Source organism: Neoarius graeffei, chromosome 7 (assembly GCF_027579695.1).
Source record: "Neoarius graeffei isolate fNeoGra1 chromosome 7, fNeoGra1.pri, whole genome shotgun sequence".
NCBI classification, from domain to species: Eukaryota; Metazoa; Chordata; class Actinopteri; order Siluriformes; family Ariidae; genus Neoarius; species Neoarius graeffei.
The window spans coordinates 99,004,961-99,149,139 of record NC_083575.1 but is presented as its reverse complement, the minus strand read 5'-3'; positions in this window follow the sequence as shown (position 1 = coordinate 99,149,139).

Here is a 144,179-nt window from a genome sequence, read left to right as displayed (position 1 = left end):
TTACCATATGGGCCATTCACATGATGATTTAAGTCTTTTTTTTTTTTTCGCGAATCAGCTGTATGATATGGGCTGAGCGCATGGCTACTTAACCTGCATACAGGCGTGTGATTTCACTATGGAATGAGTTACTAAACAGAGCGCAGAGGAGCTGAAACACAGCGACGCAAACAGACACACGGTATTTACATCGGAGATAACCATTTCTAGCAAAAAAAAACCGCAACCTCGTTTTCCAGATTGAATGGAATACTTGAATGATTGGATGATACACGGACCATTCTAGGATTACATTCCATCGGAGGCATTGGTGTGTGCAAGGCGCCGTTTCTCTTTCTGATGGGGTGAGTTTATTAATCTAAGGCTGTGTGGTTATTTTTGCATGTAACGGAGAGTGTTGTGGTTTGGTTAAGCCTAGGTCACAACCGGACGTATGATTTTTTGGCATTGCGATTTTTGGCGTTTCCCAAATCGCTGCGTTTTTTTTTTTCACGGAGAAAGATGCGCGTTGGCCGTAAGTTTGTCTTGCAACCTGAAAAAAACGTAAGCACCCGTAGAGTTTAGTTTTTTTTTTTTTCTTTTTTATCAGACATCTAATTTTTGGGTTTGTTTACCTGACATGTTTCGACGTACAACTTCCGTCTTCCTCAGAGTGTCACCGGATGTTATTGGTGACGCATCTTTTATCAGCTGCTGTTTCTGAAGGCGTTTCCTGTCTGGTTTGACAGGTCGGTCACGCCTTATACTGTCTGTTTGTCCCCTGCAAGATGTCACTCCAGGTATGGGAGAGCATGTATGCTCCCTCATCCCGGTTGATGGTCCTCGGGCTTCGCTTACAGATCTCCATGGCCTCCCTGATCCAGCGCTGATGTTTGTTATCTTCTGTGCGGATGACTCTGGCATTCCCCCAGTCCATAATGTGATTTTCCCTTTTTGCAATGATCTGTTATAGCTGACTTATAATTTTCCTGTTGTGCCTATTCTTTTATTGTTCGGGTTTGTCTTGTAGCTGTCTCCTTTTCGCACTCTTTCTTATGTTCATTTTTTCTTGTGTTGAAACTCCTTCCTGTCTCCCCAATATAAGTTTTATTGCATAATTGACATGGAATCTCATATATGGTGTTGCATCTGTTGTCCGGATGTATTCTGTCTTTGGGATGAACCAGGATCTGACGGAGTGTTGTGTGTGGTTTGACAGGTGTGTTAATGTTGTGTTTCCTCATTACTCTTTGAATGCGTTCAGTTATTCCCCTGATGTATGGTAATGTCACTACTCCCCTGTGTTCTTGTTTGTTGGTTTGTTTTTTCTCTTTCTTCTGTGTTTTGTTGTTCTTAACCTGTTCCACCCCTTTGGATATTGCCCATTGTGGATATTGACATGCCTTCAGTGCGTGTTGTATATGTTGTTCCTCCTGTTCTTTGTCCTGTGGATCTGTAATTATTGCTGTGCGTTCATGTAATGTTCTAACTACGGATATTTTGTGCATTATGGGGTGTTCGGAAGTCCAGTTTAAATATTGGTCGGTACGTGTGGGTTTTCTGTGTACTTTTATTTTGATGTCCCCATCTTCTGTGTGTTGTATTTTTAAATCCAAAAATGCTATTGACTGCTCTGTTTCTTCTTCATGTGTGAATTTTATATTACCGGTATTGTCTATGGTGTTGAGATGGTCGGTGAGCTGTTGAGTGTGTCCCCTCTTTACTTTTTCCAATATGTCGTCCACATACCGTTTCCAGAGTGTTGGTCTGTATTCCACTGGTATTGTAGTGAGTGCTTTCTGCTCCAGATCCTCCATGAAAAAGCCGCACATGATGGCTGATAGTGGGTCTCCCATGGCAAAACCTTCCTTCTGTCTGTAGATTGTATTCCTGAACTGAAAGTATGTGGATGTGGCGATGAATTGAAGGAGCTGAGTGATGTCTTGTATGGTGAGGTTTGTGCATTTCTTGAGCGTCCTGTCTGTTTTTAATTTGTAAATTAAATATCCACAATATCCACAATGGGCAATATCCAAAGGGGCGGAACAGGTTAAGAACAACAAAACACAGAAGAAAGAGAAAAAACAAACTAACAAACAAGAACACAGGGGAGTAGTGACATTACCATACATCAGGGGAATAACTGAACACATTCAAAGAGTAATGAGGAAACACAACATTAACACACCTGTCAAACCATACACAACACTCCGTCAGATCCTGGTTCATCCCAAAGACAGAATACATCCGGACAACAGATGCAACACCATATATGAGATTCCATGTCAATTATGCAATAAAACTTATATTGGGGAGACAGGAAGGAGTTTCAACACAAGAAAAAATGAACATAAGAGTGCGAAAAGGAGACAGCTACAAGACAAACCCGAACAATAAAAGAAAAGGCACAACAGGAAAATTATAAGTCAGCTATAACAGATCATTGCAAAAGGGAAAATCACATTATGGACTGGGGGAATGCCAGAGTCATCCGCACAGAAGATAACAAACATCAGCGCTGGATCAGGGAGGCCATGGAGATCCGTAAGCGAAGCCCGAGGACCATCAACCGGGATGAGGGAGCATACATGCTCTCCCATACCTGGAGTGACATCTTGCAGGGGACGAACAGACAGTATAAGGCGTGACCGACCTGTCAAACCAGACAGGAAGGCCACGCCTTCAGAAACAGCAGCTGATAAAAGATGCGTCACCAATAACATCCGGTGACACTCTGAGGAAGACGGAAGTTGTACGTCGAAACATGTCAGGTAAACAAACCCAAAAATTAGATGTCTGATAAAAAAGGAAAAAAAAACCCCCAAAACTAACTATATTTAATATAAGACATAATGAACGTAATCGAAAGACCCGTAGAGTTTGTTTGACATGACAAAGAACCTCTGTGGCCAGTCTGCGGCTCAAAAATCATCACGTCACGCACGCTCTCGTGCGTTTCATGCGCACCCTCCATGCGTTTCTTGCGTTTTTTGCATGTAGACCGGCCGTAGGAGCATGTACGGCCGGTTGTGACTGAGGCTTTACATGAAACTAGTGTTGTGTTAGTTGTGTCATCATTGTTCTATCTTTCTTTCTTACGGTGTGAGTAATTTTTCAACCACAAAACGTTAAAGTATACTTTAGGACTTATTTTTGTACTTCATAATTGTGTTGGGCATACTTTGCATGGAAGGAAAATTGACGTGGTGATCTTTGTTTACATGAAAGTGAATGAATGAATTAATTTATTTATTTCGAACATGTATAAAAATGTATGTAACTATTTGTACATACAAAAGAAAGAAAATGAAAAAAGTGACAAAAAAGAATAAATAAAATAACATAAAGAGCTAATACATTACAATACACCGCACATTGTTCGAAAAAGGAGTGGGAAGAAGTACAATACTTTTTTTAATTTCCCACCTCTTTTTAACTACCCCGAAATCCAAACTACATTAATACACCTATAAAAATATATACCATATATACACTTCATGAATATCCATATAAATATATAATTACAAAAATAAATATATACTACATACCATATCCATATATATATATATATATATATATATATATATATATATATATATATATATATATATATATATACACACACACACACACACACACACACACACACACACACAACATACATATATATATATATATATATATATATATATATATATATATATACCATATATACACTTCATAAATATCTATATAAATATATAATTACAAAAATAAATATCTCCTACATACCTATCCCTGTAAATATGAAGATATCTATCCCCATAAATAAATATATACCATATACTAAGCTAGTTCTAATATAACAATCAACCCTATTCTATTTATCCCTCATCATCCTCCGTTAACATACTTCCTCTGCAATATACTTGTTTAAAAATATTTTTTGTACCTTTTTTTAAACAGATTTATATTTGCACTTTGTTTTATTTCTGTCTCCAGTCTGTTCCATAAAGTCACCCCACAGCTCGATACGCACATGCTTTTCATATTTGTTCGAACCTTTGTTTTTTTAAATTTAGGTCTCCCCTTAGATTATATCCCCCCTCTCTCTCACTAAACATTCCTTGTATATTTTTCTGCAATAGATTATTTCTCGCTTTGTACATTATTTGTGCTGTTCTGAATTTGACCAGATCCATAAATTTCAACATGTGTGATTTTATGAATAGTGAGTTTGTGTGATCTCTGTATCCTGTTTTGTTTATTGTCCTTATTGCTCTTTTCTGTATTGTACATATCGGCTGCAGAGTGGTTTTGTAGGTGTTTCCCCAGACTTCGACACAGTAAGTCAGATATGGCAAAAATAATGAGTAATATAGAGTATGCAAAGATTTACAATCAAGAATATATTTTGTTTTCCACAGAATTGCCGAGCACTTTGCCAGTTTTGCTCGTACGTATCCTACATGAGGTTTCCAGCAGACTTTAGGATCCAAAATCACACCAAGAAATTTAATTTCCTGTACCATTTCTATCTTAGTATTGTCTATTATCAATTCTACATTACAATCTATTTTGTGTCTCCCAAACAACATAATCTTTGTTTTGCTTAGATTTAATGATAATTTATTTTTGTCAAACCATAGTTTTAGTTTATTTATTTCAGTTGTGATTATCTCTAAAGTCTGCTGCAAATTCTCACCGGAACAAAAAATATTGGTGTCATCTGCAAACAAAACAAATTTCAGTACTTGCAAAATTGTACATATGTCATTGATATATATTATGAATAATTTCGGACCTAATATTGACCCCTGTGGTACCCCGCATGTAATGTTCATGAAATCAGATTTATGGTCACCTATCTGCACAAACTGTTGCCTGTTTCTTAGATAGCTCGACAGCCAGCTCCACCCAACTCCCCTAACACCACACTTTTCTAGTTTACTTAATAATATACTATGATCAATAGTATCAAATGCTTTTTTTAGGTCCACAAATACTCCAATTGCTATTTTTTTATTGTCTATACATTTTGTGATTTCCTCTATTAGTTCCATTAGTGCCATCGATGTTGATCTGTCCGTTCTGAATCCATATTGACTTTCTGTAAGGAGGTTGTGTTTTTCAATGAATTTGTCCAGTCTATCTGAAAAAAGTTTTTCGAGTATTTTGGAGAATTGGGGGAGTAAAGAAACAGGCCTGTAGTTTGTGAAATGGTGTCTATCTCCAGTTTTAAACAATGGTATCACTTTTGCAATTTTCATTTTGTCTGGAAATGTACCTGATTGAAAAGATAAATTGCAGATGTGGGTGAGTGGTTTCACAATTCCCTCAATAACTGTCTTTACTGTTAACATGTCTATATCATTCCAGTCTGCAGAAATTTTGTTTTTACATTTTCTTACAATTTGGATAATTTCTTCCTCATCAGTTGCAGTTAGAAAAATTGTACTTGGATTTCTGTCCCCCATATCTTCTATGTCCCCACATTGCGTTGTCTCGGGTTCCTTTATTTTTGCCGCTAAATCTGGTCCCACATTTACAAAGAATTGATTAAAACCATTCACCACATCCTCCATATTATTTATGGTCTTATCATTTTCAGTGTAGTACTCCGGGTAATTTGTAGTTTTGGATCCATTTCTCACAATACCATTTAGTACAGTCCATATACCTTTAATATTGTTTTTATTTTTCTCCACTAATTTATTATAATAGTCTTTCTTACATATCCTTATAATATTAGTTAATTTATTTTTATATTTTTTATATTTTTCCTCTGCCTCTATAGTTCGATGCTTTAAGAATTGTCTGTATAATATATTTTTCTTTTTGCAGGCATTTTGTAGCCCCTTGGTGACCCACGGACTATTTGTATATTTATGGATATTACTGTATTTCTTTATAGGACAATTTTTATTATATAGTTCATTGAATATTATTAAAAATTCCTCATATGCTTTATCAACATATTTTTCTTTATAAACTACATTCCAGTCCTGTACTATTGAGTCATTTTTTAGTGCAATCATGGTTTCTTCAGTTTTCACTCATATATTTATAATTTTTAGTATCCTTTTTCTTGCTATAATTACAGTAATATACATTAAAAATAGGTAGGTGGTCACTGATGTCTGTTAATAGTAGTCCACTCTCTATATTATTTTCCAGGATATTAGTAAATATATTATCTATTAAAGTGGTGCTGTGAGAAGTGATCCTGCTTGGTCTGGTAGTAGTTGGGTACAGTCCCATACTGAGCTACATCAGGGGGCAGAGCCTTTTCTTACAAAGCCCCACAGTTATGGAACAGCCTTCCAAGTAGTGTTCGGGAATCAGACACAGTCTCAACATTTTAAGTCTAGGCTGAAAACATATCTGTTTCGTCAAGCCTTTTGTTAATGGTGTTTATGAGGTAAAGGAGTGGATCTGGAGGGTCCTCAGACATATGCCGCTTTTCCACTACAAACGCGGCTGAGCCGTGCCGTGCCAAGTCGAGCTGAGTCGAGCTGAGTGGGGCTGTTGGAGTTGCATTTCGACTACAACCGCGCTGAACCGTGCTGGCTGGAAGTGGGTGGACACATTGGGTGGAGTTAGCGAAAGTGGGTGGACGTCACGTGATGTCGTTAAGCAGCGCAAACAGTGACATCAGTGACAGTGGTGGAACAAGTCAGAGCCGGGCCGGGGGCGGGGCAAATGACCGGGCCCTTTATTAAAGCTTATCATAACATCATTTTAGGCTACAAAATGTCCGCAACTGCGGTGTTTACCAATTTCAACACTACCGGGTGCAACTATGTTATTTAGTACATCAAGTCCTTCAAACGAACATGTAACTCAGAAACAAAAAACATTAGGATACTGTACATGGCTCATAATAAAACATCAATAGCCTATACTGCGCACATTATTTGAAGGGCATACGAATGAGCGCTCAGAGGTTGCAACGGTGACAGGAAGAGTCAGAAATAAAAGGAGGGCGGTGCAAACCTCACTGAATGCACTGTGTTTACCAATTTCAACACTACGGGGTGCAACTATGTTATTTTGTACATTAAGTCCTTCAAACGAACATGTAACTCAGAAACAAAAAAACATTAGGCGACATACTGTACATGGCTCATAATAAAACATCAATAGCCTACTGCGCGCATTATTTGAAGGGCATACGACGAGCCTTGCGCTCCGCGAACTTGTCCACGATGCTCTGTATGTCACTGATTCAGTGAGCTTTTAAGCGGTAGTCTCACGACCCGAATAGTAAACAATAAACATGGAGGACATGGAGTCGTTAGTGTTGCTGGTCTTGGTGCTGTGGCTTGTTGTCACCGACAATGCCAACAGATACTGGCAAGAGCGTATAGATGAGGCGAGGCGCATAAGGCTTCAGAAATTCTCGTAATTCGTAATTATTCTTCTTCCGGGTTTGCGGTGTTTACAGATCCCAGCGCACTCGCGGGGCGTGTGTGGGCATGTGAGGACACTCCTCCTCACCAATCAGTGCACAGGGGAGTGTCTGCTCACGCCCCCAGCTTCACTCGGCTCGGTTTGGCTTGCTTCAGCCCCACTCCAAAACGGTGCGAGTTTTAGGGGCTAAGCAGGGCTGAAGCGAGCTGAGTCGTGCTGGTTTTTGGTAGTCGAAACGCGAGCCGTGTCGGGCTGAAGTGAGCTGAAAAAGGGTAGTGGAAAAGGGCCAATAGAGTGTTTTGGTAAACTGGGATGTATGGATGCTGTCAGTCCCCACTCGCTTGCTCGCTCGAGTTTGTTGACGGTGTAGTGGCTGCTGCTTTATGTCCCGGGGCTCCCTCATGCCTGTGTTACCTTCTGGCTCTCTCCTTTTAGTTATGCTGTCATAGTTAGTTGCCGGAGTCCCTGCTTGTACTCGGTGCAATATGTATACTGCTCCTACTTATTCAGGTGACATTGGGCATACCTAACAACCTATGTTTTCTTTCCCTCCCCTCCCCTCCCCCACACCAAATCTGTCCCTCTGAGTTACATGGAGTCAACAGGAAATCTTTTGGTGGAGAGGGTGGAGACCTCAACTGGCTATCGTAGCCTGCAGGGAATCGGCCGTCAGACTTTCTGTCGCATGTCCCAGACCTGGTGACATGTCACTGAATTGTCTTGGCCAGCCCTAAGGGTCCTATCTGCATCTCATCATTGCTGAGGAGTGTGCTCCCATCACCCAATCAAGCATCCAGCCAGAGCAGGTCATGATACGTTTTTTACCATATTAACATGCCATTGTTGTGTGTTATGCCTGATGTAAAGACTCTCGTCTCTGCGAGCCTACCACACAGATTTAATACTTGTCATTTTTAGGGCATACCTAACAACCTGTGTTTTCTTTCTCTCTCTCTCCCTCCCCCCCCCCCCCCCCCCCCAATCTGTCCCTCTGAGTTACATGTTGATCCTGGGATTGAGATGCTGGCCTCTTCTGCCCCTCGGACCTGCTTGATCCATCCTGGTGCCCTGTGTCTGGTCGGAGTTTTATCGCATCGCTCCTGTGGAGGACGGCCCCATGAGGACAGTTGAGGGTTATACCTGGAGGATGCTCTGGACTCTTACAGTAATGCTTTTATGGCTGAGGACTACAGTTGTCTTGCTAACTTTAGGACTGCAGTTATCATGAACAGTTTTGCACTCAAGTTTCCATCAATGAAGAGTTATAACATCAACGAAACTGTCCTCATGTTAAAACTGTTAATAATATAGTCATGTTGTCTGTTGTTGCCCAAATGAGGATGGGTTCCCTTTTGAGTCTGGTTCCTCTCGAGGTTTCTTCCTCATGTCATCTGAGGGAGTTTTTCCTTGCCACCGTCGCCACAGGCTTGCTCATTGGGGATAGATTAGGGATAAATTAGCTCATGTTTTAAGTCGTTCAAATTCTGTAAAGCTGCTTTGTGACAATGTTTATTGTTAAAAGCGCTGTACAAATAAACTTGACTTGACTTGAACATTGAGTTAATGAACTCTTCTGTCATTTTGTGTTTCTTATGATTTAAGAGGTCAATGTTAAAATCACCACAGATGTACATGACCTTCTGACTTGATTTTATAAACATACTTTCCATCCAATCTATAAAAACTTCTATGCTTGATCCAGGACATCTGTATATACAGCTCACCATTATATTTTTCATTTTTTCACAACATATTTCTACTGTAATACACTCCATCCAATCATCAACAGCTACCGTCATTTTATTATTAATTTTATATTCCAAACTATTATCAACATATATTGCCACTCCCCCTCCTCTTTTGTTCTTTCTATTGATATAATTTAATTCATACCCGTTCAGCTCAAAGTAGCATCGTGCTAGCTCGTAGGGGGTAGGGCTTTCCTTAATGTCATGCAAATGAGCACCATTATGTGCCCACCCTACACCCAGAGTAGCTGAGATGGAAAACTTTGAGGGCGATTTTCTCCCTTTCCTGTTTTAAGAGGTATACACTTTCAAAAGGCCACACATTCTTCAAATATTGTCAGATCTCCACATGGAAGGCATCATTGGAAAGCTTAGAAACTGTACTTTCTGAATCTGTCAATAACTCAAAATGCCCCCGGGCCGACATGTGTCCCTGGATTCCGTTATCTGACACATATACATATAATATTCTTATACTTATATTTTGAAGTGTGTGTGTGTGCATGTCAAGTCAAGTTTATTTCTATAGTGCTTTTAAAGGCGTCGTGCGGTAATTTCAGCAATCAGGCTATATCATGTGTCAAAATGTCGGGTTTGGTGGGTTATTCAAGCCCCTCGGTTTCCCACGATCTCAGTGTCACGATGCGCCCGCTACAAGCATTTAAAGTTGACGCGCACAGCGAAATTTAGGCAGCCAGCCGTTAACTAGGTCAACTTATGTGTGACGTCATACCAGTAACCTCCCTTGGGTGATGCTGGCCTGTCGCCATGTTTTCTCTATAGCGTGCGTTTACCAGAGTTGTTTACATTGCAGATTTTGTGGATTTATTCAGTTTGTGGATAGTTTTGAACACTCAAAACACTATGAAATGATGTATTAATATTCTGTGATACAAAATGCCTAATCGGTGTATTGTGTTTGGCTGTAACAACGAACACTGAACACTATTTGTGACTGTTGTTATCAATGGATCTGATTTCAAGGTCATGGCTAGGTATTGATAGAAAAAAAAATATTTTTTTAAAAACATGTTTTAAGTGTTTCTATGTATCAATCATTAATTGTACAAAATTATTTTCATACATTTATGTATTTGTCATATCTTTCTTTGTCGCATGAAGTGTTGTCTTGATAACATATGTGGCACATAATTTTAGCAAATGGATGACAGAAGATTAATTGAAAGATTTATGCCACAGAGCTGCCTTTAACTAATAATTATCACTTATTACTGACGATTGTACGTTTACTAAACAATACAATACAAAGCTCAATACTCCCAGCCTATAACATACTGAATATCAAGTTAAAATCAACCGCAATAAAAGGAAAATGATGAAAACTGGAATATCAAGGGGTCTACTGTATCAGAAGGCCCACTGCATTTCGCGAGATCGCAAGCTGTCAAGTTGCTAGAATTCAATCTTTCTAGCTATACTTTCACCCCCTACAGCTATCAGTATTACACATAATCATAGATTAATCACACAGCATTCTAATTCAAGTGAAAATGGTATTTAAAAATACACATAAGTAGTGATTTAGTCAGAGAAACCAACCAAAACAAGTCTTCAAGTCGCCGGTCTTCTTCATTCTTGTCTTCGTTTCTGTCGTCGTCAGAACTGTCCTCATTTTCTTCTGAAGATGAGCGCTCAGGTTCAAATCTGTAAGGCTGGATACCACCAGGACATTCAGCTGTCAAAATCTCTACTTGTGGGCCATTTTCTTCTTCTGTATCGGTAAAATCAAAGCTAATTTCCTCAGCATCGCTCCTATTTTCTGGTGTGTCCGCCGTTGCAACTGCACCGAGTGGTTACTGGTATGACGTCACGCAGCTGTTCCATTGACTGAGAGGGGGCGCTGCGAACGCGGGAAATTTCAAGTGATGGGCATGATCAAATAAGGACCGATTACAACTGCGGGAAGCTTTTGAAAAATCGACGGTCAATTTATTTCGAATCTCGAAAGCATTCTGGTGCAGAATAATGCGACTTTTATCGCCACTGCGTGACGCCTTTAACAATAGACATTGTCGCAAAGCAGCTTTACAGAATTTGAATGACTTTAAACATGAGCTAATTTTATCCCTAATCTATCCCCAATGAGCAAGCCTGTGGCGCCGGTGGCAAGGAAAAACTCCCTCAGACTGTGTGTGTGTGTGTGTGTGTGTGTGTGTGAGAGAGAGAGAGAGAGACTGAAAAATGTATTGTACTGTGTTTAACTGTTTGCTTTGTATTCATGTCACTGGCAGATTGTGTGTGTGTGTGTGTGTGTGTGTGTGTGTGTGTGTGTGTGTTTCCAAGTGAGTGTGACTCAGCGGACATGTGGTTTTAAAAGAAAGATCCGGAGGTGGAAGAAAGAGAGAGAGGAAGCATTTCAGGACAGCAAAATCAGTCAAAAGGTTTAAACAGTAATGCATCGAAAAACTTATTATTATTATTATTATTATTATTATTATTATATCTCAAAGCTTTAAAATATAAAACAAATAAAAAATTTAGACTATATATATGATTTTACATGGTGGTGCAAAGATATGAAGTTTATCTTTGAGTGGTGAATGTAATTCGTATGAAAAATGCAAGTTTTCAACATGGGAAGATAAACTTCATATCTTCAAGCCAATGTGTAATCTTCTTTTTATTATATCAACACATTCACAAACAAAGTTCCCAAAATTATCAAAAAAACTAATTAATTTCCTCACGAGTGATATATAAAGATTTATGTCATGGTTTTGGTCCTTCATATCCCAGATGGAGCTCAGATGAAAAATGTGAGTGGCATATTTCCTAGTGCCCTCTGCAGACTACCACCTTGTTGTGGTGGAGGGCCTTTTGTGTCTTGATGATCTGGAGAGCTATGCTGGTGGGAGCTATTGCTCCTGGTAGGGCCACCCAAGCCAGACAGGTCTAAGGCAAGAGGCCAGATGAAGAGTAGTCTAATCTTACCCCAGTCCATGACAGTGGGCTAGGACACCCCATGGCTGGGTATTAAGGTGGCAGCCCCACCACCTGGCTAGTCTGCATCAGGTTAACACCCTGGCCAGATGAACCCTTCCCTGTTATGACACCTACCAGAGGTAACCGGACTGACCTTCAATGGAATTGACCCTTGGCTCTCAACAATAGACTACGACTCATGGATCTATGACACACCATCCGCATCGCAACTTGGAACATCCTCAGCCTTTTCCATACTGGTGCAGCCCCCTTCTATCCCATGAGTTCTCCATCTACAACATCACCTTTGCCAGTCTCTGTGAGCTTTGCTGGATTGAAAGCGACAAGTGTTCAGCTGGCGATCATGTCTTCCTCTGGAGCAGACCACTCAATGAGAGAGGACATGGTGGAGTAGCACTGGCCCTATCCGGGACTGCATGCCACTCCCTGATTAGCTGGGAGCTCATGAACAACTGCCTGCTCACTGTTTGCTTTCTCGACCACCACGGAAAGATCATCATCACCGTTGCTTATGCTCCAACCAATGCTGCAGATGACTAGGAGCAGGACACCTTCTATGATCAACTTCACTTCAACCTCAAGCATGTTCCTCCATATGACATCTCCATTCTCCTCATTGGTGCCAACACTACCCTTAGCTCTGATGCTTGGAACTACTCCTCGGCCATTGGCACCACCTTCATGGACCTCACCACCAATGACAATGGGCTTCACCTCCTCTAGCTCTGCACTAACACCAACATGTGTGTTGCAGACTCATGGCTCCTGAGGAAAAGTATACACCACTGGACTTGGTATAGCAATGACGGAGCAACACAATGAGCTCTGGACCACATTCTGATCAGTCGCTCCAGATAGTCAAAGTCATGCTTGTTGTCAGAGAACAAAAAAGCCATTGTCACACCCATAACCGCTGAGCTCAGCCTAGAGAGTTCAGTACTGGTGGCCATGTACTCCTGCTCCTCCCTGGTGCTAGCTACAAGTTCCTGACATGTTGGCAAGGCCCCTACACCATTGTAAATAGAGTTGTCCCAGTCAATTACCACCTGCAGCAGCCTGGTAAGCATCTCATCTCATCTCATTATCTCTAGCCGCTTTATCCTGTTCTACAGGGTCGCAGGCAAGCTGGAGCCTATCCCAGCTGACTACGGGCAAAAGGCAGGGTACACCCTGGACAAGTCGCCAGGTCATCACAGGGCTGACACATAGACACAGACAACCATTCACACTCACATTCACACCTACGGTCAATTTAGAGTCACCAGTTAACCTAACCTGCATGTCTTTGGACTGTGGGGGAAACCGGAGCACCCGGAGGAAACCCACGCGGACACGGGGAGAACATGCAAACTCCGCACAGAAAGGCCCTCACCAGCCACGGGGCTCGAACCCGGACCTTCTTGCTGTGAGGCGACAGCGCTAACCACTACACCACCGTGCGCCCCGCCTGGTACTGTAAGCATACACCAACATAATTATATCATGTGAACTTGTTGAAACAATGAGTTGAGCCCCATCCTATTCTCACAGCAGCTTCTGTGTCTCTCTCTCTCTCTCTCTCCAGGTTGGTTGAATGAGTCCACATGGAGGAGAACCTAACTTCCACCCAGTGACAAGATATTTTTAGGAGTTGGAGGACCAGTTTGGGGATGTGTTCTCACCAAAACACCCAGCTGGACTCACCTCGTCCAGGCTATTGAGGAGGAAGTGACACAGATGCTTCAGGAATGGATCATTGAAGAATCCACCAGCCCCTGGTCCAGTCCAACTGTTGTAGTGCCCAAGCCTGATGGAAGTCTGTAGCCCTGCAATGACTTCAGGAAGTTGAATGCCATCTCCAAGTTTGACAGCTACCCCCTGACATGAGTGGATGACCTCGTCGAAAGGGTGGGGAGAGCCCAGTTCATTTATAAACTGGACTTGCTGAAGGGCTACTGGCAGGCATCACTCACACCTAAGGCGAAGCCAAAGACTATCACATTGATAATGAAATGAGAAATTTGAGAGGCATGGCTTTATAGCTTTTTTTTTTAAGTTTTTTTGGGCTTTTTCACCTTTATTGGATAGGGTAGTGTAGAGACAGGAAATGAGCAGGAGAGAGAGACAGGGAGGGATCGGGAAATGACCTCGGGTCAGAATCGAACCCAGCTCGCTGGATTTATGGCATGGCGCCTTATCCAACTGAGCCATGACACCCCAGCTTTATAGCTTTAAAACTCTAACAGTGATGTGAGGGGTGTTTTGGTTAATTTTTATATTAAACTCCAAGTTGTGTGATGTGTGAGTGTTGTTTGTTTTCCTTATGTTTGATGAAATAGAATAGGATTGAAAATGAATGTGATGTGGACATTTCCATCTGTTCACTGCAGTAAAGTGGTTTTCATAGTGCTGTAATCACACCTGCTGCCACAGAGTTATCATTCGCCTTAAAGTTGCTGCCTTGTTTCCTATAAATATGTCACAGAAACAGCACACACACACACACACACACACAATTCAAAACACAGGAAACATATTACCTGTTGTGGCTGACACTAAAAAAATTCTGCAAATTTCACTTTGGTTTGCATTTATTTATGTTTAATTTTTATCTGTGAGTGATGTGTGTGTGTGTGTGTGTGTGTATGAGAGAGAGAGAGAGAGAGAGAGAGAGAGAGAGAGACTGCGCGTGTGTGTGTGTGTGAGACTGTGACTTTGTTCAGGTCTGATGGTTGAGTCGTGATGTTCAGGTCGGATGGTTGCTTGTCTAGGATGAAGGGAATAATGAGTGGGGGATCATGAGGGGACTATGATGATGATGATGATGATGATGAAAGTCAGTAGGAGAAAGACAGAGTACATGTGTGTGAATGAGGGTGAGGAGAATGGAATGGTAAAGCTACAAGGAATAGAGGTGGTCAAAGCAGAGGAGTTCAAAGATCTGGGAGTGACAAAGTTTGACAGGATGAGAAATGAGAATATTAGAGGGACAGGACATGTAGGACGGCTTGGTGACAAAGTGAGAAAGGTGAGACTGAGATGGCTTGGACGCGTATAGAGGAGAGATCCAGGGTATACTGGGAAAAGAATGCTGGAGATGGAGTTGCAGGTAGAAGGAAAAGAGGGAGAGCAAAGGTGAGATTTATGGATGTGGTGAAGGAGGACATGAGGACAGTTGGTGTGACAGAAGAAGTTACAGAGGACAGGAGATGGAGGGATATTATCCACTGTGGAGACCCCTAACAAGAACAGCCGAAAGAAGAAGAAGCAGACGTGTGTGTGTGAGAGAGAGAGAGCGAGAGATACAGATACACGATGTTGGCCACTAGATGGGAGTGTGTTACTGCGGCTGTTCTCTCTCTCTCTCTCTCTCTCTCTCTCTCTCTCACACACTGTTTCTGAGAGCGAGAGAAGAGGAAAATCCAGGTGCTAGAAAAAGCTTCTTCAGATTGCTGCCTATCTTCAGATGTGTTTTTGGTTCTCCACAGATATATGCTCTTCAGGTTTCTGGATGAACTCTTCACGCGTCTTTGTTGAACCTGCAGCAGAACAGAGAAGGTTAAATGCAGAACACTTTAAAGGCACCAAGAAACCCTTAATTAATCTACTAACTCTTTAAAGAACTCATATTCATCCGATTTCTCAACAATCTTTTGCTCCATGATTCAGTCTGCTGATTAGCTTTCCTAAAGTTGTTCACTGTATCAGCTGTAACTTAAGCTCCGCCCCTTGCTGATCACAAGCTGAGTTGAAATGCATTAAAGGTAAACAGTGGGAATGTTTTATTTAAAGGAGAGCACATCAAATTTACAAAAACATTGGCATTATTTTATTCATTCAACAGAATTAAAAGTGTGATAAACTCTCCTACATCTCTCTCTCTCTCTCACACACACACACACACACACACACACACACACACTACGATTTCATCACCTCGATTTTAATGTCTAATGGCTTCATTACATTGTGCTTGAGTAACTGACGGAGCACCATATTAAAAAATAAAATCTACAATCCCACTGTGTGCTGGATCAGGTGCTATTCTCTGAGCTGCTGAATACTGAGTGTGGAAGTTAAATTAAATGCGTGATTAATGTGGGAATCACAACTAACATGGTTCATACAGTGATATACTGATGATATACGAGACTCCTATTAGATTTATTTCAACACTCACCAAATCTCCCCCTTCAGATATTATTATATTACAGTTTTATTTCTCTGTTCCAGTGACAGCAAAGGAAAAAAACCCAACCCTGTTCCCTTCTTCAGTCCGTATTTTCTATCCCTGACTGTTTTCAGGTGTAAAGGTGTGTGTGTGTGTCAAGTCGATGGTGTTGATGCTGTTGTAAATCTCTGTCTGAGACGCTTCTCCTGAAGAAACATCTAGTAAACTCGGAGGTGAGAACGACACACAGGTGATTTTAATAATCAGAATGTGGAGCTCAGAAAATCCACTTAAACTGTGACGTAACTGAATCTGAACACCAGGAACTTTCCTCATAAACACTGACAGAACTTTCAGAATTAAAGTCTTGGACTCTGGATACGGCTCTGAGTGATCATGTGATTTTAATATAAAAATATTATTTTGTTGTCTGAATGATTTCAGGTTGTTGCCTCATTTGGTTATGTTTCCATCAGTAAGGGCAGCCTGTCCTAAAATAACACACACACACACACACACACACACACACACACACACACACACACAGAGCTGTGCTCATTATTTCACTTTACACCATTAACATGTTGATTTGGAACGCTGACCGTCTCCCACAGGGGAAAAATGGTGGATTGAGGCAGCTTTGTTTGAGACCTCGAAGTGTGTGTGTGAGGTAGGTCACCTCGCGCAGCTGCGTGCTGAGGTCCACACACCCCTCCCCCTTCAGACCTCATTACGGTGGAGAGGCACGACCAGCCGCCCACACACACACACTGTCAGGTGCTAAAAAGCCAACACGGATTAGTTTCTATGCCAACGGAAGCAGGACGCTCTCATGCAGTATCTGTGTGATGCTTTTTATTTCCCTCTGTGTGTGTGTGTGTGTGTGTGTGTGTGTATCTCCTGGAGATAAAACTGCTTCTGCCTCACTAAACACACCACCACAGTGAAAGCAACATAAAGCTCACACCATATTTATTTCCTTTATGATCAGTTATCACTGTGTGTTTTGATCGTTTTTATTCAGCGTGAAATAATTCATTATTTTATCGAAAGCACATTAAAATGTTTACATTTTATTTTCGCCTGAATTTCTTATTTTAGAAAAGGAATTATTCATTATTATTAATTCTTGTGCTTGGTTATGGTTGTTAATGTGTGTTTAAAATAGAAACTTCTCTCGCTTCATCTCATGTCTTTGTTCTGAAATCTCACATCTTTAACTTCCATCCTGCGTTTATTCTCCACTTTGAACATTAACTTATTTTTGAAAAAAAATAAAATAAAATTGACATTATATTCTGTGTAAATATTGTTAAACAACTTCTCTGTCAATCAAACTTTAAACACAGTCCTGTTTTGAAGATCTTGAGCGGTGATGTCATTAGCATAAATACATTTACATATATGCAAATAGGATATTTTTTTTGTTGTACTTTTTTGCAGATCAGGAACAATCAGGGTGGAGCTTGCATCTCAAATTCAGAACAGGTGATTGGTCAAAAATATGTCCGCCAGTCCAGTAAACAGTGTTTATGCTCATTAGTTAAAATAAAGCAGTGATGCTGCTGTGAATTCCTCAGGTCAGTTCGGTCCTGTTGGTTGTTTTGATGTTTATAATTATACAGTTGAACAGACAGCATCTGTCTCCAGGTTCATCACAGGCATTAAAATTAGCTCAACTGGCCATGAGCAACAAACCTGGTTTATCATCAGTGATTTTTTATTTGAAAGCATAAACTCGGGGGTTAAATGAAGAGGAAATTCACTCATGGACTGAAATGTATCTCTTCTGTTGTTTTCCATCATGATCACAGTCCCTGTATTCTGGTAAAACAGGAACTCATCAAGGAACTGTGAAGTTCTTCAACTCTTTAGATTATTAGAAGCTTCTGGAACCTTAGTGGAGAAACACTTTAGCTACCACAGTCCCTGCTGCTTGTGTACATTTCAGGGTTCATTCCTTCAAAAAGTACTGTTTTAATTTGCCATGTTTCTGTCAAATTAATCAAAAATAATTTGTGTCTAAGTCTTCACACATCACTGTATAAATAATTGATTATAAATATATAAAACGTAGGTTACTCATCAGGTTACTCCATGGACTTGTACAACCACATATCTGCACTTCATTCCAAATATCATCCATACCATTCCTGATGTCTATCTTTTATATCCTTTATATTATATTTTTCTTTTATGAGTGTTTCTGTGAATACTGAGAAATCGGGGCGGGGGGGATTTGGCAAAAATGAAGTATGTTGGGTTTTGGTATAAATACTGCCAAATGATAGTACCACATCCCGAGTGAAAGGTTCACAGCAAAGCTGGGCTCAAATGCTTTTATATTTTTCAGAATACAACACTAATCATAGGCATCATTTTGTGAGATGTCAGCTATGTGACAGACAGATCAACTATGATCTATTTTTTGTGCACCCCCCTTTAAAGTCAAAATCAAATGGCTTGTTGTCTAGAATTTGGCTACCTCAGTGGACATTGTTGATAGAATTGTAGCCTGCACTGCAGTATCCAGCAGCACTGGCAATGCTAAATCTACCTTAAATTAGACATCACAGAGTTGACACATTTTGGGCTTTTTGGCTTGCCATGTCCATTGGGATCAACCCATTATCGCCCAGGGTCATGTGCGTAAAGGGAGTCGGCTGCCACTTTGTTTCATCATACTGATGACTCACCACAGTTAATCACGCAGATGTAATCACCATCACAGAACTGACACATTAAAAGGTATACTTCAGTTTTCACACACTCAACTCCACACACACACACACACACACATAGCAAAAGCAGCACCCATGATCATGTGTATGAGATGTTATTCTGTTGCCCTGCCATATAGCATAAGGCAGGCAAACTTTGAGTAACCAAGCTGACTGCAAGTTTGTGGAACACGTACTTTGGCTGAGCTGCAGTCAAAACAATTAAAAGCTGCATCAAGTTTAGTTGTATTTTCTTTAAACACACTTGTATCCATGACGTGCACAGAGGGTCATCTGGTCTGCTGGCTTTCAGTGGAGAAATAACACTGTTAGTTCAAGCCAAGGCTGCAGGTGGGGCGAACCAAGTTGGCCATTTTCACACTCATTTCGATTTTTTCCAACAACTGTCAGAGAGGTCTGCTGAATTTTTTCACGGTAGCCCCAGAGAGCTCTTGCTGTATGTACAGGTTTTAGATATCTTCACCTTACACAGGCCTAGAGACGGCTCAGGGACACACATTCCTCAGGATTCACACAAACACTCATACTTACAGAAGTAAATTCTGGTTTATGCATTTAAGCATTTCATTGCACATCATACTGTGTATGGTTATGTGTGTGAGAGCAATAGCATTCTAATTTGAATTTGAATACATGATCATCACCATGTGACCTTTTAGTTTTCATGTTCTGCGATACCATGCCACTCTTTTTCATTTTCCATGTCCATGTGACCCTTTTTGTTTTATACATTCTGATCCATCACATGAACTTTTTGGTTTCCATTATAACAATATATAGGGTAATGGTAGTTTTTCCCCACTTTATTGAACTGTTCTTTTTATTTCTTGTTTTTGTTAACCCTCACACTTCCTGCTGATCGAGTTCAGCTCTTCCTTTTTTGATGATTACTTCCTGCCTGTGATAATTGGTCCCTTGTGAACTTTAGTGAGCTTTTTTTGGCTTTGTTTTTTTTTTTCCCATTCCTGATTGTAATGTCTTTTGAAACAATGTAGGATTTGTGAGAATAGATGTCTCCATGGTAACCATGTCTGTCTACCTCCTGACCCCCCAACCATTGGTGATGGTTTTGGTAAATGTAAAAGCACTGTATGTGGAACCACAGGATTTTCTGAGTTATGACATCACAACAAAACATGGATTCTGATCACCACAGCAGTAAGAAGTTTGTTTTATTTTCTTGTTTGATGTGTTATTGATTCAGCACTGATGTGAAGGTGTTGTATCTGAGGTCTGGAAGCATTGTTGCTATCTTCCTAACCAGCTACTGCTTTACTAATGTTTTTGTTCATTCTTAAGTCATTAGCATTAATGATGGCTTTATTTATGTCTCTATTTTTTAGCCTTAAACTTTAATCTTTTTTCTCGAATGTTGTCAGTTGGCTGAGATATATTATATGGTGTAAGGAGTTTGTTTCTTTACTTGTGCACTGAAGCTATGAGGCAAATTTAGCTAACAAACAATAACTAGCCACAGTTTAGCATCATCTATATTCTCTCTTTGGTAACACCTCTTGCATAAAAACACTCTTTCGTTCTGTATCTTCTTGAGTTGACATCAAGCTAACAGTGGGAGCAGACAGACACATGACATGAGGTGCTCAGCACCAAAGGGCAGCAGTGTTCTTTCTGGAGAGCAGGATCTTTCTTCTTACAGTCCTGCCATGTACACATTGTTGTTCAGTGTTCTCCTGATGGTGGACTCATGAACATGAACATTAGCCAATGTGAGAGAGGCCTTTAGTTGTTTAGAAGTCACCCTGGGTTCCTCTGTGACCTCGCAGACTATCACACGCCTTGCTCTTGGAGTGATGATTGTTGCTTCACTCCTGAGGACAGTAACAGTGACCCTGAACTTCCTCCATTTGTCTGACTGTGGATTGGTGAAGTCCAAACTCTTTATAGATGGTTTTGTGACCTTTTCCAACCTCATGACCATCAACAACTCTTTCTGAGGTCCTCAGGAATCTCCTGTGTTGGTGCCATGACAAAAATGAGCTGTGAAGATCAGACTTTGATAGATCTCTTTAAATCAAACAGAACAAACACTCATACTGATCAACATTGCTCCCAAGGACGAATCACTGATGACCATTATTCCTCATGACTAATAATACTACTACTACTACTACTAATAATAATAATAATAAACCATTTGGAGGTAAGTTTCTCTTTTGTAAACTCTCATACTGTTTGAGATGAAAGTGTAAACGTGAGAGGTTTTATCTGAATGTTTAAAGAGAACTGAGGGAACAATAGCTCAGCATGAGGAGGAGGTGGTGGTGGTGATGGGGAGTAAACAGGCGTGAGTGAGCGCATGCAGCTCGCAGGAAGTGTCACGCGCCGTGCTCATTGACAGTGTCGTGCTCACGCGCCCTGAGAGCGCCGGCAGCGCCGCACAGACAGACAGCTCGAATTAATCCCGGGGGAGCGCGTGACAGTTCAGCACCGCCGCGAATTATAACACAGGAGGATGCTGGGAAACGGGGCAGGGGAAGAAGGAGGGGTGCGAGCGTTTGTCAGATCATAATTAAATGATGAATCGCTATTCCACTATTAACGGCGCGCGACCCGGAAAAAACCCACACAAGGAGAGAGAGAGAGAGAGAGAGTCAGAGACTGAGAGACAGAGACTTGAAAAAACCTTTATTAAACAAAAAGTATCAATTAACTTTTGTCATTGCTCACGTAGAAACACACACACACACACACACACACACACACAAAACGAAAAAAAAGAAAGAAAATCAAAATGAGAGCAGCAACTCTTCCTCAATTCCGAGAGTACACAGTACACCTCCCACAACCCACAGGTCACTGAAAGTTATAAGATCATCCACCAAAGTATAAAAAGTTTGTTCCACTCTGATCTGTGCTCTAAGAAGTCCTCTGCAGATCTGTTCAGCATCTACAGAGCCCACACCCTGATGCCCGTTCTTATGACTCAACCAAATCGACAACTTTGCAGTTGCCAACAAAAAATTAATCAGTGAGTGAATCTTCCCTTTCTTTGCTGAATACTTTGGACCATAAATAAACAACTGAAAAGAAAAGTGCTCCCCGAAACCCTGAACCAGTACCCTCAACAGATCAAAAAGTGCAACTAAATGTGAACAGTGAACAAATAAATGTCCTAAAGTCTCTGGCTGCAAACAGAAAGAACAACCCTCCCTGTGATCAGGATCCAGATGTGCTATGTGTCTGTTTGTGGCTATTGCCCCCTGCACAACCCTCCATTGGAGGTCAGCTGCCTGTTTTTCAACAAGCTGTTTATACAGGGACCGCCAGCAGCCTTTCAGGGACAAGCCTGGGCCAAAAAACTCAGCCCATCTTGATGCTTTTATGTCCTGAAGTGACTGAAAGTTTTGTACTTTCACACACATGTAATACAGCGCTTTCTTCCACAAGCCTTCGAACTTTCCCAGCTTTGGTATTCTGAAGGAAAGGAGACGATCTTCTCCCTCTTGCCATTCAGGGACATTGGCACTGACATCCAGGAGAGGAAAGGCGTACTCAGCAGCTTCATCCCAGTGATCAGGAAGGGAAGCACCCTCCATGATAAAGGCCTGCAGACCTTCTGGTAATGATCCTAGCACCTCCTCCACCACTCTGGACAGCAGCCTCGGTCTGATGTATATGGTCTGCTCTAGGACCTCCACGGGCATCAGCAGGTGGCTGAGCTTTACACATCCAGCCTCTCTGAGAGAAGATCTCAGACTGGCTGATGTCAGAACCTCTGCTCTAATGAGACTGTTGAAGAACAAAGGCTCCTCCAACAGCCACAGGCCTGCTGCAGGAGCAGGATCTCTGATTACCTTCAGTACTCTCCAACACTCTAAAACCGAAGAGTAGAAAGAGGTAAGTCCAGTCAGATCAGCTTCCTCCTGCCTCAGCAAGAAGAGCTGCTTACTGTAGCCCAGACGCCCAGCTTTCTGCAGGAGAGCGCTGGCCATTTCCAGCCACCTCAAACCAACCTGATACAACAGTCTTTGGGCAGTCTGCAGCCTGAAAGCCATCACCCGGGCAGAGATGTCTATGAGGCCTTGTCCTCCCTCCTCCACTGGCAGGTACAAAGCTGAAGCCTGTACCCAATGTTGTCCTGTCCAGAAGAAGTCCACGATGGTTTGCTGGATGTCCTCAATCAGACCTCTAGGCGGGGAGAGAACAGTCAGTCTGTGCCACAGCATTGAAGCAACCAAGTTATTGACAACCAGAACTCAACCCCATACGACAGCTGGGGTAGCAACCATTTCCATTTAGACAACCTTGCACACACCTTCTCCCTCACGCCCTCCCAGTTCTGCTGTTGATAACTTTCTGTGCCCAAGTACACCCCCAAGACCTTTAACCCCCTACTTCCCCACTGTAGACCTCCAGGCAGAGTCGGCAATGTTCCTTCTTCCCACTGGCCCATCTGAAAAGCCTCGCTCTTACTCCAGTTCACTTTGGCTGAGGATGCTCTCTCATATAGCCTCAAACTTGCTTTCAAGGCTGCTATGGTCTCTTACAAAAACATTTACATCATCAGCATATGCAGAGACTTTAAAAGCAGAAGCATGCCATGACCCTGGTAGTAGGAAACTATGAAGGTAATTCCTCAGCCTGCCCAGTAGGGGTTCAATGGCCAGACTGTATAGTGGCCTTGAGATGGGACAGCCCTGTCTAATCCCCCTCCTAACAGGAAAAGGCTGACTCAACCCACCCCCCACTTTAACTAAGCACTCTGCCCCACCATAAAATAAACCCACCCATGACACAAAAGAATCCCCAAACCCAAATGCACGCAGTGTAGAAAATAAATAATTGTGATCCACCCTATCAAAAGCTTTTTCGTGGTCCAAAGTAATTACACCAAGGTTCAAATCATAAACATTACATACATCAATTAAATCCTGAATCAGAAACAGATTGTCCAATATAGTTCTCCCTGGAATGCAATATGTCTGGTCCATGTGCACAATTATGTCCAAGTAGTCTCTCAGTCTGTTAGCCAGTGCTCTGGAGAGTATTTTATAGTCAGTGCATAAAAGGGTCATTGGTCTCCAGTTCTTTAAAAGTGCCAAATCCCCTTTTTTTGGTAAAAGGGAGAGAACTGCCCTCCGACAAGACGAAGGCAGTGACACGCCATTAAAACATTCTAGTAGCACCTCATGTAGATCTGCGCCAATGATTCCCCAGAACTGCTTAAAAAAATCGGCAGTATGCCCATCCAGTCCTGGTGCTCGTCCTGAAGCCATCTGACCAACAGCTGTAGTTAGCACCTACAGACTGAGCTCTTGATCCAGATCAGCTTTCTCTTGTGCGTTCAGCTGTGGAAGCCCCTCGAGCAGCTCAGCAGCACACTCTGGACTGCAGTGGTCTGCTGAGAACAAGTTGGTGTAGAAATCCATGGTGCAGTTCCTCATTTATTTGGGGTCTGTTGTTACTGTCCCATTGGGGAGCTCCAGAAATGTCATAATTGTCCTCCTCCCAATGCTTCTCTCCAGATTGAAGAAGAAGGAGCTTGAAGTGTCCATGTCCTTAATGTTCTGAAAACGTGATCTAACCAGAGCTCCCTTCACCCTCTCCTCCAAAAGAGTTCTAAGTGCCATCTTTTTATTGTTCAATGAATTTTGTGCAGCATAAGTTGGTTTCAGATGTAAGCCACTCTCAATTTCATGGATACTGTTCTCTAAGTGCTGAATGGACATTTTGAGCTGGGTTGTACAGAAGGATGTGTACTGCTGACAAAAAGTTAGTATCTGAGACTTTCCAACCTCCCACCACTGCTTCAGAGATATGAATTTGGCTTTCTCAGATCTCCACCTTAACCAGAACTGTTCAAAATTGCTGCAGAAAATGTTGTCTTTCAGCAGCCTGTTGTTAAAGTGCCAATAAGATTTGATTTTTTTTGCCCAGAGGAGGTAATTAACTCAAAACTGATAAGGTGATTATCTGTGAAACCAACCAGAATGATGGAACTGTTAACTAACCTGGACCTGAGTGACTGAGATGTAAAAGTGATCTAACCTGGCTGCACTTACCCTGTTGTCATTAACTTTAACCCATGTGTACTGTCTAACTGTTGGGTGTTTGAGTCTCCAGCAATCCACCAAATCTAAATGTGAAATTATCCTGCCTAAAACAGTAGATGAATGAAAATGTGGTTCCTCACTAGTTCTATACAGAGTGAAGTCTGTGGTGCAGTTCCAGTCCCCACCTAGGATGAGGTAATCACCACTAAACTGGTCTCATTCATCTTTCAGTTGGCTGAAAAGAGCAACTCTTTTTTGTCCTTCATTTGGTGCATATATGTTGATGAAACAAAAAATAATTCTCTCTACTTCTGCCCTAACAATCAACAACCTTCCGTTAATAATTTCTAAAGTTGACAAAATTTTAGTGTTACTGTTTTTACTGAATAAAACAGCCGGGGGGCACAGAGCAGTTAGTACCATGGCTGAGTGTGTATAAACCCTCCCACCACAGGCCCAAATCCATCTCATTTTCCCTGTCACTGTGGGTTTCCTGCAAAAAAAACCTGTCTATCTGTTTTTGTTGAATTACTTCAACAACTAGAGCTCTCTTCTGTCCATCCCTGCCACCATTTATATTTAAGGAAGCTACCCTGAGTGTATGCATGGATTCAGAAAAAAAGTAAAGATAGAAACAGGAGGACACAGTAGAGAGATGAAACATACCTGGTGATGCATGATCATAAAATCATTTAGACAGTTTCATCCTTTTGCTGGTTCTTCCCTTTTCCATCTTCCTTAAAGCTGTGATATGTTTGTTAAGATGGAAAAGTTTCTTCGAATCCAGTGCATCAAGTCCAACACGTTTTCACCAAGCCATAACTGATCTAACAAATTTGTCTGTGTCACTGCAATAATCCTTAATTTTTACACTTTTCCCAAAAGAATAATTTAAAAAGTCAACAATTTCTTCCAGTGAGTATAAATCATCCTGCTGTAAGCTTCCACCAACAGACCCACACTCTGATTCCGTTTCATAGTCCATGTTCTCCACCTCTCCTCCACACTAACTGTTTAAACCATCCTTCTCTGTGTCACACACACTCGCTGGTACATGTGCAGGCGCAGCCACCTGCTCAACTTCAGCAGGTTCACCGGTTTTCACGGAGGTATTCACCTCCTCAGCAGCAGTAACAGGCCCACCAGTACCCACAGAGGTATTCACCTCCCTGGTAACAACAGCGGACTTGCCAGTACCCGCGGAGGTATTCACCTCCCCGGAGACAACAGCAGACTTGCCGGTGTTTGCGGAGGTATTCACCTCCTTAATGGCAGCGCTGTACCCACCGGTACCCATGGAGGCCTCTGCATCCCCGGCAGCAGCAGTGGGCTCCACTGTCTACTCCCCTCCAACATCCTCATTGCGGCCCGCCGCAATATCAACAATGTTAGCCTCTTGTTGTTTATAAGGGCATGCATACCATTTATGGTCGACATCACCACACTCAAAACACTTCATCTGTCCAGCGCTAGCATACACCATATAATGACCATCACCAAATTTCACTTGGAATGAAACTTCCAGTGTCTGAGTGGGAGAGTCGAGAAACATGAACGCCTGTCTCCTCAGAGACTGAACGTGTCTCAACTTCGGGTCTTTACAGCCCAGACTGACTGTACGAAACCCGCTAGCAAATTTCCCAAACCTCTTCAGCTCATTCTCTAACAGAGCATTTTGAATAAACGGAGGAACACCTGACACTGTCACATGGGTAGAGGGAACTGCTAACAGGGAGACTTGGGTAAACAGATCAGTGATGAAAATAGCACTCGCGATTAAGTGACAAACATGTTTCTCCTCCTTGAGAAACACCACCACTGCCCTGTTCATCTGAGAAGCATAGAGTACATTCTCATGTCCAATTTTCTCGCTGACGGCCAACAAAACCTCCTCCACCTTCACACCGGGATCCAGAGGGCTACACGCACACCGTGACGGATGGACGGAGGAGGCATTCCTCCTGAAACAATCCACAAACTTTTCCTTACTTAGCACTCAACACACAGCAATAAACAAACAAACAAAAAAAAGACCTGATCACACATGCAAAAAAGGAAGAAATGAAAGCAAAAAGAAAAAAAGAACAAAATAGAGAAAACAATTCACGCTCTCCGCCAAATTCCCACACACACCTCCACCTGTGACATGCCTCACACACCCAGCTCCCAGCATGCAACAGAGAGAGAGAGAAAGAGCCAGAGACTGAGAGAGAGAGAGAGAGAGACAGAGACAGAGCGAGAGAGATTGTGTCAGAAGCTGAGAGAGACAGTGTCAGAGACAGAGAGAGAGAGAGAGATTGTGTCAGAAGCTGAGACAGTGTCAGAGACAGAGAGAGAGTGTCAGAGACTGAGGGAGATTGTGTCAGAGACAGAGCGAGAGAGAGACAGAGCGAGAGAGAGAGAGATTGTGTCAGAGACAGAGCGAGAGAGAGAGAGACAGAGCAAGAGAGAGAGAGATTGTGTCAGAAGCTGAGACAGTGTCAGAGACAGAGAGAGAGTGTCAGAGACTGAGGGAGATTGTGTCAGAGACAGAGCGAGAGAGAGACAGAGCGAGAGAGAGACAGAGCGAGAGAGAGAGAGATTGTGTCAGAGACAGAGCGAGAGAGAGAGAGACAGAGCAAGAGAGAGAGAGAGATTGTGTCAGAAGCTGAGACAGTGTCAGACAGAGAGAGAGTGTCAGAGACTGAGGGAGATTGTGTCAGAGACAGAGCGAGAGAGAGACAGAGCGAGAGAGAGAGAGAGATTGTGCCAGAGACTGAGAGTGTCAGAGACTGAGAGAGAGATTGTATGTCCCCTTTATTCAATCACTGAAGACAGCTCTACTTCAGAAGCAATATATAAATGTCACTAAAATAATGTGCAAATAATTTAAAGTTAATAAATATATACTGTTTCTAAAAGATCCTAAAAAGGGACAAACATCCAAATATAAAAAATGAGATAAAACAATAAAACCAAGATAAAAACAAAAACAATTTTGTACATTTCCATAAATAGTAAGACAAACTAAAAACTAAAAACTATAAGAACAGTAAGCCATTAGAATCATTACCAATCATTAAAAATTCAAAATCAGCTGACCATCCTCATTTATTTGACAAAGGACATCAGATATTCCCCACATTGCACAAAACTTTTCAACATCATTAATCAAACCATAATAAGAATACTCGAGCTACAGCCATACTCCCAACATCCCCCTCACCACGCCCACTGCATCTGTTGTACCAGCCCTAAGGTTATTTTTTTTCTAGTTTGCAGATAGACATTTTTGTCAAGCCTGATAAAAAGTTAGATAAACAAACTTTTCCCTTCTTGGTGACACTATATTTAGGCCCTCCTATAAATGTTTCAGGTGAGAACTCCTCCCCATGGTCCCTGAACCACACCTTCAACAGTCTTAACAAGTTCTCTACCCGAATGCAGTTCAGGAACAGGTGCTCTACATCTTCATCTTGACTGCAGAAGGAACACTCCCTCGCTACTGCTGAATTCAGGTGTGCCACGTGTCTGTTTGTAGCTATGGCTTTGTGGATCACTCTCCACTGTAGATCGGCAGTTTGCTTCTCTATGGGGGGTTTGTAGAGGGCTCGCCAGTGTCCTTTCATGGAGAAGTCTGGGCCAAACAAACCTGACCACCCTGAGGCCTTCAGCCCTCTCAGTGCTGCCTGGTGTGTCACGTTTACACAAGTAGTGCAGATTGCCTTCTTGAAGAGGCTCTTGAAGGTCCCCAGCAGTGGAGTTCAAAAAGAGAGGAGCATGTCCCCATCCTCTTCTTGTGGTTGTTCCACAGCTGCTGAAACAGTGAAGGGTGGACAATTGTTGTTGTGCTTGCTCGTCTCTGGGTCAGGCCTCCTTGAGGTTCCTCCACAGCCCTCAGGCAGTGCCTCTTGGAGCTCACTGATGAATTTTTCTACTAGGTGAGGGGACCATAAGCCAGTGACAGTTTGGACGAAGGCTGCCGATTTCCACCCATCGCCCTCTCTCAGCTGAGCCAGTGTCATGCACCCGCTCCACCACAGAGATGCCTGTACACTTGCGGAGTTCAGCAGTCTTGATGAGATCCATGGATTGTATAACAGAGGCTCTCTGAGGATCCACTTCTCTAGCTGAGAGAGACTCCTGTGAACCGCAAACACCCACTGCCTTGTTCGCAGCATCGACTGGTAGAAGTTGGGAAGGCTCCCCAACTCCATCTGCTGTGTGTTCAACAGGAGCAGCTGCTGGGTGTAGCCAAGGCCCTCCACTTTCCTCAGGAATGTGTTTGCTGTTTTTTTCCATACTGCATCTTTGTTGTATAGCAGCTTCTGTGCTGCCTGCAGCCAGAAAGTGGAAGGCCGGCAGCAGGCAGCACAGAAGCTGCTATACAATGAAGATGCTGTGTACGGTATGTCGATCAGGCCCTGTCCCCCTTCTTGTACTGGTACAACCCTGATTCCAAAAAAGTTGGGACAAAGTACAAATTGTAAATAAAAATGGAATGCAATAATTTACAAATCTCAAAAACTGATATTGTATTCACAATAGAACATAGACAACATATCAAATGTCGAAAGTGAGACATTTTGAAATTTCATGCCAAATATTGGCTCATTTGAAATTTCATGACAGCAACACATCTCAAAAAAGTTGGGACAGGGGCAATAAGAGGCTGGAAAAGTTAAAGGTACAAAAAAGGAACAGCTGGAGGACCAAATTGCAACTCATTAGGTCAATTGGCAATAGGTCATTAACATGAGTGGGTATAAAAAGAGCATCTTGGAGTGGCAGCGGCTCTCAGAAGTAAAGATGGGAAGAGGATCACCAATCCCCCTAATTCTGCACCGACAAATAGTGGAGCAATATCAGAAAGGAGTTCGACAGTGTAAAATTGCAAAGAGTTTGAACATATCATCATCTACAGTGCATAATATTATCAAAAGATTCAGAGAATCTGGAAGAATCTCTGTGCGTAAGGGTCAAGGCCGGAAAACCATACTGGGTGCCCGTGATCTTCGGGCTCTTAGACGGCACTGCATCACATACAGGCATGCTTCTGTATTGGAAATCACAAAATGGGCTCAGGAATATTTCCAGAGAACATTATCTGTGAACACAATTCACCGTGCCATCCGCCGTTGCCAGCTAAAACTCTATAGTTCAAAGAAGAAGCCATATCTAAACATGATCCAGAAGCGCAGATGTCTTCTCTGGGCCAAGGCTCATTTAAAATGGACTGTGGCAAAGTGGAAAACTGTTCTGTGGTCAGACGAATCAAAATTTGAAGTTCTTTATGGAAATCAGGGACGCTGTGTCATTCGGACTAAAGAGGAGAAGGACGACCCGAGTTGTGATCAGCACTCAGTTCAGAAACCTGCATCTCTGATGGTATGGGGTTGCATTAGTGCGTGTGGCATGGGCAGCTTACACATCTGGAAAGACACCATCAATGCTGAAAGGTATATCCAGGTTCTAGAGCAACATATGCTCCTGTAGGTTTCATGCCGCCATCTTGTGTCAGAACTACAATTCCCAGGCAACTTCCGCGTGACCTACGTCACGCGTGGGCGGGATCATCTACGTCAGTCTGCCATGCATGCATAAATCCAAGCGGAAGCTCCGCCATTTTGTCTCTCACGTCTGGCTTCCGATGAATCTGGACGTATAAAGAGGCGCTCTCCACCAAAAAGACGTCTTCTTTCTTGCAAGATCCATCACTCAGCGCGATTTTCTTTCTTACCCTTGGCAAAGGTAAACTCTAGAGTCGCGCGATCTTTAAACTCAACCTGAGTTACAACCGGTTTACTTGCATTAGAAGTGACGTCACGACTGCAGCCCAGGCAGTTAAAAGTTAAGAAGCGATTGAATCCTTTTTAACTCAAAAGCTCTGTGCATCTTATTCTGAGCAGACTTTTCCTCACGAACGCTGAGGTTCGGACCAAGAATCCTCTGCTTTCCACGGGAACCACCCAAGTGCTCCGCTGGACCCGAAAGTTTTCTGCGCCTCCATCATGAGCGGCTCACGTGCTCCCACGGCGAGGCCCAAAACTACACCGGCAAATAGTTCTTCTTATCTTGCTAAAGGCAGGATTAAGTAAGATTTTGGCATTTGGGCATAATTAGGATAGTCTTAGGAATTTGCTTTTATTTGAAATAGTGTGACTTTAAACCCAGGTTTATTCATTACACTATTAGACACGCAGCGTGTTGATTTATTTTGGTTCTATGTTCTCTCAGTTGTTTAATAGATAGGCTGCGCATGCTTCTCTCTCTCTTATTCTGACTAACACTAACTTCCTTATCATACATTTTGACCTTATCATGGTTTCAGTGAGTTTGGTAATGTTATGAGTGTGGAATCTTTTTGTTACTGAGAAAACACGTGCTCAACAGGCCTGACCAGGCCTGATACACTTTAGACAGCTTCCCTTCGTCTTTAGCAACACGTGCTCAGTAGGCCTCACCAGGCCTAACAAACACACTTTAGCTAGGCCATAGGGCCTTTCACAAACACACACTAGCAACACAAGGCTAATCTAGGCCTCCACCACGTGTAGTTAGCTACACGAGGCTAAACACATGGTCAAGTCCTTCATACACACACAAGCACACATTAGCAACAGAGCTAATCCTTTGTTCTATTTAGATAACATTCTTTTGTTTTAGCTAGCAACAAGCTAGGCCATACACACACCACACATGTATACACACCTCACTGCTTGTATATATTGATTTATTATTTTTATCTTTGTTGTAATAAATTCATTTATTAAACAAACTGTGTTTGTTTGTGTGAATATATGAAGTCCCCAATCTTCTCAAAGAATTCAAAAGGTGCATATAAGTTACGTAATATGGTAAGTGATCGTAATAATTTGGAAATATACCATGATCTAGCTGTTTGGTAATTTATCCAGGATTCATGGTATGATTCACTAAATGATTCCCTAAATGATTCACTGAACGATTCCCTAAATGATTCATTGAACGATTCACTAAATGATTCACTGAACGATTCACTGAATGATTCACTTCAAATGAGACTGATTCTATGGTATGATTCAATTCAAATGAGTCAAAGTAAACGATTCAATGGGATTGATTCATTTTAATTATTAACCTTCAAATTTAATGAGACTGATTTAATGAGATTGATCACTTAATTTCAATAATTAACTGATTGCACCCACAGTTAAATTGGTGCCCCGTGTGAGGAAGATTGGTTTGTTGACTTCTGGAATATTGTTCAACAACAAATAAACTCAGTTGATTCAGCAACTGCTAAGGTATATCCCCAGGTGTGTTAAAACGGTTAACAGTAGTGTGATAACCATATCACCAATACTCATAACCTATTTAACTTAGGATAAGAGAGCATTTCCAAAAAAAACCTTATTAATTAATTACATAGTTAATCTTAATTAATAATGATTAAATTAATAATTAACTTGATTAATTATCTAGTATCCAGCCTAAGTCAAATGGCATCCCCTCGTGTCTCAAAAATGGAAGACAACGCTCAAGACGTGTCTCTCCTTGAGGTCATCGCAGACCTCATTCACTGCTCTGCCTCCGAAATGGCAAACATTAAGTACACGAGTGAGAGTGAATGCCAAAACAACATAGACAGTTCAAACAAACATATGAGAGATCCAAAAAGAACAACTATTAGTGTCCAAGCGGCACTAGGTAAGCTATTCCTATCATACTTCCAAGATGCTGATTCAGAAATCAGACGCCTTCACGGAGAGGTTGAAAGGCTGACTACCAGCAACGCTGAGCTGACAGCCGATAATAATGATTTACATAGAGAGTGTGAGCTCTTGAAGACCTCCCTTGATGATTGCACCGAACGGCTAGAGAAAGCCGAAATGGTTGCTAAGAGGGCTGCCCAGGAGCAGACCCCCCAAGAGCAGCGCAAGGGGCGTGAAAGACCCCCAACAATGCGCCAAAGCTCAGAGCGGGAAGAGGCGTCCGAACCGGACACCGTAAATTATCTGGTCGAGAACCAGACATCCCGCCAAACTCCATCAACTCGCTACATGACTCCGTCATCGTCTAGCCAGGATGGAGCCGCCCTGCGCTCATCCTGAGCCCAGGACCATAGCACACCTAGGTCAGTGCGCTTCAGTTTCCCTGATCCATCTTCAGATGAATCAGACCACGCATCTCGTGCGAAGCGGGAGCGATTCCAGAGTAGCTCAGACAGTGAGTACTCAGGAGAGCAAAAGGAGTCGCGTAAGGATGCGCACCAAGCCCTCCGCCTACGGCAAATTGACCTACTTGCCCAAGATATCGAGCGGTTCGATCCCGATAATAAAAGAACTAATGTAAATAACTATTTACGAGAAATTGATCGATGCCTGATGGACCTGCCGAACGCCACAACATGTGAAAAACTTAGACTAATCTGGAAGACCTCCAGTAGTAGCGTTCGTGCCTTTTTAGAGACACTACCCCCAAACATTCGCGATAGTTATTCGAAACTTCGCAATTACATGAGGGAAGAATATGCGCCATACATGGACGAAACCTCCGCGATATTGTGTGCATTACAAATCAAACAAAAACGGTCTGAGGCGCCTCGTGAATATTACAGACGGCTATGTACTGCCTATTTCCAAGGTAGTAGCGCACCAGGGTTGGAAGAAGATAGAGGTTTCATATCTCTCTTCTTACATAACCTCCACCCAAGTGTGCGGACCCATGTCACACTGACGTGTCGACGAGGTCGCTATTCGATGAGGGAAATTAGGCGACTAGCCCAAATAACCTGGGAGACCATCGTCAAAACCGCAAACGGAAACGATGATGAACCCAGAGTCCTTAGCCTCCAGGGTGAGGACAAGCCCCCGCTAACTTTAGGAGGAGGTGAAGCACCGAAAGGGGGACCCACCTGGAAAAATTCCGGTCCAGCCCGATCCTTGCCGAGCCATCACAAGGGTGAGTGGAAAAATTGACAAGGTAAGGCCAGGAGGGACCGAGGGCGAGTCCACAGTGACTATGGCAATCGCCCATCACATGAAAAGGGTCGTAGGGAACAAAACGGTTGGCAGCAAAACCGTCATCCCCGCTCTGACCAGAAACGGCAGAAGCGTTCCGACCGTAGCTCTAAACGTAAGGGTAGAGATGACCAACACAGTGACTCAGACCAACCTGGTGAGTTCCCCTCAGAGCTGGACTCTTTAAAAGCCCAGTTGGCTGAGATTAAAGAACTGTTACAGGAGACGTCAGACCCCTCAACAGGTAAAACAAAAGAGTCCAAGAAAAATGACAAAAAGCTATTCGCTGGCATGACTAGGCCAGGAACCACGGGTATATCTCGTGAAAGGGGAAGAAGATCCCTCTGAAACAGCAGGCGAGGGTCAGGATGTAGGGCCCCACCCGGTGGCGAAGGCAAACACACAAAACGCACCTCTCATGTGCGCTAAAGTCTTCACCACCATTTCTCAGACACACGGCTCTCACAAGGTGACCCAATCCCAACCAAGCCCTGCAACATAAACGTAGTCAGCTTCACACAAAACAAAACCCCACAGTCGTTGGATCCCACAAAATATGCACAAACCCGTTGCGACGAGATTAGTGCGAACACCGATCAACCGAGTGCCACGCGAGATCAAATTTCTGATGAACTTCAGTTCATGTCTTTGCACACCGAGTCCGGTGTCAACACCCGACATCGCGACTCCCCCTAGTGGCAAAAATCTCCCTCTATCCATCGACTCAGACACAGACACCTATTTCACTGCTGGTGTAATGGCTGTGCTGTGGAACATGTTAGGCGTCGAGGCGAAATTCCATATCACGTACCACCCTCAATTCTCTGGTCAGGCTGAAGGAGCCATTCAAACCATTGTGAGCATGCTGTGAAAGTATATCACAAACCATGGTAAAATTTGGGACGCAAAACTTCCCTTGGTGCTAAGGACCATTTGGTCCACCCCTCATTGCGCCACTGAAGTCACACCATTTGGGATGATGACTGGGTGAGAGTCGGTTCTTCCCCCGCATCTCCTATACAAACCAGAGGCCATGAGCGTCGCGATTGCATACACCGCACATCAACATGTCGCTGACCTACAACGCCACCTACAGTCAACCTTTACAGGTGCCCAAAAGAATCTCGATTCGAGAGTAGGACACAAAGCCTACTACGCCCGAATCTCAGAGAAGTTCCTACCACCCTGGTTGAGACCTTTCGATCGTGGGAAAACCGTTCCCCGTCACGTATCACATTAGGACATCTAGGCCTAATCAAACGCTTTCATATCGATTTCCATGATAATCGAATCAAGCCTTTTGAACAGTCCTCACTCCAAAAGGGGGTGGACAACAGCTAGGCCCATCATGTCCACCTAGCTTGTACGCATCACTCAACCATAAGCGTACACTAACATTCCCGGTCAGACTTACCAACCCAATGAAGTAATAACCCTTCGGTATAACATGGTAGATAAATACTAAAATCCGCTATTATTACTAGTGTGTATTCATTGCAAATACACCTGGCATATAGTCTTGGCAGTGCTACCCTCATTTTTGTGAATCCACAAAACTTAGAGATGTGCACCTCCACTAAAGACATCCACTGGGTCTGCCCAGGCAACCCATACATAACACTACATGCCAAGCTGGATAGATGGTCTGCGTCCCTGACAGCTTTAGCCGCAGTAGCGCACGCTTTCTGGCCAGACCACCCACTGCTATTACACCATTCTAGAAGATTAGGTTTGCCAAACACTAATACTTCTTTCCTTCCTTCATTTCTTCTCTTTTCTTGTTTTTTTTTATGCATAAGAAATTAAACACTACATGTTTCATGTTCAATGTTTAATGTTTTTTTTTTTTATGTGGTTTTGATCTAGTTAGATAGATAGTGATTATATGCCCAAAATGCCCAGAGTGATTGTATGCCCAAAATGCCTCTGTCTCCAACTGTCTTACTGGAACTCACAAGTTTACACAGTCTTCACAGGACACCATGGACTGTGCAGAGCAAGGCTACCTCAAGGACTATGGACACGGCGATGATACGATACGGTGCTCTCAGTGCTACGACTCCGTCATACCCCTGAGACCAAAAGGGGGACTGTAGGTTTCATGCCGCCATCTTGTGTCAGAACTACAATTCCCAGGCAACTTCCGCGTGACCTACGTCACGCGTGGGCGGGATCATCTACGTCAGTCTGCCATGCATGCATAAATCCAAGTGGAAGCTCCGCCATTTTGTCTCTCGTGTCTGGCTTCCGATGAATCTGGACATATAAAGAGGCGCTCTCCACCAAAAAGACGTCTTCTTTCTTGCAAGATCCATCACTCAGAGCGATTTTCTTTCTTACCCTTGGCAAAGGTAAACTCTAGAGTCGCGTGATCTTTAAACTCAACCTGAGTTACAACCGGTTTACTTGCATTAGAAGTGACGTCACGACTGCAGCCCAGGCAGTTAAAAGTTAAGAAGCGATTGAATCCTTTTTAACTCAAAAGCGCTGTGCATCTTATTCTGAGCAGAGACTTTTCCTCACGAACGCTGAGGTTCGGACCAAGAATCCTCTGCTTTCCACGGGAACCACCCAAGTGCTCCGCTGGACCCGAAAGTTTTCTGCGCCTCCATCACGAGCGGCTCACGTGCTCCCATGGCGAGGCCCGAAACTACACCGGCAAATAGTTCTTCATATCTTGCTAAAGGCAGGATTAAGTAAGATTTTGGCATTTGGGCATAATTAAGATAGTCTTAGGAATTTGCTTTTATTTGAAATAGTGTGACTTTAAACCCAGGTTTATTCATTACACTATTAGACACGCAGCGTGTTGATTTATTTTGGTTCTATGTTCTCTCAATTGTTTAATAGATAGGCTGCGCATGCTTCTCTCTCTCTTATTCTGACTAACACTAACTTCCTTATCATACATTTTGACCTTATCAAGGTTTCAGTGAGTTTGGTAATGTTATGAGTGTGGAATCTTTTTGTTACTGAGAAAACACGTGCTCAACAGGCCTGACCAGGCCTGATACACTTTAGACAGCTTCCCTTCGTCTTTAGCAACACGTGCTCAGTAGGCCTCACCAGGCCTAACAGACACACTTTAGCTAGGCCATAGGGCCTTTCACAAACACACACTAGCAACACAAGGCTAATCTAGGCCTCCACCACGTGTAGTTAGCTACATGAGGCTAAACACATGGTCAAGTCCTTCATACACACGCAAGCACACATTAGCAACAGAGCTAATCCTTTGTTCTATTTAGATAACATTCTTTTGTTTTAGCTAGCAACAAGCTAGGCCATACACACACCACACATGTATTTACACCTCACTGCTTGTATATATTGATTTATTATTTTTATCTTTGTTGTAATAAATTCATTTATTAAACAAACTGTGTTTGTTTGTGTGAATATATGAAGTCCCCAATCTTCTCAAAGAATTCAAAAGGTGCATATAAGTTACGTAATATGGTAAGTGATCGTAATAATTTGGAAATATACCATGATCTAGCTGTTTGGTAATTTATCCAGGATTCATGGTATGATTCCCTAAATGATTCACTGAACGATTCCCTAAATGATTCATTGAACGATTCACTAAATGATTCACTGAACGATTCACTGAATGATTCACTTCAAATGAGACTGATTCTATGGTATGATTCAATTCAAATGAGTCAAAGTAAACGATTCAATGGGATTGATTCATTTTAATTATTAACCTTCAAATTTAATGAGACTGATTTAATGAGATTGATCACTTAATTTCAATAATTAACCGATTGCACCCACACTCCCATCCAGATGACATCTCTTTCAGGGAAGACCTTGCATTTTCCAACATGACAATGCCAAACCACATACTGCATCAATTACAGCATCATGGCTGCGTAGAAGAAGGGTCCGGGTACTGAACTGGCCAGCCTGCAGTCCAGATCTTTCACCCATAGAAAACATTTGGCGCATCATAAAACAGAAGATACGACAAAAAAAGACCTAAGACAGTCGAGCAACTAGAATCCTACATTAGGCAAGAATGGGTTAACATTCCTATCCCTAAACTTGAGCAACTTGTCTCCTCAGTCCCCAGATGTTTACAGACTGTTGTAAAGAGGAAAGGGGATGTCTCAGAGTGGGAAACATGGCCTTGTCCCAACTTTTTTGAGATGTGTTGTTGTCATGAAATTTAAAATCACCTAATTTTTCTCTTTAAATGATACATTTTCTCAGTTTAAACATTTGATATGTCATCTGTGTTCTATTCTGAATAAAATATGGAATTTTGAAACTTCCACATCATTGCATTACGTTTTTATTTACAATTTGTACTTTGTCACAACTTTTTTGGAATCAGGGTTGTAGATAAAGCACTGGTGCCCTAGTCCAGTGTTGGCCCGACCAGAAAAAAAATCACCAGTCTCCTCTGTATTTCGTGTATGAGATCCACAGGTGGTTCCAGGACACCAAGTTTGTGCCACAAGGTAGAGGCAGCCAGGTTGTTTGTCACCAAGACCTTCCCTCTGTAGGACAACTGAGATGATACTCAATTCCATTTTGACAACTTGGTAACCACCTTCTCCAGCATGCCCTCCCAATTCTTTTTCTTAAAATTGTCTGTCCCTAAAAACACGCCCAGAAACTTCATCCCATCCTTTCCCCATTGTAAGCCCCCTGGTATTCGTGGCGATCCAGTGTTCTCCCACCCACCTATGAGGAGTCCTTCACTCTTTCCCCAGTTGACTTTGGCTGAAGACGTGCTCTCATATATTGCCAGACTGGCATTAAGTTCTACTACATCCTCCTGCTTCGTAATAAAAACTGTGAAATCATCTGCATATGCAGACAATATACATTTTTCTCCTGTGCGTCACCTGGAATACTAAAACCACTGAGTTCTCTCCTCAGCCTGCTGAGGAGAGGTTCAATAGCAAGACTATAAAGCTGTCCAGAGAGCGGACAGCCCTGTCTGATACCCCTCTGTACTGGAACCAGACAGCTCAGTCCACCTCCCACTTTCACCATGACCGAAGCATCAGCATACAGGAGCTTAATCCAAGAAATAAAAGTTTCCCCAAACCCAAATTTTTTAAGAACATTCAAAAGGTAGTCATGTCCTATCCGGTCAAAAGCTTTTTCCTGATCTAATGACAGAAGGCCCACATTATATTTTTCTGTAATTCTAATGTCTATAATGTCTCTGATTAAAAACAAATTGTCCATGATAGATCTGTCAGGCACACAGTATGGCTGATCCTTATGAACCAGAGTGCTTAAAAAAAAAACCTTTCAGTCTATTTTCAAGACACTTTGCTAAAATCTTATATTCCAGGCAGAGAAGGGAAACGAGCCACCAGTTCTTGAGTGAGCCCAGATCTCCTTTCTTTGGCAGCAGTGACAGAACAGCATGTCGGCTGCTACTAGGCAGTAGTCTCCTCATCGCACAGTCCTTCATCATGTTGTGATAGTCTTCCCCCGGCACTCCCCAGAAGCACTTGTAGAACTCAGCCGGCAGTCCGTCTATTCTAGGTGCACATCCTGCTGATTGCTGCTGAACAGCTTGTGTAAGTTCCCTGAATGTGATGTTGGTGTCCAGGGTCTCCCTTTGCCTTGGGCTGAGTTCTGGTAGTCCCTGAAGAAGCTGGGCTGCGCTCTCTTCATCACCGTTACCAGCTGTATAGAGCTCAGCATAGGAGGACACTGCCAGCTTCCTCATTTCAGCTGGGTCTGTTGTCAGGGACACATCAGGTCGACGAAGATGCAGCATTTGTCTCTGTTGTGCCGTCTTCTGCTCAAGTTTGAAAAAGAAAGCACTGGGGGCATCCATGTCCGTCACTGCAGCCATTCTGGCTCTCACCAGAGCCCCTTCACTCATTCCCAAAGAAAGAAACTCAAGTTCTGCTTCTTTTCCTGCAGTGCCCTGCTCACCTCCGGAGCATTTTGATTTTCTAAGTTGCTTTCAAAGTGCAAAATCTCCTTCTCCAGCCTATTAATAGTTGCTTTTATGTTCGCAGTAGCACATGCAGTATAATTCTGGCAAAAAGTTTTTATCTGAATTTTCCCCACCTCCCACCATTCACTCAGATTCTCAAATTCATTTTTCTTCTGTTTCCAGTGATTCCAAAATAAAATAAACTTTTCACAAAATACTGTATCGAGTAACAGTTTTACATTAAAATGCCAATAATATTGTGGGCGTGGTAGTTTAATCATGTTCATGTCAACAGTCGTCATATGATGATCAGTAAAACCATTGGGGAATATAAAAGCATTGATTATTCTACTATTATATGAACTGCTCACATATATTTTGTCTAGTCTAACACCAGAAAAAAAAAAACAGCATCAGACACCTTTACCAATGTGTACTGTCTTGATTTTACATTTCTGCGTCTCCATACAGCTACTAAATTAATCTTTTTTAAGAGGCTGTGAAGCAGCTGACGAGACTGGGGATGTGGCTCCTCCCCATTTCTGTCTAAAATAAAATCAGTAGTGCAGTTCCAGTCCCCCCCGCTACCATAAAACAATCTTTACTGCACTGTTGCAGCATGTTGTCTAGCTTTCCTAAAACACTTAAGCGCTCTGGGCTGCTATTAGGTGCACAAACATTTATAAAAAGAAACAAGGTGCCCTGAATTTTGGCTTCAACAACTAAAACCCTCCCCTTTACAAGCTCGGTTACTGAAATCACTGTGATATTAATATTTTTTGCAAAGAGAATTGCTGCTCCTGCACTAGTGTTTGATCCATAACTTAAAATATGGTTCCCTTCCCACCAAACACCCCACTCCACCTCATTAGTGCTGTCAGAATGTGTCTCTTGTAAGAATATAACCTCAACTTTTTAAATTCATAAGTATTCTGTTAATACAGCTCTTTTATTACTATCTCAAGCCCCATTAATATTGAGAGACCCTAAATGGAAAGACTGCATTAGGAAATGAGAAAAAGGGCAGGATCAGAAGTAACAGAGAGGAAAACAGGAGGATAGACTTCATCACATGACTTTATCACTTTTTCCCCGAGTGACGGGGGTCTTGCCCCTCCGCAATTTTGCCAACATTTTCTTAAGTCTGAATCTCTTTTTCCTGCACAGTACATCATAACCGACTGTCCGCTGTAACATAACCACTGACACAATAAACTTATCCAAATCGGAGAAGTAATCACTCACCTCTACTGTTTTCCCAAATGTTTCATCTAAAAGCGTGTTAATTTCCTCTAGAGAGTCGAGCTGTTCATCCATCGCCTGTGAGTCCAGATCAGACAGGCTGGAGATATCAGACAGAGCATCCTCATTCCCTGTTACCTCCTCACCCCCTTCTGCTGGTAGTTCAGCACAGTGATGTCCGTGACAGATGGGTCAGTAACAGGCTCTGGAGTGATGGTCTCTGCCCCATTATCTGCCCCCAGATCAGTGCGTTCCCCATCATTCAGCACCACAGGGTTCTGATCCACTGCCTGTGCCTCCGTTAGTGTATCAGTTTCTGTTTTGTTTTTATCCGCTGTGTTTCCCATTGAAATGTTATCATCATTGATTTTTTTTGTCCCACTGGTTCTTCCACAGCCGGGACGCCCGAGTCAGAAATCTCCATTTGTTTCTCTGTTTCTTTGGGTCCCTTTTGGACCACAACTGAATCATCGCTGGTCCCTTTGCCCTCATCGGCCTGAGCTTTATGAGGGCATGCGAACTTTTTATGGCCGATATCACCACATTCAAAACACTGCATGCTCCCCATAGTTGCATACAACGTGTACGATTTATTCCTGTGTAAAGCACAAAAAGAAACATCTAATGTTGGAGGCTCGAGGAACATGAAGACCTGCTGCCGAAAAGACAGCACATGTTTCAGGGCCTCAGTCTTACAGCCCAGTGGAATCATTCTCATTGTGCTGATGAATTTCCCAAACCTTGAGAGCTCGCACTTGATATCACTGTTCGGGATAAAAGGGAGAACATTAGAGATGGTGACTTTAACTGTGGGCGAAACTAGTGGCATAATTGGCACAAACACTTCATTTATCCACACCCCGTTCTCAACAATATGATTCACCAGCCATTCTTCTTTAAAAAATATTACCACTGCTTTATTCATCCTAGACGCTGAAGCGATATTTTCATATCCGACCTGTTTACCAACTGCAAGCAGCACATCCTCCACACTCGATCCCACTTCAGGGACACACCTGATTCCGTGGCGGAGAGAAAGGGAAGGGCCACACACAGAGATGCCATTCCTACACCCCGCCACGTCACCACTTTCCTCCTAACAAAATTAAATCAACAATTAACACAAATTCTTAGATAACAATAAACTAAAAGTTATTTTAATGCTTAAAGCAAGAAAAAAAAGCCAGAAATAAAGTATGTAAAAAAGAAAGGGATAAACCCCAAACAATCGCGCTCTCACCGTGAATCTGCACACACTCACTCACTCCCAGCATGCAACAGAGAGAGAGAGAGAGAGAGAGAGAGAGAGTCAGAGACTGAGAGAGTGAGAGACAGAGTGAGAGAGTGTTGGAGAGAGAGAGACATTGTCAGAGACTGAGAGAGACAGATAGAGTGTGTTGTAGAGTGAGGGTGTCAGACTGAGAGAGAGAGAGACAGAGCGAGAGAGATTGTGTCAGAGACAGAGAGAGATAGAGAGATATTGTGTCAGAGACTGAGAGAGAGAGACAGATTGAGTGAGAGGGAGACAGAGTGAGTGAGAGAGATTGTGTCAGAGACTGAGAGAGAGAGAAACAGAGTGTGTGTGAGAGAGAGGTTGTGTCAGAGACAGACAATGTGTTGGAGAGAGAGTGTCAGACTGAGAGAGAGACAGGGAGAGAGAGCGAGAGAGACAGAGCGAGAGAGAGAGAGACAGAGTGAGAGAGAGCAATTGTGTCAGAGAGAGAGAGTGTCAGACAGAGCAAGAGAGAGAGAGAGAGTCAGAGACAGAGTGTGTGTGAGACAGAGAGAGAGACTTTGACTTTTAAAAACATCTTTAATTACTTCAATTTCCATTTGTCAGGGATCCCAGCAGTAATTGAAAAAAAATAGAGGAATGTAAGAAACTATCAGCAGGGGTCAAGGGCGCTGCAAGCCCCCTGAAGCTGTTGAGATTTTAACATTTAAAGATGCTATAGAACACATTTTTACATAGATTTAACATAGAAAAACAACAGAATTTAACAATAATGTGCATCTATTTGATGCCATATTTTGTAATCAATGACATAAGTGGCAAAAAAAAGTTATTTATAAAAATTAGATGAAAATGTAGCTTTGAAGAATATACTTCTTCTAACCCGGACACTGTTCCGCTATCTCTTTTATGGACGATATATTTTTTCCACGATATATTCAGGGCTGTGAAATTGTAAATAAGAAATCCGAGGAAAAGGGGGGGTCTGAGGGCACAGCCCCCAGCATAAACCAGGGGTCTTGGGCCCGCAGGGCCCCAGACACCAGGCCATTTTAGGTGTTATATGGTGTATTCTGAGCATTTCCTGCAAGTAAAAAATTGATCTCAACAAGTAAATATTTGACTAGTCTTGGTCTTCATTTTGCCATATAAAATACCTATTAACAGTTTTCTCTTTTAAAATGAAAGATCCATGTAAAATACCTTGAAATATCTAATAAGTGCCTATGTATTTTATCTCTTAATCAAAATAAGAGTAAAAAAATGTGTAAATAACAATTTAAAGAAATGTTAATAAAAGAAAACTTTGATAGGCCTTTCAAAATGACTTTGTGAAAAATCATGCTCAATATTTAAGTGAGAGATACCTGCTGTCTTCCAAATTACACTTAATTCTTGTATTATGTCCTGGCTTTTTCCAAGAATCTGTCACAATGTCTCTTGTCTACAGAGCAAAAGTTTAAAAAAACTAGTGTTTCTTATCTAATATATTATTTACATCTTTTCTTTTACTTCTGGCTCCTTCTGTTCCTCTTTGCATCACTCCCAGCTATTTCTTTCAATTCATCTTTCAGTAAGGCTATTAGTTATTAGTTCTATAGTATTTGCATTCCTCTATTAAAGCTATTTACAAAATGTTCATAGTCTGTCAAACAGCATCTAATGAAAGTCTTTTAATTTTCTTTTCTTTAACACCATCTCTTTCAGTTTTGCAAACTTGTTCTTTTTCATCTTTTCCTTCAGTCTGTCTGTGTGTTCTTTTCTAGCCCTCTTTGCATCTCTCTCAAACACCTCCTTAGCTTTCCTTTTTGATGGCATCTTAACTGTCTTTCGATTAAGTTCATTATGTCTTATATTAAATATAGTTAGTTTTTTTTCTTTTTTATCACACATCTAGTTTTTAGGTTTGTTTACCTGACATGTTTCGACGTACGACTGTCGTCTTCCTCAGAGTGTCACCGGATGTTATTGGTGACGCATCTTTTATCAGCTGATGTTTCCGAAGGCGTGGCCTTCCTGTCTGGTTTGACAGGTTGGTCACGCCTTCTACTGTCTGTTCGTCCCCTGCAAGATGGCACTCCAGGTATGGGAGAGCATGTATGCTCCCTCATCCCGGTTGATGGTCCTCGGGCTTCGCTTACGGATCTCCATGGCCTCCCTGATCCAGCGCTGATGTTTGTTATCTTCTGTGCGGATGACTCTGGCATTCCCCCAGTCCATAATATGATTTTCCCTTTTGCAGTGATCTGTTATAGCTGACTTATAATTTTCCTGTTGTGCCTTTTCTTTTATTGTTCGGGTTTGTCTTGTAGCTGTCTCCTTTTTGCACTCTTTCTTATGTTCATTTTTTCTTGTGTTGAAACTCCTTCCTGTCTCCCCGATGTAAGTTTTATTGCATAATTGACATGGAATCTCATATATGGTGTTGCATCTGTTGTCCGGATGTATTCTGTCTTTGGGATGAACCAGGATCTGACGGAGTGTTGTGTGTGGTTTGACAGGTGTGTTAATGTTGTGTTTCCTCATTGCTCTTTGAATGCGTTCAGTTATTCCCCTAATGTATGGTAATGTCACTACTCCCCTGTGTTCTTGTTTGTTGGTTTGTTTTTTCTCTTTCTTCTGTGTTTTGTTGTTCTTAACCTGTTCTTAACTGTGTCTGATCTTGCACCCTGTAAGTACAACATTCATGTACGCGGTGCCAGGTCACACAATAGCTATTTTTAGCTCTGTCATGCACTCCTGAGCAGTGTTGCCAGATACTGCTGACGTTTTCCAGCCCAAAATATGTTCAAAACCCACCAAAATGCACTTGAAACCGCCCAATCTGGCAACACTGCTCCTGAGTCGCAGTCAAGACGTGTTCCATGCTCAGCTGGCATAAAATTCCACGAGTCCGGCTGTATTGAGCCGCCGGTCTCGTGCAAGGCAATTAAAACCGACTAGAACCCCCCAATGATTTTTAATGCAAAAATAGACGTTTTGTGAGGATGATATTTTTCACGACAGAATCCGTGGAAATTTCACAGCCCTGCATATTGAATTAAGTTCAACGCATTAGAAACAAAAGCATGAACGGAGTTAAAACACATTTTCTAGCAAATGGATGCAGCCATATTGTTTTCTCATTCTATTGTGTACAGTCTCGCGGTATTTACATCAATTTAACTTCCGAGTGTTCCCGAATGTCAACGAGAACAAACGAAGCTGACAAAAACATCGCTAAACAAGCAAACCAAATCAGAACGTATTCTGCTGGTCATTTTATTTAAACAAACATATTTTTAACGGATATACAAGAGATTAAAAAAACACACCACCACTTTGGCTAGAAAAATAGCGGAATTCCGCTAAATAGCGGACGTCTGGGATCCCTGCATTTGTGTTCTTATCTACTGAAAGTAAAAACTAAATAAAAATATTGAAGAAAAAGTGCATTTGTAAACATACATTACTACAACTCATCAAATCCACTACACAAGGACCTCTCATCTCATCATCTCTAGCCGCTTTATCCTGTTCTACAGGGTCGCAGGCAAGCTGGAGCCTATCCCAGCTGACTACGGGCGAAAGGCAGGGTACACCCTGGACAAGTCGCCAGGTCATCACAGGGCTGACACATAGACACAGACAACCATTCACACTCACACCTACGGTCAATTTAGAGTCACCAGTTAACCTAACCTGCATGTCTTTGGACTGTGGAGGAAACTGGAGCACCTGGAGGAAACCCACGCAGACAACATGTAAACTCCACACAGAAAGACCCTCGTTGGCCACGGGGCTCAAACCCGGACCTTCTTACTGTGAGGCGACAGCGCTAACCACTACACCACCATGCCGCCCCACACAAGGACCTTTCTTTATAAAAAGAAAAGTCATGCACACACAAACACCATATGTAATTAAAAAATTAAAAATTAAAAAACTAAAAAGTTAAAAATTAAGAGCCAGTGAGCCGTCCCCTTCAAGTGAACATAAAACCTGTCTAATACCCCACAAATCTATAAAAGTGTCCAGGTTGTTGGTCAGTTTGTAAAAAGCATGTTCTACTCTGAGACGAGCTGTAACTAACCCTTTCAAGCTCTGCACCACATCAGTCCAACCTCGGCCTTGTATCTGTTTTTTTCTGGTCTTCCATATTGCCAATTTTGCACCTCCAAGTAAAAAGTTAATTAAAACCAGAGTCTGTCTTTTTTTAATTGTGTATTTTGGCCCAAAGATAAACAAAGGAACAGAAAATTTCTCCCCCAGCTTTTCCATCCACTCTTTCAGTATCCTAAACAGACCCAATAAACGAGGACAAAGAGACACTAAATATTCTAATGTTTCTGTCTGGTTACAAAAAGGACATCCCTCCCCAGTGCTTGGATCCAGGTGAACCTTGTGTCTGTCTGTAACTATTGCTCCATGGATGATCCTCCACTGGAGGTCAGCCATCCATTTTTCAACAGGCGGCTTGTATAAAATCTGCCAGCAGCCTTTAGGGGTGCAGTCTGAAGAAAAACCTGAGTCCACCTCAACTCCCTGACTTTGGCCAGATGGCAGAAGTTCAGTATTTTCACGCAGCTGTGGTAGAGCTGCTTCTTCCCACAAGAGCTGAAGTTGCCCAGCACTGGTGTTTTCAGCGACAGAAGCAGCCTACTCTCCTCTTGCCACTCCTCAACAGCAGGCCTGATGCTTAGTGTGGGAAAGATGTAGTCCTGAGCCTCATGCCATTGGTCAATTATGGTACGGTTTTGTGTGTATACCCTCAGTGGTACAGTCAGGGACTCCCAGACCTCCTCCACTATCTTCTTCAGCACCCTGGAAGACGTGATGTTAGTGACTCTGCCAAGGCTTTCTGGAGATGTTCTTATAAGATGACCAAGTTTAACAACTCCAGCCTCAACAAACTTGGCTCTTAATGATGTGGAGGAAAGCGTGGTGGATGCGAAGAAATCATTGTGGAACAGTGGCTCCTCAAAGATCCATGTTCCAGGTCTGGGGTCAGCAGCCCTTGTGAACTTGAACGTCCTCCATGCTTCAAGCACTGAGTTGTAGAAAGGTGTTATTCCAGTCAGGTAAACTTTAGAGGATCTTAAGAGAAACAGCTGTTTGTCCAGTCCCAGCCGGCCAGCCTTCCTCAGAAGCAGCTTAGCAGAGGTCAGCCAGCAATAGCCAGAGCCGTATAGTAGCCTCCATGCCATCTGCAATTTGACAGCAGCAATTCTTGAGAGGATTTCCATGAGACTGTGTCCTCCCTCTGCTACAGGGAGGTAGAGAACTGGTGCCTTCAACTAATGTTGACCCGACCAGAAGAAGTTCACCAAGAGCCACAGTACATCCTTCATGAGGCCTGGTGGTGGCACTAAGATGATCAGTCTATGCCAAAGAGAAGAGATGACCAGGTTATTAGCTATCAGAACTCTTTCCCTGTAGGACAGCTGGGGAAACAACCATTTCCATTTAGACAACCTGGCATCCACTTTCTCCAGCACTCCCTCCCAGTTCTGCTTTTGGAAGTCCTTACACCCTAGGTACACTCCTAGAACTTTAATGCCTTTTTTCTCCCCACCTTAGGTTCCCACGAAGCTCAGGGATGTCTCTTAGGCTCCACTGAACTATCAAAGAGGCTTCACATTTATCCCAATTTACTTTGGTGGAGGAAGCTTTTTTCATATACTGCCAAGCTTTCTTTAAGTTCCTGGGTATCTCTCTGATCTTGGATAAAAATGTTGACATCATCTGCATAAGTTGATACGGCTACAGGCTGGCTCTGAGCCAGCTCTGGGAGACATAAACCCTGTAACCTGCTCCTCAGCCTACACAGGAGAGGTTCAATAGCAATGCTGTAGAGCTGGCCTGAGATGGGGCAGCCCTATCTGGTCCCTCTTTTAACTGGCACAGGGCAGCTCAACCCTCCCCTCACCTTCACTAAACAGTAAGCCTAATTGTACAGCAGTTTTACCCAGGATAAAAAACTCCCCCCAATTCCAAAAGCCTGCAGCATGGAGAAGAGAAACCCATGATCTACATCAGGGGTGTCCAAACTGATCCATAAAGGGCCATGTGGCTGCAGGTTTTCATTCCAGCCATGCAGCAGCACACCTGACTTGGCTCATTCAATCAAATGAACTGTCTTCACACAGTCAAATACTTGCAGCCACACCCACCCTTGATTAAAGGGTGGGTGTGTCAGTTGATTGAATAAGCCAAATCAGGTGTGCTGCTGCATGGCTGGAATGAAAACCTGCAGCCACACGGCCCTTTATGGATCAGTTTGGACACCCCTGATCTACATGATCAAAAGCCTTTTCCTGGTCAATGGATATAATACCAACATTAACATTACATAATTTACAGACATCAAAAATGTCTCACATTAAAAATTAATTATCAAACATTGATCTGTCCGGGATACAATAAGATTGATCTGCACCAATTAAAAACTCAATAAAATGTTTTAATCTGTTTGATAAAACAATTGAAAGGAATTTATAGTCTGAGCATAAACATGCTACAGGTTTCCAGTTCTTTAGCAGGGCCAGGTCTCCCTTCTTAGGCAGCAGTGAGAGAACTGCTCACCTACAGGAAACCGGAAGTCTTCCTTTTTTAAAACACTCTTCAAAAACATCTAAAAGGTCCTGTCTCAGTATTGCCCAGAAGTGTTTAAAAAAAATCTGAAGGAAGACCATCTAGCCCTGGAGCCCTGCCTGGTGCCATCTGAGACACCACAGCAGTCAGTTCATTCAAGGTGATATCTGTGTTCAGTTGGTCTTGGTCCTCTGAGCTCAATTGAGGAAGTCCCTGCAGAAGTTCTGCAGCAGAGTTCATATCGTAGCTGTCTGCTCTGAACAGTTCTGTATAAAAGTCCACTGCAAGCTTTCTCATCTCAGCTGGGTCCGTGGTGATGTTTCCATCAGGGAGATGAAGACAGACCATTTGTTTCTTTCAAACCACAGATTTCTCCAAGTTAAAAAAGAAAGATGTTGGTACATCCATGTCTTGAAGCTTGGCAAAACGTGCTCAGACTAATGCTCCTTTAGCTCTGTTTATTTCTTTTTCCAGTTTCTGGACAGCTCTCTTGATTTTTGTTGTGGAATGAGATGAGTACTGCTGACAGAAAACTTTAATTTGAGCCTTTCCTACCTCCCACCACTCAGTAAGTGAAGGAAATGTGTTTTTCTCAGATCTCCAATATGTCCAAAAGAATTTAAAATTTTCACAAAAATTAAAATCGTGTAATAACTTAACATTAAAATACCAAAAGGACTTTGGTTTTCCAGTGGGAGATAAAAAAAAAAGCTTCATTAAAACTAAATGATGATCTGTAAAACCAACAGGAGAGATTTGACAGTTAACTAGACAGGGACACTCTAACGAGTGCAAACCCCGCCTTTTCCCTATTAAAATACATTGGGCGAAAATTTCGAAGTTCTGCCATGACCTTGACCTTTGACCTTTGACCTCCAAAATTTAATGGTTTCCTTCCTGGGTGATTGGCAACACGTACAAAATTTGGTCCAAATCGATCCATTGGTTCTTGAGATATCTTGCAGACACACAGACAGACAGACAGACAGACAGATACACACACACACAGACTGACGCAGGTGAAAATAATAACCCCTCCGACTACTGTCGGCGGGGTTAATAACTCTTGAGGTAAAAGCAGTAGAAATATAAAATCTGTCTAGCCTTGTGGCACCGACTCTGCCATCAGATATCTTAACCCAAGTGTACTGTTGGACTGAAGGGTGCTTCATCCTCCACACATCGACCACATCAGCTTTTTTAAAAACATTAGATAAAATGGAGGAGGACTGAAGGTGCAGCTGTTCTCCAGTTCTGTCAAAAGTAAAATCTGTGCAACAGTTCCAGTTTCCTCCCATTAAAACACACTCCCCTGGATCACTGCTGTTTAATTTCCCCTTTAATAAGTTAAAACCCCCTTCACATTCAGATCCTCGGTTTGGTGCATAAACATTAATAAAACTAAAGGTAAAATCCTGTATTTCAGCCTTCACCATGAGAACTCTGCCTTTCACCAACTCTGTGCTTGACATGATGTTTATATCTAAAAAAAGAGAAAGTAAAATAGCGACCCCTGCACTAAAACTTGTCCCGTGGCTAAGAACATCCTGCCCCCACCACCACCACCACCACCACAAACCCCAATCCACTTCATTGAAATCATCACTGTGTGTTTCCTGTAGTAAAATAACTTCTAATCTTTTTTGTCTAATGATTTCAGTTAATAAAGCTCTTTTCTGTGTGTCTCTTCCCCCATTTATATTTAAAGAAGCTTCTCTTAAACCCTGCATGTTGGAAGATGAGAGACAGAGCAGTAAAGAGACAGACAGATAGAACCAGAAAAGATGAAACACCTGGTGTTGTGCAGACATTGAAAACTTTATTTTATGAGTTTCATTTTCTGTACCATTCTACTTTTAGATTCTTTTAAACCTTTTCTCAGACCAGTGACATGCTTCTGTAGATGATAATGCTTCTTCCCATCTAATAAGTTCATGTCAACAGCTCTTTGAAGAGTAGTAACTGATTTAATAAATTTTTCAACATCCGGAAAATAATTTTAACATTCACTTTTTTACCGAAAGTCTCGTCCAAAAAACTATTAATTTCCTCAAGCGTGTACATTTCTTTGCTTTGAGAAATTCTTTCTGTTCCAGAGGCGCTGTCAGAGTCAGAATTATATTCCATATCAGTTACACTGTTACCATGACAACCATTCAATTTCATCAACTCCTCTGCCTCACTGTCGGGTCTAACGTTCAATAACTCAGCTGAACACTCTGCATCCTGCTGACATCTTCCCATATCGACCTCCTCCTGCTCTGTCCTGCTCTGTTCAGCCTCCATCTCCGCTGAAACACTACTTCCGGTATCCGTAGCTCCAGGTGCGAAGCTTCCGGACTCAACCTGAGCAGGCGGAGCAGATTCAGATGGCGTTGGCCAACCACTATTCACCTTCCTGCCGTCAGTCACATCAGTCACATGACTGTCCCCCTCCCCACCATCAGTCACAACATCTTCACCGCTGTTCACCTCCACACTATCAGCCATTTTGCTGCCCTCCTCCCCACCGTCAGTCACAACACCCACACCACAGCCCCCCTCCCCACTGTCAGTCTCCAGAGCCACACCACTATCAGTCATGTTGCTTCCCCTTTCCTCACTGACAGTCCCAGCAGCAGCAGCCAGCTCTGCTACGCGCTGTCTGTGAGGACAAGCGACCCGCTTGTGACCCACATCCCCACATTCAAAACATTTCATGCTCCCCGAACTTGCATACACCATGTAAAACCCTTCCTCGTGTTTAACATGGAAGGAAACTTCCAGTGTTTGAGTCGGGGAGTCCAAAAACATAAACACTTGTCTCTGCAGAGACTGAACGTGCTTCAGTTTATCATTTCTATAGCCCAAACTTACCGTCCGGAATCTGCTCGCGAACTTCCCAAAGTGCTTCAGTTTTCGCTCCAGCACTTCATTAGGAATAAACAGAGGGACTCTGGACATGGTTACCTCTGGGCTTGTACAAACTCATGGTTTTATATATATATATATATATATATATATATATATATATATATATATATATATATATATAAAATCTCATTATCTCTAGCCGCTTTCTGTTCTACAGGGTCGCAGGCAAGCTGGAGCCTATCCCAGCTGGCTATGGGCGAAAGGCGGGGTTCACCCTGGACAAGTCGCCAGGTCATCACAGGGCTGACACATAGACACAGACAACCATTCACACTCATGGTCAATTTAGAGTCACCAGTTAACCTAACCTGCATGTCTTTGGACTGTGGGGGAAACCGGAGCACCTGGAGGAAACCCACGCAGACACAGGGAGAACATGCAAACTCCACACAGAAAGGCCCTTGCCGGCCACAGGGCTCAAACCCAGATCTTCTTGCTGTGAGGCGACAGCACTAACCACTACACCACCATAGGGTAATCCTTAGACACAAGAGTGCTCAAACTAGGAGCAATAATACAACAAAAATAAAGAGAGAAAATACTTCAATTTGTACGCATGATTTTATTGCGCACGACAAGCCTGTTTCGAGAGCGACTTGCTCTCTCATCAGGTGCAGCAAGAATATCAGTACACTGCTACTTTTATACTCAAAAGATGTTTGCTAAAATAAACCTACCAGCATGCTGGGATGCACTGGCTAGTTCATTGTGCTTGTTTAGCGTGCCTAGGTGTGGTTTGCATACAATGTAATATGGAATATTCTGCGAGACACAAATTACAGCGCTTAGTGCTATTATTATATGCCGGCGCACGTGCTATAATTCCCATGTCAGTATATAATTTTCTCCGGATTCCTTTGGAGTCCATATATGTTTACTCAGCTCTGTTGCATGACGCTTGCCCTCGTGACGGAATGATGCAGTGTGGTTATTGTAGCGTGACTTGAATGTATCCCCCGTAAGCCCGATATAAGTTTCCTTACCACGCTCACTCTCACAAGAGCTCCTAATTAAGGCACTTGACTTTGTGGCTGCGTACAACAACATAAGTGCCAAAGACAAAGAAACAATCTTGCATGCCAAACAATCTTTGCTGTTCAGTAATAACAACGCTTGGATAAAGAGAGACTCCCAAGACTGCTTCAATGTTACAATGGAGTCGTACAACGGGGCAGAAATGTGTGAGCTGGTGGGAACGTTCCTTTTACACCAACTTCCACCCAGCATCAGTGGGCGCATGGGCCTGTACAGAGATGATGGCCTCAGCGCTTTTCATGATACGCCACAGCGCATTGAATGAATAAAGAAGGAAATATGTAAATTATTTACCAACAACGGCCTGAAAATAACAATAAATGCAAACAAAAAAGTGGTTAATTACCTGGATGTGACTCTAGATCTTAATAAGCAATCACATGAGCCCTATGCTAAACCTAATAACAATCCATTGTATGTACATAAGGAAAGTAACCACCCCCCCACCATCACCAAGAACATTCCAGTGGGGGTAAACAAACACCTTAACGAAATATCCTCATCTGCCAAATGCTTCGATAGAGCGGCACTACAATACCAACATGCCCTTGACAGCAGCGGCTACGGGCACCGCCTGTGCTTTGATGCGGCCAACGCCCAAAGACTCCGTGCCAGATGAAATCGTGGCCGGAAGATAATGTGGTTTAAGCCCCCCTACAACAAACAGGTTAAAACAAATGTGGGGAGAAAATTCCTCGCAACAATCAAGGATTTTTCTCTCCGTGCTTCCACGGAAGGCGGTCGCATTTTCTGGTCTCCCTCCTTTTTTCCCTGCTTGTGCTTCTGTGTCTTGTCTCATCTGCTGAACTTTTTGAAGAGACTCTCCATGCATTACTTTCTAAACTAAAAAAAGCATAGAATTGATAAACTGGTCTCCTAACGAAATTGACACAGTTTTCTCGATGAGAAGCCTGGGTTCGGGGGAACCCGTCTGTCTTGCCGGAACATTTGCGGCTGGTTACATGATGGACGCATGGGAGCGGTGGTGGGTCGTGTGCCTGGCAATTCTTTCTGTGGAGGACATTGAAGATATCTACCTATTCAGAACCATGATTTCAGGACTTTTGCTGATTGGATTAGGCATTGCCCTGGTATATCGAGGAAATCAGACAACAGTGACAGCTGTTCAAAGTCCCACGAAGCTGCCCAATATGATTGGAGTGGTGGGCAAAGCTGTTGGCACTCGGACTGTGGACATTCAGAACTTTAACCACAAAATGGTTGTTATCTCGGAGCAGCTTTCAGCTTTGCAAGGAATACGTTTTTCAGAGATCAATTTGAATTTGAATAGAATGGATGGAATAGACAGATATGGATGAGCGGTGTGGACATGCAAAGACTGCGTCTGGAAAGACCAAACAATTTATATCTTATCGACATTCGGCTCCCTGAGACAGCACCGGCCTCGGTTCAGGTTGTTGCTGAGGCAACATTTCCCCCTGAAGGTCACTGCCAGGAGACACTCTCGCATTCCTTGCATTCCTTCTCTAACTTTCCGTGGTCACCATTTTTACCCCCAGTGTGACAAGCGGGTGCGTGACCAGCGCCTTCATAGCTGCAGGAGTGGACAGCTGCTTGCTTGTGCTGGATTACCTCCTCCCCTTCCCCCATCCCCCTCCCCCCCCCTTACCCCCTACCCTTGATTCCCCCCCTCAAGTCCCGTGTTTAAAGTGTACTAGTGTTGTTGTGTGCTTATGTGCAAAGGTTTTTTAAATGTTCCCACACTGTACTCCTGACAGGAGCATAGTGGGGGGGGTGTTCTTTTTTTCCTTATCTCTCCTCATGTTGTGTTTCCTTTTTATCTTCATCCCTGTCTTCCTGTCCTGTCTACCCTATGTCAATTGTATGTTGCATATGTACAGACAGGTTGATGGCTAATTTCGCTGGTACATGTGACTAGTGACAATAAAGGGCATCATCATCATCATCATCATATGAGCCCTATGCTAAACCTAATAACATTCCATTGTATGTACATAAGGAAAGCAACCCCCCCACCATCACCAAGAACATTCCAGTAGGGGTAAACAAATGCCTTAACGAAATATCCTCATCCGCTGAATGCTTCGATAGAGCGGCGCTACAATACCAACATGCCCTTGACAGCAGCAGCTATGGGCACCGCCTATGCTTTGATGTGGCCAATGCCCAAAGACTCCGCGCCAGACGAAATCGTGGCCGGAAGATAATGTGGTTTAACCCCCCCACAACAAACAGGTTAAAACAAACGTGGGGAGAAAATTCCTCGCAACAATCAAGGATTGCTTTAGACATGGGGATCCCCTGGCTAGGATTTTCAACAAGAACACCCTTAAGTTGAGTTATTCCTGTATGCCAAGTTTGGCCACCAAAATCAGCACACACAACAAGAAAATACTGATGGAAACACCGGAGCCGCCCAAGATGTGTAACTGCTGCAAGAAGACGACCTGCCCCCTCAACGGCACGTGCCTTACAAAGAACGTTATTTACCAAGCCACCGTTGAGAGCGAGCACAGTAAGGAAACCTATATCGGGCTTACGGGGGATACATTCAAGTCACGCTACAATAACCACACTGCATCATTCCGTCATGAGGGCAAGCGTCATGCAACAGAGCTAAGTAAACATATATGGACTCTAAAGGAATCCAGAGAAAATTATATACTGACATGGGACATTATAGCACGTGCGCCGGCATATAATAATAGCACTAAGCGCTGTAATTTGTGCCTCGCAGAAAAATATTACATTGTATGCAAACCACACCTACAGTAGGCATGCTAAACAAGCACAATGAACTAGCCAGTGCATGCCGGCATGCTAGTAGGTTTATTTTAGCAAACATCTTTTGAGTATAAAAGTAGCCGTGTACTGATATTCTTGCTGCACCTGATGAGAGAGCAAGTTGCTCTCGAAACAGGCTTGTCGTGCGCAATAAAATCATGCATACAAATTGAAGTATTTTCTCTCTTTATTTTGTTGTGTGCATATATTACTCTCTATGAGCTGATTAACAAGCTCCTGAAGTTTCATAAACACCACCACCGCTTTATTCATGTAGGAAGCACACACGATGTTTCCATAACTTATTTGCGCTCCAACCATGAGCAATGCTTGCTCTACCAGATCTGTAGGTTGTGGTACCTCCCTTACTCCTTGTTTCAAGAACAGGGGTGGCATCCTGGAGGACGCCATCCCCACCTAACAGCCAACAAACAAACACACACACTAAACACTAAACCATACTACCAATAACTACAAAATATTCAGAAATTAAATATCACAAGAAAAAACGAGAAAAGTTTTAGAAAAAGAAAGTTGCAAGCTCTCAGCCAACACTCACCACCCCCTCCACCACCAATCTCCCAGCATGCAGTGCAGAGAAAGAGAGAGAGTGTGTAAGAGACTGAGAGAGAGAGAGCAAGAGAGAGATTGTCAGAGACTGAGACAGAGTGAGAGAGAGGGAGATTGTGTCAGAGACTGAGACAGAGAGAGAGAGAGAGAGAGAGAGAGAGAGAAAGAGAGTGTCAGAGACTGAGAGAGAGAGCAAGAGAGAGGGAGATTGTCAGAGACTGAGAGCGAGAGAGAGATTGTGTCAGAGACAGAGAGAGAGAGTGAGTGAAAGAGAGAGAGAGAGAGCAAGAGAGAGAGATTGTCAGAGACTGACAGCGAGAGAGAGAGAGTGTCAGAGACTGAGAGAGAGAGAGAGTGTCAGAGCCTGAGAGATCCTGAGAGAGTGAGAGGGAGCAAGAGAGAGAGAGAGAGAGAGAGAGAGAGAGTTACAGAGAGAAAGAGTGTCAGACTATGAGAGAGAGCAAGAGAGAGAGTGTTAGAGAGAGAGAGTATCAGAGACTGAGAGAAAGAGAGAGAGAGTGTCAGAGACTGAGACAGAGAGAGAGAAAGAGAGTGTCAGAGACTGAGAGAGAGAGAGCAAGAGAGAGAGAGATTGTGTCAGAGACTGAGCCCATGTTTACATTAGACCGTATCAGCGGATCATCAGATTAACGTTTTTAAAATTAGTGTGCACACAACAATACCAATACACGGATACGCTCGGCTCCGCAGGCATCCTACACTCCAAATCACTCCGCCCTGAACAGCGAGTGCCCTCTGGAGGGTGCGCACTCCGGCCCTGCGCAGCTCACAGAGCGCGCGAGTGAAGTGAACAAGCTGTGAATCGGGACTGAGCCGCTGTGTGTGTGATCTCAGCGCATATCACTTACCACTTGCAAGTGGAAGGATGGCAAGCCTAAAGACAATCATAACTACACAATGGGCAGTATTTGCATCAGTATTTGCAGTATTTTCATACTTTTATACTCTTTAATGAAAGGTGATACAAGGCGGAAGTCCGCGCCGTTTTTCAGCAGTCGCGTCACATGACCAACGTCAGCGAATCAGGAAGGTGGATGTCACAGTGACGTTGTCCAATGAGATGCCAGCTAGAGCTCAGCACAGCGTATCCGCGTATTCTGAATGTTTACACAGCACCGGAGCTGACACGATCTGGATTGAATACGTGGACGCTGGCGGATTCCCATTTCCCGGCGTTTTAATGTAAACGGACAGTGCATCCGCGAAGAAAACGAGACAGATACAGTCTAATGTAAACGTAGCCTGAGAGTGAGAGTGAACGAGAGAGAGTGTCAGAGACTGAGACAGAGTGAGAGTGAGCGAGAGAGTGTCAGAGACTGAGACAGAGAGAGAGAGAGGGAGAGAGTGTATCAGAGAGAGAGAGAGAGAGAGAGAGAGAGAGAGAGAGAGAGAGAGAATGTTAGCGAGAGAGTGTCAGAGACTGAGAGAGAGAGAGAGTGTGTCAGAGACAGAGAGTGTCAGACTATGAGAGAGAGCAAGAGAGTGAGTGTTAGAGAGAGTATCAGAGACTGAGAGAGACAGCAAGATAAAGAGAAAGAGAGTGTGTCAGAGACAGAGTGAGAGAGAGAGAGAGAGAGACAGATGTCTGTGAAGATTCTCAGTCATCCAGGTCATAGTAAACTGTGGGTGGTAAAAGAGAGCAACTGGACTTGCTTGCAGATTCTTGAAGACATTTCACCTCTCATCCGAAAGGCTTCTTCAGTTCTGTCCGACTAATAGGGAGTATCAGGTATTTATCCTCTCATGGATGAAAAGTAATCCTAAGGTGTTGTTAAGTCATCCTGTTGGTGTGGGTCACTGGGGGCTGGGTGTGAACGGCCTAGAGAGTCATTGGGGTGATCAATGGATCGTTGGTTCTCTCTGTCCTCCTGTGAGTCACTGAAAACAGCTGGGTTTTGGTGTGCATTCAGTAGTAGAGGATACAAACACAACATTCCGATACATTTCAGACCCAGTAACACCCTGAAGCAGAAACTGGTCCAACCTAAGGACAGAATAGCCAGACACAAACAGGACAACATAGTGTATGCAATTCAGTGCAGTGAGGAATGCACGGACTCATATATTAGGGAAAAAACCAATCGCTTCACAGGCGCATGGCTCAATACAGGAGAGCCAGTTCCTCAGGCCAGGACTCTGCTGTCTATCTTCATCTTAACAACAAAGATGAAGATAGACAGCAGAGCATAGTATGGGCGCTGTGTGAGATGGCTGCCTCTCCAGTAGCTCTGTAGTTTTTAGCTCTTTAAACCTCTTGTTTTCCACCTTTTTTTTAACTTTTCTGCTCTTCTTACAAAGACATAGTGTGTTTTACTATATAACATGGATATTTTTAACTTTAACACGTGACCAGGAGCCAGTTTTCTCACTTATTCGAGAGAGGAGCTGCTGGCCCTGAAAACAATGGGACGAGCCGGGATACAACACCCCGTCCTAGTGGAGCTGAGGAGGAAACCCAGGGGCTGCAAAGCTGGAGCTAAGCTAAAGGCTAGGCTAGCAGACAACCAGCGGTGCTGCAAATCATCCATTCCCTCCGTTATCATGGGGAATGTGAACTCGCTGTCGAATAAAGTTGACGAGCTTTCCGCTCTGAACAGCCAGCAGATTTACCGGGAGAGCAGCTTATTTATCTTTACGGAGACATGGCTAACACACCTCGTACTGGATGCTAATGTGGACCTGCGGGGATTCACTGCTGTGAGAGCTGACAGAGACACTAACACATGCGGGAAAAACAAAGGTGGGAGGCTCATCATTTATGTTAACAACCGCTGGTGTAACCTGGGACATATCTCCGTAAAGACAGTTTTATGTTGCCCAGACTTGGAGCTGCTAGCCGTTAGCCTGCGGCCATATTATCTGCTGAGGGAGTTCAGTCATGTGATCACCATCTGTGTTTACACCCTCCGAGGGCAGACGCAGCCGCTGCATGTGAGAGGATTCACTCTGTCACAGCAAGGCTGCAGACACAGCACCCTGAGGCATTTATCATCATTTCTGGGGACTTTAATCACACTACTTTGGACTCTACTTTGGCTGCTTTTTACCAGGCTGTGGATTATCCAACAAGGAACAACAGGACAATTGACTTGCTGTATGCTAATGTGAGGGATGTATACAGAGCCACACCCCTCCCCCCACTAGGGAAGTCTGACCACAACCTGGTTCGTCTCCAGCTGAAGTACACCCCCCTGGTTCAAAGGCAGCCTGCAACAACTAGCTCCATCAGGAGGTGGTCCCCTGAAATGGAAGATGCCCTCAGGGACTGCTATGACATCACGGACTGGGATGTGCTGCTTAGCCCACACTGTGAGGACATAGAGGGGCTGACACACTGTCTGACGGATTACCTTAACTTCTGTGCAGATGTGGTCTCCCCCGCTAAGACTGTATGGGGTTACCCTAATAACAAGCCATGGGTAACACAGGAAGTCAAAGCTGTCCTCAACAGGAAGAAGGCTGCCTTCAGGAGCAGGGATAGGGAGGTGATGAAAGCAGCACAGCAGGAGGTAAAATGCTGCGTGAGGGAAGCTAAGGACAGCTACAGGAGAAAGGTGGAGCAGAACCTGAAGGAGAACAGCATGAGGGAGGTCTGGGAAGGTGTGAAAACCATCACAGGCCACAATACAAAGACCAGAGTCATTGAGGAGACAGTGGAGAGGGCGAACAAGTTGAATGACATCTTCAATCAGTTCAACCAGCCCACATCCCCCCACCCTCTCCCTCACTGCAGCCATCTCTCCTTCTTCCCTCAACACACCTCCCCCCAGTCATCACAGCAGCCCCCTCCTCCCCCTCATCCCCCATCTCAACACAGACTCCTCCATGCATTACTGCAGACCAGGTCAGAGGTCAACTGAGGAAGCTTCACCCCAGGAAAGTAGCAGGCCCGGACAAGGGGTGTCCCCGACTACTGAAGACCTGCGCTGCTGAACTGGGTGAACCACTCCAACGCATCTTCAACCTCAGCCTGCGGCTGGGGAGAGTGCTCACCCTCTGGAAGACATCATGGATCATTCCAGTTCCCAAAAAGAATTGGCCCAGCAAGCTGAACGACTTCCGACCGGTGGCACTCACTTCACATCGATGAAGACGTTGGAGAGGCTCTTCCTCAGCCTCCTCAGACCCCAGGTACAACATGCCCAGGACTGTCTGCAGTTTGCTTACAGGGCAGGTGTTGGTGTGGAAGACGCCATCCTCTACCTGCTACACTGAGCCCACTCGCATCTGGATAAGGGGAATGGCACAGTGAGGATCCTCTTCTTGGACTTCTCGAGTGCCTTCAACACCATCCAGCCCCTATTGCTTCAGGACAAACTGAACAGGATGCGAGTGGACCCCTGCCTGGTCACCTGGATCTCCAGCTACCTCACTGACAGGCCACAGTACATCAGGCTGAAGGACATCACGTCTGACACTGTGATTAGCAGTACCGGAGCACCCCAAGGCATGGTGCTGGCCCCTCTTCTCTTCACCCTGTACACCACAGACTTCTGCTACAACTCGGAGCTGTGTCACATTCAGAAGTTTGCCGATGACACAGTCATCGTTGGGTGTATCAGTGACGACAGAGAGGAGGAGTATAGGAGCCTGGTGAGGGACTTTACTGTGTGGTGCAACAGGAACCATCTGCAGCTCAACACCTCGAATACCAAGGAGCTAGTCACTGACTTTGGGAGGTCCAGACCAAGATCACGACCAGTTCTGATCGAGGGAGTCGAGGTGGAGGCTGTGGATTCCTACAAGTACCTCGGGCTGTGGCTGGACAGCAAGCTGGACTGGACTTGCAACAACAAACACTTATACAAGAAGGGACAGAGCAGGCTATACTTCCTTAAGAGGCTGTGGTCCTTTAATGTCTGCAGGAAACTCCTGTGGATGTTCTATCAGTCTGTGGTCGCCAGTGTCCTGTTTTACACCGTCGTGTGCTGGGGGGGCAGCACATCCAAGAAGGACACATCAAGGCTGGACAAACTGATCAGGCAGGCCGGCTCTGTGGTCGGCATGAAGCTGGACTCTCTGGTGATGGTGGCAGAGAAGAGGTCTATGGACAAACTATTGAACATCATGGACGATGCCAGTCACCCTCTGCACACCGTCATCAGCAACCAGAGGAGCCTGTTCAGTGACAGAATGCTCCTTCCCAAGTGCAGGATGAACAGACTCAAAAACTCCTTTGTCTCTCATGCCATCAGACAGTACTACTCCTCTCTGGGGGGGAGGAGGGGTAACAGGAAGACAGACGAAAGGAAGGAGCAGTAGCCTAACCTAACAATAAGCAATTGGTAAAAATTGCTACGGTAAAAAAATTGTCAAAACCATGCTTGAGACTTGCGCGACACTTGCATGTGTTCAGCGCCATAGAAGGTCGCAGACTGCCCGTGGAGATTTTTGGTCCTGCACATGCAAATTCTACGGGTCTTGCGACAAATCAAAAACACATACACTACGTATGGGACCCATACTCCTTTTGTACACCTGAACCAAGTCAGCAGCGTGGCTAGTAGGGGCTTTTTGCAATAACAGTAAGATGCATGAGTGATGCACGGTCATTGTATGAGTGATGTGCCTCAGAAATACTACACAAGTATCCACACTTGCTATTTGTGTGGTGCACAAGACAGAAGTGCATCTCACTTTCTACCCCATGTGTGGTGTTCATGCAGCGCATGCGACCTGCATGAAGCGCACGTGACCTGCACGCAGCGCACGCAACCTGCATGCAACACGAGGGGCAAGACTCTGGGTATATATTACACGTCACCTTGTCCTCAACACTGAGCATGGCACAATGGCCTGACAGCGATGATGGGATTGCAATGTTCTCACTTCTGGGCGTCGTTAGCTGAAACCGATTCCAAAAAAGTTGGGACAAAGTACAAATTGTAAATAAATATGGAATGCAATGATGTGGACATTTCAAAATTCCATATTTTATTCAGAATAGAACACAGATGACATATCAAATGTTTAAACTGAGAAAATGTATCATTTAAAGAGAAAAATTAGGTGATTTTAAATTTCATGACAACAACACATCTCAAAAAAGTTGGGACAAGGCCATGTTTCCCACTGTGAGACATCCCCTTTTCTCTTTACAACAGTCTCTAAACATCTGGAGACTGAGGAGACAAGTTGCTCAAGTTTAGGAATAGGAAAGTTAACCCATTCTTGTCTAATGTAGGATTCTAGTTGCTCAACTGTCTTAGGTATTTTTTGTCGTATCTTCCGTTTTATGATGCGCCAAATGTTTTCTATGGGTGAAAGATCTGGACTGCAGACTGGCCAGTTCAGTACCCGGACCCTTCTTCTACGCAGCCATGATGCTGTAATTGTAATTTTATTTACAATTTGTACTTTGTCCCAACTTTTTTGGAATCAGGGTTGTACATGAAAATCAGCATACACAATATTAATTACAAAAGCATATAGATAAGTCAAGTCAAGTTTATTTGTATAGCGCTTTTAACAATAAACATTGTCACAAAGCAGCTTTACAGAATTTGAATGACTTAAAATATGAGCTAATTTTATCCCTAATCTATCCCCAACAAGCACGCCTGTGGTGATGGTGGCAAGGAAAAACTCACTCACTCAGATGACATGAGGAAGAAATGTTGAGAGGAACCAGACTCAAAAGGGAACCCATCCCCATCCGGGCAACAACAGACAACATGACTATAACATTAACAGTCCTAACAAAGTCAGCTTTGTTGATGCTATAGACCGTCCCACCGACAGAAACCTGAGCGCAAAGCCATTCATGACAACCGCAGTCCTAAAGTCAGCAAGTCAACTGCAGTCCCCAGCCACAAAAGCACCACTGCAAGAGTCCAGAGCATCCTCCAGGTGCGACCCCCAACTGTCCACATGGGGCTGCCCTCCACAGGAGCGATGCGATGAGACTCCAACCACACACAGGGCACCAGGATGGATCAGGCAGGTCCGAGGAGCAGAAGAGGTCAGCATCTTGATCCCAGGACCAACAAGTAACTCAGAGGGACATATTTGGGGGGAGGGGGAGAGAGGGAGAGAGAGAGAAAACACAGATTGTTAGGTATGCCCAATGTCACCTGAATAAATAGGAACAGTATACATATTGCACTGAGTACAAGCAGGGACTCTGGCAAATAACTATGATAGCATAACTAAAAGGGGAGAGCCAGAAGGTAACACAGGCATGAGGGAGCCCCAGGACATAAAGCAGCCAGCCCCTACACTGTCAATAAACTCGAGTGAGCAAGCGAGTGGGGACTGACAGCATCCATACATCCCAGTTTACCAAAACACTCTATATCTGAGGACCCTCCAGATCTACACCTTTACCTCATAAACACCATTAACAAAAGGCTTGACTAAACAGATTTGTTTTCAGCCTAGACTTAAACACTGAGACTGTGTCTGATTCCCGGACACTACTTGGAAGGCTGTTCCATAACTGTGGGGCTTTGTAAGAAAAGGCTCCGCCCCCTGATGTAGCCTTCACTATACAAGCTACCAGCAGATAGCCTGCACCTTTTGATCTAAGTAGGCGTGGCGGGTCATAGAGGAGCAGAAGTTCACTCAGGTACTGTGGTGCGAGACCATTCAGTGCTTTAAAGGTCAATAGTAGTACTTTATAATCAATACAAAATTTGATTGGGAGCCAATGCAGTGTGGATAAGACAGGGGTGATGTGGTCATATTTTCTAGTTCTAGTAAGGACTCTTGCTGCTGCATTTTGAACTAACTGAAACTTGTTTATGCACTTATTGGAACATCCAGACAGTAAGGCATTATAATAATCCAACCTGGAAGTAACGAAAGCATGAACTAGTTTTTCCGCGTCATGTAGTGACATTAAATTTCTTATCTTAGCAATATTTCTGAGATGAAAGAAAGCTATCCTGGTAATGTTATCAATGTGAGTTTCGAATGAAAGACTGGGGTCAATAATCACTCCGAGGTCTTTTACTGCTGCATGTGAAGAAACAGAAAGGCCATCCAGAGTTACTGTGGAATCAGAAAACTTACTTCTAGCTGCATGTGGTCCGAGTACAAGTATGTCAGTTTTGTCAGAGTTAAGCAGAAGGAAGTTAATAAGCATCCAGTGTCTAATGTCCTTCACACATTCCTCAATTCTCTTAAGCTGGTGTCTCTCATCAGGTTTTGCAGAAACATACAACTGTGTCTCATCAGCATAGCAGTGGAAACTAATACAATGTTTACGAATAATATCACCCAGAGGTAACATATATATATATATATATATATATATATATATATATATATATATATATATAAAGAAAAAAGCAGTGGACCCAAGACAGAACCTTGTGGAACACCAAACTTTACCTCAGTATGTCTAGAAATATCACAATTTATATCAACATACTGATAGCAATCAGTTAAATAAGAGCAGAGCCAGGAGAGGGCCATTCCCTTAACTCCCACAACATTTTCTAGTCTATCCAGAAGAATGGAATGATCAATGGTATCAAATGCTGCACTAAGGTCAAGCAACACAAGCAGTGAGACACAGCCCTGATCAGATGCCAACAGTAGGTCATTTACTACTTTAACCAGAGCTGTCTCTGTGCTATGATGGGGTCTAAATCCTGACTGATACATTTCATGGATGTTATTCCTATGTAAATATGAGCATAACTGCTGTGCCACAGCTTTTTCAAGGATCTTGGAGATAAAGGGGAGGTTTGATATTGGCCGATAATTGGTCAGCTGACAGGGATCGAGGTCAGGTTTTTTTTATCAGGGGTTTGATAACTGCTAGTTTAAAGGATTTGGGTACATAGCCAATCGTAAGAGAAGAATTTATTATTTTTAGAAGCGGTTCAATTACTTCAGGCATTATCTGTTTGAATAGATGTGTAGGTAAGGGATCTAGTACACAAGTTGAGGCTTTTGATGCTGAGATTAATGAAAGTAGTTCAGTCTCTTTTAGGGGAGTAAAACATTCTAACTGATGATCTGATACAGTTATATTGTTAACTCCAGGATCACTTACATTGTCTGACCTTAAATTAGTAGTTTGAATTTTTTGTCGGATATTCTCAATTTTGTCATTAAAAAAATTCATGAAATCGTTGGTACTACATACTACAGGTATGCATGTGTGGACTTATTCCTGGTTAATTTTGCTGCAGTATTAAATAGGAATCTAGGATTATTTTTGTTATCTTCTATTAGGGAGGAGAGATATGTTGATCTCGCAGCACAAAGAGCTTTTCTATACTTCAGGAAACTCTCCTTCCACGCTAATTTGAACACTACCAACTTTGTTTGATGCCATTTACGTTCCAATTTTCGAGTGGTCTGTTTTAATGTGCGAGTGTCATCATTATACCAGGGTGCTAATTTTTTGTCTCTGACCATTTTCCTTTTAAGAGGAGCTACATTATTTAAGGTATGGCGGAATGTTGACTCTAAGCATTCAGTTGCCTGATCAAGTTCTGCAGGGACTGTCAGTGACCCAATCAAAGTTGATAACTCTGGGAGATCATTTATAAAGCTCTGTGCAGTAGTTGACGTGAATGTACGTTTAATACAGTAGTGTGGTGAGGTGCATATATTATTACTCAGACATAGTTTGAATGAGATGAGATAATGATCCATTTATTGATTCAATGATCCATTGTGGATGCAGCTATTCGGAGCTGTGGCCACAAGGTCTCCGGTGCCTGTCGTGGCGGCAATCCCTGAACCCGGTGGTGGACACCAGAAGTAAGGGATGCCGTCAAGCTGAAGAAGGAGTCCTATTGGGCCATGTTGACCTCCAGGACTCCTGAGGCAGCTGACGGGTATCGGCAGGCCAGGCGTGCTGCAGCTCGGGCAGTTGCGGAGGCAAAAACTCAGAACTGGGAGGAGTTTGGGGAGGCCATGGAGAAGGACTATCGGTCGGCCTTGAAGAAATTCTGGCTAACCATCCGGTGCCTCAGGAGGGGGAAGCAGTACTCTGCCAGCACTGTTTACAGTGCGGGTGGGGAGCTGTTGACCTCGACTGGGGACATTGTCGGGCGGTGGAAGGAATACATTGAGGATCTCCTCAATCCCACCGTCATGTCTTCCATTGAGGAGACTGAGGCTGATGACTCAGAGGCGGACTTGTCCATTACCCAAGCCGAAGTCACTGAGGTGGTTTGCAAGCTCCTCGGTGGCAAGGCACCGGGGGTGGATGAGATCCGCCCTGAGTATCTCAAGTCTCTGGATGTTGTGGGGCTGTCTTGGTTGACACGCCTCTGCAACATCATGTGGCGGTCGGGGACAGTGCCTCTGGAGTGGCAGACTGGGGTGGTAGTCCCTCTTTTTAAGAAAGGGGACCGGAGAGTGTGCTCCAATTATAGGGGAATCACACTTCTCAGCCTCCCAGGGAAGGTTTACTCCAGGGTACTGGAGAGGAGAATTCAACCAATAGTTGAACCTCGGATCCAGGAGGAACAATGCGGTTTTCGTCCTGGTCGCGGAACACTGGACCAGCTCTATACCCTTCATAGGGTGCTCGAGGGTTCATGGGAGTTTGCCCAACCAGTCCACATGTGCTTTGTGGATCTGGAGAAGGCATTCGACCGTGTCCCCTGTGGTATTCTGTGGGGGGTGCTTCGGGAGTATGGGGTTCGGGGCTCTTTGCTAAGGGCTGTCCGGTCCCTGTACGAATGGAACAGGAGTCTGGTTCGCATTGCCGGCAGTAAGTCAGATCTGTTCCCAGTGCATGTTGGACTCTGGCAGGGCTGCCCTTTGTCACCGGTTCTGTTCATAATTTTTATGGACAGAATTTCTAGGTGCAGCCAGGGGCTGGAAGGAATCCTGTTTGGGAACCACAGGATTTCATCTCTGCTTTTTGCGGATGATTGTCCTGTTGGCTTCTTCAAACCAGGACCTTCAGCATGCACTGGGGCGGTTTGCAGTCAAGTGTGAAGTGGCTGGGATGAGAATCAGCACCTCCAAGTCCAAGGCCATGGTTCTTGACCGGAAAAGGGTGGCTTGCCTTCTCCAGGTTGGTGGAGAAGTCCTGCCTCAAGTGGAAGAGTTTAAGTATCTCGGGATCTTGTTCACGAGTGAGGGAAGGATGGAGCATGAGATCCATCCTTCCCGCAGTGATGCGGTCGCTTTACCGGTCTGTTGTGGTGAAGAAGGAGCTGAGCCAAAAGGCGAAGCTCTCAATTTACCGGTCGATCTACGTTCCGACTCTCACCTATGGTCATGAGCTTTGGGTAATGACTGAAAGAACAAGATTGCGGATACAAGCGGCCGAAATGAGTTTCCTTTGCAGGGTGGCTGGGCACTCCCTTAGAGATAGGGTGAGAAGCACAGTCACTCGGGAGGAGCTCGGAGTAGAGCTGCTGCTCCTCCGCATCGAGAGGAATCAGCTGAGGTGGCTCGGGCATCTCTTTTGGATGCCTCCTGGATGCCTCCCTGGGGAGATGTTCCAGGCATGTCCCCCTGGGAGGAGGCCCTGGGGAAGACCCAGGACACGCTGGAGGGACTATGTCTCTCGGCTGGCCTGGGAACGCCTCGGTGTTCTTCCCGAGGAGCTGGCCGAGGTGTCTGGGGAAAGGGAAGTTTGGGCTTCCATGCTTAGACTGCTGCCTCCGCGACCTGGTCCCGGATAAAGCGGAAGAAGACAAGACGAGACAAGACGAGATAATGATCTGAGATAACTTCAGACTGTGGAAGTATGACTATATTTTCTATGTTTAACCTGAATGTTAGTATTAGATCGAGGGTGTGACCACCATTATGGGTCAGTCCTATGACATTCTGATTAATCCCTACTGAATCTAAAATGGACACAAATGCTGTTTTCAAAGAGTCTTCTGGGTTATCGAAGTGAGTATTAAAATTTCAGACAACTAAAGCTTTGTCTAAGGAAATAACCAGATCTGAGATAAAATCTGCAAATTCAGAAAGAAACTCAGAATATGGCCCCGAGGGGCCTGTAAATAATAAGTAATGGAATTAACTGGGTAGACTTATTTTTCGAGGCTACATACATTATATAAGTATGAAGAACTTCAAATGTATTAAATTTATAACCAGGTTTTTGTGTTACACCTAGATAATCATTATAAATAACTGTGACACCTCCTCCTCTGCCAGTTAGACGAGGCCGGTGTATATAACTGTATCCAGGAGGACTTGCTTCATTTAATGCTATATATTCATTTGGCTTAATCCATGTTTCAGTTAAACACAGTACATTAAACTCCTGATCAGTAATGAGTTCATTAACCATTAGCATTTTAGATGTAAGATATCTAATATTTCATAGCCCCACTTTTAGATCAAAGGTGCTGGCAGCGGCTGTACAGTCAGTATGATCTAATTTTATATTGATTAGGTTACTGGAACAAACTCTCTGAATATTTCTACCTTTTTGTTTAGCTCGGGGAACAGACACAGTCTTGATGTAGTGGACCCTGAGTGACGACTCTGTGCAGCTAGCAGACAGTCGGTTTAGCCTGTTCGTCTGCTCCCTGGCCTTGGCTCTGGATTGTCAGAAATTAACTAGGCCTGTTCTGAGACTATGACCTATGCTGCAGGAAATGAGAGCAGCACCTTCCCGAGTGGGATGGATACCGTCCCACCCTTACAGGCCAGCCATGCCCTCAAAATTAGCCCAATTATCTATAAAGCCCACACTGTTTTCAGAGCACCACCTTGACAACCAGCAGTTCAGTGGCCATAACCTGCTGTAAGCTATATCGCCACACCGCATTGGGATGGGGCCAGAACATACTACAGCATCAGACATCGCCTTCGCTAATTTAAACACCTCTACAAAGTTACTCTTAGTAACCTCAGGCTGACAAAGGCATATATCATTAGCTCCTGCATGGATAACTATCTTTGAGAACCTGTGCTTGCCTAGGACCCTAAGATTACCTGCTATGTCCGGCGCCCTGGCTCCCAGTATACACCTGACTAAAGCTGCTGGTGCCCCTAAAGGCTGAGCTAATTTCACATGCCATATGATAGAGTCCCCTATAACCAGAGCTCTTTCAGGTTTCTCAGTGGGTGCATCACGAAGGAGAGTAAACCTGTTCGACACGTGAAGCGGAGAGGAGTGGTGCTCCCGTGGGCGAGCCTCAGCAGGTAGCTTTGGCTCTACGCTTATGCCGCCAAGCTGTCACCCATTCGCCCCGCTGTAAGGGCTCTAATGCCAGAGTTGGGGGATTACTAACTCCACCAAGGGCATCCAGACTTTCCTCAACAGAAACTACACTGTTCTCATTCTCACTGACCTTCTCTAAAGCCTGGACACGCGCTTCTAGCAGTATAATCTTCTCCGTCAGAGAGCTAACTAATCTAAACTTATCACAAATAAAGCTATCGCTAGCGACGGAGGAAGAATGACTAAACATCCTGCACTCAGCACACTGAACAGGCTGAAGGTGTGCCATGATGAAAAGATTCACGCACTTTAATTGAAGATCTGTTGATATTAAAGCAGATCTGATGTGGATGGCCTCCACTTGTGGTCTTTATGCAGGAGGAGAAAAAAAGAAAAAGAAAGCTTCTGGTCTCGGCGTTCTTCTGAAAAAAGAGAAAAAAAAACGGAAAAAGGAACACGAAAGTGGAAAGTACAAAAAGGAAAGGGACAGTACAATAAAAATGAAGAGGATACTGGAAAATTATTTGTAGAAAAAAGTTTAAAAAAGATTAGTAATTAACACCAACACTCGCAGGAAAAAAAGACTTGTCGCAAACAACTCAGGAACCAGGAAGTGCGTAGCACTGAAATGAATGTTTAAAGCATGTGTATTTACCTGTGAAAATCCCTCTGGCGGGATGCTGTGCCTTCTGCTGGCTTAAAGGCAAACTTCTCCCTGTCCGTGCAGGGCTCGCCAGTGCTGCTACCATCATCATCAAATTCTTCCTTCTCCTCCCCCTCTGGTGTTTCAGGCCGGGTTACTTCACTTTTGCTTGCTTCTTCTTGGGTCCCATTTTCTAAACTTTAAACTGAAAATTTTCTAATTTTTCCCATGAAATATCCATTGTTCTTCAGTTGAAATACAGATGCAGAATGCTGCAGATACGCTGGTTTTATACCCACTCCTGGCTTGCGTCACACGCAAGTTATGAGTGATTGTAACGTGTTAATCACATGTGTCACACATGCTTCACAAGTGTGGCCCATACTTGTAGCGCAGGAAACTGGTAAAATGCAAGTCACACGCACTCCACACTCACTGATCATGCACTGATCATGTGCGTCAGACATACACTTTCCAAGGGCTAATGGCGCAATTTTTCCCACATCTCGAGGAAGTCAGGCATGCAACCTGTATTTGACAAGTACTTTGTCCATATTCCTCCCCAAACTTTTCCCTGGATTCACCACAACCCTGTGGCATGGCTGTGAGCTACCAAACCCTGCGATCCATGAGTGTTCAAAACACTTACGGCGGGTTGTGAGTGAGGTTTTAGGTATCATATATATTTTTTTATTTGTGTGGCTTGATATGTCTGCTTCTGCTGCTATCCACTGTGCTGCTGCAAACAGGAAATTTCCCCATTGTGGGATAATAAAGGTCTTCTTATCTTATCTTATCTTATCTTATCTTATCTTATCTTATCTTATCTTATCTTATCTTATCTTGAGACTAAACAAGAGTTGGTGCTCTAAAGACCAAGACTAACCAGGACTCAGAGCTCTGAAGACAGAGACTAACCAAGAGTCAGAGCTCTAAAGACTGAGACTAACCAAGACTCAGATCTATAAAGACCAAGACTAACCAAAAGTCGGAGCTCTAAAGACTGAGACTAACCAAGAATCAGAGCTCTAAAAACCGAGATTAACCTCTGGAGGATGGATGGGGCCATGTATCGCGAGATTTTGGGCAACAACCTCCTTCCCTCAGAAAGAGCATTGAAGATGGGTCGTGGCTGGGTCTTCCAGCATGACAATGACCCTAAACACACAGCCAGGGCAACTAAGGAGTGGCTCCGTAAGAAGCATTTCAAGATCATGGAGTGGCCTTGCCAGTCTCCAGACCTGAACCCAATAGAAAATCTTTGGAGTGAGCTGAAACTCCGTGTTGCCCAGTGACAGCCCTGAAATCTGAAAGATCTGGAGAAGATCTGTATGGAGGAGTGGGCCAAAATCCCTGTGGCAGTGTGTGCAAACCTGTACAAGAACTACAGGAAACGTCTGACCTCTGTAATTGTAAACAAAGGTTTCTGTACCAAATATTAAGTTATGTTTTTCTATTGTATCAAATACTTATTTCATGCAATCAAATGCAAATTAATTATTTAAAAATCATACAATGTGATTTTCTGAATTTTTTTTAGATTCTGTCTCTCACAGTTGAAGTGTACCTATGATAAAAATTACAGACCTCTCCATTCTTTGTAAGTGGGAAAACTTGCAAAATCGGCAGTGTATCAAATACTTATTTTCCCCACTATATATATATTGGGGGAGGGACCACAGAACCGATCATGTAGCGTGTAGTGTTGTAGAATGGAAGAAGATGGCTGTCGCCATACTGCCGCAACAACTGAGGGAGTTAGAACTTTATAGGCAGATGATGGAAGCTGAGGAGCAGCATGAAGTGATATTGGCTTTGCTAATACATGAACACCAATGTCAGAATGCGAGGCAGCAGAGGCGGTGGTGGGTACGCCCAGGGATTGAATGGCGGGGGCTCTTTGGACAGTATCACACCCTGTTCCAAGAGCTGGAGAGAGTCGCAAGGGGACTTTCTGTCATACATGCAGATGCCTTCTGACCAGTTTGCACAGCTCTTGTTGCATGTGACACCCCGCATTACCAAGGGTCCAAGAAGCCGCAGTCCACTTGAGCCTGGACTGAAACTGGCTATTACCTTCCGATTCCTGGCTACAGGGAATAATTACAAGTCACTCGAGTTTTCCTTTCATGTGGCGGCCAACACCATTTGCCTGTTTGTGCCCAAGGTGTGCAGCACTATATATGAGGAATACAGAGAGGAAGTATTTGTTGTTCCTGAGAAGTCAAACAGATGGCGTGAGGTGGCAGCCAATTTTTCCACACGCTGGAACTACCACCATTGTATAGGAGATATTGATGGAAAGCACATTGCTATTAAGAAGCCCAAGAAGAGTGGGTCCATGTACTACAATTACAAGGGCTTTTTTCTATAATACTCTTGGGCCTTGCAGATGCCCAATACAAGTTCCTGTGGGTGAGTGTAGGTGCCAATGGCTTGGCCTCGGCCAAGAAGATGGAAATGGAAATGTTGTGCTCGGTGCATGGAGAGAGGGTGCTCAATTAACTGATGCAAGAACAGTTCGTGGACCCCAAGTTTCGTGTGAAGCCAAGATTCAGAGGAATTATTTGTGTGACTATTATAACAACCCCATTGGTGCTCTGCCCTGGCAAGAGCGTATCATTGATATGCAGTGAATGTACTGGCAATTAAGTGTATTTACAATACATAAATACATCGATTGCATGTGTGTACCATGATATTTGTCTGAAGCAAGTAAATGTTTTACGTGTGTGCCACAATATTTATCTTTGTCTTATTAACCATAAACAATTATAACACAAAGCAAAATGGTGAATGGTATGCCTCTCCTTGCCCTAGGGCAATATGTGTGGGATAATGGATATCTAAAGATTGACATTGGCATTGACTCCATGACCTTGAGCACTTAATAAGTTCACCCATCCTTTATACTAAAATCGTGTATGAAGTTTGGGGGCCAAAAGCCTAATAAAAATTTAATTGACATTGATATTTTGACCATTTGTAGGAACATGACATCTTGAAAAATTAGGTTATTTGACCCATGACATCTGAGAAATGACCATTTAATTTCTTTTAACACCATGACCACCTCATTTTCTGTGTTTATTTAGGTATATGTTAATTTACCATGCAAATGTCAAATAATAAAACATGAGTATAAGGGAATAATGCATTTTATTACATTCTTTAAAAAATAACAGTAAAAACAAAAAACAAATAAAACAAACAAACAAACAAACAAACAAACAAACAAACAAACAAACAAAAACCTATAGCCCAACAGTTTGGGCATTGAAACACACTCACTATGTTTACATGCACATAGAGAGAATCGAATTTCTGCCATTGCTCGACTGAAATCGAAGTTCAAAATGCCATGTATACACCTTAATTCGGCTGAAATTGAACCGAACTTGATTTCTCGGAATCGAGCTACACGACCTAGTTTATGCGATTTCTGCCGAGCTACTTTGTGCATGTATACCCTATCGAGCTAGTTGTCGAGATACTTCCGGAAGTGACGAGTGATGAGACCACAAGCGGGAAACACAACAGCCTCGGTCGGCATGACAACAGTAGTAGCGAGCAGCAGAAGAGGTCAGGAGGAACAAACGAAGAAGAGAAAATGGCGATGTAGAGCTCTCTGAAGTGTGGGTGGAGCACAGAGGACGGCAGGACAAAGCTTCTGGTACTAATAGGCTTTTTATTGTCAGACTTTTCAATTTAACAGCCTACTTTTATTCTTGAGAGAAAAACACACACACACACACACACGCGCGCGCGCGTGCGCGCTGTGTTCTAGTCCCGGGATGAGCTCTCCCCTCTGCTCTCCCTCTGCCTCCTTAAATAGGGCGTGGCTACTGGGAAGACACACAAACACAGGTTAATTACCGTCAGGTGTAGTGATTCTGCCACTCACCTTCCCTGGCTCCGCCCTCCTGTCACAGACCGGCGCTTGACCACGCCCCCACTGCTACAGGCAAGCAGAAACGTGCACTTCTGGAGCAATGAGAAGACAGACTTCATGCTCATTCAGCTTAAGGAGTTGAATATATTAAAATTCATGGACGGGAGAAAAACGCGCAATGGAGAACACGGAACTGATAACTTTGTTTACATTCTTGAATAGCTCTTCTTCATGACGACAACCGGAAGTGTACCAACACGATGGGGTGTGTTGCGCCACCTGTGGCTCGGGTGCACAATGCACCTCACACAATAGCCCGATTTCAGTTGTGTGCATGTACGATTGGATTTCTCTGGCACCCTGCTGGGACCTTCAGCTCGATTACCGACAGCAGCTCGATTTGGATGTGCATGTAAATGTAGTCACTGACTCTGAGCTACTGTCCTGCTCCTATTCCTGCTGAGTGGTGGGAGAGGGTGTCGGGATGTCCTTGTCCCTGAGCATGTCACAATGGCCTGACAGCAATGATGGGATTATATTGTCCTCACTTCTGGGCATTGTTAGCTGAAACATGCATGAAAATCAGCATATATATATATATGTGGCAGATCACAGAATCCAGGGACACATGTCGGCCCGGGGGCATTTTGAGTTATTGACAGATTCAGAAAGTACAGTTTCTAGGCTTTCCAATGATGCCTTCCATGTGGAGATCTGACAATATTTGAAGAATGCGTGGCCTTTTGAAAGTGCATACTTCTTAAAACAGAAAAGGGAGAAAATAGCTGTGGCAGTGGGGGCGTGGTCAAGCGCCGGTCTGTGACAGGAGGGCGGAGTCAGGGAAGGTAAGTGGCAGAATCACTTCACCTGAGAGCAATTAACCTGTGTTTGTGTGTCTTCCCAGTGACCGCGCCCTATATGAGGAGGGAGAGTGAGAGCGGAGGTAGCTCATCTCCAGACCAGACGCCGGTTGTGTGTGGGTGTGTGTCTGAGTTGGAAGTTGTTCACTGAAAAGTGTAGCAATAAAAGCCATATTTACAAACCTCATCTCTGTCCTGCCGTCCTCTGTGCTCCACCCCTTCATTAGAACTGTTACAGTGGTGCCGAAACCCGGGACCTGGAGCACAGAGGACGGCAGGACAGAGATGAGGTTTGTAAATATGGCTTTTATTGCTACACTTTTCAGTGAACAACTTCCAACTCAGACACACACCCACACACAACCGGCGTCTGGTCTGGAGATGAGCTACCTCCGCTCTCACTCTCCCTCCTCATATAGGGCGCGGTCACTGGGAAGACACACAAACACAGGTTAATTGCTCTCAGGTGAAGTGATTCTGCCACTTACCTTCCCTGACTCCGCCCTCCTGTCACAGACCGGTGCTTGACCACGCCCCCGCTGCCACAATAGCCCTCAAAGTTTTCCATCTCAGCTACTCTGGGTGTAGGGCCGGCACATAATGGTGCGCATTTGCATGACATTAAGGAAAGCCCTACCCCCTACGAGCTAGCATGATACTACTTTCATGTAAACAAAGATCACCACGTCAATTTTCTTTCCATGCAAAGTATGCCCAAAACAATTATGAAGTACAAAAATAAGTCCTAAAGTATACTTTAACGTTTTGTGGTTGAAAAATTACTCACACCGTAAGAAAGAAAGATAGCACGATGATAACACAACTTACACAACACTAGTTTCATGTAAAGCCTCGGTCACAACCGGCCGTACAGTACGCGCTCCTACAGCCGGTCTACATGCAAAAAACGCAAGAAACACACGGAGAGCGCGCATGAAACGCACGAGAGCGCGCATGAAACGCACGAGAGCGTGCGTGTGAAAAGCACGAGAGCGCGCGTGTGATGTGCTGATTTTCGAGCCGCAGACCGGCCGCAGAGGTTCTTTGTCATGTCAAACAAACTCTACGGGCGCTTACGTTTTTTTCAGGTTGCAAGACAAACTTACGGCCAACGCGCGTCTTTCTCCATGAACAAAAAAAAACCGCAGCGATTTGGGAAATGCCAAAAATCACACGGCCAAAAAATCGTACGTCCGGTTGTGACCTAGGCTTAACCAAACCACAACACTCTCCGTTACATGCAAAAATAACCACACAGCCTTAGATTAATAAACTTACCCCATCAGAAAGAGAAACGGCGCCTTGCACACACCAATGCCTCCGATGGAATGTAATCCTAGAACGGTCCGTGTATCATCCAATCATTCAAGTATTCCATTCAATCTGGAAAACGAGGTTGCGGTTTTTTTTTTGCTAGAAATGGTGATCTCCGATGTAAATACCGTGTGTCTGTTTGCTTCGCGGTGTTTCAGCTCCTCTGCGCTCTGTTTAGTAACTCATTCCATAGTGAAATCACACGCCTGTATGCAGGTTAAGTAGCCATGCGCTCAACTCGGATCATACAGCTGATTCGTGGAAAAAAAAAACCAAATGACTTAAATCTTCATGTGAATGGCCCATATGGTAATTTACCCACACACCCCAGCAGGCTACAGTCCTGACAAAAACGAGACAATTTGCAACAAAAAATGTATGCTTTTCCAACAAAACAATCTATTATCTGAAATGCTGATTGCATTCTTCAAGATCTCAACCTGCACATGATGGAAAAAAACAAAAATCACAAATTTCGAAAAAAAAAAATGCTTCTTTTGCGATTATCTTGGATTCGTTTCGGCCGACATGTGTCCCTGGATTCGGTGAGGGGTCACATATATATATATATATATATATATATATATATATATATATATATAAATCACATAAGCATATAGATACTGAAATTAATGTTTAAAGCATGTGTATTATAGTGCAAGAGGTTTAATTAGTATTTGCCCATGAAAATACCTCTGGCGTGGTCATGTGCAACCTTAGTGGCGGTGGCACAAGTGGCCCCGGGGCCACCGTCACTGTTGGCTGATGGAACTGTGCCTGAGTCAGTGTCCAAAGCTGCTGTGATACTGCTGGAAGTGGCTGCTGCTGCTGCATGGGCCACTGCTACTGCTGCGTGTAGCAACCCTAGCCCCACTGCTGCAACGGGCCTTGGCCCACTGCTGCGACGGATCCTGGACCAACTGCTGCGATGGATCCTGGACCAACTGCTGCAAGTGTGGCTGGTCCCCTTCAGGCCTGGAGTATCTACTCAGCAGCTGCAGAGCATCCATGGTGAACTTGTCCCACCTGCTGTCAGGGATCTTGCACGTGTACCAAAAACCTCCCTGGTATCCATTGGTCTGAAAAGAGTCTGCAACTGCAATCAGAAGAAGAAAATATTTGCAACTTGTGTTGCAGAATATTGGCCTGTTACACTGATAGGTCATGTGTTGGTGTAATTTTTTTTTTCACAGAGCCTTTTCCAGTGTTAAGTGAAAAAATCCATACCTGACTGAAGATGTCCTGACTGGGCCGTGACTGCTCAAAGTACTTCAGCATCACATCTAATTCCAAGACGGCGGCGCGTGCGGATGCAGCGGCCCCTCTCTGTCCCAATAATGTGGTGTTTACATGTTTGTCTTTGTCAGTGTGCTTGAGTGATGGTATGTTTTCATCGCGTTTGTCCGTCCCGAGGTGCACATACAGCCGGGGGACTCTTTTTGACATTGGCAACACTTTTTTTCTGTAAGTTAAACCCGGCACACACTAAGGAGCTACATGAACTCGGCCTACTCTGGCGGCCCACTTTGACATCGAACCCCACTACTGCTGCACACCTGCAGAGGAAGCGCCGTAGGCGGTATGAGAGGAAGCAGAAGCGGGGAAAGCGCGGGGGTATCCGGGCCAGGCTAATGGCTAATCCACACAAGCCGGCTATACTGTCCATTGTACTCGCAAATGTATGCTCCTTGGATAACAAATTGGACTATATTCACCTTTTGAGAGTGACCCAGCAGGCTGTGAGTGAATGCTGTGTTTTTGTGTTCATGGAAACATGGCTCAACAACAGCATACCAGACTTCTCCATCCAGCTCGACCGGCTAACATGCTATCCAGCAGACAGAGCCCTCATTGAAGGAGGTAAGACCTGCAGCGGCGGGGTGTGTGTTTACATCAGGGATGCTTGGTGTCAGGACGTTGTGGTAGTTTGCAGACACTGTTCACCCCTTGTGGACTTTATGATCATCAAATGCTGGCCCTTCTATCTACCGAGGGAGTTTTCTGCCATCCTCCTTGTTGCAGTTTACATTCCTCCCAGCTGCAACAACAATGATAGGGACAAGGCACTGAGTGAAATGTACTGCGCCATCAGCGACCAACAGACAGCCAATCTAGAGGGACTTCTCATCGTAGCTGGAGAGTTCAACCACGCAAATCTCAAAACAGTGTTTCCTCAGTTACATCAACACATTGACTTGGCAACACGGGGAAACAACACACTGGACCTGGTTTACACTACACTGAGAAGGAGCATACAAGGCCTCACCCCTCCCCCATCTTGGTGCTTCAGACCACATCACTGTTATGCTAATGCCAGCATACAGGCCAAAGGTCAAAGTCACCAGACCGGTCCAGAAGCAGGTACGGGTGTGGCCAGAGGGTGCTTCCTCAGCACTTCAGGACTGCTTTAACATCACAGACTGGGACATGTTTAAGCAGGGAGCCACTTACAACCACCAGATCAACATTCAGGAGTATTCAGACACTGTCACAGCCTACATTAGTAAATGCACTAGGTGATGAACAGATGAGGCGTGTTGAATAAACTTGTGTTTTATTACACATTACTGCAGCGGCATGTCCAGGCATACAAAACAAAACATTTCCTGCTTCTCTTTTATTTAGTGCAAATGCCTAGCTCACAAGGCATTATGGGAACTGGAGTTCTAATGTTATTAACACATAACATCACAATTTTTCCGTCACATACTTCTGTCTTAGTTTTAACTACTTCGTATTCATCATTTATAGGATCTATACATGGCACTGCAGCTATTAATGCAGTTTCATCATAACTGTCGCCTAGAGCGGCATGAAGAATAAAACGATAATCTGCTCCTACCAGCTGGCAGTGTCGTGACATTTTTACGAGCATGTCTGCGAATTTAAGTGGTTTGTCTAACGAAGGCAACATGTTAATAATATGTTTCAGGTCTGATGCAGAAGGCGGATTATATGGTGCACTGTGAATTAACGTGTCTATGTTTACATACACACAAATGTACTGTAATATAATGTTGAAGCACAGTACGTATAGACATTACAGTCAGGCAGTCTTGTAGACTGCTCAGGGGTCCTGTTACAAGGACCGTAATGCTCCAAATATCCATTGAGCGGAGCGGCTTTGTTGCTTACCAAAGTTGTACTTACACATTCCGACAAATTTTTGAGCACATTGTACCACATAAAATCGGTCAGTAAGCACAACAAGTAATCATACATAAGGCGCGCTGGATTATAAGGCGTACTGTCAATTTTTGAGAAAGTTTAAGGATTTTAAGTGCGGCTTATAGTCCCAAATATACAGTAATAATAATGATGAAATTACAGGCCTGTTTGTTTGCCGTTTAAAACAAAATTGGATAAATTTAACTTTCTAATAATGTTACAAAGCATATGCTAGCTTATCTTGAAAACGCTGACTACATTTATAGATTACCTCACGGACCACTCATTTTTTAGTACCGGCATATTTGAGCTTACAGAGGTTTTTTTTTTTTTTTTTTTTACCAGGCTTGGGTTTCTCAGGTTTAGCACCTGTCTCAAGGGATACAAGCGTGCTGGGACTTAACTCCGGATATAGTTTTGTGACCAGTGTGTATGCAGGAACGTTATTTGATCCCTCGTACATCGGCGGGAGAGCAGAGACTGTAGGTGGTGTAACAATAACAGATTTAGACAAAACGGATTTTGCTTTATCTTCAGGCTTAGGGCATGGTACTGATTTCTTTTGCTCTTTAGTTTCTCTAATTCCGTGAAAATCGTCCCATATTGATTTCATTCTGATCCATTCTAAATAGCCTTTAATCATATAATCATAATCTCATTCTCGTATATTTGTCTATGTGCCGAGGCGAGATATTAAAAGTTCCTGCACGAGGATAAGTTAAAAACTAAGGCTGGGATTCAGTCCAGCCGGCCAATTGTCTAACCACAGTAGAATGCTAAACCACAGCGATTCATCCAATCCCGTGGGGTTTTCTCGGGGTCTGCTCTGAGTACCTTAACACAATTTCCCCCCATGGTGACACGAAAGGACCATCTCGAGATTAATTATTCTGTGTCAACTCACACAGACGTGCGCACACTAATCATCCCATGACAACTATTCACGGGATCCACAAATCATTCCGTGTCAACTCACACGGAGATAACGGAGTTTTCGGATACTACCAACCAGGCGGAAGTCCCCCAAAATACCTTAAGGTTCTTACCTGACTGATCGGCAGTATCCCGGATGAGCCCCCAAACTGTTAGGTTTCTTCACCTCTTGCCCTCAGCCTCAGCCGGAGCGATTACACCATCTCGAGATCGGTCCCCCCGTGTCACCCAGAGCCGCTCTGGGGTGAGTCGTGAAAAAAGACAGGAACCCCTATAAGTTCACAATCTTTATTCACAAGTCCCCAAAGATGAAAGGGTACAGAAATCTTTTATGTGTGTGTATGGGGGGGGGGGTGAGTGAGTGTGACATCACTGTTTGATATCTGTCTATGTGTGTGTGTGAGTGAAGGTGACATCATTGCATGCTTCAGAGACTGTAGTGAAACCTTGGTCTGAGCAGGTCAAATCTTAATTACATCACTGTTCTGATGGAATGTTCAGACCTTGGCGATGGTATGCAATAATAAGATGTACAGCCTGTTCTTATGATATGATATGATACAGATATCAAAGGCCATTTCTTACGCACAACCTTAGGTCAGAGATAGCATGGGGCAATATGTTCTGATAGAATGTTCAAAAGATATCAATATTATGTACTCGAGACAGAAGGTCACAGAAGAAATTAATGCCTTCTTGGTCGTTTTAAACAGAAATACTATTTCTAGCTGAAATAGAATAAATCCTTAACAATATTAAGAATAAATCCTTACAATTATTTATCCTTACAAAGGAATAAATCCTTACAGTCATGGACACTAAGATCATCACAGTACAGGCCAACCAGAAACCATGGCTGATGGGGGAAGTCTATCGGTTACTGAAAGCCTGGAATGCTGCTTTCAGAGCAGGTGATGAGGCTGGTCTGAGATCAGCAAGAGCCAACTTGTCCCGTGGCATCAGACTAGCAAAGAAGCAGTACAACAGCAGAATAGCCCATCATTTCACTGACAGCAGAGACACACGGAGCCTGTGGCAGGGGATACAGACCATCACGGACTATAAACCTCAACCACAGACCTGTGACAAGGACATCACTCTGCTGAACAGTCTAAACAACTTCTTTGGACGGTTTGAAGCCGACAACAGCATGCCTGCACAGAAGACACCACCCCTTCCGGATGACCAGGTGCTGTCCCTGTCTCCAGCCAGTGTGAGGAGATCCCTCTCCAGGATCAACACCTGCAAAGCTGTAGGACCTGACAACATTCCAGGTCGTGTGCTAAAGGACTGTGCAGAGGAGCTCACAGAAGTGCTCACAGACATCTTCAACACCTCCCTGAGCCAAGCTGTTGTTCCCACCTGCTTCAAGAACACCACCATCATCCCTGGTTCAAAGAAGGCCTCTCCACCCTGCTTCAACGACTACTAATCTGTGGCACTGACCCCCATCATTATGAAGTGCTTCGAGCGGTTAGTCATGCAGCACATCAAATCCATCCTCCCTCCCTCCATGGACCCGTACCAATTTGCATATCGGGCCAATCGGTCCACTGATGATGCAATCTCCACCGCTCTCCACTCAGCTCTCACTCACCTGGACACTAAGGACTCTTATATGCGGATGCTGTTCTTAGACTTTAGTTCAGCATTTAACACAATCATCCCCCAGCAGCTGATACAGAAACTGGACTGTCTAGGACTAAACACCTCCCTCTGCAACTGGTTGCTGGACTTCCTGACTGGAAGACCACAGGCAGTCCAGGTCGGCAGCAACACATCCAGCACCATCATACTGAACACAGGGGCCCCCCAAGAATGTGTGCTCAGCCCCCTTCTCTTCACCCTGCTGACCCACGACTGCACACCAACACACAACAGCAACCTCTTCATCAAGTTTGCAGATGACACGACTGTGGTGGGACTCATTAACAACAATGATGAGTCATACTACAGGGACGAGGTGAGCCAACTGGCCGTGTGGTGCAGAGACAACAATCTCTCTCTTAATGTGGAGAAGACGAAGGAGATGGTTGTCAACTTCCAGAGAGCCTCCACCCAGCATCCTCCACTGAGCATCAATGGTGCCGCTGTGGAGAGAGTGAGCAGCACCAAGTTCCTGGGTGTGTACCTCACCGAGGATCTTTCCTGGAGCAGCAACACCGCATCGCTGGCCAGGAAAGCTCAGCAGTGCCTCTACTTCCTCCACAGACTGAAAAGAGCTAGAGCACCAGTCCCTAGCATGCAGACCTTCTACCGTGGAACCATCGAGAGCATCCTGACCAGCTGCATCACTGTGTGGTACGGTGGCTGTACTGCATCCTGCCGGAAGACCCTGCAGCGCATAGTGAGAGCAGCTGAGAAGATCATCGGTGTCCCCCTACCCTCCCTTCAGAATATTTACAACACACGCCTGGCCCGCAGAGCACTCAGCATTGCAGGCGACTCCACACATCCCAACCAACACTTCTTCAGCCTCCTGCCTTCTGGGAGGAGAATGAGAAGCCTCCGGGCGAGAACCAGCAGACTGAGAGACAGCTTCATCCACCAAGCCATCAGGATGCTGAACTCCCTCCCAGGCCAGTATCCCCTTCCCTTAATACACAAACCAAATGTCACCAGCCACTTTAATGAACTGTAATGAAATTCAATTGCACTATGTAAAAACTGTTTACAATACTGTCTACATGAGTTTTTATTTATTTATTTATTTTATTTTTTAAGTTAATTGCACTATATAAAAACTGTTTACAACACTGTTTACACTTTTTACATATCTGCCATATTTATACTTACACTGAAAATTCTGCTCATACTGCCATTTTTTTAGTTAATTGCATTGTATTAAAACTGTTTACAATGCTGTTTACACTTTATACATCTTTTATCTTTGATAGACTTCACTGCTACACTGTTTATACTGTCATATCTGCCATATTTATACTTACACTGAAAATTCTGCTCATACTGCCATATTTATTTATTTATATTTATACTGATAATTACTATACTGTCAGACTGCTGTTCCCGTTTACACTGTTCATTCTGTTTATATTGTCATTCATCACATTTAAATTTATACCGTTAATTCTGTTCACACTGCCACATTAGCACTTTCTGGATTGCCACTGTCTTTTCTTAGATAGCTTTAGCTTGTGTGTGTAAATAACCCTCCCCCGCCCCCGATTTTTTTTTAAGTTTATATCTTGTACCTATATTTTATATTCCATGTTTATTACTGTTTGCACCGCAGATAAGAGGGAAATGCAATTTCAATTCTCTGTATGTCCTGCACATATGGCATTATTGACAATAAAGTTGACTTGACTTGACATCCTCTAGGTGGCTTGTTTTTGCCCACTTGCCTGGCCTGCTGCCTCTTGGAGCCACACTTGGACTGGCAGGGGACTGTGGACACTGTTCACTGACACTCTCAGACTCGCTGTGTACATCCTGTGATGAAGATGCCTTCCCAAGCTATAAGCATTAGCAAAGAACAGTTTGGATTAGAAGAGTGAAGACAGTTATGAAACAGCAAACTGAACCCATCAATGTAAAAGGTTCTGTTGAAAAATTATGAGCAGCATATGGAAATACATGTATAATTACACTCTCAAATAATTCTGCCCGAGGCAAATGCTTACCTCTGTTGACTCTGTGGTGTATGTCCTGGTTGTGATGTGATCCTGCAAAAAAGTGAATGACTTCAGCTGCCACTCCTGTCTGGGTGTCCTGTTCTGGGTCACCGATCAACTTTTTGTGCACTTCATCAGCTTGCCAACAGCCGTTTGCTGATTTCTGAACCAACTCTCAATCTTGCCCACTGTAGAAGAAAAAACATAAAGCAAAAGTTTTCAATTACTACCAAAAGAAAATGCAAACAAAATAAATGTCAGTGACCAAATAAAATATGAGTCTGACCAAATAAAATACAAGGGAAACAATATCTTACCATCACAGCCAAGCCTCTTGGCCGATGCCTCCAGCTTCCGCCTCTTGGAGGCCTTGGCATAGAACTTGCTATCCGACTTGTCATAAAACTCTTTCCTCTCCTGGAACCACTCAACAAGGGTGTCCTCTTTGGCCGGCTTGAAAGCATACTTCTCCCTGTCTGTGCAGGGCTTACCGATGCTGCAACCATCATCAAAGTCTTCCTCCTCTTCCCTATCTGCTGTTTCAGGCTGGGTTTCTTAAGGCTGCTCTTCAGGCTGTTCCCTCTCTGGAAATGCAGTACACTTTGCTTTTGCTCGCTTCCTCTTGGGTCCCATGTCCTTTGAAACTTTAAACTGAAAATTCTCTAATAATTTTCCCAAAAATTGTCAAATGTTCTTCCACTGAAAAACAGGTGCAGAGTGCTGCAGACATGCTGGTTTTATACCCCACTCCTGGCTTACATCACACGTAAGTCATGAGTGATTGTCACGTGCTAATCATGTGCATCACACACGCTTCACAAGTGCAGCCCGAACGAGTAGCACAGGAAACTGGTTAAAATGCAAGTCTCACACACTCCACACTCACTGAAAATGCACTGATCATGTGCATCAGACATACGCTTTCCACGGGCTAATGGCGCAATTTTTTGCATGCCTCGAGGAAGTCAGGTGTGCAACCTGTACTTGACAAGTACTTTGCCTGTACTCCACCCCCAAACTTTCCCCAGGTTCACCGCGACCCTGCGGCATGGCTGCGAGCTACCAAACCGTGTGACCCATGCATGTCCAAAGCACTTACAGTGGGTTGTGAGTGAGGCTTTAGCCTTCCCCCCACTTTTAGTAAAACACTAACCCTAGAGTACAGCAACTTTATCCATGAAATAATTTTTTTTCCAAAACCAAAACTTTTAAGTCTCATCTCATTATCTGTAGCCACTTTATCCTGTTCTACAGGGTCGCAGGCAAGCTGGAGCCTATCCCAGCTGACTACGGGCGAAAGGCGGGGTACACCCTGGACAAGTCGCCAGGTCATCACAGGGCTGACACATACTGTAGACAGAGACAACCATTCACACTCACATTCACACCTACTGTACGGTCAATTTAGAGTCACCAGTTGGAAACCCACGCGGACACGGGGAGAACATGCAAACTCCGCACAGAAAGGCCCTCGCCAGCCACAGGGCTCGAACCCGGACCTTCTTGCTGTGAGGCGACAGCACTAACCACTACACCACCGTGCCACCAAACTTTTAAGTGTTTCAAACAAATAATTATGATTCACCCTATCAAAAAGCCTTCTCCTGATCTATAGAAAGAAGACCAACATCTAGCTCTTGGAGTTTGGATAAATCGATAATGTCCCTTAATAAGAACAAATTGTCCATAATGGTGCATTCCAGGATACAGTAAGTCTGATTACAATGTACAACAATGTCCATACACTTCCTGAGTCTGTTAGAAAGGCATTTTTCAATAATCTTGTAGTCCGTACATAATAGTGAAACTGGTCTCCAATTCTTCAGTTGACCAAGATCTCCTTTCTTTGGTAACAAAGTTAAAACCGCTCGAGTGCAGCTTGATGGTAAAGTTCCAGAATCCAAACAGCCTATCAAAACTTCATACAAGTCTTTTCCCATCAGAGTCCAGAACGTCTTGCAGAATTCTGCAGGAAGCCCATCAACTCCGGACGTTTTGCCCCAACTGAGCTGTTGAACTGCTGTAGATATTTCATCCAAGGAGCTCGGGGACTCCAGCATAGCTGCATCATCCAGCTGAGGTAGTCCCACCAATATCTCCTCCACACAGTCCAGATCACAGCTCTCAGCACTGAAAAGGCCACTATAAAAGTGGATAGCTAGCTTTCTCATCTCCAGTGGATCTGTTGTTATTGTCCCATTTGGAAACTTAAGGTGGATCATCACATTGTTTTCTCTAATTTTTTTTTCAAGTTTAAAGAAAAAGGAAGTGGGAGCATCTATGTCTTTAATACTAGAGATTCTTGTTTTGATTAAAACACTGTTTGCTTTTTCATGTAAGAACTTTCCTAAAGTTGTTTTCCTACTCTCCCACACCCTACTGTTATTACTATTACCTATTATTATTATTTCATCTTCCAATATTTTAATTTCTCTATCCAATTCCTCAATACATGTTCTTTCTGCAAATGTTATGCGCTTTGTGTATTGTTGACAAAAAATTTGAATTTGTGTTTTTCCTACCTCCCACCATCCAGCTAGATTTTCAAAGTCTCTCTTTCTCTGCTTCCATTGAGTCCAGAAGTAAGAAAAGAAACTGCAGAAAATCTTATCATTAGTTAACCGCATGTTAAATTACCAATATGGACAATGTTGGGTTGGTACTTGTAAAGAAAATGAACTGTTACTAAATGGTGATCTGAAAATCCAACTGGTGATATAGTGGAACTAGATAACCTGTTGTTGTATGTTTGATTTATATAAATCCTGTCTAGCTGGACAGCTCTCACATTACCCTCAGCAGCTTTTACCCATGTATACTGTCTGACTGAGGGGTTGAGTTTCCTCCAAACATTTATGAGGTTATTTTTAGTGACTATTCTGAACAGGAAAGAGGCTGATGATGGATGAGGTTCTTCTGAATTTGTCAGTTTCTGGATGTGTGGTGCAATTCCAGTCCCCCCCCCCCCCACACACACACACACACTACTACTACTGGCCTGCTATTAAATTGTTTGAGCTTGTTGTTGAGAGTTTTAAACAATCTCAAATGACCCCCACCAGAATTATGAGCATATATATTAATAAAAACAAATGGTACCCGTATATTGTAAATTGTTGCTTGCACTATTTGAAGTTTTCCTTTTTCTACATTACATTCTGAAACATTAGTTAAATGGAGGCTCTGTGAGAAAAGTATAGCGACCCCTGCACTGAGGTTGGTGCCATGATTTAAAAAAGCTTGCCCTGTCCAGCTCAGTCCCCACTGCACCTCATTTTCTACAGAGCTGTGTGTCTCCTGTAAGAAGAGCACATCTATGTTTTTACTTCTGCTCAGCTCAGCCACCATTCCTTTCTTATCCCTATCCCATCCTCCATTTATGTTTAAGCTTCCTATCCTCAAGCTTTCCATAAGACAAAGAAAGAAAAGATAAAAAGGACAGTGAAGCCATTCTAGAAGAGACACCATGTGTGCACCACCCATTTTTATTTTTTGACATTTAGAGATCTCATTTCTCGCTTTTCATTCCTAAATTTGGTCAGAATTTTCTTTAAATTATACCTCTTTTGTTTGCTCAACTCCTCATAACCTACCATTCTTCTAATTTTCATAACTGAATTGATGAAGCTGTACACATTAGGGAAAAAAATCTGTTATCTCCACACATTGTCTACCATAAGTCTCATCAAGAAAATCGCTGATCTCCTTTAATGAGTTAGATTGTGGTTCATCTTGCGACACAATATCAGAGAATTGTGACAAACCGTCATCATCATCAACCATGTCCTTGTGGCAGCGGGGTCGTGGCCAAGCAGCAGTCTGTGAATGGAGGGTGGGGTCAGGGAAAGTAAGTGGCTAAGTCATTCCACCTGCTGTCAATTAATGTGTGTGTGTGTTTGTTACAGGGATGGAGCCACGGGCGCAGATAGAGGGGGGGACGGGGGGATTTGTCCCACCCAGATTTAAATTCACCTCGTTCGGTCCCCCCACTTATAGGGAGGAAAAAACGTCTATGCTGTCTTTCTTTGCATAAGGCAAACCTCACGGAAAAATCAAAAGACTAATTACCATTCGGTTTATTGAGGTGCACAGCAGTACATACATAGTTGCAACTGCGCAGACTGCACAGGTTGCGAGCTCGAGCTTGGTTGCTATGGTTACCCACAACAAGTTTGACAGGCATATCGGGGACAGCTCCTAGTTCAGGACCCCAACACGGCATGATGAAGGGTGCCAAAAGGCAGAAAACGATTGCATTGTTTTTTCAAAACAAAAAAAAATGACTGTAAGTAAACTGTGCCTTACTTTATCATATCACCTTGCAATTTTTTGATAGTCTGTTCAAAGTAATGTCGTAGTGAAAGTAAAATCGTACGGAGTAGAGATGCCTTTCTGGTAGCCTCCTTCTTTTGGTGGTAGCCTGTAGATACAGTGCTCAGAAGGCAGTTTTAATGTTTAATCTGGCGTTCCCTGCCATAATTTCAGCGAGCATATTGTTTCATAAGGAAACTTTGCGAAGAGTTGTTAACTGACTGCCGCTCACGCAACACACAGCCTTAGTTAGAAAGTCAGGATGCACTGGTTTACACTTTACACACACACACGTAGCCCAGCCTCTTGCTATGTTTAACAGTTGGAACTTAGCGGTTTTAAAACTAGTTTTGCAGTTTTGCAATTTCTGTGCGTGATGATAATGTGTAAACTTTGGATTTCCATAGGCTATGTTAAAATGTTATCATTGTCCTGGCCTGCAGGTAGTTCCTGGTGATGGCAGTGAGAGAGGTGAAATAACATGTATACACACTACCGTTCAAAAGTTTGGGGTCACCCAGATAATTTTGTGTTTTCCATGAAAAGTCACACTTTTATTTACCACCATAAGTTGTAAAATGAATAGAAAATCTAGTCAAGACATTTTTCTGGCCATTTTGAGCATTTAATCGACCCCACAAATGTGATGCTCCAGAAACTCAATCTGCTCAAAGGAAGGTCAGTTTTATAGCTTCTCTAAAGAGCTCAACTGTTTTCAGCTGTGCTAACATGATTGTACAAGGGTTTTCTAATCATCCATTAGCCTTCTGAGGCAATGAGCAAACACATTGTACCATTAGAACACTGGAGTGATAGTTGCTGGAAATGGGCCTCTATACACCTATGGAGATATTGCACCAAAAACCCGACATTTGCAGCTAGAATAGTCATTTACCACATTAGCAATGTATAGAGTGGATTTCTGATTAGTTTAAAGTGATCTTCATTGAAAAGAACAGTGCTTTTCTTTCAAAAATAAGGACATTTCAAAGTGACCCCAAACTTTTGAACGGTAGTGTGTGTGTGTGTATATATATACTGTATATATATATACACACGCACACATACATATATACACAAAATGGAATCATTTGCTGACAGCTCAGTCCCCCCCAGTTCAAAAATCCTATCTGCGCCCCTGGATGGAGCATAAAAGGAGAGAGAGAGAGAGAGAGAGCAGAGAAAAGGAGCTCTTTGAATGGGGAGGACTCCATGGGGTGGTTCCCTTCTGTGCTCCCGGGTTTTGGCACCACTGTAGCACTTCCTGATGTGGGTGGAGCACAGAAGCACAGCAGGCGAGAGTTTATGTTTGCCAAACCACTTTATTTAGCTTTTCTTTCTTTCTTTCTTTCTTTCTTTCTTTCTTTCTTTCTCTCTCTCTCTCTCTCTCTCTCTCTCTCTCTCTCTCACTCACTCACTCACACATGCGTTGTGGTTGGGGAGAGAGCTCCTTTTCTCTGCTCTCTCTCTCCTTTTATGCTCCTTTCCTGTAACACACACACACACACTAATTGACAGCAGGTGGAATGACTTAGCCACTTACCTTCCCCGACCCTGCCCTCCATTCACAGACTGCTGCTTGGCCACGACCCTGCTGCCACAGTCCTCATCTTCCTTTTCAACCTCTTCACCATACGATTCAGCTACAGAAATCTGTCCCTCAGTCTCAGTTGTCTGACTGTCTCTCACTACTTCAGTCTGTCCAAAACCACTACATCCAGGCTGTGCCTCAGTTTCCTCAACATCATTATCTCCCAGAGTTAATGATCTCCCAGAGTTATCAACTTTGATTGGGTCACTGTCAGCCCCTGCAGAACTTGATCAGGCAACTGAATGCTTAGAGTCAACATTCCGCCATACTTTAGATAATGTAGCTCCTCTTAAAAGGAAAATGGTCAGAGACAAAAAATTAGCACGCTGGTATAATGATGACACTCGCACATTAAAACAGACCACTCGAAAATTGGAACTTAATTGGCGTCAAACAAAATTGATAGTGTTCAAATTAGCGTGGAAGGAGAGCTTCCTGAAGTATAGAAAAGCTCTTAGTGCTGCGAGATCAACATATCTCTCCTCCCTAATAGAAAATAACAAAAATAATCCTAGATTCCTATTTAATACTGTAGCAAAATTAACCAGGAATAAGTCCACTATAGACACATGCACACCTGCAGTATGTAGTAGCAACGACTTCATGAATTTTTTCCATGACAAAATTGAGAATATCCGACAAAAAATTCAAACTACTAATTTAAGGTCAGACAATGTAAGGGACCGTGTAGTTAACAATATAATGGTATCAGATCATCAATTAGAATGTTTTACTCCCCTTAGAGAAACTGAATTACTTTCATTAATCTCGGCATCAAAAGCCTCAACTTGTGTACTAGATCCCTTACCGACACATCTATTCAAACAAATAATAACTGAAGTAATTGAACCGCTTCTAAAAATAATAAATTCTTCTCTTATGATTGGCTATGTACCCAAATCCTTTAAACTAGCAGTTATCAAACCCCTGATTAAAAAACCTGACCTTGATCACTGTCAGCTGTCCAATTATTGGCCAATATCAAACCTCCCCTTTATCTCCAAGATCCTTGAAAAAGCTGTGGCACAGCAGTTATGCTCATATTTACATAGGAATAACATCCATGAAATGTATCAGTCAGGATTTAGACCTCATCATAGCACAGAGACAGCACTGGCTAAAGTAGTAAACAACCGACTGTTGGCGTCTGATCAGGGCTGTGTCTCGCTGCTTGTGTTGCTTGACCTTAGTGCAGCATTTGATACCATTGATCATTCCATTCTTCTGGATAGACTAGAAAATGTTGTGGGAGTTAAGGGAATGGCCCTCTCCTGGCTCAGCTCTTATTTAACTGATCGCTATCAGTATGTTGATATAAATGGTGATATTTCTAGACATACTGAGGTAAAGTTTGGTGTTCCACAAGGTTCTGTCTTGGGTCCATTGCTTTTTTCTTTATATATATATATAATATATGTTACCTCTGGGTGATATTATTCGTAAACATTGTATTAGTTTCCACTGCTATGCTGATGACACACAGTTGTATGTTTCTGCAAAACCTGATGAGAGACACCAGCTTAAGAGAATTGAGGAATGTGTAAAGGACATTAGACACTGGATGCTTATTAACTTCCTTCTGCTTAACTCTGACAAAACTGACATACTTGTACTAGGACCACATGCAGCTAGAAGTAAGTTTTCTGATTCCACAGTAACTCTGGATGGCCTTTCTGTTTCTTCACGTGCAGCAGCAAAAGACCTCAGAGTGATTATTGACCCCAGTCTTTCATTCGAAACTCACATATTCGAAACTCATAACATTACCCAGATAGCTTTCTTTCATCTCAGAAATATTGCTAAGATAAGAAATTTAATGTCACTACGTGACGCGGAAAAACTAGTTCATGCTTTTGTTACCTCCAGGTTGGATTATTGTAATGCCTTACTGTCTGGATGTTCCAATAAGTGCATAAACAAGCTCAAGCTCCAGTTAGTTCAAAATGCAGCAGCAAGAGGCCTTACTAGAACTAGAAAATATGACCACATCACCCCTGTCTTATCCACACTGCATTGGCTCCCAATCAAATTTTGTATTGATTATAAAGTACTACTATTGACCTTTAAAGCACTGAATAGTCTCGCACCACAGTACCTGAGCGAACTTCTGCTCCTCTATGACCCGCCACGCCTACTTAGATCAAAAGGTGCAGGCTATCTGCTGGTACCTCGTATAGTGAAGGCTACATCAGGGGGTGGAGCCTTTTCTTACAAAGCCCCACAGTTATGAAACAGCCTTCCAAGTAGTGTTCGGGAATTAGACACAGTCTCAGTGTTTAAGTCTAGGCTGAAAACATATGCTGTCTGTTTAGTCAAGCCTTGTGTTAATAGTGTTTATGAGGTAAAGGTGTAGATCTGGAGGTTCCTCAGACAGACTGTTTTGGTAAACTGGGATGTATGGATGCTGTCAGTCCCCACTCGCTCGCTCACTCGAGTTTGTTGACGGTGTAGTGGCTGCTGCTTTATGTCCCAGGGCTCCCTCATGCCTATGTTACCTTCTGGCTCTCCCCTTTTAGTTATGCTGTCATAGTTAGTTGCTGGAGTCCCTGCTTGTACTCGGTGCAATATGTATACTGTTCCTACTTATTCAGGTGACATTGGGCGTACCTAACAACCTGTGTTTTCTCTCTCTCTCTCTCTCTCTCTCACTCTCTCTCCCCCCTCCCCCCCAAATCTGTCCATCTGAGTTACATGTCGGTCCTGGGATCGAGGTGCTGAACCTCTTCTGCTCCTCGGACCTGCTTGATCCATCCTGGTTCCCTGTGTCTGGTTGGAGTCTCATTGCATCGCTCCTGTGGAGGACGGCCCCATGAGGACAGTTGAAAGTCACACTTGGATGATGCTCTGGGCTCTTACAGTAATGCTTTTATAGCTGAGGACTACAGTTGACTTGCTAACTTTAGGACTGCAGTTGTCATGAACAGTTTTGCACTCAAGTTTCCATCAATGAAGAGTTTATAACATCAACGAAACTGACTTCATGTTAAAACTGTTAATATTATAGTCATGCTGTCTGTTGTTGCCCAAATGGGGATGGGTTCCCTTTTGAGTCTGGTTCCTCTCGAGGTTTCTTCCTCATGTTGTCTGAGGGAGTTTTTCCTTGCCACCATTGCCACAGGCTTGCTCATTGGGGATAGAGTAGGGATAAAATTAGCTCGTGTTTTAAGTTGTTCAAATTCTGTAAAGCTACTTTGCGACAATGTTTATTGTTAAAAGCACTGTACAAATACACTTGACTTGACTTATCATTCGAGATACAGTATTTTCCTCAGTTGTCATCTTTCTTTTAGTGCCAGATCGATAGGTATCAGTTACAGTGTCTCCTGAGACCTGTTGTGTGGTTTGCGGGGTTCCGCTGGGAGCATCTCCCTCAGGCTGTGGCTCACCTGCACCACTGGCTGCTGTTTGCGCTCTGTGCAGACAGGATGAGCGCTTATGTCCAACATCACCACATTCAAAACATTTTATGTTGCCAGAGCTCGCATACACCGTATAGAAACCGTTTTCATATTTCACTTTAAATGCCACCTCAAGGGTTTGTGAGAGGCTGTTAAGACACATGAAAGCCTGGCTCCGCAGGGACTGGACATGCTGCAGTCTAGTGTCTTTACACCCCAGACAGACTGTTCTAAAACCACTGACAAACTTTCCAAACTGGGTCAGTTCTTTTTCGACGAGCTCATTCGGGATAAATGGGGGAACACCTGACACGGTAATACGCATTGATGGTACAAATAATGGTGAGACAACAATAAACTGATCATCTAACACCAGGTCTTTCTCCACCAACTGGTGAACTAGACGCTTCTCCCGCAAAAAAGCCACCATGGCCTTATTCATCCAAGAGCCATTGGTGATGTTTTCATGTCTGATTTGTTTTCCTGCAACCAGGAGAAATTGTTCAACGGTATAACGAGCATCAGCAACCACTCTAACTCTATGTCTAATAGACAGGGGGGTGAAACCTCCCCGAGGGGGGACGCCATAATTCATGGTTCAAAATTTACCACTATACACAAATCCTAAACAATAACCACAAAATGCTGAATTAAACTCCTCTTACCTTACACCATGAAACAAGCAGGAAGTAGAAAAAGAAAATATCAGTCAGAAAACTTTCCTATTCATTCTGCAACTCTGCAATCACTCACACCCAAACTCCCAACATGCCATGCAAGACAGAGAGAGAGAGAGAGAGAGAGAGAGTATCAGAGACTGGAGAGAGAGAGCGTGTCAGAGACTGAGCCCATGTTTACATTAGACCGTATCAGCGGATCATCAGATTAACGTTTTTAAAACGATTAGTGTGCACACAGCAACACCAATACATGATTTGCGTGCACACAGCAATACCAATACACGGATACGCTCGGCTCCGCAGGCATCTTGCGCTCCAAATCACTCCGCCCTGAACAGCGAGTGCCCTCTGGAGGGTGCGCACTCCGGCCCTGCACAGCTCACAGAGCGCGCGAGTGAAGTGCACGAGCCACGATTCGGGACTGAGCCGCTGTGTGTGTGATCCCAGCGCAGATCACTTACCACTTGCAAGTGGAAGGATGGCAAGCCTAAAGACAATCATAACTACACAATGGGCAGTATTTGCATCAGTATTTGCAGTATTTTCATACTTTTATACTCTTTAATGAAAGGTGATACAAGGCGGAAGTCCGCGCCGTTTTTCAGCAGTCGCGTCACATGACCAACGCCAGCGAATCAGGAAGGTGGATTTCACAGTGACGTTGTCCAATGAGATGCCAGCTAGAGCTCAGCACAGCGTATCCACGTATTCTGAATGTTTACACAGCACCGGAGCTGACACGATCTGGATTGAATACGTGGACGCTGGCGGATTCCCGTTTCCCGGCGTTTCCAGGCGGTTTAATGTAAACGGACAGTGCATCCGCGAAGAAAACGAGACAGATACGGTCTAATGTAAACGTAGCCTGAGAGAGAGAGAGACAGACAGACAGACAGAGTGTGTCAGAGACAGAGAGAGAGACAGTCAGAGAGAGAGTTAGAGAGTGTCAGAGACTGAGAGAGAGAGCGTTAGAAAGAGAGAGAGAGTGCGCGAGAGAGTGTCAGAGACAGAGTGACAGAGCAAGTGAGCGAGAGAGAGATAGAGAGCAAGACAGAGCAAGCAAGAGAGAGAGAGATAGCGAGCGAGAGTGTTTAGAGAGAGAGAATGTCAGAGACTGAGAAAGAGAGAGCGAGTGAGTGTTAGAGAGAGTGTCAGAGACAGAGAGAGTGTGCCAGAGACTGAGAGAGATAGAGCGATAGAGAGTGTTAGAGAGAGCAAGAGAGTGTTGGAGACTGAGAGAGAGGAAGAGAGTGTCATAGACTGAGAGACAGAGATAGAGAGAGAGCGAGAGAGTGTTAGAGAGAGAGTGTCAGAGATTGAGAGAAAGTGTCAGAGACTGAAAGAGAGAGAGAGAAAGACAGAGCAAGAGAGAGTGTCAGAGACTGAGAGAGAGAGAAAGTGTCAGAGACTGAGAGAGAGAGTGTCAGAGACTGAGAGACACAGAGAGAGAGAGTGAGAGCAAGAGAGTGTCAGAGACTGAAAGAGAGAGAAAGACAGGGCAAGAGAGAGTCTCAGAGACAGAGAGAGAAAGTGTCAGAGACTGAGAGAGAGACTTTTTGACTTTTTAAGCCACCTTTAATTACGCCATTGTTCCATGTATATGTTTTTTTTCAAAAGAAATAAAACAAATACATAATGGAGAAAAATAAAAGGTACAAAAAAGTAATTACTTGAAAAACATCAAATCCAATACTATGGTAAAAACACCTTTTCTGTTAAAACATTCTCACACACACAATTATACATTAAAAATTGAGAGTTAAGGCACCATCCTCTTCAAGTGAACATAAAACCTGTCTAAAACCCCACAAATCTATAAAAGTGTCCAGGTTATTAAAAAAGCATACTCTACCTTGAGATGAGATGCAACCAAACCTTTCAGGCTCTGAACCACAACAGTCCATCCCAGGCCCAGCATCTGATTCTTTCTGGTCTTCCAGATTGCCAGTTTTGTGGTTCCAATTAAAAAATTAATTAAAACCTGAGTCTGTCTTTTCCTGACTGTGTATTTTGGCCCAAAGACAAACAAAGGGACAGAAAATTTCTCCCCTAGGTGTTCCACCCACTCTTGCAATGTCTTAAATAGGCCCACTAGACGAGGACAAAGAGACACCAAGTGTTCTAGGGTTTCTTGTTGGTGACAGAAGGGACAGTCCTCCCCATTGCTGGGATCCAGGTGAGCCCTGTGTCTGTTTGTGGCTATCACTCCGTGTATGATCCTCCACTGGAGGTCAGCTGTCCGTTTTTCAATGGGCGGCTTGTACAGAGTCCTCCAGCAGCCTTTAGGGGTGCATTCTGGAGCAAAAACCTGGGTCCACCTTGACTCCCTGACTTCGACTAAAGAGCGGAAGTTCAGTACCTTTACACAGCTGTAGTAGAGTTGCTTCTTCCTGCATGAGCTGAAGTTGCCCAGCACTGGTGTTTTCAGGGACAGAAGCAGCCCTCTCTCCTCTTGCCACTCTTCAGTTGCAGGCCTGACACTTAGTGCAGGAAAGATGTACTCACAGTCTTTGTGCCATAGGTCAACCAGGGTACGGTCCTGGGCGTACACCCTGAGGGGTACAGACAAGGATTGCCAGACCTTGTTCACTATCTTCTTCAGCACTCTGGAAGACCTGACGCCAATGACTCCACTAAGCCTCTTTGGAGATGTTCTTATAAGGTGGCCCAGTTTGATGATACCAGCCTCAACGAACTTGATGCGGAGTGATGTGGAAGAAAGCATGCCAGATGTAAAGAGGTCATTGTATAACAGTGGGTCCTCAAAGATCCACAAACCAGGTCTGAGGTCCGTGGTCTGTGTGGTCTTGAACGTCCTCCATGCATCAAGCACCGAGTTGTAGAAAGGTGTTATTCCAGTCAGGTCAACTTCAGAGGTCTTTAGAAGAAACAGCTGTTTGTTCAGTCTTAGCTGGCCAGCCTTCTTCAGGAGCAGCTGAGCAGACACCAGCCAGCAATAACCGCAGCCATAAAGTAGCCTCTGCACTGTTTGCAGTCTGAAGGCACCAATTCTTGATGGAATATCCATGAGGCCTTGTCCTCCCTCAGCTACAAGGAGATACAGAACTGGTGCCCTCAGCCAATGCTGACCTGACCAGAAGAAGTTCACCAGGAGCCGCTGTATGTCCTTCACGAGGCCTGGTGGTGGCACTAAGATGATCAATCTATGCCAAAGAGAAGAGGTGACCAGGTTATTGGCTATCAGAACTCTACCCCTGTAGGACAGCATGGGAAGCAACCATTTCCATTTAGACAACTTGGCACTCGCCTTCACCAGCACTCCCTCCCAGTTCTGTTTTTGGAAATCCTCTCCTCCCAAGTACACTCCCAGAACTTTGATGCCTCTTTTTTTCCCACTTAAGTTTCCCGGATAGATCAGGGACGTCTTCTGGGCTCCACTGGCCTATTAGACATGCTTCACATTTGTCCAAGTTAACTTTAGCAGAGGAGGCCTTTTCATACACAGTTAGGCTTTCTTTAAGTTCTTGTATGTCTCTCTGATCTTGTATAAAAACATTAACATCATCTGCATAAGCTGAGATGGCCACAGAGCAGTTCTGAGCCAGCTCAGGGAGACCCAGGCCCTGTAACCTGCTCCTCAGCCTACACAGAAGCGGTTCAATAACAATACTATAGAGCTGGCCTGAGATGAGGCAGCCCTGTCTGATTCCTCTTTTAACTGGCACAGGGCAGCTCAACCTGTATACAATTATACAGTAATTTGACCCAGGATAAAAAACTCCCCCCAATTCCAAAAGCCTGCAAGGTGGAGAAGAGAAAACCATGATCCACACGATCAAATGCCTTTTCTTGGTCAATAGATAAAATACCAACATTAATATTATACAAATTGCAAACATCAAATATATCCCTTATTAAAAATAATTTATCATACATTGACCTGTCTGGAATACAATAAGACTCTTCTGCACCAATAAATAACTCAATAAAATGTTTTAATCTATTTGATAAAACCTTGGAGAGGATCTTATAATCCATACATAAAAGAGCTACAGGTCTCCAGTTCTTTAAAAAAAACCTAGGTCTCCCTTCTTGGGCAGCAGTGAAAGAACTGCTCACCTACAGGAAGCTGGAAGGCTCCCTTTTTTAAAACACTCTTTAAAAACAGCCAAAAGGTCCCATCCCATTATTGTCCAGAAGTGTTTAAAAAAGTCCGAAGGAAGACCATCTAGTCCTGGAGCCTTGCCTGGTGCCATCTGGGACACTGCAGCAGTCAGCTGATCTAAAAAGATTTCTGCGTTCAGAGTGTTCTGGTCTTCTAAGCTCAGTTGAGGAAGCCCTTGCAGAAGCTCTGCAGCACAGTCCATGTCACAAGTGCCCACGTGAAATAGATCTGAATAAAAATCCACTGCAAGCTTCCTCATCGTGGCTAGGTCTGTAGTGATGTTTCCATCAGAATGATGAAGACAGGCCATTTGTTTCCTCTAAACAGCAGATTTCTCCAGGTTAAAAAAGAAAGAATTTGGTGCATCCATGTCTTGGAGTTTAGTAAAATGTGCTCGGACTAGTGCTCCTTTAGCTCTGTCCTGCAGAAGGGAGTTGAGTTCCTGCCTTTTAAAAATTAGCCCATCATTTTTTGGTTGATCAGCTTGTGAGGTGAAGAAAATTTTTTCCAAGTTACTTATTTCCTCTTCCAGTTTCTGGACAGTTCTCTGGACCTTGGCTGTGGAATTAAAAGAATACCACTGGCAAAACACTCTAATTTGGGCCTTTCCTACCTCCCACCACTTCAAGAGTGAAGGAAACATTTCCTTCCTGGATCTCCAATAGATCCAAAATATATTAAAATTTTTTACAGAAATTAAGATCATGCAATAACTTAACATTAAAATGCCAAAAGGACTTTGGTTTTTCCGTGGGAGATAAAAAAAAAGCTCCATTAAAACTAAGTGATGGTCTGTAAAAACAACAGGGGAGATTAAGGCAGTCAATAACTCTTGAAATAAAAGGTGCAGAAATATAAAATCTGTCCAACCTTGCTGCACAGACTCTACCGTCAGATATTTTCACCCATGTGTATTGTCGGACTGAAGAGTGCTTCATTCTCCACACATCAACCAAATAATTTCTCTTTAAAAAGTGAGACAAAATGGATGAGGAGTGAATGTGTGGTTCTTCTCCAGTCCTGTCTAATGTAAAGTCTGTGCAGCAGTTCCAATCTCCCCCCATTAAAACATAAAACACACTCCCTTGGATCATTAAAACTTAACTTCTCTTTTAATAAATAAAACAACTCTTCACATTCAGAGCCTTGGTTTGGTGGATAAACATTGATAAAACTAAAAGTAAAATCCTGTATTTTAACTTTTACCATAAGAACTCTACCTTTCACCATCTCTGTACTGGACACAATGTTTATATTTAAACCAGGAGAGAATAAAATCGCAACTCCTGCACTAAAATTTGTCCCATGACTAAGAACATATTGTGGGTGCAATTGGTCTTAAGTGATCAGTCTCATTAAATCAGTCTCATTAAATCAGTCTCATTAATAATACCATTAATTTTGGTGTTTAATAATAAATTACCAAACAGCTAAATTATGGTATATTCCAAATTATTATCACTACGTTCACACTGCAGGCTGAAGTGACTCAAATCCAATTTTTTCACCCATATGTGACCTGTATCCAATCTTTTATTGACAATATGAATGACACAGATCCGATTTTTTCAAATCCGACCCAGGCCGTTTGGATATGTGGTCCTAATTCCGATTCCTATCCGATCTTTTCATATGCGACTTCAGTCTGAACCGCCAGGTCGCATTCATCCGACTTACACGTCATCAACAAGCCACAAACATCACTATTCTGCACTGAAGTAGGCGGCGGGTCTCTCAAAAAAAGTTACAAAAACATGGCGCATGACACGTTCCTTTGAACGGAGGTTGCAGTCACTACCCCGCAGAACGCCTGAGCCAAAACCCTTGCCCTCTTCCTTCTCAACCTCCTCCTTAACATCAGGCTATTGTGCATGTTCTGGCTCCATCGCAACAACAACTGCATCATCGCCAGGTACTCCATGCTGGCTACTGTCATACACAGGAAACTTTAGGTGACTTCCGTAAACACTGGCCATGCTCACTGCGTGTGACGTCGTCGTATCCTGCAATGCGCATGCGGAACACTTTTAGGTCACTTTTCGTTCATACTGAGGATCACATACAAGTCGCATATATTTGTTAATGTGAACGACCTCACAAAAAAATCAGATTTCACAAAAAAATCGGAATTAAGCATTAAGCCTTGCAGTGTGAACGTAGCGTTTGATCACTACTGATGTAGCAATAATGTATTACTTACCGTATTACATAGACACTACAGCCAATAGCATTCATATACACTTGGGTGAAGGCAATTTGGAGTTCTTTGAGATTGTGTGACTTCAAGGATACAGCAGCAACAGACAGACAAGCACAGTTTAACAGAATAATTGAATTTATTATAACAACGATACTAAATGGGTAATAGCAGTTGAATACATTCAATATGGTCAGCAGCAATATATATACAAGGCACAAACAGTAAGGTAGTACACTCGATGAACGTGTGTGTATGTGTGTGTGAGCGTGTGTCTGTGTGTGTATGAGAGGGAAAGCGAGAGACAGAGAGAGAGAGATATTATCTCCTTGCTGCCAAGCGAGCGACTGAGCTCTTAGGGCGTGTCCCGTGCGCGGCTGCGCAGTGTGAGAAGGGAGGAGTGCGAGGCAGAGAGGAGGAGAAAGAGAGTTTGAGTATGCACGTGGGAGGTGCGCGATAAAATTTGGAGATTGGAATGTTATCTAAGGTGTTGGGGGGAAGGGAAAATCACCTCGTGGTTTTCTTGAGACAAAGGAATTCATCGTGGTTGCTAATTCCACTACCTTATAACATTACCAAATCCAATGAAATCTTGATGAGGTCAAAGTGTGTGTAATAATGAAATTAAGGGGTGTTAGAGAAGATAGAAAAGAGCATGCAACAACCTATCAATTAAAACAACAGAGAGAACAATGTAGAACCACAATGATCAACTCGACGCTCTAAGTGTCTACAGTGTGCACAATTAAACAGTTTCTGAGTTTAAATTCACACTACTTCATAAAGCTAATTCCTAAGACTAGTTTGCCCAAATGTCAGCCTTACTTCCAGTATCTTGCTCCTATGCAGGAATGCAGAGATGTCCCAAAGTTTCGCGGAGTTTCGGGTGCTCGCGGAGGTTCACAGAAGGCTCGTGGGTCACTCCTGTGGAAGCGCAGAGAAGTCCTTGATCCGAAGCTTCGTCGTTCGTGAGGAAAAGTCTCTGACCAATAATGTGCACAGCGATTAAGTCAGAAGGAATCCGGTCGCTTCTAACTTTTAATTAACTGCTTGGGCTGCAGTCGTAATGTTACTTATAATAAACAAATAAACTGGTTGTAATTCAATTGAGGGAGACGATGCAACTTAGGTACTCTTTACCGTGGCCAGTGGTATATACGAAAGTGCGCTGAGTCTTCTTTCTTGCAAGGCAGACGTCGTGATTTCGGATGGTCTGATGAGTGGGGGTATCTCTATATGTCTGTATGATGCAAAGATCCACAGAGAGAGAGAGAGAGAGTGTTGAGGGTGACCGGGTCACTTATAGAGTCGGGGTGGCGTGACGTAGGTGATCCCGCCTAGACGTGACATAGGTCATCGCGGGAGTTAGTTGATGGGATTTGTAGTTCTAGATGGGGACTGTGGCTGTCCCTACAATATTGTCCATTCCACCATAAATCCCAGGCTATTTTATTCGACTCGTCACTATGTGTTTCCTGTAATAAAATAATATCCAGTTTTTTCTGTCTAAATACTTCAGATAATAAAACTCTTTTCTGTTCATCTCTTCCCCCATTTATGTTTAAAGACGTGACTCTTAAACCCTGCATATTGAAAGATAAGAGACAGAAATGTAAAGAGACAGATAAAAAGAACCAGTAGAGATAAAACACCCAGTGCTGCATAGTCATTAAAAACTTTTATTTTCTCGTTTTCATTTTCTTAATCATTCTACTTTTGGACTCCTTTAACCCTTTCCTCAAACCAGTAATGTGCTTTTTTAATTGATAACTTTTTTCCATCTAGTAAGTCCATTCCAACAACTCTTTGAAGTGTGGTAACTAATCTAATAAACTTTTCAATATTGGGAAAATAATCTTTAACATTTGCTTTTTTTCCAAAGGTTTCGTCCAAAAAACTATTTATTTCCTCGAGTGAATAGAGGTCCTTGCTTTGGGAAATACTGTCTGTTATAGAAACAGAGTCAGAGTCACAGTCCATGTCAGTCACACTGTCACCATAACAGCGGTCCGGCTTCGTCATGTCTTCTGTCTCACTGTCGGCTCTGACAGCCTCCTGTGAGACCGGAGACTCCATGTTCTGCTCAGACCCCCCCTACACTGACCTCTCCTGGCTCCACCCTGCTCTGTTCAGCCTCCATCAACTCCGCTGAAACACTGCTTCCAGTCTCCATAGCTCCAGGCGCGGAGCTGCCAGACTCAACCTGAGCAGGTGGAGCAGATTCTGATGGCGTTGGCCAACCACTGTTCACCTCCCCGCTGTCAGTCACATTAGTCGCTCTACTGCCCCCCTCCCCACCGTCAGTCACAATAGCTTCACTACTGTCCACCTCCACACTCTCAGTCACTTTGCTGCCCTCCTCCACATGGTCAGTCACAACAGCTTCACCACTGTCCACTTCCCTACCATCAACCACCCTGCTGACCCCCTCCCCACCATCAGTCACACCAACCACTCCGCTGTCCCCCTCCCCACAGTCAGTCACACCAACCACCCCACTGTCCCCCTCCCCACAGTCAGTCACATCAACCACCCCACTGTCCCCTTCCACACGGTCAGCCTCCGCAGTCACCCCGCTCCCAGTCACGCTCCTTCCCTGTCCTCACTCACAGTCCCAGTGGCAGCAGGCGGCTCTGCTCCCCGCTGTCTGTGAGGACACACGACCCGCTTATGTCCCACATCCCCACACTCAAAACATTTCATGCTCCCCAAACTCACATAAACCATGTAAAAGCCTTCCTCATGTTTAACACGGAAGGAAACTTCCAGTGTTTGAGTTAGGGAGTCCAGAAACATAAACACTTGTCTCTGGAGAGACTGAACGTGTTTTAATTTGTTGCTCCTGCAGCCTAAATTTACTGCTCTACCAGAACCGTGGGTTGTGGTACCACCCTTACTCCATGCTTCAAGAACAGGGGTGGCGTCCCGGAGGACGCCATCACAGCCAAACAGCCAACAAACAAACAAACAAACAAGCAAACACACACACACACACACACACACACACACACACACACACCACTAAAACACCACTACTGACAACTACAAATTACTCAAAAATTAAATAAAACAAGAAAAAACAAGAGAAAAGTTTAGATAGGAAAAATCGCAAGCTCTCAGCTAACGCTCACCACACCCTCCACCAGCAAACTCCCAGCATGCAGTGCAGAGAGAGAGAGTGTTAGAGAGATGGAGAGAGAGTCAGAGACTGAGAGTGTAAGAGACTGAGAGTGTGAGAGAGTGTTAGAGAGAGGGAGAGAGAGAGTGTCAGATACTGAGAGAGAGTGTCAGAGACTGAAAGAGAGAGAAGACAAGAGTGAGTGTCAGAGACTGACAGACACAGAGAGAGAGTGTGTTAGAGAGAGAGTGTGTCAGAGACTGAGAGAGACAGAGAGAGACAGAGAAAGTGTCAGAGACTGAGAGAGACAGAGAGAGACAGAGAAAGTGTCAGAGACTGAGAGAGACAGAGCGATCGAGAGAGAATGTTAGAGAGAGCAAGAGTGTTAGAGACAGAGAGAGTGAGAGTGTAACAGACAGAGAGAGAGAGTCAGACTGAGAGAGAGAGATAGACTTTGACTTTTAAAAACACCTTTAATTACATAATTGTTCCATGTGTGTTTTCTTTTACAATAAATAAAACAATAAATAATGGAGAAAATAAAAGGTACATAAATTCATTGCTAGAAAATTCATCAAATTCAGTACACAAAGACCTTTCTCTATTAAACATTCTCTCTCTCTCTCTCTCTCTCTCTCTCTCTCTCTCTCTCTCTCTCTCACACACACACACACACACACACACACACACACACACACACACACACACACACACACACTTGTACATTAAAAATTGAGTTAATGCACCATCCTCTTCAAGTGAACATAAAACCTGTCTAAAATCCCACAGATCTATAAAAGTGTCCAGGTTATTGGTTAGTATGTAAAAAGCATGTTCTACCTTAAAACAAGATGCAACCAAACCTTTCAGGCTCTGAACCACATCAGTCCATCCCAGGTCCAGCATCTGATCCTTTCTGGTCTTCCAGATTGCTAGATTTGCAGTTCTGATTAAAAAATTAATTAGAACCTGAGTCTGTCTTTTCCTGACTGTGTATTTCGGCCCAAAGACAAACAAAGGGATGGAAAATGTCTCCCCTAGGTGTTCCACCCACTATTGCAGTGTCTTAAATTGGCCCACTTGACGAGGACAAAGAGACACCACGTGTTCTCGGGTTTCCTGTTGACGACAGAAGGGACAGTCCTCCCCATTGCTAGGATCCAGGTGAGTCCTGTGTCTGTTTGTGGCTATCGCTCCATGTATGATCCTCCACTGGAGGTCAGCCATCAGTTTTTCAATGGGCGGCTTGTATAGAGTCCTCCAGCAGCCTTTAGGGGTGCATTCTGGAGCAAAAACCTGGGTCCACCTCGACTCCCTGACTTTGACCAAAGAGCGGAAGTTCAGTACCTTTACACAGCTGTAGTAGAGCTGCTTCTTTCCACATGAGCTGAAGTTGCCCAGCACTGGTGTTTTCAGAGACAGAAGCAGCCCTCTCTCCTCTCACCACTCTTCAGTCACAGGTCTGACGCTTAGTGCAGGAAAGATGTACTCATGGTCCTCGTGCCATAGGTCAACCAGGGTATGGTCCTGTGCGTACACCCTGAGTGGTACAGACAAGGACTGCCAGACCTCGTCCACTATCTTCTTCAGCACCCTGTAAGACCTGACGCCGATGACTCCACCAAGCCTTTCTGGAGATGTTCTTATGAGGTGGCCCAGTTTGACAATGCCAGCCTTGACAAACTTGGTGTGAAGTTATGTGGAGGAAAGCATGTTAGATGTAAAGAAGTCATTGTAGAACAGCGGCTCCTCAAAGATCCACATACCAGGTTTGAGGTCCATGTTCTGTGTGGTCTTGAATGTCCTCCATGCATCAATCACTGAGATGTAGAAAGGTGTTATTCCAGCCAGGTCAACATCAGAGGTCCTTAAAAGAAACAGCTGTTTATCCAGTCCCAGCCAGCCAGCCTTCCTCAGGAGCAGCTGAGCGGAGGTCAGCCAGCAGTATCCGCAGTCATAAAGTAGCCTTTGCACTGTCTGCAGTCTGAAGGCAGCAATTCTTGATAAAATGTCCATGAGGCCATGTCCTCCCTCAACCACAGGGAGATAGAGAACTGGTGCCCTCAGCCAGTGCTGACCTGACCAGAAGTTCACCAGGAGCTGCTGTATGTCCCTCACGAGGCCTGGTGGTGGCACTAAGTCAAGTCAAGTCAAGTTTATTTGTATAGCACTTTTAACAATAAACATTGTCGCAAAGCAGCTTTACAGAATTTGAACGACTTAAAACATGAGCTAATTTTATCCCTAATCTATCCCCAATGATGAAGCCTGTGGCGACGGTGGCAAGGAAAAAGTCCCTCAGACGACATGAGGAAGAAACCTCAAGAGGAACCAGACTCAAAAGGGAACCCATCCTCATTTGGGCAACAACAGACAGCATGACTATAACATTAACAGTTTTAACATGAAGACAGTTTTGTTGATGTTGTAACTCTTCATTGATGGAAACTTGAGTGCAAAACTGTTCATGACAACTGCAGTCCTAAAGTTAGCAAGTTAACTGTAGTCCTCAGCCATAAAAGCATTACTGTAAGAGTCCAGAGCATCCTCCAGGTGTAACTTTCAACTGTCCTCATGGGGCCATCCCATGAGGACAATCAGTCTATGCCAAAGGGAAGAGGCAACCAGGTTATTGGCTATCAGAACTCTACCCCTGTAGGACAGCTGGGGAAGCACCCATTTCTATTTCGACAATTTGGTGCTCACCTTCCCCAGCACTCCCTCCCAGTTCTGTTTTTGAAAGTCCTCGCACCCTAAGTACACTCCGAGAACTTTGATGCCTCTTTTCCCCCACTTAAGTTTCCCAGGTGGCTCAGGGATGTCTCTTAGGCTCCACTGACCTATTAGACAAACTTCACATTTGTCCCAGTTAACTTTAGTGGAGGAGGCCTTTTCATACACAGTTAGGCTTTCTTTAAGTTCTTGTATGTCTCTCTGATCTTGTATAAAAACATTAACATCATCTGCATAAGCTGAGATGGCCACAGAGCAGTTCTGAGCCAGCTCAGGGAGACCCAGGCCCTGTAACCTGCTCCTCAGCCTACACAGAAGAAGTTCAATGGCAATACTGTAGAGCTGGCCTGAGATGGGGCAGCCCTGTCTGATCCCTCTCTTAACTAGCACAGGGCAGCTCAACCCTCCCCCCACCTTTACTAGACAGCAGGCTTCACTGTACAGGCTTCATTCCCCCCAATTCCAAAAACCTGTAAGGTGGAGAAGAGAAAATCATGATCCCCACAATCAAATGCCTTTTCTTGATCAATGGATAAAATACCAATATTAATATTACATAGTTTACAGACATCAAATATATATCTTATTTAAAATAAATTATCATACTTCAACCTGTCTGGAATACAATAATATTGATCTGCACCAATAAATAACTCGATAAAATGTTTCAATCTATTTGATAAAACCTTGGAGAGGATCTTATAGTCTGTACATAAAAGAGCTACAGGTCTCCAGTTCTTTAAAAAAAAGCTAGGTCTCCCTTCTTGGGCAGCAGTGAGAGAACCGCTCGTCTACAGGAAGCTGGAAGGCTCCCTTTTTTAAAACACTCTTTAAAAACGGCCAAAAGGTCCCATCCCAGTATCGTCCAGAAGTGTTTAAAAAAGTCCGAAGGAAGACCATCTAATCCTGGAGCCTTGCCTGGTGCCATCTGGGACACTGCAGCAGTCAGCTGATCTAAAAAGATTTCTGCGTTCAGAGTGTTCTGGTCTTGCCTGGTGCCATCTGGGACACTGCAGCAGTCAGCTGATCTAAAAAGATTTCTGCGTTCAGAGTGTTCTGGTCTTCTAAGCTCAGTTGAGGAAGCCCTTGCAGAAGCTCTGCAGCACAGTCCATGTCACAAGTGCCCACGTGAAATAGATCTGAATAAAAATCCACTGCGAGCTTCCTCATCGTGGCTGGGTCTGTAGTGATGTTTCCATCAGAATGATGAAGACAGACCATTTGTTTCCTCTAAACAGCAGATTTCTCCAGGTTAAAAAAGAAAGAATTTGGTGCATCCATGTCTTGGAGTCTAGTAAAATGTGCTCGGACTAGTGCTCCTTTAGCTCTGTCCTGCAGAAGGGAGTTAAGTTCTTGCCTTTTAAAAATTAGCCCATCATTTTTTTGTTGATCAGCTTGTGAGGTGAAGACATTTTTTTTCCAAGTCTCTTATTTCCTCTTCCAGTTTCTGGACAGTTCTCTGGATTTTAGCTGTGAAATTAGAGTACTGCTGACAAAACACTCTAATTTGGGCCTTTCCTACCTCCCACCACTTCATGAGTGAAGGAAAAATTCCTTTCCTGGATCTCCAATAGATCCAAAATAATTTAAAATTTTCCAAAAATTAAGATCATGCAATAACTTAACATTCAAATGCCAAAAGGACTTTGGTTTTCCTGTGGGAGATTAAAAAAAAGCTCCATTAAAACTAAGTGATGATCTGTAAAAACAACAGGGGAGATTTGGCAGTCAATAACTCTTGAAATAAAAGGTGCAGAAATATAAAATCTGTCCAACCTTGCTGCACAGACTCTACCGTCAGATATGTTCACCCATGTGTATTGTCGGACTGAAGGGTGCTTCATTCTCCACACATCGACCAGATCATTTCTCTTTAAAAAGTGAGAGAAATGGACGAGGAGTGAATGTGTGGTTCCTCTCCAGTCCTGTCTAATGTAAAGTCTGTGCAGCAGTTCCAGTCTCCCCCCATTACAACACACTCCCCTGGATCATTAAAACTTAATTTCTCTTTTAATAAATTAAACAACTCTTCACGTTCAGAGCCTTGGTTTGGTGCATAAACATTAATAAAACTCAAAGTAAAATCCTGTATTTTAACCTTTACCATAAGAACTCTACCTTTCACCAACTCTGTACTGGACACAATGTTTATATCTAAACCAGGAGAGAATAAAATCGCAACTCCTGCACTAAAATTTGTCCCATGACTAAGAAGATATTGTCCATTCCACCATAAATCCCAGGCTATTTTATTCGACTCGTCACTTTGTGTTTCCTGTAATAAAAAAAATCCATTTTTTTTGGATTATCTTTTGGAACTTATCTTTTCAATTGAAAGATAAGAGACAGAAATGCAAAGAGACAGATGGAAAGAACCAGTAGAAATGAAACACCCAGTGCTGTGCAGTCATTAAAAACTTATTTTTTAAGTGTCATTTTCTTAATCATTCTACTTTTGGACTCTTTTAACCCTTTCCTCAGACCAGTAACATGCTTTTTTAACAATAATGTTTCTCTCTATCTAGTAAATACATTCCAACAACTCTTTGAAGTGTGGTAACTGATCTGATAAACTTATCAATGTCGGGAAAATAATCTTTAACATTCACTTTTTTTCCAAAAGTTTCATCCAAAAAATTATTAATTTCCTCGAGTGAATAAAGGTCCTCGCTTTGGGAAATGCTGTTCGTTATAGAAACCGTTATAGAAACAGTGTCAGAGTCACATTCCATGTCAGTCACATTGTCACCATAACAGCGGTCCGGCTTCGTCACCTCTTCTGTCTCACTGTCGGGTCTGACAGCCTCCTGTAAAACCGGAGACTCCGCATCCTGCTCAGACCCCCCACACACACACACCTTCCACTCTGCTCTGTTCAGCCTCCATCAACTCCGCTGGAACATTACTTCCGGTATCCATAGCTCCAGGCGCGGAGCTTCCGGACTCGACCTGAGCGGGTGGAGCAGATTCAGATGGCGTTGGCAAACCACTGTTCACCTCACTGCTGTCAGTCACACTACTGCCCCCCTCCCCACTGTCAGTCACAACAGCCTCACTGTTGTTCACCTCCATACTGTCAGTCACTTTGCTGCCCTCCTCCACACTGTCGGTCACAACATCCACATCGCTGTTCACTTCCCTACCATCAACCACCCCGCTGCCCCCCTCCCCACCGTCAGTCACATCAACCAACCCGCTGACCCCTTCCCCATTGTCTGTCACATCAACCAACCCGCTGCCCCCTCCCCACTGTCAGTCACATCAACCACCCCGCTGCCCCCCTCCCCACTGTCAGTCACATCAACCACCCCGCTGCCCCCTCCCCACTGTCAGTCACATCAACTACCCCGCTGCCCCCCTCCCCACTGTCAGTCACATCAACCACCCCGCTGTCCCCTTCCCCACTGTCAGTCTCCGCAGTCACACCATCAGTCACGTTGCTTCCCCTTTCCTCATTGACAGTCCCAGCTGCAGCAGCCGGTTCTGCTACGCACTGTCTGTGAGGACAAGCGACCTGCTTGTGTCCCACATCCCCACATTCAAAACATTTCATGTTCCCCGAACTTGCATACACCATGTAATATCCTTCATGTTTAACACAGAAGGAAACTTCCAGTGTTTGAGTCGGGGAGTCCAGAAACATAAACACTTGTCTCCATAGAGACTGAACTTGTTTTAGTTTATCGCTTTTACAGCACAAACTCACCATCCGGAATCTGCTCGCGAATTTCCCGAAGCGCTTCAGTTCTCACTCCAGCACCTCGTTAGGAATAAACGGAGGGACTCCGGACATGGTTACCCGGACAGAGGGCGCCACCAGTGGGGAAACTTGTACAAACTCATTATTAATGTATATATTACTCTCTGGGCGGCACGGTGGTGTAGTGGTTAGCGCTGTCGCCTCACAGCAAGAAGGTCCTGGGTTCGAGCCCCGTGGCCGGCGAGGGCCTTTCTGTGCGGAGTTTGCATGTTCTCCCCGTGTCCGCGTGGGTTTCCTACGGGTGCTCCGGTTTCCCCCACAGTCCAAAGACATGCAGGTTAGGTGAACTGGTGACTCTAAATTGACCATAGGTGTGAATGTGAGTGTGAATGGTTGTCTGTGTCTATGTGTCAGCCCTGCGATGACCTGGCGACTTGTCCAGGGTGTACCCCGCCTTTCGCCCGTAGTCAGTTGGGATAGGCTCCAGCTTGCCTGCGACCCTGTAGAAGGATAAAGCGGCTAGAGATAATGAGATGAGATGAGATATTACTCTCTTTGAGCTGATTAACAAGCTCCTGATGCTTCAAAACCACCACCACTGCTTTATTCATGCGGGAGGCACACACGATGTTTCCATGACTTACCTGTTCACCAACCGTGAGCAACACCTGCTCTACCGGAACCATAGGTTGTGGCACCACCCTTACTCCATGCTTCAAGGACGGGGCGGCGTCCCGGAGGATGCCAACACTCACCACACCCTCACCAAACTCCCAGCATGCAGTGCAGAAAGAGAGAGCGAGAGAGAGAGAGAGTCAGAGACTGAGAGAGAGTGTTAGAGAGAGAGATAGACAGCGAGAGGGAGAGTGTTGGAGAGAGAGAGTCAGAGACTGAGAGAGAGAGAGAGAGAGAGATTGTCAGAGACTGAGAGAGACAGCAAGTGAGAGAGAGATAGTGTTAGAGAGAGAGAAAGTGTCAGAGACTAAGAGAGTGTCAGAGACAGAGAGAGAGAGAGAGAGTCAGAGAGAGAGTGGGTCAGAAACTGAGAGCGAGAGAGAGAGAGAGAGAGAGAGAGAGAGCAGGTCAGAGACAGAGTGAGACAGAGAGACTTTTGACTTTTATGTGGTCTTTATTTACAACTGTGATAGTTAAAAGAAAATTATTTATATATTTACAGCATGAAAAAGGATTATATTAAAGGTCACTGATCACCAGTTAAAGTCCAGTTTGTTATCATCCACTATGGAGAACACTATGGAGCTCTTGGCGTGAGCTGGAATATTTGCATCCGATGATGAATGTGGATTTTGAAAAGGGTGCCCCAAGCTTACTGATGGTTCTCTCCAGTGTGTTGAAGAGAGGGTCCAGTCGGCGGCAGTCGCTGAAGCAGAGGAACACGGTTTCTGGTAGTCCACAGAAGTTGCAGAAGGAAGAGCTGGCGAGGTTGCACTTGAACAGGAAGGTGATTGTTGGCATCACAGCATGGAGAACTCGCCACTGTAGGTCTGCAGATTGCTTTGGCTATGGGCTGTTGTATAACACTCTCCATGAGGGGGGCTGAGGTGGAGATACGGGCAGGTGTGTTCGCCATTGTGTGTCTGTTCTGCTTTTCAGCTCTCTGGAAAGTTAATTTTTTAAAACAGAGATGTATAGTTGTTTTTTTTGTTGCTGTTGAAAGTGGGATATTTTTGACTGTTTTATATGAGAGCAGTTGCCCTGTGATGTCTTCATCAGGGGCTTCGCAGGGTGTTATGTACAGTTCTGGAAAAGACATCTGTTCTGGACCTCCAGTTATATACTTGTTTATGTGGGTTTGTAGTGATGTGGGAAACAGAGTTTTCACCATCTTTATTATGTTACCCACAATCCTCTCTGATCTGCCCCCGATCTCCTTGGTCAGTTGGGATGCTGGCAACCACTCTCTCTTTTCCTGGTCAAAGAGGTCTCTTATTTTCGCCACTCCTGCAGACACAAAGGTGGTGATCTCACTGTTGGACACGGTCTGTTCAGGGAACCAGGTGTTGTAAAAGAGTGTCTCATCCAGACTGTAATGGTCTTTCTGATACACTCTAACCTGGCCTCAGGCTTTAAAGACGGTCCTGTAAAAGGTTCTGGCAGGCACAGTCTTTGTAGTAGTATTAGTGGAAATTAAGAACGTCTGCCTGTCAAGTCCAATCCTGCCTGCAAATCTCAGTACTGAGAGTCCAAATCTCACCCATGGTACAGTGTCAGGACTGTAGAGCAGTTTCTGGGCTGCTTGTAGCCTCATGGCCTTCCCTTTGGACTGAAGATGGATCAGACTCTGTCTGCCCTCACACACTGGTAGACTCAGTGCACCGGGTGGTAACCAGTGGTGACCATTCCATACAAAGTCCACAAAGTGCTCTGGAGTCGATGTAGTAGCTCTGGAGGTGGATCCAGTACTGTCAGGTGGTGCTATAGCCTTGAAGCAGCCAAGTTGTTTAAGACCAAGACTCTGCCCCTATAAGACAGTTGTGGTTGAATCCATCTCCATCTGTCCAGCTTTTCCAACACTTTGTTTTCCAGTCCATCCCAGTTCTTCTGCATGTACTTCTCTGTCCCCAGGAAGATTCCCAATATTCATAGTCCTTCCTTATTCCATGTACACTGCTGTGGTAGCCGAGGTGGACTCTCATCCTGCCATTGTTATATGAGTAGAGTGTTTTGTTCCAGTTAACACGTACCAATGATGCTTCCTGGAAGACCTCGAGGGTAGAACACAGATGGTTAATGTCATCATTAGATCTTATTATTACAGTCACATCATCGGCGTATGCTGTGAGTTTAACTGTGGTCATGTCAGGACTTAGCACTGAGAAGCCTTGCAGGTTTTCTCACAGGTGTTTAAGCAGGGGCTCGATGGAGTGTGCATACAGTGGTGCTTGAAAGTTTGTGAACCCTTTAAAATTTTCTATATTTCTGCATCAATATGACCTAAAACATCATCAGATTTTCACACAAGTCCTAAAAGTAAATAAAGAGAATCCAGTTAAACAAATGAGACAAAAATATTATACTTGGCTATTTATTTATTGAGGAAAATGATCCAATATTACATATCTGTGAGTGGCAAAAGTATGTGAACCTTTGCTTTCAGTATCTGGTGTGACCCCCTTGTGCAGCAATTACTGCAACTAAACGTTTCTGGTAACTGTTGATCAGTCCTGCACAACGGCTTGGAGGAATTTTAGCCCGTTCCTCCATACAGAACAGCTTCAACTCTGGGATGTTGGTGGGTTTCCTCACATGAACTGCTCGCTTCAGGTCCTTTCACAACATTTCGATTGGATTAAGGCCAGGACTTTGACTTGGTCATTCCAAAACATTAACTTTATTCTTCTTTAACCATTCTTTGGTAGAATGACTTGTGTGCTTAGGGTCGTTGTCTTGCTGCATGACCCACCTTCTCTTGAGATTCAGTTCATGGACAGCTATTCTGACATTTTCCTTTAGAATTTGCTGGTATAATTCAGAATTCATTGTTCCATCAATGATGGCAAGTCATCCTGGCCCAGATGCAGCAAAACAGGCCCAAACAATGATACAACCACCACCATGTTTCAGAAATGTGATAAAGTTCTTATGCTGGAATGCAGTGTTTTCCTTTCTCCAAACATAACATTTCTCATTTAAACCAAAAAGTTATATTTTGGTCTCATCTGTCCACAAAACATTTTTCCAGTAGCCTTTTAGCTTGTCCACATGATCTTTAGCAAACTGCAGATAAGCAGCAGTGTTCTTTTTGGAGAGCAGTGGCTTTCTCCTTGCAACCCTGCCATGTACACCATTGTTGTTCAGTGTTCTCCTGATGGTGGACTCATGAGCATTAACATTAGTCAATGTGAAAGAGGCCTTCAGTTGCTTAGAAGTTACCCTGGGGTCCTTTGTGACCTCAACGACTATTACATGTCTTGCTCTTGGAGTGATCTTTGTTGGTCAACCACTCCTGGGGAGGGTAACAATGGTCTTGAATTTCCTCCATTTGTACACAATCTGTCTGACTGTGGATTGGTGGAGTCCAAACTCTTTAGAGATGGTTTTGTAACCTTTTCCAGCCTGATGAGCATCAACAATGCTTTTTCTGAGGTCCTCAGAAATCTCCTTTGTTTGTGCCATGATACATTTCCACAAACGTGTTGTGAAGATCAGACTTTGATAGATCCCTGTTCTTTAAATAAAACAGGGTGCCCACTCTCACCTGATTGTCATCCTGTTGATTGAAAACACCTGACTCTAATTTCACCTTCAAATTAACTGCTAATCCTAGAGGTTCACATATTTTTGCCACTCACAGATATGTAATATTGGATCATTTTCCTCAATAAATAAATAACCAAGTATAATATTTTTGTCTCATTTGTTTAACTGGGTTCTCTTTATCTACTTTTAGGACTTATGTGAAAATCTGATGATGTTTTAGGTCATATTTATGCAGAAATATAGAAAATTCTAAAGGGTTCACAAACTTTCAAGCACCACTGTACAGGAGCCCAGACAGGCTGCAGCCTTCTTGAACACCTCTGAGCATGGGGAAAGTTTGTGTTAACGTTCCATTTATTTTTAGCATGCTGTGCACATCAGTGTAAAGCAACCTGATCCATGTAATGAACCATTCTCCAACACCAAAGGCTTTAAGGGTCTTGAAGAGGTAGCTGTGGTCTACTCTGTCAAATGCCTTTTTTTGGTCCAATGAGATGAGTCCAACATTTGCTTTATGAATTCTAGTGAGGTGTAAAAGTTCTCGCACTAGGAAAAGGTTGTCAAAGATTGATTGTTCAGGGATGCAGTATGATTGGTCTTCATGGATTATTGTGGCCAGAAATATTTTTAAGCAGTTTGTTAGTGTCTTTGAAAAAACTGCATAGTCAATTCCTAGGAGAGACACAGGTTGCCAGTTCTTTAAGCTCTCGAGGTCACCTTTTTTGGGAATCAAGGTGATTACGGTTCTCCTAAGGCTGAGGGGTAAGATCTTGGATTTCATGCATTCTTGTATGACCGAGTGGAAGTCTGGGCCAATGACAAACCAGAAGGTTTTGTAGAACTCAGAGGTCAGACCATCCATCCCTGGTGACTTGCCATTTGACAGTTGTTGGGTGGCTGTACTGAATTCTTTGAGTGAGTGTGGTTCTTCAAGTTCACTTCTCTCACACTCACTCAGCTGTGGTAGTCTGCTGAGGAGTTCCTCAATGGCATCAGGGTCACATGGCTGGCTGCTGTACAGTTCTTCATAGAACGATAATGCATGTGAGATTATTTTATTTTTGTCAGTGGTTTCTTGTCCACTGGGTAGTTTTATGTGGCTGATGTAGCTCTTCCCTTTGATTTTTTCTCTAGTGCGAAGAAAAAAGAAGTTGAGGAGTCCATTTTATTAAACTTTGTGAACCTCGCTCGTACCATTGCACCTTGATCTCTTTCTTCATAGAGGTGTTTCAGGAGAAGTTTGTTGTGTTCCAGCTTTTCTGTGGTTGTTGTTGTTTCCTCTTCTTTGCTTATTGAACTGCTTAGTTTGAGGATTTCTCTTTCAAGAAGGCTGATCTTCCTCTTGATTTTGTTGGTGTTGTTCCTAGTGTATCCTCCTGGGAACCAAGAAAAAAATGTGTCTCAATTTCTCTTTTGTTGTGATTTCCTTACTAGGAATTTCCCAGCAACCCTCCTAGTCACATGATATAGTTTTTTTCAATAGTGAGAAGGATGTCATTGTGTACTTTTAAAAGAGCAGATTCTGTGCTGTGCACAGATCTAAAACCAGACTGAAATTTATCATAAATATTGAATGTTTTCAAATAAGAGGAAATCTGGTTAAAAACAACTTTTTCGAGAATCTTTGACATGAAAGGCAGCTTAGAGATGGGTCGATAATTTTTGAGGTTGTCAGAGTCAAGTGAGGGTTTCTTGAGGAGTGGCTGTACAATGGCATGTTTAAAGCTCAAAGGGACACTGCCACTCATTAGGGAGCTGTTAATGAGGGCCAAAACAATGGGACAAAGGAGAGAAAGCCTCCTTAAAGAGACGTGATGGCAGGATGTCCAGAGGGCAGTAAGTAGGCTTCATGTTTTGAACCACTTCTGTTAGCTGTGAGCATGATACTGGCTGAAAGTGTTGGAAATGGGAGGTGATGGCACGAGAATCTGAAGGGTCTGATAGTGGGGGAATGATACTGGCTCTTATCTGATCAATTTTTTTGGTGAAGAAGGTTGAGAAGCGCTCACAAGATTCATTAGATGGAGTAACTGTGCCAGCAGTAGTAACAGGATTTAAAATCGAAATTATGGTGTTGAACAGCACTTTAGTTCGGTGGGCATTTGTAAAAATTAAGGCCCTGTCCACACGGCAACGGATTCAGGTGACTCCGATACAATTGCTTATCGTTTAGGCCTGGCGTCCACACGGCACTGGCGTTTTGGGTGCCCAAAACGCAATCTTTTTGAGAACGGGTTCCAGAGTGGAAAGATCTGGCAACGTTGCCGTTGTGAAGTCGTCTGGATGAGTAAAACGGATTTGTTTACGATGACGTCACAACCACATGACTGTGAGTGCTTCACGCCGGGTAGAAGTGTAACGAATATCACCAGGGAAAAGCCTTACAGAGCACTAGTGAGAGTGAAACACGAGCTTGGATATTATTATTATTATTATTATTATTATTATTATTATTATGTTCAGTGTTAGTTCACAGTAGTAATGCAAGAAGCAGAATAGTGACAGTAATAGTGAAGCAAAAACATGCAATTGTACAAACACTGCAGCTCTACAGCAAAATATTCATTTATGAAATGGTCTGATTCTTAACACCAGTAGTGCCAATGATCTTCTCATTGCGATGCGATGCGAGTTGTCAACAAATCCTATAACTTGGTTCATGAAACGCGCTTACAAAATATTTTCACTGTGAATATTTATTGTGTAATGGTGCAATCCCGCCAGCAAAAATAGGGGAAAAAAGGAGCGATCTCACCTCTTCAGATGTTGATTTAAGTCTGACAATACATTCCTTAAAAAGGACGTAGAGGAGCAAATTAATCCAATTTATTCCGGACCATTAAAGACGCCGCCTTCTGCGTAGAATCATACGTCATCCTCGCCACCATATTGGAGAGGTCAAAGCGGAGAATAAAGATTAGCTGCGTTTAACTGTACCAACAGGTTTACCGTCCAAACGAGATCATATGGGATTACCTTTCACAGGTGAGAAACAACAAATTAATTCCATCAACGTGTATCATTCACTTTATTCCGGACCATTGAAGACGCCGCCTTCCGCGTAGAATCATACGTCATCCTCGCCGCCATTTTGGATAGGTCAAAGCGGAGAATAAAGATTAGCTGCGTTTAACTGTACCAACAGGTTTTCTGTCCAAACGAGATCACATGGGATTACCTTTCACAGGTGAGACTGGAAAAATACTTTTCATTGTATTTGGTCATTATAATATAATTTTACAAACAGATTTTCCTGACTTTGTGGCTAATATGAAGTCTCGCACATAATAGTTTATGCGCATGCGTCGTTACTTCTTCTATTGTTCTGGTGTCTCTGAAGGGACCGTCTTACAGCGCCCCTAGAGGTGTGGCATGTGTATTGCATCATTTTCAGCAAGTGTTGCGTTGCCATATGGACCTGATATTTTACTGATTGTTGCCCATTTGGACACGATATATTTTTAAATAACATCTCGTTGCCGTTGTCGTGTGGATGTAGCCTAAGTCTGAGTAATACTGTTCTTTGGCCTTCCTAATAGTACATTGATACATTTTTAAATTATCCATGAACAACTCATAAGACACTTGTAGCTTGTCTTTTTTCCACTTTCGCTCCGCCCTCCTACAGGCTTGTCTTGAGGAACAGGTGGAGTCATTTAGCCAAGGGGTGCGTACAAAAGTAAGGTTGGGCCATCTAGGTTTTAAGGGCGCTACGGAGTCTAGAGTGACAGAGCAGGAGGCATTAAACAGGGAGAGTAGCTCCTCTGTATCATTACAGGAAGAGGGGACAGAAGAAATGTGCTGAGCTTGTGAGACCATGAAAGTGTTAGAGAAATGTAAGGCTGTGGAAGAGTTTATGCACCTGTTCAGCGAGGGGGGCAGTGGAGGGCTTGGACTGAGGTGGGGTAAAGAGGAATCAAACACGATCAAGGAGTGGTCAGACACTCCCGTGTCAACCATTTCAAGACCAGACACAGAAAGGCCAGAGGATAGGACAAGATCTAAAGTGTGGCCCTTATAATGTGTTGGACCAGAGACAGATTGACAGAGACTGAAAGAGTCAATTAAGTTTACAAATTCTTTAACCATGGGTTTGGTTGGGGAACAAACATGTATATTAAAATCACCTAATATTAAGAGTTTATCAGATTGGGAGGCCAGAGTTGATAAGAGGTCAGAGAACTCTTGAATAAACAGGCTGTTGGTTTTAGGAGGTCTGTAGACAAGAGCGCATAATATAGGAACTGAGACATGGATTTTGAGAACTTGAACTTCAAAAGAGGAGTAAGTATCAGTGGGCACAGATTTACAATTAAGGCAGGTTTTAAAAACAGTGGCTATACCACCCCCATGGCCAGTCAGTCTAGGTGAGTTCAGGAAGCTGCAGTGGGAGGGGCAGAGGTCTCCAAAAGGAGAGATGTCACCAGCGGCTAGCCAAGTCTCTGTTAAAAATAAAAAGTCCAGCTTATGAGACAACATAATGTTATTTAAAATAAATGTCTTATTTGATAGAGACCTGGCATTGAACAGAGCGAATTTGGCATTAAATGAGTCCGATCGTTGTGTAGTTGCTGCCAGTGAAATCCAGTGGAACATCAGGGAACGTAAGTTTTTAATGTTGGCTCCACCATGGGACGCTCTGTTTACAGGGAGGGAGCGTGGCAACCAGTGGACAGGGATATAGTTAGTGGGAGGCAGAGGAGCAGGGAAGTGGCTCGACAGTAATGTCGTAAGGTTTCCATAATTTACGCCTCCCTTTCTGAATGCTGTAGACGAAGGACAAGTTGACTTTGTGGATATTCGGGTGGGGATGACACCTGAGGATTCTGTATAACAACAGACTTTGCGATGAGAACCTCTATGTATGTAGTGAGACTGGCGAGCGATGGAAAGGTCGACGCACAGGCTGTAGACATCCACATTTAAACGGAGGGATGATGAGTTCATTTTTAGCAGTTCAGCTGGCATATACGATAAGCCCATGGTCACACATTGGGTTAGGGAACACCCAAAAGTAACGCTACATAAAATCCACAGCAACAGGCAGAAAAGTTTGAGGCTGCTCCAACCTACAACGCCAGAACGCATCTTGAAAAACTCCCCATAGAGTGATAAGTTAGCTAACTATACACAACCACATTTTGACCTCGATAGGCCATCAACCTGAGCACACAGACTGGCACAAGTCAGTGAGGGCAGTGGTGACTACCAGCACTGGCTATAGTGCAAACCCGAAGCACAAACATGAGAAAGGAGATACTTACACATGCCTATGCCAAGTAGTCTGAGTTTGTTCACGGCTGAGAGGGCTCAAGTTAGGCCGGTGTAAACATTGGCGTTACCCACAGGAGAGAAAGTAAGTTCCAGCCAAAAGTAGTAATCCAACATTTATTTAAATTGGTACAACGATAGTAATCCCAGGTTAGCTGATGTCCATTTAGTATACGTTTGTAAAAAGCGAGTAGATCCAGGTAGACTCCAAACAAAGTTTACAGCAGAGGATCAGGTCCAGCGAGCAGCGGCAGACAGACACACCAACGTACACTCCTGGAAGCAGTCATGACAATGTCCTCAACCTGAACATGATCCTTCTCTGTTATCTTTCCATTTTTGCTGAGCTTGAAGGCCAGGTAAATGGTGTTTGATGGAGTATGCAGTCCTCAGTACCTCTTCTATGACTGTTTGAACTCTAACAGTACAATGGAGTGCAAATTTGAGCATTAGCTGTTAGCATGGCTGCCCACTGCTCTGGGTATGTGTCTATGCTTATTGCTTATGTGTGTGTGCATGTATGTGTTCACTGCTTCAGATGGGTTAAATGGAGAGAGGAATTTCACAAGTGTACATGTGATAAAGTTGTTGTTCTTCTTCTTTTTCTTCTAGCTGTCCCTAATTGTCCCTCTATTCTCCCTTTAGCATCATCCCAAATGTAGTGCTCATGAAGGGCTGAATACAAAGCTTATTTGTTGGCTGGTGAGCTGGGGCTAAACCTCAGTCAGAAAGGCTTGTTGAAGCTCCCTTTTGCTTCTTTTGAAATTCAAAATTCATACCTTGATCACATTGGTATTAATAAGGCTTTCCTCACCTGGCCACCAAGTGTGTAAGTGCCATTAGGAAGGCATCTGAGTCAATAACAGTGAAAATATTTCATTTGACTTTCCAACAAGAGGTGACAACTTACTGGATTTGATGTACACAACTCACAAAGGAGCTTACACGGCCTCCCCCACCTGGGTCTCTCTGATCACATTACCATCATGCTGAGACCTGCATATAGACCCAGAGTGAGAGCCATCAGACCAACACAAAAGGAGGTACGTGTGTGGCCAGAGGGGGCCTCCTATGCTTTGAAAGACTGTTTTACATAGCACTACACACTGGGACATTTTCAAAGAAGCAGCCACTTACAATGACCACATTGACTTGGAGGAATACACCGAGGCCATCACATCATACATCGCTAAATGCATTGATGATGTCACTCACTGCAAAACCATCACTGTTCGTGCTAACCAGAAGCTTTGGCTGACAGAAGAGTTTCACAGGCTCCTGCAGGCTCGAGATGCAGCTTTTAGGGCCAGTGACACCGCAGGTCTAACAACAGCCAGAGCCAACCTGTCCCGCGGTATCAGGGAGGCAAAACTTCAGTACAGCAATAAAATATCTGGACACTTCAGCAACACCAGAGATGCACAGTCTTTCTGGCATGGCATGCAAACCCTCACAAACTACAACCCCCCACCACAGACCTGTGAGAGTGACATCACATTGCTAAACTGCTGAAATGACTTCTTTGGATGCTAAGAAACACAAAACATACCAGCACAGAAGACCACTCCTCCCTGGATCCAGCCAGCGTGGAGAGGACCCTCTCCAGGATCAACCCACATAAGGCAGCTGGACCAGACAACATACCTGGTTTTGTTCTGAAGGACTGTGCCATGGAGCTCAGGGATGTCCTTTCTGACATCTTTAACATCTTCCTGAACCAAGCTGTTGTCCCCACATGTTTTAAAGCTACAACCATAATACCAGTGCCAAAGAAGCCCCTCCCAACTAGCTATAATGACTATCAGCCCATAGCACTGATTTCCATCATCATGAAGTGCTTTGAGCGACTGGTCATGCAGAACATCAAGTCCATTTTCCCTCCCTCTCATGACCCATTCCAGTTTGCATATCGGTCAAACAGGTCCATAGAGGACACCATCTCCACTGTTCTCCACCCAGCCCTCACTCACCTGGACTCATAGAACACCTATGTGCGAATGCTGTTCTTGGATTCCAGTTCGGCATTCAACACAATCATTCCCCAGCAGTTAATACAAAAACTCGGAAATTTGGGACTCAACACCTCTCTTTGTAACTGGCTGCTGGACTTTCTTAAAGGGAGGTCACAGAACGTTCGGGTCTGCAGTAACACCTGCAGGACCATCATGCTGAGCACAGGGGCCCCACAAGGGTGTGTGCTCAGCCTGCTGCTCTTCACCCTGCTGACCCATGACTGTGTACCAATCTACAGCACCAACCACATCATCAAGTTTGCAGATGACACAACTGTGGTGGGCCTCATCACGAACAACAATGAAGCTAACTACAGGAATGAGGTAAGCCAACTGGTCAAGTGGAGTAAAGAGAACAATCTCTTCCTGAACATGGAGAAGACCAAAGAGATTGTAATCAACTTCTGGAGAGGTCACTCACAGCATCCCCCTCTGACCATCGATGGTGCTGCAGTGGAGAGGGTGAGCAGCACCAAATTCCTAGGGGTGCACATCGCTGAGGACCTCTCCTGGTTCAACAACACTACATCGCTGGCCAAGAAGGCTCAAACTCGCCTCTACTTCCTCCGCAAACTGAGGAGTGCATGAGTCCCACCCCCATCATGTGCTCATTCTACGGGGCACCATTGAGAGTGTCCTCACTGGCTGCATCACTGCGTGGTATGGAGGCTGCAGTGCCTCCTGCCGGAAGACTCTGCAATGCATAGTGAACACAGCCAGCAAGATCATGGGTACTCCTCAGCCCTCCCTTATGGACATCTATCACTCCTGTCTCATGGAGGATGGCTCCATGTGGACAGTTGAAAGTCACACTTGGAGGACGCTCTGGACACTTACAGTAATGCTTTTATGGCTGAGGACTACAGCTGACTTGCTAACTTTAGGACTGTAATTTTCTTTAACAATTTTGCACTCAAGTTTCCATCAATGAAGAGTTTATAACATCAACGAAACTGACTTCATGTTAAAACTGTTAATGTCATAGTCATGTTGTCTGTTGTTGCCCAAATGAGGATGGATTCCCTTTTGAGTCTGGTTCCTCTCGAGGTTTCTTCCTCATGTTGTCTGAGGGAATTTTTCCATGCCACCATCGCCACAGGCTTCATCATTGGGGATAGATTAGGGATAAAATTAGCTCATGTTTTAAGTCGTTCAAATTCTGTAAAGCTGCTTTGCGACAATGTTTATTGTTAAAAGCGCTATACAAATAAACTTGACTTAAACAGCTTCATCCACCAGGCTGTCAGGATGCTGAACTCTGTCCACTACCTACCCCCTACCCCTGGTCTGTAACACATTCATTCACACAAGAAAACTACCTCATCCATTTGCACACCACACCACAAACATCAGCATTACTGCTGTATCTGCTGCTATTGCTCATTTGCACTACTGTTCATATACACCTCATAAGCTGCTCTTCTAACACCTTCTCCATTAGATATTGTACTGTATTGCACTACTGATATTTTGTACATTGATTTTAGAGTTTATTTTTTATCTATCCATCTATATAGTTTTTCTTAATTTATCTATATTATCTATATTTATAAATATTTATTTATATTGTTTTTTAATTTTTTTTAAGTGTGTGTAATCTTCATCTGTTTTTTTTACAAATAAGGTGAGAGAGAAACAGCATTTCAATTCTCCTATATGTCCTGGATAGTGAATTGACAATAAAGAATCTTTGAAAAATCCACATGGATTGCTCTAGTGGTCATACATTTAAATACTATGCCCCACCACTTCTCATTTCTCCATCCAATTTTAATGCTGTCAGGGCCAAAACAATCAGTCCCAGTGGAAGTGAAGGCTGGCTTAAAAATACACTTGGCTGGAGTGAGGTCAGGCATCTTTGGCAGATCTGAGTGTTAGTGCCATTTCTTGCACTCTGGTGATAATAGAGATCTTGCAGTCATGTGACCGGAAAGTACACAGCCGCCATCTTGTCAGTCAACAGCACAGCTGAATATTGCTGCACTCGTGTACAGAATGGATCAATTTCAACAGACGGACTACACGGCTCATTTTTCTAATGAACAGATAACTAGATATATGTCTAAAACAAACGATCTACAGATTAGTGACTCCTATGGCTTTCCGGACGGAGTTTTCACGACCGTGTCAGTGGATATGGAACTGCCAGAGGTGGAATACCCGGACGTGTATAATTACCTCATCAACTTTCCCTCGCTGTTCAGTGGTGAAGCACTGCGTGCTTATAAATCTCTGGACAGTTATCTTTACAGAAATTCAGGATTTGTCAGCTACTCAGATGTGGCATCTTGTAAACAAGAAAATGATCCTCACTGGATGGGTAAGTCACTTAAGTATTGAGTATAGCACTGACCGGCCGATTATAGAATAGAATAGAATAAGGTAATTCCAGCTGTAATTCCAAATCGTCCGTCTTGTTTACCTGGCGTTGGAGAGGTAGAGGCTTAGCAGTGGAAGTTTGAGTGGCTGTTTTCTGAGCTTAGTCAACAGGCCGGCTCTGCAGCCTTGCTTTTGCTTCTGCTCCCGGCGCCGCCTCCTTAGCTTTGCTTCCAATAACAATCCACGGAGACCCCGCTGGTCTCGCTATCTCGTCCGGAATTTTTTTTTTTTCTCGTCCGGAATGTTGTGCATGCGATGGAAATCGCTACAAACCGTCATTTTCTGCTGGAAACCAATGTCCAGTAAGTCCATATGGTTGTAGTGGATATTGAAGTCCAGTACAGACGAACAAGACGCAAAAATACACACAAAAAACATAAAAAACATGCACAGGTAGGGAGAGCTTGTAGCCGCAGCCGTTGTAGTAGAATTGTATATAGTAGGGTTTTCCAGAAGAAAAGGTAGAAGCAGAAGTAGAACCAGAAGTAGAAGTAGAAGGAGGAAATATGGCATTTGACCGACAAGATGGCATCTGTCACAATCTGGATCGGCTGTGACGTCACATGCAAGTGCTCCATACACAGCCTCAAATCCTTGTACCTCCCAGTATTTGCTCTTGATGTTGGCAAACAATATTTCTGGCCCAGAATTATGTAAACTGTTGTCATATTCCTTTATGATCAGCACTGTAAGTGGGATGAATTGCATCAGGTACTAATTCAATATTGTAATGAATATGACCACCCACCCTAATAATGTCTGTTGAGGTATCAAGCTCTGCTGCCAGTGAAATTAAGCAACTACTTGTGGACAGTGGCTTTACTGTCTTCAGATGAGCTACTCCCACTGGGAATGAATCTCTCTGTGCCTTAATATAGTGAAAATGTGAGTGAACTGGAAACACAGACACTGACCCAGGCATTCAGGTTCAAGAAAAAGTGTTCTTTATTGATAAAGGTTTGGGGAATTGTGGGACTGTGGCTGTGAGAGATCAATGTGCAGATATGAGGTGGACAGGGGCAGCACGGTGGTGTAGTGGTTAGCACTGTTGCCTCACAGCAAGAAGGTTCTCCCTGTGTCTGCGTGGGTTTCCTCCAGGTGCTCCGGTTTCCCCCACAATCCAAAAAGATGCAATTAGGTTGACGTGGGGCGGAATTGGGCTGAGGTGCCCTTGAGCAAGGTACCTAATCCCTGACTGCTCCCCGGGCACTCTGGTGTGGCTGCCCACTGCTCTGAGTGTGTGCGCACGCATGTGTTCACTGCTTCAGATGGGTTAAATGCAGAGGATGAATTTCACTGTGCTTAAAATGTGCATGTGACAAAGGGTTCTTCTTCTTCTTCAGAACTGGTCAGGCAAGAGTCATGAGAAGGCCATGGAGAGCCCTGGAGGAATCTGTGTGCAGCTTCAGACCTCAGCAGAAATGGATGGGAATTCCTGGTGTACTCAGTGCAGTGCTTAGTGTGGTGCTCAACATGAAGGTCATGTGTGGTGAATGTCCTCATCTTTGTAGTCAGCTGAGAACAAAGTGACCTGATGAAGAGAGATAGAGGAGAAAAGAGCAGCATGAGCAGCAGAACTTTGGCAGAACTCAACTGAATTGCAAGGTGGGTGGCGGTATCTTATACTCTCCTGAGCTCTGCTAGAGGGTGAAGAGAGATACCACTTAAGATTTATAGTTAGTTTTTTTTTTTTTCTTTTTTATCAGACATCTAATTTTTGGGTTTGTTTACCTGACATGTTTCGACGTACAACTTCCGTCTTCCTCAGAGTGTCACCGGATGTTAATTGGTGACGCATCTTTTATCAGCTGCTGTTTCTGAAGGCGTGGCCTTCCTGTCTGGTTTGAGTGTATAAGGCGTGACCGACCTGTCAAACCAGACAGGAAGGCCACGCCTTCAGAAACAGCAGCTGATAAAAGATGCGTCACCAATTAACATCCGGTGACACTCTGAGGAAGACGGAAGTTGTACGTCGAAACATGTCAGGTAAACAAACCCAAAAATTAGATGTCTGATAAAAAAGAAGAAAAAAAAAACTAACTATATTTAATATAAGACATAATGAACGTAATCGAAAGATTAAGAATTAGTTACGGAGACGAAAGCATCAAGGAGTTTCGCCGCCTAGAGCGATTGACACGGAAACGGGCACGCTACAGGAATCACCTGAGATTCAATCTGCGCTGCCGGGATGAGGAAGTCGTACTGGCCAGCCTGAACATCAAGAACCCGATTCCAACCAGAAACGCGGAAAAGATGATCAGGAAAGTGCGGATGACTCTGGTAAAAGAACGGATACGGTGCACAACGGATAAACTAAATAATATCAACAGCGAACTACACAGAGAGACGGAAACTTTCAAACGCCGGTTTCCCCAGAACAAGGAAATGGAAATAGCAATACACGGACACTTGGCAGACATACACGAACAGGAATTCACAGAGACAAAAACCCGACAAATACGAAAACTGGACAAACTCATCGCACAGAAAAAGAAGGCAGAACCGGAGCACGCACACATCAACGACAAATGGATTCATAACATATCAAGGTACAAACTCTCACAAGCAGAACGCAGTATACTAGCAAAAGGACTCAACTACGCTGTCACACCGAACCATATACCACACGATGAATTCATTCTGGCAACTGAATTAGCATGTGAGAAAATACAGGATCACGGACAAAAAGCAGCACTAAGAAACGCAATAGCTGGTATATTGAAAACGGCCAAACCACCACCCAGTAACATCACAAAACAGGAAGCCAAAGCCATGAGAACATTAGCTAAAAATAAAGATATCACAATCCTCCCAGCAGACAAAGGCAGAACAACAGTTATTATGGACACTGATGAATATGAATGAAAAATGAATGAATTACTCAGTGACAATGCATTTGAAATATTAAAAAAAGACCCAACAGAAGACAAGAAAAAGAAACTTAAAGCACTACTAAAACCACTACTCGATGAAAATAAAATAGATAAGCAGGATTACAATAATTTAGTACCCACAGCCAATGTCATCCCCAGGATTTACGGTACACCAAAAATACACAAACCAGGAACACCATTACGCCCCATAGTAGATAGCATTGGTTCAGTCACATACAACTTATCAAAAGCACTCACCGAAATAATAAAACCATTACTAGGACTCACAGACCAACACTGCAAAAACTCAAAACATCTGGCAGAAGAACTAAAAAACATCAAAATGCAGCAAGATGAAGTTTTCATTTCACATGATGTCATATCTCTTTTCACCAGAACACCCACGGAAGCCACCATACAGATAGTACAAGACAAATTAAAAACAGACAGGACGCTCAAGAAACGCACAAACCTCACCATACAAGACATCACTCAGCTCCTTCAATTCATCGCCACATCCACATACTTTCAGTTCAGGAATATAATCTACAGACAGAAGGAAGGTTTTGCCATGGGAGACCCGCTATCAGCCATCATGTGCGGCTTTTTCATGGAGGATCTGGAGCAGAAAGCACTCACTACAATATCAGCGGAATACAGACCAACACTCTGGAAACGGTATGTGGACGACATATTGGAAAAAGTAAAGAGGGGACACACTCAACAACTCACCGACCATCTCAACACCATAGACAATACCGGCAATATAAAATTCACACGTGAAGAAGAAACGGAGCAGTCAATAGCATTTTTGGATTTAAAAATACAACACACAGAAGATGGGGACATCAAAATAAAAGTACACAGAAAACCCACACATACCGACCAATATTTAAACTGGATTTCCGAACACCCCATAATGCACAAAATATCCGTAGTTAGAACATTACATGAACGCACAGCAATAATTACAGATCCACAGGACAAAGAACAGGAGGAACAATATATACGGCACGCACTGAAGGCATGTCAATATCCACAATGGGCAATATCCAAAGGGGTGGAACAGGTTAAGAACAACAAAACACAGAAGAAAGAGAAAAAACAAACTAACAAACAAGAACACAGGGGAGTAGTGACATTACCATACATCAGGGGAATAACTGAACGCATTCAAAGAGTAATGAGGAAACACAACATTAACACACCTGTCAAACCACACACAACACTCCGTCAGATCCTGGTTCATCCCAAAGACAGAATACATCCGGACAACAGATGCAACACCATATATGAGATTCCATGTAAATTATGCAATAAAACTTATATTGGGGAGACAGGAAGGAGTTTCAACACAAGAAAACATGAACATAAGAAAGAGTGCGAAAAGGAGACAGCTACAAGACAAACCCGAACAATAAAAGAAAAGGCACAACAGGAAAATTATAAGTCAGCTATAACAGATCACTGTAAAAGGGAAAATCACATTATGGACTGGGGGAATGCCAGAGTCATCCGCACAGAAGATAACAAACATCAGCGCTGGATCAGGGAGGCCATAGAGATCCGTAAGCGAAGCCCGAGGACCATCAACCGGGATGAGGGAGCATACATGCTCTCCCATACCTGGAGTGCCATCTTGCAGGGGACGAACAGACAGTATAAGGCGTGACCGACCTGTCAAACCAGACAGGAAGGCCACGCCTTCAGAAACAGCAGCTGATAAAAGATGTGTCACCAATTAACATCCGGTGACACTCTGAGGAAGACGGAAGTTGTACGTCGAAACATGTCAGGTAAACAAACCCAAAAATTAGATGTCTGATAAAAAAGAAAAAAAAAAAAACTAACTATATTTAATATAAGACATGATGAACGTAATCGAAACACTTAAGATTTAGCTGAGGTTGCTTCTGTAACTCTGACCCTCAGCCACGCATCACTCCACTCTCCAAAACTGGAGTGTTGAAGCAATGTTGTCTGTTCAGCACTTGTGCTGTGGTAAGTTGAGAAGTGATGCAGAGAACACATGAGGCACTGCTGTCATACTCACATAAAACTGCAAGTTCTGCCTCAGAATACTGTAGTTCTCATCTATTAAATGAGTATGAAGTAGCTGAGCAGTAGTTCTGATGTAATCTATGAGCTGGGCAGAGAGTTAGAAGAAGAAACCTTTGTCACATGCACACTTCAAGCACAGTGAAATTAATCCTCTGCATTTAACCCATCTGAAGCAGTGAACATACACACACACCCAGAGCAGTGGGCAGCCACACTAGAGTGCCCAGGGAGCAGTCAAGGGTTAAGTACCTTGCTCAAGGGCACTTCAGCTCAAGGCTGCCCCATGTTAACCTAACTGCATGTCTTTGGACTGTGGGGGAAACTGGAGCACCCAGAGGAAACCCACACAGACATGGGGAGAACATGCAAACTCCACAGAGAAAGACCCTCGCCAGTCGCTGGGTTCGAACCCAGAACCTTCTTGCTGTGAGGCGACCATGCTAACCACTACACCAGAGTGCCACCCGGTGGTGTAGTGGAAGTTATTTAAGGAAGTTAGTTCATTGATAATGGACTCCCTAACTCACTGACTGACTCATCAGAATTTGGGCATGGTGAGTCAGGCAAAATTGTAGGGCTCAACTTCACCTATGATGGCCTGTGATTCTGCCTGCTACTCTTATTCAGATCCAGGAAAAATTTACCCTGTGAGATGTTGTCAGCTGGGTTATCACCTGAAGGGATATATCACCATATAGCAAAACACAGTCAACTCATATCTCTGCCACTCATGTCCCTAAAAATACTTTCTAATGACAGGACTCTGACAATAGCCAAGCAAGAACCATAATCGAGTCAGAGCACATTGTGATACTGTGGTTAGGAAGAGCAACACCTTGTGTAGCTGAGCTCCAGTCAGTGCAACACATATCTCAAGGCATGGGATGGGCTGCTCTTTCTTTAGAATGATGTATGTCTTTGCAGTCATGAGAGCTGCAAGAGCTTCCACTTTCCCAGTGGAGCTCTTAGTCCTTAAGTAAGCTACAAACCCATATGCCCTCTTTGAGGCATCACAGAAGATGAGTGTATCTTTTTAATGCTTGGGTGGTCTAGCCTGGGGCTTGAGTAACACATAGGTTTTGAGATTGTAAGCAGCTCTTTGATTTCCTTCTCCCACAGCTGCCAAGTATGAAGTAACTCTTGTTACAGTTTTGGGCCATCCATGTCCCTTCCTTTGTCCTATAGGTGCTGGACCATAACCTTGGTTCGAGTGATTATATGGGACAAGATACCCAATAATAATATATTGACTTGTCAAAACTTTATAGATTTCTTTTATTGTAGTTAGATGGTGGTCTACTGTGAAATGGTTGTAGGATAGAATATCAGATGGACAGTGTCAGTGTGATCCAAGTTCAGATTTGTTATGGCCATAGCTCAGCCAAAATTTACAAGTGTCAGACCTGGCGTCTGGAGGATGGTGGTGTCTTGATCCTACCCAGAACCTTTAAGTTCTGATCCAAGTTTTGCCCACCAGTAGCAGCAGGGTTATGGGTGGGTGTATTGACACATTCTTCTCCTGCTAAGAGGTTTGTGCTAGATGTAAAACTCATTTTCCAGGATAAGATTCACCCAGTTAAGGCACTCATTGACTCTGGGGTAGACCAAAGCTTCATTAAGACTTATTTGGCATCTTTACTTCCTATGCAGGCTGAGAAAAACCCATCTCCCATCACCCATCCTCACAATATTCTACAGAGGGACTATTGAGAGCATTCCAAGCATCTGCATCACAGTCTGGTTTGGGAATTGCACCGTCTTGGATCGCAAGACCCTACAGCAGCTAGTGAGGAAGGATAAGAAGATCATTGGAGTCTTTCTTCCCTCCATCAAGGACATTTACACCACACACTGCATCCTGAAAGCTACCAGTATTGTGGATGACCCCATGCACCCTCCCACAATCTCTTCACCCTCTTGCCTTCTGGAAAAAGGTACCAAAGCATTCAAGCCTTCACAGCAAGACTCTAAGTTTCTTCCCACAACTCCTCAACTCTGAGAGACTGGACTGATACACACAGTCTGTTGATCACAACACTCCCACTGCAGTCTTTGCACAGTGAACAGTAATGCACTATCACTTTTTACAATGTTTACAATGCTTCTCACATACATAATGTTTACATCTATTTATTTCTTTTATCATATACTACCTCAAACACACACTCAACTTTCCACACATTATCAGTAATAGGTACTGGTTGGCAATGTACTGTTTGTGCTAGTTGTTGTTTATGCACGGTCCTTGTCTGCACTTTGTATAGTTTATTGTCTGCAATGTTTGCACTGCTGCACTCTTGCATTTCATGTTGTTATTTTAAATCATGTGATGTTTAATGTCGCACCATGGTCCTGGAAAAATGTTGTTTCATTTTAACTGTGTACTGTACCAACTATATATTCTTGAAATTACAATAAAAAACCTTGACCTTGAGCTGGGGGTCAGCTTGCAGGAGTTATGCTGTCCCCTAGTCACCAGAGCACTTAATGGCACCAAACTTAGTCCCATGTAACTGAGCCTGTTACTTTGAAGGTCTCAGGGAACCACGTGAAATCTCTCTCTTTCTTTGCCATGAATAACTCATAAACTTATTGTTTTTGGCCTCCCATGGTTGCATCTATGCAATTTGCATATCAACTGGGGTGATAGAACCATCCTTTCCTGGAATACTTGCTGCCTGGCCACCTGCTTGTCTTCAGCTCAGACTCCTCTGGCCTCTCAAGTCACCATTTCTGATGAGACTACCTAGACCTTTGTCAAGTGTTCAGTAAGGCTTGAGCCACTTCTCTTCCTCCCCATTGACCTTATGATTTTGCCATCAAACTGTTACCTAGGACCACACCTCCCAAGGGTTGCATCTATTCTTTCTCCCTTCCTGAGAGAGAGGTCATGGGCAAATATACCTCTGAGTCTCTAGTGGCTGGCATCATCTGCCCTTCACTGTCTCCAGCTGGAGTGAGCTTCTTTTTCATGGAGAAAAAAAGAGAAGTCTCTCAGGCCCTGCATTGACTATGGAGGCCTAAATGAGCTCACCATCAAGAACAGTTACCCATTACCTCTCATGTCCATGGCCTTCGAGCTGCTGCAGGGAGCTCAATTTTCCTCCAAGCTGACCCTCCACAATGCCTACCACCTGGTTCACATGAGAGAGGGGGACAAGTAGAAGATGGCTTTCAATACCCCTATGAGACACTATGAGTATTTGGTCTTATGTTTTGGGCTCACTAATGTTCCATCTATCTTCTAAGCATTGGTTAATGATATCTTATGGGATTTCATCAACCAATTCATATTTGTATATCTTGATGATATTTAGATTTTTTTTTCTCCAATGCCCGAGACTCACTGGTTCCACATCAGACAGGTCCTGCACTGGTTTTTAGAAAATCAACTTTTTGCAAAGGCTGAGAAATGCAATTTCCATAAGCACACAGTCTCATTTCTGGGTTTTGTTATTTCCCCAAGCATGGTCCAAATGGATCCAGACAAAGTCAAGGTGGTCTCAGAATGGTCCATTCCCTCTTCTCATAGGGAGTAGCAATGCTTCTTGGGGTTCACAGATTCATCAGGAACTATAGCTCTGTTGCCACTCCTCTTACTGAGTTCACATCCTCCAAGCACCCCTTTCACTGGCATAATTGTGCTGAGAATGCCTTCACATCACTCAAGACCAAGTTCACTATGGTTCCCGTTCTCATAGTTCCTAACCCTGTCTGATGTGGAACCAGTGAGTCTCGAGCATGGGAGAAAAAAAAATCTAAATATCATCAAGATATACAAACACAAATTGGTTGATGAAATCCCATCTGATCTTGACACCTGGATGGCGCAGCTAATGACAGTGATGTTGCAGGCCCTCCTAGCATGCACCGAATCTCCCCCTTGCCCGGCATTGCAACTTCCTGAACCGGAAAAGTTTTCTGGCGACCCTGTTTCATGTAAGGGCTTCTTACTACAATGCTCTCTGTACTTCTCCACCATGCCGGAAATCCTGGAAGACCACACAACTGCCAAGTTTCTCTCTCTCCTTATCAGCAAAGCACTCTGTTAGGCTACGGCGGTTTGGAACCAGTGTGGAAAGCCAACGGGGTCATACAAACTTTTTCTCTCCCTTTTCAAGAAGGTTTTCAACCACAATCCAGAGGGAATTGAAGTAGGCAAAAGCCTTCTCACCAGCCCTCAGGGCACTTGAAGCATTGCTGAATATGCCCTGGACTTTAGGACCTTGGCAACCTCTAGCAGGTGGAACAACCCAGCACTCAAGGTGGTCTTCCATCCAGGATTGTGTCCTGAAGTCCTAAGGGAGCTAGCATGCAGGGATGAGAATCTCTCATTGGACGGCCTCATCGACCTGGCTATTCATCTGGATCAGCTGCTAAAGCACCGGCCCTCTCTCCACACAGAAAAGAAACCAGACCCTATTACAGGGAATCAAGTACCCATGGAACTTTCTCGTTCACGGTTGTCCCATGCTGAACACTCCAGATGATGAACCAAGGGATTGTGTTTCTACTGTGGAAGCGCCAATCACCATCTTCGGCAGTGTCCAGTACATCCGGCTTGAAGAACCTCCATCGAGAGATCCACTTCCTCTCCAAATCCGGTGAGAAAACTAAACTCCAAGTCCTTCAACCTCCCCATACTACTGAAGTTAGCATCCTCTACTCGTGCTATCGGCCCTCATAGATTCAGGAGCAGAGGGGAACTTCATCAGCAAAGCTCTTGTTCAAAAGCTCAACTTACTGATCATCACTCTGCAAAGCATAATCAACATCCAGACTATCGACAGCAGACCCATAGGCAACGGTCTGGTCACCTTCCGGACTCAGCCACTTCAAATTCAAGTAGGGGTGCTCCATCAACAAACCATCTCTTTGTACATCACGACCACTGAACATCATGATATTATCCTTGGTTACCCATGGCTTCAAGTGCATGATCCACTCATCTCCTGGCACAATAAGGAGATACTCCAGTGGTCACCCATGTGCTTCCAGAGCTGCATCACACATCCTCAACTCCTTGTTTCCTTCACCTCCATAGACAGCCTGCTTCCAGCCTCCATGGACAATGTTCCTGACTATTACAAGGACTTGTCTGAAGTCTTCAGTAAAGGGAAGGCCTGTGGACTACCCCCGCCCAGACCTTATGACTGCACCATCGACCTTGTGCCAGGCACAGCACCTCCTAGACGGTGTATCTATCCACTGTCTCAGAAGGAACATGCTGTTATGGAGGAATACATCCAGGAAGCTCTCAAGCGGGGATACATTTGACCATCGAGTCTCCTGCCTCGAGAAGCGAGGAAGTGGACTTCGGCCTTGTATCGACTATTGAGGTCTCAATGAGGTTACAGTTAAGTACCTGTATTCACTTCCATTGGTACCAGCAGCTCTGGAGCAACTCAGGTCAGCCAAGGTATTTTCTAAGTTGGACCTCAGAAGTGCTTACAACCTTATTGGACTCAAGGAGGGTGATGAATGGAAGACAGCCTTCAGCACAACCACGGGTCACTTTGAGTACCAGGTCATGCCTTAGGGCCTGTCTTCAGCTCCCAGCATGTTCCAGAACTTTATCAATGATGTACTATGGGATATGCTGGGAAAGTACGTCATCTCCTATATTGATGATATCTTGATCTACTCACCAGACTTCCAGAGTCACCAAAACCATGTCAGAACAGTGCTAAAGTGTCTCCTGGAGAATTACTTCTATGTAAAGGCAGAGAAATGCGAATTCCACCTGGACAAGATTTCCTTCCTGGGCTATATCATCAGTCTGGAGGGAGTCAGCATAGACTCTGCCAAGGTCTCAGCTGTCACTTCTTGGCCTCAACCCAGGACAGTTAAGGACCTTCAAAAGGTTTCTTGGATTCGCCAACTTCTACCGCCGCTTCATCACGAACTTCAGCACCTTGGCTTTACCTCTGACCACCTTCCTGAAAAAGGGCCCCAAGTGTCTAAGATGGAATCCACAGGCAGAGGAAGCTTTCAACCAACTCAAGTGCACATTCACATCTGCTCCCATCCTCCAGCTCCCACCAAACCCTTCATTGTAGAGGTAGATGCCTCAGACACTGGCGTCGGAGCTATCCTGTCACAAAGGTTTGGAGAAAGGCCAAAACTACATCCCGTGACCACCTTCTCTAAGAAGCTCAACCTGGCTGAGAGGAACTATGATGTTGGGAACTGTGAGCTACTGGCAATCAAGTTAGCCTTGGAAGAGTGGCGACACTGGCTGGAGGGATCCATGCATCCATTCATCATTCTAACCAATCACAAGAACTTAGAGTACCTCAAGAAAGCCAAGAGATTGAACCCACATCAGGCCAGGTGGGCACTCTTCTTCATGAGATTTCAGTTCTCAATTTCCTTCAGACCAGGCTCCAAGAACACCAAGGCTGATGCGCTGTCCCATGCTGTGGATCCATCTCCCAGAGACGCTGAACCACATCCCATCATTACTCCTGAACACTTCATCCAGTCCATTACATGGGACCTGGACAGCAAAATTCATAAGCATCCACTGGTCTCCAGCCACCAGTCATCCAAACAGTCAGAGCACATACCAGATGCTGAAGAACAGGTACTGTTGGGACAACGTGATGACTGAGATCAACTGCTTCATCTCTTCATGCTCCGACTGTGCACAGGCCAAGGTTCCTCAGGTTCCTCCTGCTGGCAAATTCATGCCTCTACCTGTCCCGCAGCGCCCTTGGTCACATTTAGCCATCAATTTCATCACTGACCTTCCCATGTCCCAGAACAACACCACGATTATGGTCACCATAGACTGGTTCTCAAAGGCTCTGAAACTTATCCCTCTTCCAGGCATTCCCATGGCTGCACAAACCGCAGAGCTCCTATTTCAACATATATTCCATTACTACGGCATCCCGGAAGACATCGTTAGGGACCGAGGCCCGCAGTTCATCTTCAATTTCTGGTCAAGCTTCATGGAGAAGCTGGGGGTGTCTGTTAGTCTCACATCCAGCTACCACCCCCAGTCCAATGAACAGGTGGAGTGGGCTAACCAGGAGATTGGCTGCTTCCTTTGTATCTACTGCATGTGCAACCGGGGGACTGGGCACATTTCCTGCCATGGGCCGAGTATGCACAAAACTCTCTGAAGCACTCTGCAACTCAGCTAACACCCTTCCAGTGCATACTCAGCGACCAACCACCCTTGTTCCCATGGGACGACGCACCCATAGAAGTTCAAGCAGTCAACAACTGGTTCAAGCGCAGTCAAGCTGTCTGGGAGGAGGTTCGTCAGCACCTTGAAATTGTCTGCACCTAATACAAGACCTATGTGGATCACCACCAAGGAGAGACCCCCACATATCTCCCGGGAGACCGCGTCTGGGTCACCACCAAGAACCTATGGGAGACAAAAGCCTGCAAGAAGCTACAGCCATGATACATCGGACCATTTAAGTTTCTATGCCACATCAATGATGTCTCCTACTGGCTTGAACACCCACCTCACAGCAGAATCTTACCCATGTTCCATGTCTCCAACCTCAAGCTCATCATCACAGGTCCTCTCGCTGAGAACACACCCTCTCCTGACCACCCTTTGCTGAACCTGAAATGGGGAACCCATCTACCAGGTCCACAAAATCATCAATTCCCGATGCAGAGACGGCCAGATCAAATACCTGGTAGACTGGGAGGGATATGGCCCAGAGGAACAGAGTTGAGTCAAGGCCAAGGACATCCTCAACCCTTTACTCAAGCAAGATTTCCACGCTCAGCACCCCAGCAAACCAGCACCCAGGAGGTCAAGGATGTCCTCAAAAGACTTTAGCTCCTGGAGGTAGCTCCTTGGGGGTGGGGGTGGTTCTGTCAGTAATCCCATTAACAATAAGCTGACTACAAACATGGACAGCTCTGACTACAACTCCCAGAGCTCAAAGCACCCTCTGTCCCCCGCCTACTTACATCACCACTGTCACCCATTTCCCCAATCACTCACCTCCAGTATATAAGCACCACACACACACACTCCCTCTTTACGAAGTATCATTCCGGTTGACCGTTTGTACCAAGCCTTATTATCCTTCTGACTGTTTACCTTCCTTCTGACTTCTTGCTAGTGTTTCCTCATGTTCTTGATTCCTGGTTTCTCTCTGATACTCTGTTTGCCAATCACTTGACCCTCACTTGTTTTCTGACTTTGATTACTGGCTCTCGTTTTGGCTTTGTTCGCTACCTTAGAGCTGCCTTCCACTGCACATACATCCATAAGTGCCTGCTTACTCACAAAAGTTCACTGTACAAACTTCACCCAACTCTGAAAGATGGGATAAGAGTAGGGGGTTGGCTGAATAGGACAACCATAGGGGAAGAAAGAAAATTTCCTTCCATACTCCCAAAAAACTCACATTTATCCACACTCATGCTACAACATATACATAAAACAGGCCATGGTGAAAGAACATCATGGCACCCCTCAAGGCAGATGTGTTTGCTCGCTCTGCTCTTGAATGCCAGCTTTTTCTTCTTTTTTGTGCATTTTCTGTTCTTTCTGCAGTGCACAAATGTCAAGCACTGCTAATATATAACAGGCAGGCACTGCTACACATCAGTAACACACACAGCCATTTGGAATTTACTGGCTTTATACCACCGGAGCTACAACTCATTGCTCGCTCCAGCAACCATCACCAACAGCCCCAGGAAGGCCCTGAAGCACCGGGCCTGAGTGAGCATGCTGACCCCAGGAGAGTGCTCCAGAGACAGCGATGCAAGCAAGGCAAGGGGGGCTCCATGCTAGGCTAAAAGCTCACACTAGCTGACCACCACTACCCAGCCTCCTGCTAGCCAACATGCGGTCTCTGGAAAACAAACTGGATGAATTAAGAGCCAGAATCACAGCTCAGTGGGAAATAAGAGAGTGGTGCACTTTAATTTTCACTGAGACTTGGCTCTCAGACAAAATCCGCCATTCAGCTACAGACTCACTCTGTACACCGAGGAGACTGGACCGCAGCCTCTGGTAAGGCTAAAGGGGTGTGTGTGTCTGTTTATTAACAACTCTTGGTGTGGAGATATACAGACTGTTTATAAGCACTGTTTGCCAGATGTGGAGCTGTTATTGCTGAAATGCCGCCCCATTATCTACCAAGGGAATTCACTGCTGTGTTTTTGGCCACTGTTTACAACCCCCTGCAAGCTAACTACACAGCAGCACTCAATAAACTCCACGATGACATCAGTGTGTGTTGCGCCCGGCTCTGCTGTGCTATGGCTGCCTCATTCCTCCTACATATTAGTATGAGTTGCCCAGTCTTCCAGCTCCCAGGCTGCAGGGGGAGCTGATCAACTTGGCTGGCTGGCCATGGTGGCCAATAGGCCAGCTGATTGGTAGTTGGGTGGAGGCGTTTAAAAGCACCTCCTCCAGGTCTGTCGAGTCTCTCATTCGTGCTCTGGCTTGGCTGCTCTGGCCCTGTGGCTACGAGGGCTGGCTGCAGCCTCTTCTTTGACTCTCTCTCTCTCCCTCTCCCTTTATCTTTTTACGCACTACACTGCATGAAGCTGATTTTCACTACACATTTGAGTAGTTTACATTTACTGACTGGGTTTGAATCTCTTTTAATAAATGATCATAGTATAACGTTACGTTCGGTGTGGTCTCCTCTATGTTATCTCCGCTTTGAGCCAAGTGGGCATAACGTATGGGGGCTCGAGCCGTCTTTGTTCCCGACGTTTTCGTTGTTTAAAAAGATACTGTATGTAGTTCCCTAGAGTTGTGAACTGGCATATGTTTTGACTAGGCTGCTCTCATTGCTATTGGTAGAGCGTGAGGTGTGTAGAGCGACGTCATTGGTCTTAAGTTTTTGTGAATGAAGGAGACGTATTTTGGCCTGCCGGTTTCTCACAGTGTTTGTTTTGGGGGGATTTACATCGTAAGTGTAACGTTATACATGTTTGATTGGGGAAGAGTTGAGCAGAATAGAGCATTTAGTCCAACCAGTTTTGTTTATTTTGTTTCTTTTTTTGCGAAGTGTATTTGTGATCCCGTAACAGGGTATCAGCGTGCAGAGTCTAGCCATCCCCATTCTAGAGCGTTTCGGCGCTTGGGTAGGCCGCAGTGTCACTGGAGCCTGGACCTTGGGCACCGCCGTGGATCTCCGTGCTGGATCGATTAACGGGACAGCTTGGCTCCAGCGGTATAGGTGAGTGAATCCTTTTGGTTCGCTGATCCTCGGTTCTTGGGCTCAGTGTGAAGATAGGTTAGTCTAGTGGTGGGTAAATGTTTAGGGGGAGCTCTGCTGTTATTTTGTTGCGTGTATTACAGATCACTTTGCCTGTAGTTTATCGTGTTTGGTTGGTTAAGTTAACCTGAAAGGCAACGTGTGTTTTTGTTTGTTGCGCATTTTTTTTTTTTTTTGATCGTTGAGTGTTGTCAAATTAGCATTAGAAAATGAGCGTGTTTGATGCTTTCGTTGCGTCCCCATCTGAGGCGTTATTTGCGGCTTTAACTAAAAAACAGTTGAATAGTGTAGCCGACCATTATGGGATCGAAGTAATGTTGCCTAAATCAGCAAAGAAAGATGAACTTGCTACATTTATTTCTGAGCGCTTGAAGGAGAAGGACGTATTGCCTGGTACCAAGCCACAGGAGCAGACGAGTCAGGGGGCGTCTTTATTGAAAAGTCCTTCGAGTCCAGTAATGCAATCGGGGCAATCTAGCAAATTATCTTTCGAGCAACAAAAAGAATTGCTGCAAATGCAACATAACTTGTTAATGGAACAAAAATGATTGGAGGCTAATGAAAGAGAAAAGGATCGTCAGTTGGAGTTGAGACGTTTAGATCAGGTCCGTGTAGTGGAGCGAGAGAAGCTTAAGGTCTCCTCGCCATCGGGCCTGGCTCATATGGTTAAATTCCTTCCTAAATTTGATGAAAGAGATCCTGATGTGTTTTTCTCTTTGTTCGAGAATGTGGCTCTTGATCAGGAGTGGAGTGATGAAGAGAAAGTGTTACTATTACAGACAGCTCTGATTGGGCGTTCGCAACAAGCTTTTATTGCTCTGTCGCCTTCCGAAAGGAAGAGCTATAAATCGGTTAAGGAGGCAGTGTTGAAGTGTTATGAATTAATTCCCGAAGCTTACAGACAACGATTTCGTTCATGGAAAAAATCTGATAAGCATACACATGCCGAACTGGCTAGAGATTTGTCTAGTTTTTTCAACCGTTGGCTTGTAGCTGAAGGTGTTGAGTCATTTGAGGCATTGCGCGACTTAATGATTTTGGAGCAATTTAAAAATCTGTTGCCTGATCGTATGTGCACTTATGTTAATGAACATCCAGTAAAAACAGCGTCGGAGGCTGCTGCTCTCGCAGATGGGTTTGCTCTTACTCATAAGAATCAGGTGCGTGATTTTGTGCCATGGCAAGGGTATAACCGCGGGGGGCAGCGCTTTAACTACTTTAATGCTGTACCATCTATGTCTGATTTAGCCACTCCAACAAATTCTGATCAAACACAAAATCGTAACGCAGAAAATTGGCCTGTTTGTCATTTCTGTCTGGAGCCAGGTCATTTCAAAAGAAACTGTGCGAAAATGTTGAACGAACGTAGAAAGAAGAATGAGCGTGATAAAGTGGGGCTTTGCGCATCTTCTATCTGTGCTACGCGTCAGTGCAAGGGGGTGGTAAAAACTGATGGGCGTTCGTTCGTTCCAGGAAAATCTGATCAGACGTCTTGTGCTGTATCGAACGAGTTCAAAAGTGGTGTAAAGGGGCAGTGTGATGAGCGTGACAAAACAACTGTGGCCGACATGACGGACTATGCTCCGTTTGTCACAGAGGGTTTTGTCTCGCTGGTTGGTGACACTTGCCGTGTTCCGGTAAAGATCCTGCGCGATACTGGGGCGTCTGAGAGCTTTATATGTCAATCAGTCCTGCCTTTCTCGTTTACTTCAGACACGGGGAACGTTGTGTTAATTCGGGGAATTGGGCTGCAGGCTTTTCCAGTGCCGTTGCATAGAATGCAATTATTTTCTGGTTTTGTGAATGGCGAAGTAACCATGGCTGTGCGTCCATCTTTGCCCATAGATGGAATAGACCTCATTGTGGGAAACAATCTGGCTCGTGATTGTGTTTTTCCCGAGCAGGTTGTGCCGCTGCCAGTGGTTAGAACCAAAGTTTCACCATCAGCTGAGCTAGTTAAGTGCGGTTCAGATTTTCCAGAGGTTTTTCCAGCGTGCGCTGTGACGCGCGCCATGGCGCGTCGGGAAGCTGCGCAACCGTCTGATGAATCTAAAACCACTTTAGCTCGACTTTTCATTCCTGAACTTCCGGCGTCATTGTCTCGTGATGACATTGTTGTGGCCCAAAAACACGATCAGGGGTAGCAGAAATATTTTGATCTGGTTGCCTCGTCTCGTCTCGTCTCGTCTTCTTCCGCTTATCCAGGACCGGGTCGCGGAGGCAGCAGTCTAAGCATGGAAGCCCAAACTTCCCTTTCCCCAGACACCTCGGCCAGCTCCTCGGGAAGAACACCGAGGCGTTCCCAGGCCAGCCGAGAGACATAGTCCCTCCAGCGTGTCCTGGGTCTTCCCCGGGGCCTCCTCCCGGGGGGACATGCCTGGAACACCTCCCCAGGGAGGCGTCCAGGAGGCATCCGAAAAAGATGCCCGAGCCACCTCAGCTGGTTCCTCTCGATGTGGAGGAGCAGCGGCTCTACTCCGAGCTCCTCCCGAGTGACTGTGCTTCTCACCCTATCTCTAAGGGAGCGCCCAGCCACCCTGCGAAGGAAACTCATTTCAGCCGCTTGTATCCGCGATCTTGTTCTTTCTGTCATTACCCAAAGCTCATGACCATAGGTGAGAGTCGGAACGTAGATCGACCGGTAAATTGAGAGCTTCGCCTTTTGGCTCAGCTCCTTCTTCACCACGACGGACCGGTAAAGCGACCGCATCACTGCGGAGGCTGCACCGATCCGCCTGTCGATCTCACGCTCCATCCTTCCCTCACTCGTGAACAAGATCCCGAGATACTTAAACTCCTCCACTTGAGGCAGGACTTCTCCACCAACCTGGAGAGGGCAAGCCACCCTTTTCCGGTCGAGAACCATGGCCTCGGACTTGGAGGTGCTGATTCTCATCCCAGCCGCTTCACACTCGACTGCAAACCGCCCCAGTGCATGCTGAAGGTCCTGGTTTGAAGAAGCCAACAGGACAACATCATCCGCAAAAAGCAGAGATGAAATCCTGTGGTTCCCAAACAGGATTCCTTCCGGCCCCTGGCTGCGCCTAGAAATTCTGTCCATAAAAATTATGAACAGAACCGGTGACAAAGGGCAGCCCTGACGGAGTCCAACATGCACTGGGAACAGGTCTGACTTACTGCCGGCAATGCGAACCAGACTCCTGCTCCGTTCGTACAGGGACCGGACAGCCCTTAGCAAAGAGCCCCGAACCCCATACTCCCGAAGCACCCCCCACAGAATACCACGGGGGACACGGTCGAATGCCTTCTCCAGATCCACAAAGCACATGTGGACTGGTTGGGCAAACTCCCATGAACCCTCGAGCACCCTATGAAGGGTATAGAGCTGGTCCAGTGTTCCGCGACCAGGACGAAAACCGCATTGTTCCTCCTGGATCCGAGGTTCGACTATCGGTCGAATTCTCCTCTCCAGTACCCTGGAGTAAACTTTCCCTGGGAGGCTGAGAAGTGTGATTCCCCTATAATTGAAGCACACTCTCCGGTCCCCTTTCTTAAAAAGAGGGACCACCACCCCAGTCTGCCACTCCAGAGGCACTGTCCCCGACCGCCACGCGATGTTGCAGAGGCGTGTCAACCAAGACAGCCCCACAACATCCAGAGACTTGAGATACTCAGGGCGGATCTCATCCACCCCCGGTGCCTTGCCACCGAGGAGCTTGCAAACCACCTCAGTGACTTCGGCTTGGGTAATGGACGAGTCCACCTCTGAGTCATCAGCCTCAGTCTCCTCAGTGGAAGACATGGCGGTGGGATTGAGGAGATCCTCAAAGTATTCCTTCCACCGCCCGACAATGTCCCCAGTCGAGGTCAACAGCTCCCCACCCGCACTGTAAACAGTGTTGGCAGAGTACTGCTTCCCCCTCCTGAGGCGCCGGACGGTTTGCCAGAATTTCTTCGAGGCCGACCGATAGTCCTTCTCCATGGCCTCCCCGAACTCCTCCCAGTTCCGAGTTTTTGCCTCCGCAACTGCCCGAGCTGCAGCACGCCTGGCCTGCCGATACCCGTCGGCTGCCTCAGGAGTCCCGGAGGTCAACATGGCCCGATAGGACTCCTTCTTCAGCTTGACGGCATCCCTTACTTCCGGTGTCCACCACCGGGTTCGGGGATTGCCGCCACGACAGGCACCGGAGACCTTGCGGCCACAGCTCCGAACAGCTGCGTCCACAATGGAGGTAGAGAACATGGTCCACTCAGACTCAATGTCCCCCGCCTCCCTCGGAAGCTGGGAAAAGCTCTCCCGGAGGTGGGAGTTAAAGACCTCCCCAACAGAGTGCTCGGCCAGACGTTCCCAGCAGACCCTCACCATACGTTTGGGCCTGCCAGGTCTGTCCAGCTTCCTCCTCCGCCAGCGGATCCAACTCACCACCAGGTGGTGATCAGTTGACAACTCAGCCCCTCTCTTCACCCGAGTGTCCAAGACATAGGGTCGGAGATCAGATGACACGACTACAAAGTCGATCATCGACCTCCGACCTAAGGTGTCCTGGTGCCACGTGCACTTATGGACACCCCTATGCTCGAACATGGTGTTCGTTATGGACAAACTGTGACTAGCACAGAAGTCCAATAACAAAACACCACTCGGGTTCAGATCGGGGAGGCCGTTCCTCCCAACCACGCCCCTCCAGGTGTCACTGTCATCGCCCACGTGAGCATTGAAGTCCCCCAGTAGCACAAAGGCACATGGCGGCTGAGCTGGGGAGCTATAAGGAAGCCCACACCAGCCCGCCGCCGCTCACCATGGGCGACTCCAGAGAAGTGGAAAGTCCAGCCCCTCTCGAGGAGCTGGGTTCCAGAGCCCAAGCTGTGCGTGGAGGTGAGCCCGACTATCTCTAGCCGGTACCTCTCAACCTGCCGCACAAGCTCAGGCTCCTTCCCCCCCAGCGAAGTGACATTCCATGTCCCAACAGCCAGCCGCTGTGTCCGGGGGTCAGGTCGTCGAGGCCCCTGCCTTCGACTGCCACCCAATCCACACTGCACCAAACCCCTACTGCTACCTCTGTGGGTGGTGAACCCACAGGAGGTCGGGCCCACGTCGCCTCTTCGGGCTGAGCCCGGCCGGGCCCCATGGGCAAAGGCCCGACCACCAAGCGCTCGCATACGAGCCCCAACCCCGGGCCTGGCTCCAGGGTGGGGCCCCGGCTGCGTCCTACCGGGCGACGTCACGGTCCTGGATTTTTTCTCCATAGGGGTTTTTTGGTGAACTTGTGCTACTGATCTGGTTGCTGATAAGGAAAATACGGGTCATGGTTATTTTTTGCAGAATGATTTGTTACTTCGTAGGTGGTCGCCTACTGCTGACACTGATGTGGCAGGTCAGGTCGTGCAGGTGGTGATGCCTGAGGAATGTCGGGACAAAGTGTTGGCTACTGCGCATGGGGACATTTCTGGTCATTTCGGGGTCAAAAAGACTTACAATCGTGTGTTGCAGTACTTTTTCTGGCCGCGCATTAAAAGGGATGTTGCGCGGT